This window comes from Oncorhynchus tshawytscha, linkage group LG06 (genome assembly GCF_018296145.1).
Source record: "Oncorhynchus tshawytscha isolate Ot180627B linkage group LG06, Otsh_v2.0, whole genome shotgun sequence".
NCBI classification, from domain to species: Eukaryota; Metazoa; Chordata; class Actinopteri; order Salmoniformes; family Salmonidae; genus Oncorhynchus; species Oncorhynchus tshawytscha.
The window spans coordinates 69,516,929-69,661,107 of NC_056434.1; the positions used below are offsets into that span (position 1 = coordinate 69,516,929).

A 144,179-nucleotide genomic window follows, 5' to 3' on the forward strand; every position below is an offset into this window, starting at 1 on the left:
ATTTAGTATCAACAGAAGTGTACGACAGGGATGCCCAATTTCGCCATTTTTATTCATTTTGGTTGTGGAACTTCTATCTCTAGATATTCTGAATAATGCAAATTTGTATGGCATAACCATTTTTAACAAAGAAATCAAAATTTCCCAACTGGCTGATGACACTACTCTTTTCTTAAGAGACAAAGACCAGGTCGCACATGCCCTTAATGCTATAACTGCATTTTCTTTTGCATCGGGATTAATGCTGAATGTTTGTAAATGTGAAATCTTATGTTTATTTGACTCCAATGATAAACAAATATAAATATTCCTGTAAAGGACTGTGTTAAATATTTAGGAATACATCTGTCAAAAAACCACTTAGTCAGACATTTGAATTTTTCTCCTAAAATTAAGATAACTAAAAATAGATTTAATAATCGGTACAAAGAGATCTTTCCATACTTGGGAGAGTACTTCTGTCCAAGGCAGAGAGACTGTCTCGTTTTGTGTACCCCTCATTATCATTATGTGTAAATCCAGGTACTTGTAAAGAGATCAATAAGACCTTTGACTTCATCTGGAAAAATAAGTCTCACAAACTAAAAAAATCTGTTCTTTCTAACAAAAGAGCCGAAGGCGGTCTAGAAGTGTTGGACTTTGTTGACATAAATAACACTTTCAAGATAAACTGGTTGAAAAAATGTTCGATACTGATTCAATATGGTATTTCATTCCAAATCATGTGTTTAATAAATTGGGAGGTCTTCAATTTTTACTGAAATGTAATTATATTCCTGAAAGATTACCTGGTAAATTGGCTAGGTTTCACCAACAAGCTTTAATGGCCTAGAAAATATGTTTCCTGCACAATTTTTCCCCTCATAAAGCTCTTTTGTGGAATAATTCAGACATAACTGTAAGGAATAAGTCATTGTTCTACCCCAGCTGGCATGAGGAATATTGACTTTGTTCTTGATATTTTCAACAACAAGGGTAATGTTCCCACATACGAACAATTTATAACATTGAAAGAGTTTCCAATACCTTTCAGAGAGTTTATTTCTGTGATTAAAGCCGTTCCCAGTGGTCTAACTACACTTATGAAAACTCATCTTAATTTTGGGAATGATCAAAAAGTTTATCCAGAAATCAGATTGGAAGGTGTGGGCTTACTTGAGAGATCTTGTTGCAATAAATATACAAGACAAATTCTTCATTCACAAAACCAACTTACACCGAGAGGAAAGTTTTTCTGGAACATGCTTATTGTAACGATATTCGTCTGAGGAAGAAGGAGTAGACCAAAGCGCAGCGTGTTCATATTTCCTTTAATTAACTGAACACTAAATACAAAAGAATAAATGAAAAGCAAAACAGTCCCATATGGTACTGAAATGGAAAACAACTACCCACAACTCATAGTGGGAAAACAGGCTGCCTAAGTATGGTTCTCAATCAGAGACAACGATTGACAGCTGCCTCTGATTGGGAAACATACCAGGCCAAACACCTAGAAATATAACACACAGAACCAAAACATAGAATGCCCACCCCAACTCACGCCCTGACCAAACTAAAATAGAGACATAAAAAAGGAACTAAGGTCAGGACGTGACACTTATTCCTGACATTGTCTGGAAAAATGCATGGTTAAGGCCTTACAAATACTGTATACCAAACAAAGTTAAGGAAGTGCATTTCAAAATTTTATACAAGATAGATCCATGTAATTCTATGATTTCCAAATTTGTGGCTATTGATGATGTCTGCGTTTTCTGTGAAAAAGAAGGTGAGAATCTGTCTCACTTGTTCTTTAAATGTAAATTTGTGTCAGAATTTTGGGAAAACCTTGCAAAGTACTTATTTACCATTATGAACACTGCCTATATTTTTGACATGACATATATAATATGTTACTATTGCAATGATAACAAAACCACTGAAATGATTGTTGATTTTTTTAAATTCTTGTTGCCAAATACTTTATACACAAACAAAAATTCCAAAATTGTATACCAGAATTACACATTTTTCTGATTGAATTAAAACATTAACCCTAGTGAATAACAACAAGAATAACATCTTCATTAATAATTATAATAAGATCTCTTCAGAGTCAATATAATTGCATTTAAATTGTTTATTTTTTGTACTATTTTATTGATATTTTTTGTATGTTTGAGTATTGTTAATACCTGTGTTTGGTTTGCTAGACATGTTTGATGTAGCAATGTAAGTTGATTTTTGTATTATGAATAAAAATATATTTTTTTAAAAGCTTCTGTTGCTAGAGCTGTTGCTAGAACTTGCAACAATCTGACCGGATTACGTAATGAACCAAAGCGTCCGTAGCTATACTGGTTGCATGGTTACCTCGTAGCGGTCCCGAAGGAAGGAGGACGCCAGCAGTTGTAGTTATATTTCACCTCAGAAGCGCTCGCTCAGACCACGCAAAATTTATACATCAGAATTTCTCTCCAAGGACGGTGTTTTTGACGGTGACAACCTGCTGACTACCTGCTGCCTCAGAGGAATGAAAAGACTGGAAAGAGAACACTATTTCCTTACCATATGTGTCTTTATATAAGTACATATTGTTAAATAGGAATAAATAATAATGTATTATTATTAATAATAATAATAATTTAAGCTGTTTTTAGATGTATTATTGCGTCATGGCTCACTGGAGAGACGCTATCGGAGTCGGTGCAGCCAGCTGGTTTCTCCACGCATCGCGCCGACAGAAACAAACATCTTTCTGGTAAGAAGAGGGGCGGGGGCGTATGCCTTATGGCTAACGAGACGTGGTGTGGTCACAAAAGCATACAGGAACTCAAGTCCTTCTGTTCACCTGATTTAGAATTCCTCACAATCAAATGTCGACCGCATTATCTACCAAGGGAATTCTCTTCGACTATAATCACAGCCGTATATATTCCCCCCCAAGCAGACACATCGATGGTTCTGAACAAACTTTATTTGACTCTTTGCAAACTGGAATCCATACATCCTGAGGCTGCATTCATTGTAGCTGGGGATTTTAACAAGGCTAATCTGAAAACAAGACTCCCTAAATTGTATCAGCATATCGATTGCGCAACCAGGGCTGGCAAAACCTTGGATCACTGCTATTCTAACTTCCGTGACGTATATAAGGCCCTGGCCCGCCCTCCTTTCGGAAAATCTGACCAAGACTCCATTTTGATGATCCCTGCCTACAGACAGAAACTAAAACAAGAAGCTCCCACGCTGAGGTCTGTTCAACGCTGGTCCGACCAATCTGATTCCACACTCCAAGACTGCTTCCATCACGTGGACTGGGATATGTTTTGTATTGCGTCAGACAACAACATTGACGAATACGCTGATTCGGTGTGCGAGTTCATTAGAACGTGCGTTGAAGATGTTGCTCCCATAGCAACGATTAAAACATTCCCAAACCAGAAACCGTGGATTGATGGCAGCATTCGCGTGAAACTGAAAGCGCGAACATCTGCTTTTAATCAGGGCAAGGTGACCGGAAATATGACCGAATACAAACAGTGTAGCTATTCCCTCCGCAAGGCAATCAAACAAGCTAAGCGTCAGTATAGAGACAAAGTAGAATTCAACGGCTCAGACACAAGAGGTATGTGGCAGGGTCTACAGTCAATCACGGATTACAAAAAGAAAATCAGCCCCGTCACGGACCAGGATGTCTTGCTCCCAGGCAGACTAAATAACTTTTTTGCCCGCTTTGAGGACAATACAGTGCCACTGACACGGCCTGCAACCAAAACATGCGGCCTCTCCTTCACTGCAGCCGAGGTGAGTAAAACATTTAAATGTGTTAACCCTCGCAAGGCTGCAGGCCCAGACGGCATCCCCAGCCGCGCCCTCAGAGCATGCGCAGACCAGCTGGCTGGTGTGTTTACGGACATATTCAATCAATCCCTATCCCAGTCTGCTGTTCCCACATGCTTCAAGAGGGCCACCATTGTTCCTGTTCCCAAGAAAGCTAAGGTAACTGAGCTAAACGTCTACCGCCCCGTTGCACTCACTTCCGTCATCATGAAGTGCTTTGAGAGACTAGTCAAGGACCATATCACCTCCACCCTACCTGACACCCTAGACCCACTCCAATTTGCTTACCGCCCAAATAGGTCCACAGACGATGCAATCTCAACCACACTGCACACTGCCCTAACCCACCTGGACAAGAGGAATACCTATGTGAGAATGCTGTTCATCGACTACAGCTCGGCATTTAACACCATAGTACCCTCCAAGCTCGTCATCAAGCTCGAGACCCTGGGTCTCGACCCCGCCCTGTGCAACTGGGTACTGGACTTCCTGACGGGCCACCCCCAGGTGGTGAGGGTAGGCAACAACATCTCCACCCCGCTGATCCTCAACACTGGAGCCCCACAAGGGTGCGTTCTGAGCCCTCTCCTGTACTCCCTGTTCACCCACGACTGCGTGGCCACGCACGCCTCCAACTCAATCATCAAGTTTGCGGATGACACAACAGTGGTAGGCTTGATTACCAACAACGACGAGACGGCCTACAGGGAGGAGGTGAGGGCCCTCGGAGTGTGGTGTCAGGAAAATAACCTCACACTCAACGTCAACAAAACTAAGGAGATGATTGTGGACTTCAGGAAACAGCAGAGGGAACACCCCCCTATCCACATCGATGGAACAGTAGTGGAGAGGGTAGCAAGTTTTAATTTCCTCGGCATACACATCACAGACAAACTGAATTGGTCCACCCACACAGACAGCATCGTGAAGAAGGCGCAGCACCGCCTCTTCAACCTCGGGAGGCTGAAGAAATTCGGCTTGTCACCAAAAGCACTCACAAACTTCTACAGATGCACAATCGAGAGCATCCTGGCGGGCTGTATCACCGCCTGGTATGGCAACTGCTCCGCCCACAACCGTAAGGCTCTCCAGAGGGTAGTGAGGTCTACACAACGCATCACCGGGGGCAAACTACCTGCCCTCCAGGACACCTACACCACCCAATGTTACAGGAAGGCCATAAAGATCATCAAGGACAACAACCACCCGAGCCACTGCCTGTTCACCCCGCTATCATCCAGAAGGCGAGGTCAGTACAGGTGCATCAAAGCTGGGACCGAGAGACTGAAAAACAGCTTCTATCTCAAGGCCATCAGACTGTTAAACAGCCACCACTAACATTGAGTGGCTGCTGCCAACACACTGACTCAACTCCAGCCACTTTAATAATGGGAATTGATGGGAAATGATGTAAAATATATCACTAGCCACTTTAAACAATACAACCTAATATAATGTTTACATACCCTACATTATTCATCTCATATGTATACGTATATACTGTACTCTATATCATCTACTGCATCTTTATGTAATAAATGTATCACTGGCCACTTTAACTATGCCACTTTGTTTACATACTCATCTCATATGTATATGACACCTTACTTTGTCTCACAGGCTTCACCGAAGTGTATGTTAAGCTTTGGTTAACATTTGAGAATGCAAGAAATGGTAGTTATGCGGAGCTCATAAAAATGTACCTCTTCAATTTACCTCTCCAAATGACTTTAGGACCGTCAACTGTCCGATCCACCCAGGAAGTATCCCATCCACCAGAGACAGTAAGTTCGGCTCAGTCTGATTCTCTGTGCTCTGAGTCGTAAGGGGACCAGCTTGAGGTAGAACCCCTGACTGAGACTGGCTGCCTGTCGAGGACAAGTGACAGGAAGAACTAGCAGCAGCACCTGATCAAGTATCTCTTCTGACTCGTTTCTCTCTCCTCATCCTTTAACTTTCTCTCCTCTCCCTCCAGATGAAATTATGCATCTGATTGCCCAACAATCTGCCCACTCATCCCATCCTCCACCTCAATGCATTATCTAAAGCTACTGTTATTGTCATGTTGTCATTATCTGCTAATAAAGTTTGCTAGCACTGCAAACACTCAGAACAAAGAGTCCCTGGGCTTCGCAGTCTCCCTCTTCAAGTCCCCCTTCCGAGACTACATATTGAAAACAAGTGACAGGCAGAGCCTCCCAACTACACAGCACACACTTCTTTATTCCACACACCATAATTCATTATTTCAGTCTGATTGCCATGAGTTTACAAAAAACTCTGTGAAAATAAATGAATGACACAACTGTACCAAAAACAATCAAAGTTTATGTATTAAAATCTGAAATATTGCCAGGTTGGTTTTCACAGCTGTTTCATAAGGTGATCATTATTGTAAATTGAAAGGTATCCTTTGATGGTAGTTATTTGTTCCTACAATAGATATATATTCAACCACAAGGGTGTACCAATGAGCTACTGTATGCACGATAGAAAAAAATGAATTATAATAGAGGACTACTGAAATTATGATTAAATGATTATTTCAGTGTAGACAAGAGAAGGGCAGGTTACATTATTTTTAAAGGACAGCCAGACAAGCGTGTATGCATCAAACTGATTTGCATATGAATGGAAATTAGCTGACTTCAATATCTGTAAGGTAAGTAACTAATGTGTCAAGCAAATTACACGTTTTCTTTGCCATTTCCGACACGTAACAATGTTTAAGACATGGATTTCATGTTGTAATGTTAACAAGGTACCCTAATAAAGTAGTTCGAATTAATGTTTTCATTTTATTAGCTAAACAAAACTGCATAAACAGCAACATTGTCATGGAAATCAGCCTGGTTTGCATAGCGATAATTAAAAGAATGTCATTTAGGCTGTAATGATCTCCAAATTTCCAATTATTAGGTCATCCCACAATTGATATGGCAACGAAAGCTAATAGTTAATCGAATCCCATTGTGATGTAGTGGGGGACACTATTTGGCTGGGGTACATTATTTAGCATCACAGGCCCCCTAGTGGCCGCGGGGTACGCGCTGCGTGTAGTCAGCATATAGGCAGAGACGGTGTCGACCGTGAATGCAGTCTACTGCTAACAGGCTGACCACGCCGCTCGAGAACTATTCAATTATTGTACCCTCACTGCTCATGCACGTCAATGAGCGTCTGCGTTGCCAAGGGCTAAAATAGAAGTCATTCCTATTTCTGACGCAGATCGTGCTGCAACTCCTGCCTCTCCCATCTCCTCATTGGTTTATAGAAGCAGGTACCCACTTGCCATCTCCTCATTGGTTATACCCACGTGGGTAATTGAAAGATGAACTGTGTTGCCGGTTGTAGAGGTAATACTATGAAAGTTTAGATGCCAATCACCATATACATTCAAAGATGAAAAAGGCTGAAAGGAGGAGAGATGACTAGAAACGATTCGGTTGACCATTTTATGTGTGGATTCAGTTTCGGAACTAACTAGCAAAGTTGCCATAAATGTTCAATGCTTTTCGACCTGTCCCCAAATTAATGTAATTGGTTCAGAGTTTGTTTTGATATTTTAACCTGCTCGATCGCGTTTGGTGTAGGGGGACAAAATACATTTATGCGCCGGTTTGGCTTCCATGTAACGCGGGTACATTGTCTTTAGAAAACATCTGCCCTAAAAAAAATGTTTTTTTTAAAATCGCTATGTGGCATCGATATGAGTCAGAAACCTTTATTCTAGTGTCAACGGAGTCTCGTCTAAAACGGAGATTGGAACCTGCGTGGGTCACGAGTAAATGAAGGATGGGTTTGGATTACAATTATGTCAACAATTCATGCCCCCTTTTGCCAAGCTCCATGTGTAAAACCACCCTTCCGCCCACTGCGCTTCCCTTCATTGAATGGAGCTCATTTGTTTCATCACCCCCAGCACGTTCAAAGGATCATGGCTATTTGAGACTGAAAAGCCCTATACGGATTTACCATGCCTCTGGGTCTGGTTCGACAATGCACGCTACCAGCAGGATGCACAGTTTACTATGGTTTGCCTGCCCTGCTAAAGGGGCTCCCGAAAGACACTGCATCTCAGTGTTAGAGGCGTCACTACGTACCCTGGTTTGATTCCAGGCTGTATCACAAGCGGCTGTGATTGGGAGTCCCATAGGGGTAGGCCGTCATTGTAAATAAGAATTTGTTCTTAACTGACTTGCCTAGTTAATTAAATAATGTTTTTTTTTTTAAATCATTAAGGACCTTACTGTGTCTAATAGGTGGTGAGAATTGGTCCCCAATCATGGTGAATATACTGGTAGCTAGACCATAGACTGCTGGTTATGCATCTGGTTATGTATATTTTGATAATCATTATCACTATCATTGCTAGCATAGCTGACATTAGCTACCTAATGATTGTGATGTTGCCAGATTGACTTTAAATGCAATATAACATTAGCCAGCTAACTAAGATTGAGGGGACCACTGTATTTTAGGTAACTAACATTAGCATTGCTAGCTATTTTTGACAAACTTTGCTAGTAACAGTAATCACTCTAAATTAAATTTGACGACATCATAATATGGCAACGTTTTTTCCTACTCATTTGCCTACATAAGCAATGTCATGATATTTCCAAGCCGCTATAAATGAATGTAATTTAAACTAAACAGTCACATTAGCCTCCGAGGTGCAACCCATGTCTAGGGCATAAATACATATTTAATGCAGCTATGGTGGTACTAGCTAACTCATGTCTGACTACAACAGTACCCCTGCACAGAGGCTGAAAAAACAGTACCCCCTCAGGAGGCTGAAGAAATTTGGCTTGGCCCCTAGACCATCAAATATTTACAGATGCACAATTGAGAGCATCTTGTACGGCAACTGCACCGCCCACAACCGCAGGGCTCTCCAAAGGGTGGTGCGGTCTGCCCAGTACACTACCTGACACCTACAGCACCCGGTATCACAGGAAGGCCAAAAAGACAATCAAGGATATCAACCCCCTGTGCCACAGCCTGTTCACCCCGCGACTATCCAGAAGGTGAGATCAGTACAGGTGCATCACAGCTGGGATAGAAAGACTGAAAAACAGCTTCTATCTCAATGGCCATCAGACGGTTAAATAGCCATCACTAGCCGGCTACCACCTGGTTACTCAACCCTGCCCATTAGAGGCTGCTGCCCAATATACATAGACATGGAATCACTGGTCACTTTAATAATGGAACACGGGTCACTTTAATAATGTTTACATGCTGCTTTATTAATTTCATACACTACCAGTTAAAAGTTTTAGAACACCTACTAATTCAAGGGTTTTTCTTTATTTTTACTATTTTCTACATTGTAGATGAATAGTGAAGATATCAAAACAATGAAATAACACATGGAATCATGTAGTAACCAAAAACATGTTTAAACAAATCAAAATATATTTTATATTTGAGATTGTTCAAGTAGCCACCCTTTGCCTTGATGACAGCTTTGCATTCTCTCAACCAGCTTCACCTGGAATGTTCTTCCAACTGTCTTGAAGGAGTTTCCACGTATGCTGAACACTTGTTGGCTGCTTTTCCTTCACTCTGCAGTCCGACTCATCCCAAACCATCTCAATTTGGTTGAGGTCAGGGGATTGTGGAGGCCAGGTCATCTGATGCAGCACTCCATCACTCTCCTTGGTAAAATAGCCCTTACACAGCCTGGAGGTGTGTCAGGTCATTGTCCTGTTGAAAAACAAATGATAGTCCCACTAAGCCCAAACCAGATGGGATGGCGTATCACTGCAGAATGCTGTGGTAGCCATGCTGGTTAAGTGTGCCTTAAATTCTAAATAAATCAGAGTGTCACCAGTAAAGCACCCCCACACCATCAAACCTCCTCCTCCATGCTTCACGGTGGGAACCACACATGGGCAGATCATCCGTTCACCTACTCTGCGTCTCACAAAGACACGGCAGCTGGAACTAAAAATCAGACCAAATGATACATTTCCACCGGTCTAAGGTCAATTGCTCATGTTTCTTGTCCCAAGCAAGTCTCTTCTACTTATTGATTTCCTTTAGTAGTGGTTTCTTTGCAGCAAATCGACCATGAAGGCCTGATTCACACAGTCTCCTCTGAACAGTTGATGTTGAGATGTGTCTGTTGCTTGACCTTTGTGAAGCATTTTTTGGGGTGCAATTTCTGAGTCTGGTAACTCTAATGAATTTATCCTCTGCAGCAGAGGTAACTCTGGGTCTTCAATTCCTGTGGCGGTACTCATGAGAGCCAGTTTCATCATAGCACTTGATGATTTTTGGGACTGCACTTAAAGAAACTTTCAAAGTTGTTGAAATTTTTCATGTCTTAAAGTAACGATGGACTTTATCTTTGCTTATTTGAGCTGTTCTTGACATAATATGAACCAGGTATTTTACCAAATAGGGCTATCTTCTGTGTACCACCCCTACCTTGTCACAACACAACTGATTGGCTCAAACGCATTAAGATGGGAAAAAAAATCCACAAATGAACTTAAGAAGGCACACCTGTTCATTGAAATGCTTTCCAGCTGACTACCTCATGAAGCTCGATGAGAGAATGACAAGATTGTTCAACCTTTCACCAAGGCAAACATTGTGTATTTGAAGAACTTTTAACTGTTAGTGTATGTATATACTGTATTCTATTCTACTGTATTTTAGTCAATGCAACTCTGACATAGCTCATCCTAATATTTATATATTTATTAATTCCATTCTTCTACCTTTAGATTTGTGTGTATTGTTAGATACTACTGCATTATTGGAGCTAGGAACACAAGCATTTATCTACAACTGCAATACATTCGGAAAGTATTCAGACCCTTTGACATTTTCCACATGTTGTTACTTTACAGCCTTATTCTTAAATGTATTACATTAATTGTTTTCCTCATCAATCTACACACAATACCCCATAATGACAGCAAAAACTGTTTAGATTTTTTTTTGAAAAGTTAATAAAAATATAAAACAGAAATATCTTCTTTAAATAAGTATTCAGACCATTTGCTATGAGATTCCTACAACTTGATTGGAGTCCACCTGTGGTAAATTATGTTGATTGGACATGATTTGGAAAGGCACACACCTGTCCCACACTTGACAATGCATGTCAGAGCAAAAACAAGCCATGAGATCGAAGGAATTGTCCGTAGAGCTCGGAGACAGGATTGTGTTGAGGCACCAAAAAATATCTGCAGCATTGAAGGTCCCCAAGAACACAGCGGCCTCCATCATTCTTAAATGGAAGAAGTTTGGAACCACCAAGACCCTTCCTAGAGCTGGCCGCCCAGCCAAACTGAGCAATCGGGGGAGAAGGGCCTTGGTCAGGGAGGTGACTAAGAACCCGATGGTCACTCTGACAGAGCTCCAGAGTTCCTCTGTGGAGATGGGAGAACCTTCCAGATGGTTCTCTGCAGGACCCAATCAGGCCTTCATGGTAGAGTGGCCAGATAGACCCACTCCTTAGTAAAAGACACATGACAGCCTGCTTGGAGTTTGCCAAAAGGCACCTAAAGACTCTCAGACCATGAGAAACAGTATTCTCTGGTCTGATGAAACCAAGATTGAACTCTTTGGCTTGAAGGACAAGCGTCATGTCTGAAGGATGTCTGAAGGATCATCATGTGGGGATGTTTTTCAGCGGCAGTGACTGGGAGACTAGTCAGGATTGAGGCAAAGATGAATGGAGCAAAGTACAGAGAGATCCTTAATGAAAACCTGCTCCAGAGCGTTCAGGACCTCAGACTTGGGTGAAGGTTCACATTCCAGCAGGAGAATGACCTTAAGCACACAGCCAAGACAACGCCGGAGTGTCTTTGGGACAAGTTTCTGAATGTCCTTGAGTGACCCAGCCAGAGCCTGGACCTGAACCCAATCGTGTCAGTGTGTTAGACAGCCCAATCCTAAGATTTGGGCAAATGGACCATAGAAATAGAAATGCCATTCTAGTTCTGGTTAGATAGCTGAAGTTGTACTCCGCACACAACTGATATGTTAGGTTAAGTGTTGGCATACTGTCTTTATAAGCACATTAATATGATAATTACAGCATAAAATGTTTTGTCTTTGTAACACGAACACATCCATACATCTTTTGTTGTTGATGTATGTACAGTCAATCTGGGCGATGTTTGTGTAATGTCCACATGTAGGGATATTAGTTCTGGGATTTGTCTTCCGGGAAAGATTTACCAGCGGACACAAGGAGAGACGAGACGAGCCAGTTATAGAATATTGTGTTGTAGGACAGCTGAGCTGACTGAAGACTGTGTGCATTCAACTCCCAGTAGTTGGTATCGTCTCCACAGTATTGGAGAGTGTCCCATTGTGGTGGTGGGGTTATGGTATAGGCAGACATAAGCTACGGACAATGAACACAACTACATTTTATCAATGGCAATTTGAACACACGTGACGAAATCCTGAGGCCCATTGTCATGCCATTCATCTGCCGCCATGACCTCATGTTTCAGCATGATAATGCTCGGATGGGGTCACAGTGTCTCCTGACCCCTCCTGTCTCAGCCTCCAGTATTTATGCTGCAGTAGTTTATGTGTCGGGGGGCCAGGGTCAGTTTGTTATATCTGGAGTACTTCTCCTGTCCTATTCGGTGTCCTGTGTGAATTTAAGTGTGCTCTCTCTAATTCTCTCTTTCTCTCTTTCTTTCTTTCTCTCGGAGGACCTGAGCCCTAGGACCATGCCTCAGGACTACTTGACATGATGACTCCTTGCTGTCCCCAGTCCACCTGGCCGTGCTGCTGCTCCAGTTTCAACTGTTCTGCCTTATTATTATTGGACCATGCTGGTCATTTATGAACATTTGAACATCTTGGCCATGTTCTGTCATAATCTCCACCCGGCACAGCCAGAAGAGGACTGGCCACCCCACATAGCCTGGTTCCTATCTAGGTTTCTTACTAGGTTTTGGCCTTTCTAGGGAGGTTTTCCTAGCCACCGTGCTTCTACACCTGCATTGCTTGCTGTTTGGGGTTTTAGGCTGGGTTTCTGTACAGCACTTTGAGATATCAGCTGATGTACGAAGGGCTATATAAATACATTTGATTTGATAATGCACAGCCCCATGTCACAAGTATCTGTACACAATTCCTTGAAGCTGAAAAAGTCCCAGTTCTTCCATGGCTTGCATACTCACCAGACCTGTCACCCATTGAGCATGTTTGCGATACTCTGAATCAATGTGTACGACTGTGTTCCAGTTCCCGCCAATATCCAGCAACTCCGGACAGCCATTGAAGAGGAGTGGGACAACATTCCACAGGCCACAATCAACAGCCTAATCAGGAGATGTGTCACGCTGCATGAGGCAAATGGTGGTCACACCAGATACTGACTGGTTTTCTGTTCCACGCCCCTACCTTTCTTGTTTAAGGTATCTGTGACCAACAGATGCATATCTGTATTCCCACTCATGTGAAATCCATAGATTAGGGCCTAATTAATTTATTTCAATTGACTGATTTCCTTATATGTACTGTAACTCAGTAAAATCTTTGAAATTGTTGCATGTGGAGTTTATATTTTTGTTCAGTGTAGAATGAGTGTCTTATAATACACATTCCAGACACTGGCTCTTGCTATCTTGACATAACTGATTTGGCATAGAAATATAATCTAGATTGTATAGCCAGGTTCAGCTATCACCAACCTATGCATGGTAGCTGCTGTCAGTTTATCTAAAACACAAGGTCAGCGCAGGCTTCAGGCTACACATATAACTGAATTATCTGACCTTCTTGAGATGGTGAGTCAGTCAGGAGGGGAGAAGTCCTCAACTTCAAAACTTCGCTCTCTCCTTAGCAAAGCTAGCATATTTTACTTCGCTCTTTTCAGTACTGCACTTGTTTGTTATGATTGAATGACAAAGTCACACCCAAGAATCACCCATTTCAAACCACACCCCCAAGACAACTCTCGTTTGCCTTCTGTAATGGCCACTAACATTTCTTAATGAGCATTGATGAAAAACGAGGCCAAATTAGGAAGTGCAATTGACTTTAAAATTTCAATCACGCTGAACTTCAGCATTATGGATTGAAAGCCCGGTTTTGACTACAAAAGCAGCACTCACCTAGCCACGCTAGCTTCTCCCTTATGTGGATGCTAACTAGCAAGCAAGCTAGGTAGTGCTAGGTATCATCAGCCATTTTCAGCTAATCCAGTAGGGGCTGGAAGCTATGGTGAGCTTCGACTGGTCACTCGAGTCGTAATATCGCAGAGGATTTTTATGAAGTTCAGATTTACCCAACTTTAGTCCTACCTTGTTCAGCTCCCTCGCCCATCCTCGCATCGCTCAACGGTTCCCCACCCACTCCACTTCTCTTCTCTTACTTTCCTTCCATTGAAAGTGAATGGCTTCCGATGTTTCACCAAGCGATGCCGATGTATAGTGTGAACACATTCTAGTCACATACTTAACACATCCAATCCTGCCATGCACACACACCAACACACTCGCTCACAAACGCACACGTGCACGCACACCCTTGGAATTTAATTGTTATCAACAGTGCAGGTTTTGGAGGCTGACATAGAAAATATAGCAGTTATAATCAATAAATCATCTCAATTTCATTAATATTTCCAACAACTCCTACATTTTTACAAAGAACCTTGTATCTCTAATGAGATGATGCAGAAACCCGTTTTTCCACTACTGTCAGTAATTGTTACCTTTGACAAAGCTACAATCCAGAAAAGCAACACCACCATCTACAGGACATAATTGTACACCACAGCAGGCAAATGAAATGATGGCTGCGTAGTACCATAACGCTTCTTACAGACTCCCTACTAATGTCTACTTAAAGAGTTGTCTTTTATAAATAATCTGTGAGATGGTAGGTATAACTCTCCTTTCCGTTCCTCTCCTGTCTCCCTCTGTTCTGTTTGTATGTAACACTGCAGTGATCTGGTGATGGCTGGCTCCTATTTCTCTGCTCCAGCACAAATAAAGCCAAACCAGGAAGTAAACAAGCAACGTCATCACAATTCTTGGCCCTTTGGGAAACACTGGGGCCCAATTAGGCTGTTCCTGAATCAGTCACATACCAAACCCACATAGCTTTGTCCCTTGTTGGCTAACCCAGATTACCCCTCCTGACAACACACAGCCATGCAGCCTACTGATTCAAATCAATGCCATACCAACAGTTTACCCACAGTATTGTGCTTAAAAATACTGCTCCTGCTCACCTGTAGAGGGCAATCACTAGATGGCCATGCTATAAAAGACAAACATTTCTGAATTATCAGAATCGATGAGCACATTAGTAATTTGTTATCACCCCCACTACAGATACAATAGGTCATTAATTAACTCAGTTTCAGAGGTAGGTCAAGTGGGTTGATGAGGGCGAGATTCAAACCAGGCTTGTTTACAAGCAGGGACAAGCAATTTCAAAACAGCTAGGGTTCCTGTCCATACAAGCTCATTAATATGCAGATGATGTGCAGTTTCAGTGAAAGGAAGATTACGTTTGTACATGGCAATGTGAATCTCAATTTAGTATTCAGCTCTTAGTACAAGACAGTCAATAAATACCATTGAAAAGGGTCAGTAAACATATTTGGCACAGTCTAAAAGGAATGTCCAAATATAAAACAAACAACACAACACATAAAATAAGAAAATTCACATTGGCTATTTTGAGGGTGGGGGTTAGATGGTCAAAACAGAAGTGGTCAATCTGGTATGGTGGGGTATCTAACCCTATTAAAGGGGCTGAGTCACTGGCTTACTGGTGCTCTTCCATGCCGTCCTTAGGAGGGGTGCATCACTTGAGTGGGTTGAGTCACTGACATGATCTTCCTGTCTGGGTTGGCGCCCCTCCTTGTGTTGTGCCGTGGCAGAGATCTATGTGGGCTATACTCGGCCTTGTCTCAGGATGGTAAATTGGTGGTTGAAGATAGTGGTGTGGGGGCTGTGCTTTGGCAAAGTGGGTGGGGTTATATCCTGCCTGTTTGGCCCTGTCCGGGGGTATCATCAGATGGGTCCATAGTGTCTCCTGACCCCTCCTGTCTCAGCCTCCAGTATTTATGCTGCAGTAGTTTATGTGTCGGGGGGCTAGGGTCAGTCGGTCATATCTGGAGTACTTCTCCTGTCTTATCCGGTGTCCTGTGTGAATTTAAGGGGCAGCAGGGTAGCCTAGTGGTTAGAGCATTGGACTAGTAACCGAAAGGTTGCAAGTTCAAAAATCCCTGAGCTGATAAGGTACAAAATCTGTCGTTCTGCCCCTGAACAGGCAGTTAACCCACTGTTCCTAGGCTGTCATTGAAAATAAGAATTTGATCTTAACTGACTTGCCTAGTAAAATGAAGGTAAGAAAGTATGCTCTCTCTAATTCTCTTTCTTTTTCTCTCTCTGGGGACCTGAGCCCTAGGACCATACCTCAGGACTACCTGGCATGATGATTCCTTGCTGTCCCCAGTCCACCTGGCCATGCTGCTGCTCCTGTTTCAACTGTTCTGCCCGCGGCTATGGAACCCTGACCTGTTCACCGGACATGCTACCTGTCCCAGACCTGCTGTTTTCAACTCTCTAGAGACAACAGGAGCAGTAGAGATACTCTTAATGATCGGCTATGAAAAGCCAACTGACATTTACTCCTGAGGTGCTGACTTGCTGCATCCTCGACAACTACTGTGATTATTATTATTTGACCCAGCTGGTCATTTATGAACATTTGAACATCTTGGCCATGTTCTGTTATAATCTCTACCTGGCACAGCCAGAAGAGGACTGGCCACCCCTCATAGCCTGGTTCCTCTCTAGGTTTCTTCCTAGGTTTTGGCCTTTCTAGGGAGTTTTGCCTAGCCACCGTGCTTCTACACCAGCATTGCTTGCTGTTTGGGGTTTTAGGCTGGGTTTCTGTACAGCACTTTGATATATCAGCTGATGTAAGAAGGGCTATATAAATACATTTGATTTGATTCAGGGTAAATGTAAATCATTTTGGTGAAAAATGAAAAACAGCACAACATTGTCATGTCTGACATGTATCCAACCACTTCCTTGTTCCTTGTCAACAAAAGATTCTTAAAGCAAAGCTGGGTATATTTATATTGATTTACATTAATATATAAGTAAAGTAATTTGCGGGTACAAAAGTACATCTATCTGTAAGTATCACTCCTCACTAGATGATATAATATGTAAGCTTCTCATGTGTCTTTACTGTGATTATCTCTTGCGGAAATTGAGAATATTCTGAGAATGTGGCTAGGTACTTTTGAGGTTACTTGCTGCACAACATTCCTACAACCAGTCGCTTCCTAATCACTCTGGCAGAAAATGAACCTGAGACTGTGGACTAACTTCACATTCTTATACAGCATGTTGTTATCGTTCTTATCTGAACTTTATTTACCCAGGAGCAGGCCATTGAGATTGCAAAATATATTTTACAAGGGACTAGGCATATAAGTGGCAGTAGAAAGACCAAATCATTTATAGAACAAATCATTCATAGTGTAAATAAAGATTGCTGATAAAATGCTAGGGATTGATGTTTTAAAAAACTGCATCTTGTGTTTGTGGATTACAATACTGAATCTATAATTTACTAAACCTGCTCTGTTTGATTTGCGACAGTTAGATGGTTGAAAGATTATAATTTTAACAGAACAGGTGCCCAAAAATATATTTAGCTAGTAAAGACTATAGAAAGCCACTCCCCCAAAGTGAAGAAACTCTAGTATGTTTTTCTATGGGACACAGTAATGGCTTCACATGTATACTAGAAGTCCCTCAACCCAATTTAGAAATTGCCATGGTTGGATGAGATAAAAGTAGCTACAGCATTCTGAGGTAGCAAATCATTTAGTTTAAGGCAATACACCAATGACATTTTGTAGTTGACATATCAACTTTCATAGCGTACTAATTGAACATTCCAAATGGCGCACACTATATGCATGGGCAAGTGTACCCATCATTGAACATTTGTTTGGAATTTTAAATCTCTGTGTTTATTAGTTTAATCTGCCTTCCTCAGGTGGCGTGGATCCAGACCTCATTGTGTCGGCCAATCAGAGTCCACGGGCCTTCATACCCTGCCGCGATGAACCGGTGGGAGTCAAATGCTTTCCCAGCCTGTGTCAGGGCATCACGTAGCTTCTTCAAATTTTCCTGGAAGTTGTACTCTGACAGAAAACCACTGAAAGTCCTGAGAAAGAGAGAAAGAGAGTTAAAAAACAGAGACATGGACTTAAACTTCTACAGCGGGATTTGGCCCCTAGTTAGTGAAACAGGATGGCAATGGTGGTTCTTCACCTGACATATATGGTGCAGGCCGGCATAGTCTCGTTCCTGATTGAGGCATCATTGGGAGTGGGGAGGACTGTATCTTCTGGAGCCACATAGAAAGAGAGAGATGCATGCTTCTCTCCACCATCCTCTACCTCAGTCGTAGAAATAAGTGCAGGCCAGGTATGAGTATTGACATGTTCACCTGAGAAGGAATGATTAAAAAAAACACACCATACATTTTACAACCAAAAATCAGATAAAAAGGATTGATTGAAAGATAATATTCATTCAAATTATTCATCCTTTAGAAAAGTTTAATTGAAAGATTTTAAGTTCATATTTTAAATATTGAAATTGTGCATTCCAACAGGTAGGCTTCCAGTTGTGTAGGCTACTGTAATTACACTGCACTTGTCCATGTTACTAGGCTACCGTGTAATAATAGGTCTTTTTCTCTTTAATGTTGAGTGTTAAGTGGATGGTCATGTTAAACAGATCTTCATAAGAGGGCCATAAACAGTACCTAGTAATGACATGTACAGTTAGAAAGCTCAGATGTCCTGCTTTTTGGGGTATTTATTATTTATCTATGATGTGTGCAATTTGTCCACTAGTATGCACTGCTATAGTAAATAAAATGAAAAATAGTACATCGTAGATTTTATTTTCAAATCTCATATGCTATGAACAACCTATTAATGAAAAATAGGGGAATATGGCTTAATCTACATATACTCAACTTTACAATTAACATGATATACGATTTGATCTGCCTTACACTGTAATCATTTTTTAGATTACTAGTGATACGGGAAATCATACTAATTTCCTGGTGGACTGCTCTCATTCATTGTTGTCTCTCTCCCACTGAATGTACCGGAGTTGGCTAGCGAATCAACTGATTTGTCACAATCCCAGTTTTCATATAATATAAAGTGTGTCCCTTTATGGTGAACAAAGTGATTTCTTCACATTGTGTTCAATTTGATTTATTTTAAATTCGGAACAAATCGACGTGTGTTTGTCATAGAACAAATGGGACACTTTCATATCGCTGCAGTAGACTATAAGCATTGCAGCGCTATGCTGCTTGTGTGTCTGAGATGCACCGTTCTGCCCGAGCCTCCAACGGCTGTGGACATATAACTTGATACATTTAACCGAATTTAGCAGGCGTAAAAGAAACGCCTGAAACTACTACCCCATACATAGTGGTCTTGCCGAGAAGAAAAAAAACTGTCGGGGGAGGTTCTCTTCTGCACTGTTCAACCGATCCCGTAAATGTGGAGGAGGAATTAAGATGGAGTGTTGCCTTGTTAATGTCCAAAAGTGAAAGTCGTGTCACAGGCTTTCTTTCCAATTCCCCTGAAAACCGGAACACTCGGTTTTTGTAGCCACTGCCGAAGGCTCCATATCCAAGATGGAGCCTCGAGGCTATTTGGCCTAAAATAAGTTGATTTATAATCGAATAACCTTGATATACCATGATAAAACAATTAAATAACGAATGTCCACTAAATAGGGGAATTAACATTTCATTGGTATGGAACATTTGTAGGCTACATTAGTATTGAATAGTCACCTTTATGCCAAAGGACTTTGATATAAATTACATTTCCTTGAAGCACATTTCAGTAATACACAATACTGCATGCTAGAACTTGCAATTAATCAATAAGGTCATTATTGCAGTTTAAACAGCATTGAGACATCCACCTGCTTTATTGTCCCACTGGGTGTAGTCCCACAGTTTCGTGAATCCAGCCTTCACGTCGTGGTCAGAGACACCCTGACTGTCGACGGTTATCCAGCGGCTCACTTGGTACGCACGTTCCTCAAAGTCCTGTTCAAGTAAAAACAACGCTAGGCTATTTAACAACTACACCTCAAGCTTCTTACATCAGTTATCATACGTGTCATAGGTCTCTATATTCACTTACCTCATATTTATTAACGACCGTGAACTCAGGACAATCATAGCTATGACAAAACGGCGGCGCATCCCAACCGTGCGCCCCGCGTAAAAACACCACGGCCAGAACCGAGAGAAGCGTTGTTACCTCGGGAAACTTCATCTTGTCGCTGCCTAAACTCGGATGACACTTTCAATTTTAACAACTCTCTACCATCTTTGTATTTTCAGGACACACCTACAATACCTTTCTGAGAAAACAGGTGTTGCCTGACTAATTTCTTCCTCGGGGGGCGGGGAAAGAGAGCCAAATAAACAAAACATTGCAATACGCCGGGGAGTCGTGCGCTGTGGCGGGGAGTTACCTGGTTATGGTCTCCGTCCATAACAAGACAACGCCCCAACCCCTCCGCTGGGAATGGAGTTGAATACCTGAAGAAGATCAAAGAGAGGAGCAGGTGCACTAGAGGCATACTCCCTATGAAATTGCACACGTATAGCCACGATAACCAAGGCTACTACTATATAGAAAAACATATTAAATACGACAATAACTCATGTAAAGTAAATGTCAATGCTACTTTTCATGTAAATTCCATTGCCTGATCAAAATAGATGTAGAAGTATCTGCCAGACCCAAGCCTTTCTGCTTACAGGGGGTAGGCTAACCTTATAGAACTGGTCCAACTGGTCCAGGGTCACTGCAGGATGCCAGATTCGAAATCTAATTCTGACAGACTCCTTTGCCTATTTTCTTAAGCAGGTCTAGCCAGTTTCAGCTGCACAATTTAATGCAAAGTTATGGCTTTGATGGGGGGACTTTGTCTAAACAGACAGGCAGTGAGTGAGACAAGTTATGAAGTCTTTGGTTTGCTAATCAGAGCAGAATTGATATCTGTTTCCTGGCCTAGGTGTCTGTGGATGTACATTAACTTTGTGTGGGCCATTATTGCTCCTGGCTTGTCCTTAATGGATGGAGCCTGGGGTTAATAACAAAGAAAACACCAGACATGTCTGATGGCATTCAGCAGATATTTGAGGCTCCATTCAGCCTTAACATAATTACTAGTTCAATTACCAGGACAGAGATGACCACATGACAAACTGTCTAATACTGTGTAGCATATGAAATGGAACATGTCAAAATCTAGTATGTACACTAAAAGAATAGTGCTGGTGTTGAAGAAAGGTTTACTGTAGCAATCCCTCTATATTGCAATATATTGGAGGTAGAGATTATATAATTATTTTATTGAAACTATTATTATATTTTGATAAAACTACCCATTGAGACATAATCCAAATGACTGTGCATGTGAAAGTGTATAACACTGCAATGCTTCATTTCTAATAAATGTATTACTCACCTCCTGACTTAGTACTTGCCATGGAGTGGAATGCAATAGCACAGACTGAAATATGTTCCGGGATTCTTCCGATGGCATTGAGGAGTTTACTACATCAGTCACTGGCTTCATCAATAAGTGCATCGATGACATCGTCCCCACAGTGACAGTACATACCCCAATCACAGAAACCATGGATTACAGGCAATATCCTCACAGAGCTAAAGAGTAGAGCTGCCGCTTTCAAGGATCGGGACTCTAATCTGGAAGCATATAAGAAATCCCACTATGCCATCCGAAGAACCATAAAACAGGCAAAGTGTCAACATAGGACTAAGATCATATCGTACTACACCGGCTCCGACACTCGTCGGATGTTGCAGGGCTTGCAAACTATTACAGACTACAAAGGGAAACAAAGCCGAGAGCTGCCCAGTGACACGAGCCAACCAGACGAGCTAAATTTACTTTTATGCTCGCTTCGAGGCAAGTAACACTGAAACATGCATGAGAGCATCAGCTGTTCCGGACGACTGTGTGATCATGCTCTCATTTTCATTTTCAACATTTTCAACCTCTCCCTGTCTGAGTCTGTAATACCAACATGTTCCAAGCAGACCACCATAGTCCCTTTTCTGAAGAACACTAAGGTAACCTGCCTAAATGACTATAGACCCATAGCACTCATGTCTCTAGCCATGAAGTGCTTTGAAAGGCTGGTCATGGCTCACATCAACACCATTATCCCAGAAACCCTAGACCCACTCCAATTTGCATACCGCCCTAACAGATCCACAGATGATGCAATCTCTATTGCACTCCACACTGCCCTTTCCCACATGGACAAAAGGAACACCTATATGAGAATTCTAATTCATTGACTACAGCTCAACGTTCAACACCATAGTGCCCTCAAAGCCCATCGTGAAGCTAAGGACCCTGGGACTAAACACCTCCCTCTACAACTGGATCCTGGACTTCCTGACAGGCTGCCCCCAAGTGGTAAGGGTAGGTAACAACCCATCCGCTACGCTGATCCTCAAAACGGGGGCCCCTCTGGGATACATGCTCAGTTCCCTCCTGTACTCCCTGTTCATTCATGACTGCCAGGTTCGACTCTAACACCATCATTAAGTTTTTCAATGACACAACAGATCACCGACAACAATAAGATCAGAGGAGGAGGTCAGAGACCTGGCCGTTTGGTGGCAGGACAACAAACTCTCCCTCAACGTGATCAAGACAAAGGAGATGATTGTGGACTACTGGAAAAGGAGGACCGAGCACGCCCCCCTTTCTCATCGGCAGGGCTGTAGTGGAGCAGGTTGAGAGCTTCAAGTTCCTTGGTGTCCACATCACCAACAAACTAACATGGTCCGAGCACACCAAGACAGATGTGAAAGGACATGACAAAACCTATTCCCCCTCGGGAGACTGAAAAGATTTGGCATGTGTCCTCAGATCCTCAAAAGGTTCTACAGCTGCACCATCAAGAACATCCTGACAGGTTGCATCACTGCCTGCTATAGCAACTACTCGGCCTCCGACCACAATGCACTACAGAGGGTTGTGCGTATGGCCCAGTACATCACTGGGGCCAAGCGTCCTGCCATCCAGGACCTCTATACCAGGTGTTGTCAGAGGAAGGCCCTAAGACTCCAGCCACCCTAGTCATGGACTTTTCTCTCTGCTACGCATGGCAAGTGGCACCGAAGCGCCAAGTCTAGGTCCAAGAGGCTTCTAAACAGCTTCTACCCCCAAGCCATAAGACTCCTGAACATCTAATCCCCCTCTCCCCTTTTTCCCCCCCTGCTGCTACTCTCTGTTATTATCTATGCATTGTCACTTTAAAACTCTACCTACATGTGCATATTACCTCAATTACCTCAACTAACCGGTGCCCCCGCACATTGACCGGTGCCCCTGCACATTGACTCTGTACCCTCTGTATATAGCCTCGCTATTGTTACTTAAAAATAAATTTTAAAAAAGGTAGTTTTTTAATTTGTAATTTTTTTAACTGCATTGTTGGTTTGAGATTGTAAGTAAGAATTGTAAGGTATTCGGCGCTGTTGTATTCGGGGCATGTGACAAATACAAATTGATTTCATTTAATAGCTGCGCAGAGACGACAACCAGGCTACTCTTGACCTACTGTATATAGCTTAACAATAGCTATTCATTCTATGGTCTCCTTTTTTATTCTTTCTATTGTTGTTAGGTCATTTGAATTGTAGGTTAAGTCTGTCACACCGATGACTAGGTAGGTGTTGGCAGTAGACCTGTACTAAACCTTTTGTTTACAGTAAATCTACCTGTTCCTTTTCTTTGCTTACATTTGGCACCTGCACTTTTGGACAGTGGTAAATAAAATCATCCACTCCTCAACACACCTTACTTCCTGCTTTGTTCCTGCCATGAAGACCACCTCTCTGTCCACAACACTATGTTGTAGCGTTCATTAGTGAGTTATTGGGCTCAAATAGTCATGATGATTGGTCAAAATCTGCCCAGTCACGGTATCAAAGCTAATTTTAGTGGTCATTAGAGCAACTAAATATCTTCTACTATGGCAGAGTAGTCATGGAAAATCTGAGACAAAGGGCAGAAAAAGCTGGAACATTAGTTGGCCTACATTGTGGGAGGCAACCTGTCTGTCTTGAGTAACGGTTTCCAACCTTTACCGTTCAGAGGCTCACCAATTCACTGTCAACAGCTCTCGAGGACCTCCATTCCCAAAGTCGCATCATTTATTTACATAAAATATCTTGGCAGTTACATTTTTTCAATGAACAATAAATGCAGATAGTTGACTGTCATTACAGTTTCAGTTTGAAGCGATTGTATTAGCTGTGTAGTTGGCTATCTCTTCTGAACAGTGAGATAGAAAATGTTTTATGCCAGGTAAAATCGCACATCATTAGCTCATTGTTGTGGATGTATTCCCCCCCAAATCACTAGGAAACAGCTTAAACAAATGCAAATGCAGCTACTTTGCTGTTATTCTGGGTACACTGTTTGACGTGACTGTGTTAGCCAAAGTTGTCTAGCTAGCAAGCAAGGGAGAAGAACATTGCCAGCCATCATGGCAACGTAACATTTAGAACAAACTACTGGGTCGTGTCCATAGATTTAGAACACAATGACTTAATGACTGGGTCTCTTCTCTAGCAACCGAGCCGGCTTGGGTGCTAACCCTAGATTTGTGTCGGGACTATATCTCGTGGAAGGATGAAATGGTATGAATAAATTCATCAAAATAACGTTTTTAATGAAAATATGTCAATTATTATTTGAATATGTTGGTAACCTTTGTATAAAAGTGATAATGCCGTCGAAGCCAGTGTTTGGAGGATATATTGGCAAGGTTTTAGGGCCCTCAACTTCGTCTCAGGCCTAATAACACCCGTGCCACTATATTCTCCAAATACCGGCTTTTCTGGCATTATTACTAAAGTAAGTCGTTATGAGTTAGTAAATCAGAAATATGAGATTCTAAGTCACAATTATCAGATTGTAAGTGTCACGTTGTCTTAAGATTGGAGACAAGCTCAGGAATGCAAAATAGTTTAAAAAATAAAAATTCTCCACCCAAACAAAGGGCGAGGTGTAAACCTCTAAATAATACATGGGACGAGACCCATAAAACAAGTGCACAATAACACGCAGCATGGAAGCCGATACAATAGCACAGATACTCACAGGACCAACGGACATGGTAACAATAACCGACAAGGACAATGGGGAACAGAGGGCACATACAGTTGAAGTCAGAAGTTTAAATAGATTTAGGTTGTAGTCATTAATACTCGTTTTTCAACCACCCCACAAATTTATTGTTAACAAAATATAGTTTTGGCAAGTCAGTTAGGACATCTTCTTTGTGCATCTGTCTGCAATTGTTTGCAGACAGATTATTTCACTTATAATTCACTGTATCACAATTCCAGTGTGTCAGAAGTTTACATACACTAAGTTGACTGTGCCTTTAAACAGCTTGGAAAATTCCAGAAAATGATGTTATGGCTTTAGAAGCTTCTGATAGGCTAATTGACTTCATTTGAGTCAATTGGAGGTGTACCTGTGGTTGTATTTCAAGGCCTACCTTCAATCTCAGTGCCTCTTTGCTTGACATCATGGGGAAATCAAAAGAAACCAGCCAAGACCTCAGAAAATAAATTGTAGACCTCCACAAGTCTGGTTCATCCTTGAGAGAAATTTCCAAAAGCCTGAAGGTACCAAGTTCATCTGTACAAACAAGCGACCATCGTCCTGAAGCCCCGGTTGAACCTCCGGAAATAGTTGGCTTTACCCCAGGAATCGCTGGACTGCTTTCACGGAGTTGAGGATGAGCCATGACCTGACTGCGCTGACGCGTTGCTCCTCCATCTCCACTCCATCCGTGGATATGCTGGAAAAACAAACACTTATCTTGATTTAACATATAGATCATGCTACAACAGTCTACCCAGGACAGACCTGACTAACGAGACATGCTGGGCGCGGTCAGCAGAATAGACCAAAGTCTCTATAAACCACTACGCCCCGTTCCAGCAAAGGCCTTGAAGACTGAAGGAGCATTAGACAGGCCAAAAGGCATTACGAGATATTCGTAATGGCCCGTTGTCGTGGAAAAGGACGTTTTCCATTTGTCGCCTGCACGAATGCGCACCAGATAGTAGGCGCTCCTCAAGTCCAGTTTTGTAAAGTACTGCGCCCCATGTATTTGTTCGATGATGGTTGGGATGAGGGGTAAAGGATAGCTGAATTTAACGGTGGCTTTATTCAGAGTTTGATCATCAATGCAGGGGTGCAGTCCCCCATCTTTCTTTTTAACAAAGAATAGTACCGGGAGGATCCGTGACAGAAAGTCGTTATTATAAGATAGTATGTCATAATTAGGAGATAGTAAGTCATAATTAGGAGATAGTAAGTCTTAATTAGGAGATAGTAAGTCATAATTAGGAGATAGTAAGTCTTAATTAGGAGATAGTAAGTCTTAATTAGGAGATAGTAAGTCATAATTAGGAGATAGTAAGTCATAATTAGGAGATAGTAAGTCATAATTAGGAGATAGTAAGTCATAATTAGGAGATAGTAAGTCATAATTAGGAGATAGTAAGTCATAATTAGGAGATAGTAAGTCATTATTAGGAGATAGTGAGACATTAAATATTCCTGCAGGTCGACTCCTTTTAAAGGGGGAATTTTTATGTCTCTGGACACAGAGACACACACACACACACACACACACACCTGTGATTCATCTGATACAGTTTGCATAAACATATCTCATAATAATGGCGGGAACGAGCTTTCATATACAAAACCACATTCCTGCCACCCCCAAAAATTGTCTGATTAAGAGTTATGAGATAGTAAGTTATTATTATGAGATAGTAATTCATAATGATGAGATATGTAAGTCATTATTATGAGATGCTAAGTCCTAATTATGAGATTGTAAGTCATTATTATGAGATATGTTAGTCATAATTATGAGATAGTAAGTCTGGATCCTGGACATTGAACAGTCCTGCAGTTTGACCCCTTTTAAAGGGCAATCTGGGATCCCAAACAATAACAAAGCACTCTCCCCGCCACTTCATTTGGTAAACAGCTGAGGAAGGGGGCAGGATAAATGTAACCACTCAAATAAACTCAGCAAAAAAAGAAATGTCCCTTTTCAGGACCCTGTCTTTCAAAGATAATTTGTAAAAATCCAAATAACTTCTCAGATCTTCATTGTAAAGGGTTTAAACACTGATTCCCATGCTTGTTCAATGAACCATAAACAATTAATGAACATACACCTGTGGACCGGTCGTTTAGACGCTAACAGCTTACAGATGGTAGGCAATTAAGGCCACAGTTATGAAAACTTAGGACACTAAACAAGCCTTTCTACTTACTCTGAAAAACACCAAAAGAAAGATGCCCAGGGTCCCTGCTCATCTCCGCGAACGTGCCTTAGGCATGCTGCAAGGAGGCATGAGGACTGCAGATGTGGCCAGGGCAATAAATTGCAATGTCTGGACTGTGAGACGCCTAAGACAGCGCTACAGGACAGACAGCTGAACGTCATCGCAGTGGCAGACCATGTGTAACAACACCTGCACAGGATCGGTACATCCGAACATCACACCTGTGGGACAGGTACAGGATGGCAACAACAACTGCCCAAGTTACATCAGGAACGCACAATCCCTCCATCAGTGCTCAGACTGTCCGCAAGAGGCTGAGAGAGGCTAGACTGAGGGCTTGTAGGCCTTTTGTAAGGTAGGTCCTCACCAGACATCACCGGCAACAACGTCACCTATGGGCACAAACCTGCAATCACTGGACCAGACAGGACTGTCAAAAAGTGTCACTGACGAGTTACGATTTTGTCTCACCAGGGGTGATGGTCAGATTTGCATTTATTATCAAAGGAATGCGCGTTACACCGAGGCCTGCACTCTGAAACGGGATCGATTTGGAGGTGGAGGGTCCGTCATGGTCTGGGGCCGGTGTGTCACAGCATCGTCGGACTGAGCTTGTTGTCATTGCAGGCAATCTCAACACTGTGCGTTACAGAGAAGACATCCTCCCCCCTCATGTGGTGCACTTCCTGCATTCTCATCGTGACATGACCCTCCAGTATGACAATGCCACCAGCCATACTGCTCGTTCTGTGCGTGATTTCCTGCAAGACAGGAATGTCAGTGTTCTGCCATGGCCAGCGAATAGCCCGGATCTCAATCCCATTGAGCACGTCTGGGACCTGTTGGATCGGAGGGTGAGGGCTATGGACATTCCCCCCAGAAATGTCCGGGAACTTGCAGGTGCCTTGGTGGAAGAGTGGGGTAACATCTCACAGCAAGTCTGTGGAACTTGTTCAGTTTATGTCTCAGTTGTTGAATATTGTTATGCTCATTCAAATATCATTCAAATATTTACAAGTTAAGTTTGTTGAAAATAAACGCAGTTGACAGTGAGAGGACATTTCTTTTTTTGCCAAGTGTACATAGACGCAAGAACTCTCACTGTCACACCCTGATCTGTTTCACCTGTCTTGTGCTTGTCTCCACCCCCCTCCCGTGTCCCCCATTATCCCCTGTGCATTTATACTTGTGTTTTCTGTTTGTTACCAGTTCGTCTTGTCCCGTTAAGTCCTACCAGCGTGTTCCTGTGCTCTATCTTTAGTTATTCTTAGTGTTCCCAGTTCTGACCTTTCTGTCTGTCCTGATCCTGCCTGCCGTCCTGTACCTGCCTGACTCTGATTTCGACTATGACCCTTTGCCTGCCTTGACTTACCTTTTGCCTGCCCCTTGTACTATCTAAAACTCTGTGACTCGCACTATCCACCTCCTGTGTCTGCATATGGGTCCTAGCCTGAGTCCTGAAACTCAGATATTGATGTGAGGACTGACCACCCATGAGATCAAAATGTTTTGAATCTCTCTCTCTCTCTCTCTCTCTCTCTCTCTCTCTCTCTCTCTCTCTCTCTCTCTCTCTCTCTCTCTCTCTCTCTCTCTCTCTCTCTCTCTCTCTCTCTCTCTCTCTCTCTCTCTCTCTCTCTCTCTCTCTCTCTCTCTCTCTCTCTCTCTCTCTCTCTCTCTCAATCTGTAAATGACTGTAGAATATGCATAAGGTTATCATTGAAAATTGAAGAGGGCCTGATGCTAAGGCAGGTAGCCTAGTGGTCAAGGTCACTGGTTCAAATCCCTGAACCGACTGGGTGAAAAGCACTTAACCCTAATTGCTAATGAAAGTCGCTTTGGATAAGAGTGCTAAATGAAAATTCAATGTGCACATTGGATTAATGTGATACAGATCACCTTTCCTTTTTTTTGGTGGCAGGAAGAGCTTCCATAGTAGACATTTTATGCCGACCAATATCTTCACAGGGTTTTCAATCTTAATAAAGTCCACACTAGGCCTAGTTATATGATTGAAAACCTGATTAATACAGTTTTGTGCAAAATCTATTGGTTTACAAGGATAAAATCCTGCAGCAGATGGCGCAAGAAGACAACGCGTCCTAGCCACTCAACCCCTGAGGGAGAAAGGGAGAGAGAGAGAGAGAGAGAGAGAGAGAGAGCACCGTTGCTTCTCGAGATGCATCTGCAGCCACTACTTCTCCCTTCTGGCCGAAGCGCAGGAGCAGGAGAGCCATAGGCAAAGGCTTTATGTGCAGCAGGCATGCCCAGAAACAGCCCACGAGCCGGCGATGGGCTCTCCAGAAGAGACCGCGTGCGGACTACTTTGAGAAAGGCGGGAATATAGGAGAGCGCTGCTTGTCTTGGATAGCTTTAAAATGGGCGTTAGATAAATCTGGACGTTAGATAAAGAGTGTACATTTGGGTAAGTGCAGGTGAGGAGTTACGTTTGGGTGGCTTTTGCACTGAATTAGTAGGTTACCGTCGTAGTGTTATCTTCTCATTAGAGTAGGCTAGCCTAAATTCAACGATGGAGAAGGGGACGCAGCCCCAGCTGATGGCCAAGAGCGCAGAGAGTCCAGCGGAGGAACTCTCCAAGATAAGCGACGAGGAGCTGGTGAAGTGGAGGAAAGAGGAGCTGGTGCGGCGGTTACGGAGGGCAGAAGCCGAGAAGATGGGCGTCATGCTTGACCACGGAAATTTGATCCGGGAGGTGAACCGGCGACTCCAGCAGCACCTGACAGAGATCCGGGGTTTGAAGGTGAGGCAGGTGTGATGTTGATAATGCTGGGCGCACAAGTTTGCGCACTGCTCTATGGGTGTCTGATGGATTCCTGATGAAAAAAGCCATGGTCTAATTATTATTATCAGTCATGCGTTAAAAAAGCTGTAATTTACCACTGCAAACTCCTTAAAAATAACAACGGTAGGTGGTTTTGAATGTAGCAAGGTAGTCTTCAAGTGGTTTACATAATTCAACCCAATGGACCACTTGTTGCTTGTATGCTTATCATAAGAGCTGGAACTGCTGAAGATATGGAGTAGCCCTTGCCTGCAGTCGAAATGACGTGTCCCCATGGGTGGAATGTTATTCATATTTTTTTTAATAATAAATACATATTGTTTAAAAATAATAATAATAATCCTGTGTTTCTATGTCAAATTGGTTTTGTTATATTTCAATCTTCTGTGATGGACAGTTGAAGTCTGAAGTTTACATACACCATAGCCAAATAAATTTTAACTCAGTTTTTCACAATTCCTGACATTTAATCCTAGTAAAGATTCCCTGTTTTAGGTCAGTTTGGCTCACCACTTTATTTTAAGAATATGAAATGTCAGAATAATAGTAGAGAGAATGATTTATTTCAGATTTGATTTCTTTCATCACATTACCAGTGGGTCTGAAGTTTACATACACTCAATTAGTATTTGGTAGCATTGCCTTTTAAATGGTTGAACTTGGGTCAAACGTTTTTGGTAGCCTTCCACAAGCTTCCCACAATAAGTTGAGTGAATTTTGGCCCATTCCTCCTGACAGAGCTGGTGTAATGGAGTTAGGTTTGTAGGCCTCCTTGCTCTCACATGCTTTTACAGTTCTGCCCACAAATTTTCTATGGGATTGAGGTCAGGGCTTTGTGATGGCCACTCCGATACCTTGTCTTTTTACATACACTCATTTAGTATTTGGTAGCATTGCCTTTTAAATTGTTTAACTTGGGTCAAACGTTATGGGTAGCCTTCTACAATCTTCCCACAATAAGTTGAGTGAATCTTGGCCAATTCCTACTAACAGAGCTGGTATATCGGAGTTAGGTTTGTAGGCCTCCTTGCTCTCACACGCTTTTTCAGTTCTGCCCACAAATTTTCTATGGGATTGAGGTCAGGGCTTTGTTATGGCCACTCCAATACCTTGGCTTTGTTGTCCTTAAGCTATTTTGCTACAACTTTGGAAGTATGCTTAGGGTCATTGTCCATTTGGAAGACCCATTTGCGACCAAGCTATAACTTCCAGACTGATGTCTTGAGAAGTTGCTTCAATATATCCACATCATCCTACCTCATGATGCCATCTATTTTGTGTTGTGCACCAGTCCCTCCTGCAGCAAAGCACCCCCACAACATGATGCTGCCACCCCTGTGCTTCACGGTTGGGATGGTGTTCTTAAGCTTGCAAGCCTCCCCCTTTTTCCTCCAAAAATTATGGCCAAACAGTTCCATTTTTGTTTCATCAGACCAGAGGACATTTTCCCCAAAAGTACGATCTTTGTCCCCATGTGTAGTTGCAAACCATAGTCTGGCTTTTCTTATGAAGGTTTTGGAGCAGTGGCTTCTTCCTTGCTGAGCGGCCTTTCAGGTTATGTCGATATAGGACTTGTTTTACAGTGGATATAGATACTTTTGTACCTGTTTCCTCCAGCATCTTCACATGGTCCTTTGTTGTTGTTCTGGGATTGATTTGCACTTTTTATACGAAAGTACGTTCAGCTCTAGGAGACAGAACGCGTCTCCTTCCTGAGCGGTATGACGGCTGCGTGGTCCCATGGTGTTTATACTTGCGTACTATTGTTTGTACAGATGAACGTGGTACCTTCAGGCATTTGGAAATTGCTCCCAAGGAACCAGACTTGTGGAGGTCTACAATTCATACAATTCAAGACTGAGGTCTTGGCTGATTTCTTTTGACTTCCCCATGATGTCAAGCAAAGAGGCACTGAGTTTGAAGGTAGGCCTTGAAGTACACCTCAAATTATGTCAATTAGCCTATCAGAAGCTTCTAAAGCCATGACATTATTTTCTGGAATTTTCCAAACTGTTTAAAGGCACAGTCAACTTAGTGTATGTACATTTCTGACCCACTGGAATTGTGATACAGTGAATTATAAGTGAAATAATCTATCTGTAAACAATTTTTTGAAAAATTACTTGTGTCATACACAAAGTAGATGTCATAACCGATTTGTCAAAACTATAGTTTGTTAACAGGTAGTTTGTGCAGTGGTTGAAAAACAAGTTTTAATGACTCCACCTAAGTGTATGTAAACTTCCGACTTCAACTGCATCACCTCCTCTGTGCTTGCTCCTGTGTGTGTGTGTGTGTGTGGGTGTGTGTGTATCCAGGACGTGAACCAGAAGTTGCAGGAGGATAACCAAGAGCTGCGGGACCTGTGCTGTTTCCTTGATGACGACCGTCAGAAGGGCAAGCGTGTGTCTCGGGAGTGGCAGCGCCTGGGACGCTACAGCGCTGGCCTCATGAGAAAAGAGGTGTCCCTTTACCTGCACAAACTGAAGGAGCTCGAGCAGCGCCAGGGAGAGGTGATCAGAGAGAACCTGGAGCTCAAGGAGCTGTGTATCCTAATGGACGAGGAGAGGGGAGAAGGGGGGGGAGCAGTGCGGGGTGCAGGGTGCAGAAGTTCCATCGACAGCCAGAGTAGTCTGTCTCAAACTGGGGGGGCTACAACGTGCCTGCTCCGAGACGTGGGGGATGGGAGCAGCAACTCCAGCGCGGGGAGCACGGACAACCCCGACCACCCCCATCAAAAGCCCCCTACCCAGGGTCCTGGGCTGGGCTCCAACCCTGGCTCTAACCATGACAAACCAGAGGGCCCAGGCTCAGAGTCTACAGGCCGTCGCCACAGCTCCACCCCAGACTACCACACCTTCCCACAGGCCTGCAGGCCCCGCGGGGGGTCCCTCACCAGCCCTGACCCCTGGGGCCTCCGGGGACCCTGCAGCCCAGAGAAACACGGCAAATCCCCTACTAGACTGGAGGCCAAGGCTCAGTCCAAACCCAGCAGTGCTGACATGCTGGCCCAGAAACAGCTCTTGGGGGCTGGGCAAGGGCTAGGGCCAAACCAGGGTCCGGGTCAGTCAAGTCCAGACCTCTCACAGAGACACAGGGGTAATCCGGTCGTGGTTGGGGCTGGATGTGGGAGCCCTGAGGCCAAACAGGCACTGCCGGGGACACCAGAGCACCTGAGGAAGGGTCGGGTGATAGTGGGGAGCCCTGAAGTGTTACGACACCAGAACCTCCACCACAGCCCCAGTTCAGAGCACGGGAAGGGGAGGTACAGCACCAGCCCCCCAGCAGGCAGGGAGGGGGTACAAAGGAGGACCACTGGAGACGAGTTGTCTCCTCACCACCGCAGCATCTACAACGGCATGAATGGTGCGTTTTTTGTTCAGAATAGTCATAATGTTTTATTTGATTATTTATCAGGGGAAATACTGTGTGTAGCTGAGGTGGTTCAGGGAACGATATCTGTGGGTTGAGTCTTTTCCAATAACACTGTCTGAGACATACAGTAAATACTTGTGCTAATACATAGGCTTTAGCTGAGTGGGCTAACACAGTCTTTAGGTGTGCAGACATTATGGGTTAGCACACCCAGTAGCCTTCCAGGACCACTGTATATGACTAGAACACACATATAAGCAGATCGAACACAATTGACACAATTGTGTAATGTGTTTAGCAGCCAATTGGGAGGTTGGGGCTATGGCAGGTTCAGTTACTGTGGTATCACCTATGTGGTTCAGCTGCAGTTATGGTGTTAGCCAAGCAGCAGTGATGTCACCGCTCTGTGGGATTCTCTCTCTGTGGGTCACATGGGGTTGTGGTGGTGGGGGTGGTATTTGTGCGTGTGTGTGGATGGATGGATGGATGGATGGATGGTGGAGGGCATATGATGTAACACTCCCCAGGGTGTCTGAAGTCAACACAGGTAACACAGCTGTGTGCTTTCAGGGCCGTGATTCAGGCAACACACACGCATACGCACACACATATGTGCCACTCAGCACAGCAGGGTCCTGTCTTCTTGGTTCATTATTATTATTAGCAGCATCTTTTAGTTATTTTTACCCACAGTTCCAAGGGCATGTGTTTGTGTGTGTGTGTGTATAAGAGTTCAGGGAGTCTACTGTCTTGGATAAACATGGAGAGGGAGTCTATCAGTAAGGGTCTCCACTTAGTTAAATATAAGGCTTTCGTTTGACAGTTAAATAACATTAAATCAAATAGATTTTCTTAATAACCTTGACAAACGGTTCCTCTTTTAATAGTAAAAGTCTCTTTCATACCTAAAAAGATTTCTGGGAATCCATTTCAGTGACTGCATTGACTGAGGAACAGCTGAGTATGTATTCATAGATGCTCTGTCCCTTAGTAAGTATGCATTTATTAGGGGGAAATTACGTGAGTATGTTTTTCCATTTAAGAATGTGTGTGCACATGTTTGTGTGTGTGTGTGTGTGTGTGTGTGAGAGACAGAGAGAGAGTGTGTGTGTGTCTATGTTTGTATGTGTGTGTATCTGCAGCCCTGAGATCTAAAGATTAGTGTAGAGTGCTGAGTGGATCCTCTGTGTAAGGCCATGGGAATGAGTCCTGGTTGTGAGCAGTTGGCCTGATGCGTCACTTATCAAATAAAATAAAATTGTATTTGTCACATGCGCCAAACACCTTACAGTGAAATGCTTACTTACAAGCCCTTAACCAGCATTGCAGTTTTAAGAAAAAGTAAATAATAAGAAATGAAAGTAACAAATACAGGGGTACTGGTACAGAGTCAATGTGCGGGGGCACCGGGGGGGGATGCAAATAGTCTCGGTAGCCATTTGCTTAGCTGTTCAGTAGTCTTATTGCTTGGGGGTAGAAGCTGTTGAGAAGCCTTTTGGTCCTAGACTTGGCGCTCCGGTATCGCTTGCCATGCGGTAGCAGAGAGAACAGTCTATCACTAGGGTGACTGGAGTCTATGACAATTTTTAGGGCCTTCCTCTGACACGCCTGGTATAGAGGTCCTGGATGGCAGGAAGCTTGGCCCCGGTGATGTACTGCACCGTACGCGCTACCCTCTAGTGCATTGCGGTCAGATGCCGAGCAGTTGCCATATCAGGCAGTGATGCAAAGAAATAAGGATGCTCTCGATGGTGCAGCTGTAGAACTTCTTGAGGATCTGACGACCCATGTCAAATCTTTTCAGTCTCCTGAGGGGGAATAGGCACCACACGGCCAGATCTCATCGTTGTCGGTGATCAGGCCTACAGATGTTGTGTCATCAGCAAACTTAATGATGGTGTTGGAGTCGTGCCTAGCTGTGCAGTCATGAGTGAACAGGGAGTACAGGAGGGGACTGAGCACGTACCCCTGAGGGGCCCCTGTGTTGAGGATCAACGTAGTGGATGTGTTGTACCTACCCTTACAACCTGGGGGCGTCCCGTCAGGAAGTCCAGGATCCAGTTGCAGAGGGAGGTGTTTAGTCCCAGGGTCCTTAGCTTAGTGATGAACTTTGAGTGTACTATGGTGTTGAACGCTGAGCTGTAGTCAATTAATATAATTCTCACATAGATGTCCATGTGGGAAAGGGCAGTGTGGAGTGCAATAGAGATTGCATCATCTGTTGGGGCGGTATGCTTATTGGAGTGGGTCTAGAGTTTCTGGGATAATGGTGTTGATGTGAGCCATGACCAGCCTTTCAAAGCACTTCATGGCTACAGACGTGAGTGCTACGGGTCGGTAGTCATTTAGGCAGGTTACCTTAGTGTTCTTGGGCACAGGGACTATGGTGGTCTGCTTGAAACATGTTGGTATTACAGACTCAGACAGGGAGAGGTTAAAAATATCAGTGAAGACACCTGCCATTTGGTCAGCGCATGCTCGGAGTACACGTCCTGGTAATCTGTCTGGCCCTGTTGACCTGTTTAAAGTTCTTACTCACATCGGCTGTGGAGAGCGTGATCAGTTGTCTGGAACAGCTGATGCTCTCATGCGTGTTTCAGTGTTACTTGCCTCGAAGCCAGCATATCACCACAACACTACACTCTCATTTACATACTAGTCTACTCAGTAGGAAAAACACTCTCGATACATAATGTGGACTGGGGTGATTCTGTTTTTGGGTGATGTAGTTGCTACCTTATTCAAAGATCTAAAGAAGTACTATTTAGGATCCAGTATTGATGAGAGGATTGATTATTGGAGGCATGTTGAAAGGGGATGACTTAGTAATTGAAAAGTGGGCCTGTGGTACTGTGCACAGTTTCTTATAAGACTTTAGAACACACATCACTGTCAGAACAAGGTGTATAGTACAGTATGATCAAATTATACACAGATTTTCAGATGTTATTGCAGGTGCAGAGAAACGTTTGTGTTTTTAGCTCCAACAGTACAGTAATACCTGGCAATAATGAAATAAACGATACACACCTAATGCACACCTAAAAAAATCATTAAGAAATGAAGAAATATCAGAATGCGCAATGTCAGAGACCGGAATATTAATATATATACATACAGTGCATTTGGAAAGTATTCAGATCTCTTGACTTTTTTCACATTTTATTACATTACAGCCTTATTCTAAAATTTACTCAATAGTTTTCCCCTCTCATTAATCGACACACAATACCCCATAATGACAAAGCAAAAACAGTTATTTAGAAAACGTTTTTTTAGAGAAAGTTTTGTTTTAGAAAAAACTGAAGTATTACATTTGCATAAGTATTCAGACTTTTTACTCAGTACTTTGTTGAAGCACCTTTGCCAGCGATTACAGCCTCGAGTCTTCTTGGCACACTTGTTTTGTGGGAGTTTCTCCCATTCTTCTCTGCAGATCCTCTCAAACTCTTCTCAAGCTCTGTCAGGTTGGATGGGGAGCTTCGCTGCACAGCTATTTTCAGGTCTCTCCAGAGATGTTCGATCGGGTTTAAGTCCGGACTCTGGCTGGGCGACGCAAGGACATTCAGAGACTTGTTACTTCCGGCGCCGACAGAGATGGCCGCCTCGCTTCGCGTTCCTAGGAAACTATGCAGTTTTTTGTTTTTTTACGTGTCATTTCTTACATTAGTACCCCAGGTCATCTTAGATTTCATTACATACAGCCGAGAAGAACTACTGAATATAAGATCAGCGTCAACACACCATCAGTACGACCAAGAATATGATTTTCACGAAGCGGATCCTGTGTTCTGCCTTTCAACCAGGACAACGGAATGGATCCCAGCCGGCGACCCAAAAAAACGACTCCGTAAAAGAGGGAAACGAGGCGGTCTTCTGGTCAGACTCCGGAGACGGGCACATCGTGCACCACTCCCTGGCATTCTTCTCGCCAATGTCCAGTCTCTTGACAACAAGGTTGATGAAATCCGAGCAAGGGTAGCATTCCAGAGGGACATCAGAGACTGTAACGTTCTTTGCTTCACGGAAACATGGCTCACTGGAGAGACGCTATCGGAGGCGGTGCAGCCAGCGGGTTTCTCCACGCATCGCGCCGACAGAAACAAACATCTTTCTGGTAAGAAGAGGGGCGGGGGCGTATGCCTTATGGCTAACGAGACGTGGTGTGATCACAGAAATATACAGGAAGTCAAATCCTTCTGTTCACCTGATTTAGAATTTCTCACAATCAAATGTCGACCGCATTATCTACCAAGAGAATTCTCTTAGATTATAATCACAGCCGTATATATTCCCCCCCAAGCAGACACATCGATGGCTCTGAACAAACTTTATTTGACTCTTTGCAAACTGGAATCTATACATCCTGAGGCTGCATTCATTGTAGCTGGGGATTTTAACAAGGCTAATCTGAAAACAAGACTCCCTAAATTGTATCAGCATATCGATTGCGCAACTAGGGCTGAAAAAACCTTGGATCATTGTTAATCTAACTTCCGCGACGCATATAAGGCCCTGCCCCGCCCTCCTTTCGGAAAAGCTGACCACGACTCCATTTTGCTGATCCCTGCCTACAGACAGAAACTAAAACAAGAAGCTCCCACGCTGAGGTCTGTCCAACGCTGGTCCAACCAAGCTGATTCCACACTCCAAGACTGCTTCCATCACGTGGACTGGGATATGTTTCGTATTGCGTCAGATAACAACATTGACAAATACGCTGATTCGGTGTGCGAGTTCATTAGAACGTGCGTTGAAGATGTCGTTCCCATAGCAACGATTAAAACATTCCCTAACCAGAAACCGTGGATTGATGGCAGCATTCGCATGAAACTGAAAGCGCGAACCACTGCTTTTAATCAGGGCAAGGTGACTGGTAACATGACCGAATACAAACAGTGCAGCTATTCCCTCCGCAAGGCTATCAAACAAGCTAAGCGTCAGTATAGAGACAAAGTAGAATCTCAATTCAAAGGCTCAGACGCAAGAGGTATGTGGCAGGGTCTACAGTCAATCACGGACTACAAGAAGAAAACCAGCCCAGTCACGGACCAGGATGTCTTGCTCCCAGGCAGACTAAATAACGTTTTTGCCCGCTTTGAGGACAATACAGTGCCACTGACACGGCCTGCAACGAAAACATGCGGACTCTCCTTCACTGCAGCCGAGGTGAGTAAAACATTTAAACGTGTTAACCCTCGCAAGGCTGCAGGCCCAGACGGCATCCCCAGCCGCGCCCTCAGAGCATGCGCAGACCAGCTGGCCAGTGTGTTCACGGACATATTCAATCAATCCCTATACCAGTCTGCTGTTCCCACATGCTTCAAGAGGGCCACCATTGTTCCTGTTCCCAAGAAAGCTAAGGTAACTGAGCTAAACGACTACCGCCCCGTAGCACTCACTTCCGTCATGATGAAGTGCTTTGAGTGACTAGTCAAGAACCATATCACCTCCACCCTACCTGACACCCTAGACTCACTCCAATTTGCTTACCGCCCAAATAGGTCCACAGACGATGCAATCTCAACCACACTGCACACTGCCCTAACCCATCTGGACAAGAGGAATACCTATGTGAGAATGCTGTTCATCGACTACAGCTCGGCATTCAACACCATAGTACCCTCCAAGCTCGTCATCAAGCTCGAGACCCTGGGTCTCGACCCCGCCCTGTGCAACTGGGTACTGGACTTCCTGACGGGCCGCCCCCAGGTGGTGAGTGTAAGGCAACAACATCTCCACCCCGCTGATCTGCAACACTGGGGCCCCACAAGGGTGCGTTCTGAGCCCTCTCCTGTACTCCCTGTTCACCCACGACTGCGTGGCCACGCACGCCTCCAACTCAATCATCAAGTTTGCGGACGACACAACAGTGGTAGGCTTGATTACCAACAACGACGAGACGGCCTACAGGGAGGAGGTGAGGGCCCTCGGAGTGTGGTGTCAGGAAAATAACCTCACACTCAACGTCAACAAAACTAAGGAGATGATTGTGGACTTCAGGAAACAGCAGAGAGAACACCCCCTATCCACATCGATGGAACAGTAGTGGAGAGGGTAGTAAGTTTTAAGTTCCTCGGCATACACATCACAGACAAACTGAATTGGTCCACTCACACAGACAGCATCGTGAAGAAGGCGCAGCAGCGCCTCTTCAACCTCAGGAGGCTGAAGAAATTCGGCTTGTCACCAAAAGCACTCACAAACTTCTACAGATGCACAATCGAGAGCATCCTGGCGGGCTGTATCACCGCCTGGTACGGCAACTGCTCCGCCCACAACCGTAAGGCTCTCCAGAGGGTAGTGAGGTCTGCACAACGCATCACCGGGGCAAACTATCTGCCCTCCAGGACACCTACACCACCCGATGTTACAGGAAGGCCATAAAGATCATCAAGGACAACAACCACCCGAGCCACTGCCTGTTCACCCCGCTATCATCCAGAAGGCGAGGTCAGTACAGGTGCATCAAAGCTGGGACCGAGAGACTGAAAAACAGCTTCTATCTCAAGGCCATCAGACTGTTAAACAGCCACCACTAACATTGAGTGGCTGCTGCCAACACACTGACTCAACTCCAGCCACTTTAATAATGGGAATTGATGGGAAATGATGTAAAATATATCACTAGCCACTTTAAACAATGCTACCTAATATAATGTTTACATACCCTACATTATTCATCTCATATGTATACGTATATACTGTACTCTATATCATCTACTGCATCCTTATGTAATACATGTATCACTAGCCACTTTAACTATGCCACTTTGTTTACATACTCATCTCATATGTATATACTGTACTCGATACCATCTACTGTATCTTGCCTAAGCTGCTCTGTACCATCACTCATTCATATATCTTTATGTACATATTTTTTATCCCCTTACACTGTGTATAAGACAGTAGTTTTTTGGGGGGGGAATTGTTAGTTAGATTACTTGTTGGATTATTACTGCATTGTCGGAACTAGAAGCACAAGCATTTCGCTACACTCGCATTAACATCTGCTAACCATGTGTATGTGACAAATAAAATTATATTTGATTTGATTTGAGACTTGTCCCAAAGCCACTCCTGCGTTGTCTTGGCTGTGTGCTTAGGGTCATTGTCCTGTCCCGAGCACTCTGGAGCAAGTTTTCATCAAGGATTTTTCTGTACTTTGCTCCATTCATCTTTCCCTTGATCCTCACGAGTCTCCCAGTCCCTGCCTCTGAAAAACATCCCCACAGCATGATGCTGCCACCATCATGCTTCACCGTAGGGATGGTTCCAGGTTTCCTCCAGACGTGACACTTAGCATTCAGGCCAAAGAGTTCAATCTTGGTTTCATCAGACCAGAGAATCTTGTTTCTCATGGTCTGAGAGTCTTTAGGTGCATTTTGGCAAACTTAAAGCGGGCTGTCATGTGCCTTTTACTCAGGAGTGGCTTCCATCTGGCCACTCTACCATAAAGGCCTGATTGGTGGAGTGCTGCTGAGATGGTTGTCCTTCTGGAAGGTTTCCCCATCTCCACAAAGGGACTCTGGAGCTCTGTCAGAGTAACCATCAGGTTCTTGGTCACCTCCCTGACCAAGGCCGTTCTCCTCAAATTGCTCAGTTTGGCCGGGTGGCCAGCTCTAGGCAGAGTCTTGGTGGTTCCAAACTTCTTCAATTTGAAAATGATGGAGGCCACTGTGTTCTTGGGGACCTTCAATGCTGCAGAAATGTTTTGGTACCCTTCCCCAGATTTTTGCCTCGACACAATCCTGTCTCGGAGCTCTACGGACAATTCCTCATGGCTTGGTCTGACATGCACTGTCAGCTGTGGGACCTTATATAGACAGATGTGTGCCCTCCAATCAATTGAATTTACCACAGGTGGATTCCAGTCAAGTTGTAGAAACATCTCAAGGATGATCAATGGAAACAGGAAGCACCTAAGCTTAATTTCGAGTCTCATAGCAAAGGGTCTGAATACTTATGTAAATAAGGCATTTCAGTTTTTTTCTTTTTAATACATTTGCAAAAATGTATACAAACCTGTTTTTCACTTAGTCATTATGGGGTATTATCTGTAGATTGATGAGGGAAAACATATTTAATCAATTGGCTGTAACGTAACAAATTGTGGAAAAAGTCAAGGGGTCTGAATTCTTTTGAAAAGAAAATTGTAAATGCAACATGTAAAGTGTTGGTTCCATGTTTCATGAGCTGAAATGTTTCATGAGCTGAAATGAAAGTTCCCAGAAATGTTCAATATGCACAGAAAATATATTTCTCTCACATTTTGGGCAGAAATTTGTTTACATCCTTGTTAGTGAGCATTTCTCCTTTGCCAAGATAATCCATCCACCTGACAGTTGTGGCATATCAAGAAGCTGATTAAACAGCATGATCATTACATTGGTGCACCTTGTGATGGGGACAATAAAAGGCCACTCTGAAATGGCAATTTTGTCACACAACACAGTGCCACAGATGTCTCAAGTTTTGAGGGAGCGTACAATTGGCATGCTGACTGCAGGAATGTCTACCAGGGCTGTTACCAGAGAATTTAATGTTAATTTCTCTACCAAAAGCTGCCTCCAACATCGTTTTAAAGAATTTGGCAGCACGTCCAACTGGCCACACAACCACAGACCACGTGTAACCACGCCAGCCCAGGACCTTCACAACCGGCTTTAAAGTCATGTTCTCTGAACGGTCAGAGAACGATAAGAAACAATGTTCTTCTGTGGGAATTTCGGAAGTTCAGCATAATGTTTTCTACAGGCTTATACATGGTTCTATTTCATGTAAAGTTCTCAGAACGTTCAGAGAACGTTAAGTAACAACGTTCTTCTATGGGAATTTCAATACTTCAGCAAATCGTTTTCTGCAGTTTTCCTTATGGTTATATTTAAAGTCATGTTCTCAGAACATTAAGAAGACATTCCATAAAAAAACAAGAAAACATTAACATTCAAAGAACGTTCTAAGAATGTTATTTAAAAACATACATTCTGTTCTCAGCGTCAACAAAACTTTCTCTATGTTGTGTGTTCAGGTGTGTTGGCCGTTCCACTAATTGGCAACACATGGTTCTTAAAGAGTGCTTGTTTTCTTTGAAATTGGGTCAGCTTTGTATGAGTAAAAAAAAAAACATGACATGCTACTTCCACTCTGGTGGTGCAGTGGACTTGGACTAATTCCATGGATAGAGAACAGAATATCATGGTTTTAAATCTCACTGTCGCTGTGCCACAATAAAAAAAAATGGCTTGTATGATTATTGCCTGAGCAAATTCATTTCCATGGGTCCTATCTATGCTTGGAGTTCAAAACAGTTAATCTAAACTAATCTAGCAGTGTTATTAAAAGTCTTACTGAAACATGTTCTCAGAACATTATTTAATTACCTTAAAATAACCTTGAATTTTAGTTCTCACAACATTAATAAAACCTCTCAGGGAACCATAGTAAAACGTTCTCAGAACCTCCCTGCAACTTAAAAATGTATGTTCCCAGAACAGGTCAAATTATCATGTCTGTTTTCAGAACATTTAAAAAACATTCCGTTTTAACGGTCAGAAAACGTATTGTTTCATTCCCAGAACCAATGGGTACCTAAAAATGTACGTTCCCACAATGTGCTAGCTGGGCAGACTGTATCTCATCCTCACTCTCTTCACTTCCTCCTCTCTCTCTCTCTTTTTCTGTTAATTCCTTTGCCTCATTCTTTCTCTCAGCCTCTCCCTCTCTCTGCTCCCTCCCTCCCTGCTGTTGAAGCTGAGTTTATTGGGAAATGAATGTCTCCGTCTAGTGCTCATTCACCCTTTTGACACCATGAGCTAACGAGTGGAGAACAGTCTACAGGAGCTGACACCGCCTAGCACTGCTCTCCCTCCCCCTTCTCCCTCTATCCTCCTGCCTCTCTCTCTCTGTTTATCCCTTTCTTTCATCCACCCTCTTGCTCCACTCACCCCATAGTCTCGCAGTCTCCAAATCACCCTACCTCTCTCTTCCTCCCAACGCCTTCTCTTTCTTCCCCTCTGCCTCCCACTCTTTCTGTCTCCATCCCTCTGTTAATGTTGCAGAACCAATTAGGCTAACACATACTGTGGTCTGGTCTGTTGGTCTGAGGATTATAGGCACATAGAGGCACCAGTTATCCAGTTAACCCCTCACTGTTGGTGCTGGTGTCTTGTGTACGCCTGTGCCCTCTCGGTTCTGTGCCAGTTCTATCTTTACCTGTATCTGCTTGTGCCTTACTGGTGTTTTGCCATTGTACGTGTTTGTGACAATCCTGTTGCCTATGTCTGTGTGCAGTGTGCACGCCTTGTGTTGTACTCTATCAAATTGAATTCAGTTTTTACTGGCATGACTGTAAATATTTTACCGGCAGTAAATAACATGGTTAATCACAGAATAATAGAGGGTAAGAAGAATGTATTAAAGTGTCACTCCACAATGATACAATAATTGACAGTACAAAATAGTTTAAAAAAACAAACACATTGTGGACCACTCAAATAGAGTTTTGAGACACAAAAAAAATATCATAGTCCTTTGGCGTCATCTATAATACATCACCTCATATATACATTATTGGTATTATTACAGTTATTATACATTAGGTCATGTATACAGTGTATGCATCAACAAAAAACGAAGACTGTAGATAAAATGACATTTATGCACTTATAAATAAATGCACAATCAGCAATTAAGGAATGCTTTATCAAAATGTTCAAAAAAATGGTAAATTGCTCCCTGTCTCTATGGTTTCCATGAGCTCTAGCCTAACCCTTTCTGTGTGTCTGTTCTCTCTCTGGTCTCCCTCTGTCCTGCCTGCTACTCCTCTGCTCTTCTCCTTTGCACCTGCATCTAAGTTCAGCAATGTCATGTGTCTTCCAAAGAACCAACCGTACATGTACATCAGTGGAGGCTGGTTTGAGGAGCTATAGGAGTACTGGCTGATTGTAATGGCTGGAATGGAATTCATTGAATGGAGTCGAACATGTGGTTTCCATTATGTTTGATGTGTTTGATACCGTTCCATCTATTCCATTCCAGCCATTTCAATTCTCCTAAAACTCCTCCCACCAGCCTCCTTTGATGTACATTCAGCATGGCAGTATGTGCTGTAGTCTAAGGCATGGGTAAATCCAGGGATGAAAGTTGATTTAATTTCTTACCAGTAAGGGACTCCCTATGTGTGCAAAAAAACATTTATTATAGCCTGGGTGTAATCATAGAATCACGTATAGAATCCCTATTCATGTAATACGATCTCTGTGGCCCTAGTAGGCCTAGTAAAGATTTTGTCACATACAGTTGAAGTCAGAAGTTTACATACACCTTAACCAAATACATTTATACTCAGTTTCACCATTCCTGACATTTAATCCTAGTAAAGATTCCGTGTCTTAGGTCAGTTAGGATCATCACTTGATTTTAAGAATGTGAAATGTCAGAATAATAGTAGAGATAATTATTTATTTCAGCTTTTATTTCTTTCATCACATTCCCAGCAGGTCAGAAGTTTACATACACTTAATTAGTATTTGGTAGCATTGCCTTTAAATTGTTTAACTTGGGTCAAACATTTCAGATAGCCTTCCACAGGCTTCCCACAATAAGTTGGGTGAATTTTGGCCCATTCCTCCTGACAGAGCTGGTGTAACTGAGTCATACCTGAGCGGTATGATGGCTGCGTGGTCCCATGGTGTTTATACTTGTGTACTATTGTTTGTACAGATGAACGTGGTACCTTCAGGCATTTGGAAATTGCTCCCAAGGATGAACCAGACTTGTAGAGGTCTACAATTTATTTTCTGAGGTCTTGGCTGATTTCTTTTGATTTTCTCATGATGTCAAGCAAAGAGGCACTGAGTTTGAAGGTAGGCATTGAAATACATCCACAGGTACACCTCCAGTTGACTCAAGTTATGTAAATTAGTCTATCAAAAGCTTCTTAAACCATAACATAATTTTCAGAAATTTTCCAAGCTGTTTAAAGTCATAGTCAGCTTAGTGTATGTAAACTTCTGACCCACTGGAATTGTGATACAGTGAATTATAAGTGAAATAATCTGTCTGTAAACAATTGTTGGAAAAATCACAAGCAGTTTGTGGAGTGGTTGAAAAACAAGTTTTAATGACTACAACCTAAGTGTATGTAAACGTCCGACTTCAACTTTAGCTACAGTATTAACATGTATTATCTTTTAATGTAGAATAAACACAACCAGTGATGTTTTCATCTGATTGTTCAAACAATCACTTAAAAAAAGCGCTCCTGTAAGCTACCCAATTCATGTTCATTCACAAAATAATTCCAGCATCCAAACAGTGCACTGTGCACCCACAATTTGATGAATGGAAACAATACTTTTTTTAGAAAACACCTAAGCTTGTATTATGATGACATTCTGTGATTTTCACAAGGCCTACACCTAGCCTGATGTCCGTATGTTGGTATCAGCCACTCATCTCCACCTTGGCAAAATGTAAGTGTTCTCGTCAAACCAACTCAATTTGGAGTGTATACTGTGGCTGACATGTGGTAATGTTAAATAATGTTATATATAGTTTTCTTGGCATTTTGTGTTAATTATCGTGATAGGCTCATGTTTTACCAGTACGGCGTACTCCCAATATTTATTTTGCCGGGACGCTATACCGGCTTACTTTCACCCCTGGATAAATCTTTATTATAACAGAAGAGTGGTCACCTTAACAAACTATGGTCATTAAGGCCTAGTGTGTTCAATAATTGAGAAAGCCAGTAGTCAGTAAACATTTCAGAAAGGTAAGAGTTTCTATCAACCAGTTTGTAATGCATTGTAGATGCTTTATGGACATCAGTTGGCCCTGTGCAGGTCAGACAATCACTTTGTTCCTTCAGAGAGGGTGGTGAGGTAACCAGCTCCATACTAACCTCGCTAGGACTGCTTCTAGGGGGCTTCAACCTTGATCCTAGTGAAAAAACGTATACCGGTGTTATGGATGTCTGAGTTTGTATTTACGTTTGTGTGTGTGTGTGTGTGTAACTGCACAGTGCATACCACCTGACAGGGTCCCCTTGAAACTGCCCTCTACCCTAGCACGCGCACGCGCCCCACACACACACACACACACACACACACACACACGGGCTGTGATCTGGACTACCTTGAATAAGCACCTTCCAAACACAATATCATAATAAGTGTCTCTTCTTTGTCCCCTTCGATTAGCATCATGGCTCTTGCTTGTCATCCACGATTAGTATAGCACCATAACGTTCCTATTTATTCACTATGTAGAGTCTGGGTATAGTTTTCTTGGTGCTTGATTTTGTTATGTTCCTTCCCTAGAGGTGTTAACCTTGGACTAAGGACACAGAAAAACACAACTGATCTCAAAGAAAACAATGCAATATTGGATTTATCTCGGGGACATGATGCACTGCATTTGATTTCTGTTTATTTCGACAACACACAACAATACATAGCAACACACAGGTGTAAAATGGACACAACTGTATTGTTATGTCAATGTAACAACAACATATCAATATATCGAAGTCAATGATCTGCTACAGCCCTAGAGTAGCACTATATACTAGAGGTCGGCCGATTAATCGGAATGGCCGATTAATTAGGGCCAATTTCAAGTTTTCATAACAATCGGAAATCGGTATTTTTGGACACAGAGTTGGCCGATTTAAAAAATATATATATTTTTTACACCTTTATTTAATCTTTATTTAACTAGGCAAGTTAGTTAAGAACACATTCTTATTTTCAATGATGGCCTAGGAAGGGTGGGTTAACTGCCTCGTTCAGGGGCAGAACAAAAGATTTTTACCTTGTCAGCTCAGTGGATTCAATCTTGCAACCTTAGAGTTAACTAGTCCAACGCTATAACCACCTGCCTCTCGTTGCACTCCACAAGGAGACTGCCTGTTACGCGAATGCAGTAAGCCAAGGTAGGTTGTTGTCGTTGTGTTCCTGGTTCGAGCCCAGGGAGGAGCGAGGAGCAATACTAAAGTGCCTATAAGAACATCCAATAGTCAAAGGTTAAAAAAATACAAATGGTATAGAGGGAAATAGTCCTATAATTCCTAAAATAACTACAACCTAAAACCTCTTACCTGGGAATATTGAAGACTCATGTTAAAAGGAACCACCAGCTTTCATATGTTCTCATGTTCTGAGCAAGGAACTTACACGTTAGCTTTCTTACATGGCACATATTGCACTTTTACTCTCTTCTCCAACACTTTGTTTATGCATTATTTAAACCAAATTGAACATGTTTAATTATTTATTTGAGGCTAAATTGATTATATTGATGTATTATATTAAGTTAAAATAAGTGTTCATTCAGTATTGTTGTAATTGTCATTATTACAAATACATTTTTTTTTAAATCGCCCAATTAATCGGTATCGGCTTTTTTGGTCCCCCAATAAACGGTATCGGCGTTGAAAAATCATAATCGGTCGACCTCTACTATATACAGTCGATTCAGAAAGTATTCAGACCCCTTGACTTTTTCCACATTTTGTTACGTTTTTTTCCCTCATCAATCTAAACACAATACCCCATAATAATAAAGCAAAAACAGTTTTTTAGAATTATTTGCTAATTTAAAAAATATATATATATGTATATTTTATATATTTTAAATATATATATACAGACCCTTTACTCAGTACTTTGGTGAAGCACCTTTGGCAGCAATTACAACATCAAGTCTTTTTGGGTATGACGCTACAAGCTTGGCACATCTGTGTTTGGGGAGTTTCTCCCATTCTTCTCTGCAGATCCTCTCCTGCTCTTGTCAGGTTGGATGGGGAACGTTGCTACACAGCTATTTTTAGGTCTCTCCAGAGATGTTCGATCGGGTTCAAGTCCGAGCTCTAGCTGGGCCACTCAAGGACATTCAGAGACTTGTCCCGAAGCCACTCCTGCATTGTCTTGGCTGTGTGCTTAGGGTCGTTGTCCTGTTGGAAGGTGAATCTTCGCCCCAGTCTGAGGTCCTGAGCGCTCTTGAGCAGGTTTTCATCAATGATCTCTCTGTACTTTGCTCCGTTCATCCATGCCTCTATCCTGACTAGTCTTCCAGCCCCTGCCTCTGCAAAACATCCCCACAGCATGATGCTGCCACCACCATGCTTCACCATAGGGATGGTTACAGGTTTCCTCCAGATGTGACGCTTAGCATTCAGGCCAAAGAGTTCAATCTTGGTTTCATCAGACCAGAGAATCTTGATTATCATGGTCTGAGAGTCTTTAGGTGTTTTTTGGCAAATTCCAAGTGGGCTGTCATGTGCCTTTTTACTGAAGAGTGGCTTCTGTCTGGCCACTCTACCGTAAAGGCCTGATTGGTGGAGTGCTGCAGAGATGGTTGTCCTTCTGGAAAGTCCTCCCATTCACAGAGGAACTCTAGAGCTCTGTCAGAGTGACCATCAGGTTCTTGTCACCTCCCTGACCAAGGCCCTTCTCCCCCAATTGCTCAGTTTGGCCAGGTGGCCAGCTCTAGGAAGAGTCTTGGTGGTTCCAAACTTCTTTCATTTAAGAATGATTGAGGCCACTGTGTTCTTGGGGACCGTCAATGCTGCAGACATTTTTTGTCTACGGCCAATTCCTTTGACCTCATGGCTTGGTTCTTGCTCTGACATGCACTCTCAACTGTGGGACCTTATATAGACAGGTGTGTGCCTTTCCAAATCATGCCCAATCCATTGAATGTACCACAAGTGGATTCTATTCCATTTTAGAAACATCTCAAGGATGATCAATGGAAACAGGATGCACAAGAGCTCAATTTCGAGTCTCATAACAAAGGGTCTGAATACTTATATAAATAAGGTATTTCATATATTTAAAAAAAAACATTTTTTTCTACAAACCTGTTTTTGTTTTGTCATTATGGGGTATTGTGTGTATATTTCTGAGAAAAAAATAACATTTAATCCATTTTAGAATAAGGCTGTAACGTAACAAAATGTGGAAAAGTCAAGGGGTCTGAATACTTCCCGAAGGCACTGTGTATGTTTGTCTTTTGAGAGCACTTAATATCTCTGGGCTTTGGTGGAGTGATCTCAGTGTGTCAGCCAGTCAATCAGTGAGGACTGGTGTCAGATGTTGTGTAAATAAGGCATCATTCTCCCTGTCATGTGCTCAGGGTGCCCAGGCATTAGCATTGGAGATGTGACACCCAACAGGCCCTGCGGAATTTTCAGGCTGCTTCATGCTACATAGGTTTTCCTTTCCGTATCCTGTAGTGAAAAATTGATACAGTTAGCCTACATATCGTGACATTTTTGACAAAATTATATCAATACTTTGACTACTAATTTTGCTGGGTAGTATTAGCTAGCGCTAGTCAGCAGTTCCTGCATCCAATCCTATAGATATCCATCTTCTTTTTACATTTTGAGCCATAATGTTTTCTCGACTTTTATTTCCGTGACTGACCGAAACTAATTTTCTCACTTGTCTCTCTGTAGTAGACATACAGTATGGTGAGCAATATGTTTGGAACATCAAATCGGAATAAAATTGCAGTATCAAATCATATAGAATCGTGAGAATCTCGAAAGCCCTGCTCTGGTCTGTCCTGTTCTGTTTGGTTTAGGATGTTTATATTGCAGTATGAACCTAATTTAATTTGGAGGGATTTTGAATTGCTCTCTGGGTTTCAATGAGTGTTGGAGGGAGGTGGGTGGGGGTGTAGAAGGTTGAACATCAGCTGTTTTGGCATCAAGCTGGAATTTAATTTATCCTCTCTTGAGATGGTGTTACTGATGAGGGAAAGAGGGAGCTGGCAGGGATCCTCTAAAGCCTTGTTCACACTGCAGGCCTTAATTCTCAAATCAGTTGTGTTTTTCTAATCCGTTATGGAATACTTACTGTCCAAACAGAAAGTTACAAGTGACCAAATTGGATTTGTGTGTGTTCCGGCCGCAGTCTTTTGCTGACATGTTTGCAGTGGTGTAGGCTGATTGGTGGTGGTGCCGGTGCTTCCATCACTCAGAAGTTATGTAGCAAGCTACGGTGACAACAATGCCTACAATGGACAGTTCCCGGTTGCTTTGAATGTTCAAAATCATAGTGTAAGAACACTTTCAAAACCCTAAACAACCTAGTTTGCTACCACATGCCCTTGTCAGACTGTCAACAGGGTAGCTAGCAAGCAACAAGATATGCCAAATAACAGTCCTAAAACCAGTTGAGGTAAAATAAATCAGATTTGACCATTCACACACAAGTCGCATGGCCAGGAATCAGATTTATATCTGACTTCAAACCACATATGAAAATGTGGCTTGAAGTATCCTATTCCATGTGCTTTAGGTCTGTTCAGACTGCAGGAAAAATAACAGACTCAAACCAATCAGAAATGCAAAACATTTGTATTTTAGTCACTTCAAACTGCTTGAGCGTTCGTCTGAAGTTTTCAATATTGCATTTTCTCTCTTCTTTACTCTCTTCTTTACTCATTCCCTCCCCCTCCATCAATCCCTCCTGCCCGCCCTCCCTCCCTCTTTCTTTCTTTCTCTCTGTCTCTCTCTTTCACGCTCCCTCTCTCTTGCTCCCTCTCTCTTTCACTGTCTCTCTCCCTCTCTTCCATCGCCCTCATTCTCAGAAACTAAAGGAATTTTCTGTATATACCCAGCTGTTGGCATAAGTGGAAGCCCAGTTCCCTGAATAATCAGTCTGGTACACTGAGCAGTACTTAGGGCCATGTTCTCTGTGTTTCCTCCTCCACTTTTTAACACCCTGACCAGTGTCTCCAAATACCTTGGGATTTCAATAAAGTTGGTCCAATGCAATGCATACAAGGCTATTAGCAGTTGTCCAATAAGGTTGAACATGTCTGATATTACGGAAAGGAGTTATCAGTGTGACAGGTCTATTATGGCTCATTTGTAAAGGCCAATTGTTGTTATTATCAGACTTGCATTCATATTCAATCAGGAATTGGAACTAGGGAGAGTGAAAAAGCATAGGCTGAATTGCCCCGCAATGCGTTGCCTAGGACAACCCAAAAACATTTTGTGGTGAAATTCTGAAGAAATTAACTTTCACACACCTGAGTCTATTCTGAACTGAGTCTCATGTTATTCACAGGTGGGTGTTTTATGCCTCAACTGTAAAACATTGTTGCCTAAAATTGGCATGACGTGCTATGAGTTTAAAGATCCAGGGCAGTCCAAAATGTGATTTTTCCTGTGCTTTATATACAGTTGAAGTCGGAAGTTTACATACACCGTAGCCAAATACATTTAAACTCAGTTTTTAATCATTCCTGACATTTAATCCTAGTAAACATTCCCTGTTTTAGGTCAGTTAGGATCACCACTTTATTTTAAGAATGTGAAATGTCAGAATAATAGGAGAGTGAATTATTTATTTCAGCTTTTATTTCTTTCATCACATTCCCAGTGGGTCAGAAGTTTACATTAGAGGTCGACTGATTGGCATGGCCGATTGATTAGGGACGATTTCAAGTTTTCATAACAATCGGTAATCGGCAATTTTGGACGCCGATTACATTGCATTCAATGAGGAAACTGCGTGGCAGGCTGACCACCTGTTACAGAAGTGCAGCAAGGAGCCAAGGTAAGTTGCTAGCTAGCATTAAACTTATCTTATAAAAAACAATCAATCTTCACCTAATCACTAGTTAACTACACATGGTTGATGATATTACTAGGTTAACTAGCTTGTCCTGCGTTGCATATAATCAATGTGGTGCCTGTTAATTTATCATCGAATCACAGCCTACAAAATCTTTTTGGCTAAGGTGTATGTAAACTCCTGACTTCAACTGTAGCTCGTCTGGTAGGCTTGTGTCACTGGGCAGCTCATGGCTGTGCTTCCCTTTGTATTCCGTTTTAGTTTGCAAGCCCTACCACATCCGACGAGCGTCGGTGTAGTACGATAGATGGGTAAAAATGAAAAGCAATTAATATCCCTTTGAGCATGGTGAAGTTGTTATTACACTTTTGATTCTATATCAATACACCCAGCCACTACAAAGATACATGTGTCCTTCCTAACTCAATTGCCGGAGAGGAAAGAAACCGCTCAGGGATTTCATCATGAGGCCAAGAGCTGAAAATAGTTGTTTTGCAATGATCAACAAACAACTTAACAGAGCTTGAATTATATTTTAAAAAGAATAATGCGCAAATATTGTACAATCCTGGTGGGCAAAGGTCTAAGACACTTACCCAGAAAGACTCCTAGGTGTAATCACTGCCAATGGTGATTCTAACATGTATTGAGATATTTCTGTATTTCAATTAGTCATTATGGGCTATTGTGTGTAGATGGGTGAGAGAAAAAAAATCTGTTTAATCAATTTTGATTTCAGACTGTAACACAACAAAATGTGTAATATGTCAAGAGGTAGGAATGCTTTCTGAAGGCACTGTATGCAGACACTTGTATGTGCTGCGCAGGTCGGCTCAATCAGAAATGACTAAAATGTCAAGCACGCTATATTGAATCCGTCCCCAAGTATGTGTTGTAGCTCTCAACAGACATTCTTCATCTTATAGATCCGTCAGTCTCAGAGATAGTGCATGACTATCTGTCAAATACTCATCTCATGCTATAGTAGTTGTCTGCTGCGCTCTAATTGCCCAGCACCAGCAGAGTCCATTATATTCTTGATTAATGTTAATGTGTGTGTGTGTGTGTGTGTGTGTGTGTGTGCGTACGTACGTGTGTTGGTGTCTGTCTGTGTGTGTGTGCATATGTGTGTGTGTGTGTTGCATGCATTAATCACAGCTTTAATTTATGCTGTCAGGCCTTAAATAGCACGATTTAGAGCCTTAATGATGATTATGTTTTGTAGATTATGTGGTTTTAGATAATGATACTATGGATGGAAAAGAGATGACTGATTTGATGTGTAGAAGTCAGTGTGTGTGTCGTTAAGACCAGAACACTGACATGCTTGGTGTCAGGTGTGGTGTGAGCAGCAACAGATGGTGCCCCATTCGCTTGAGTGAGAAAGTGTGTGTGTGTGACTGTGTCTGTCACAGAAAATATGATTATGAACGTGTGTGTGTGTGTGTACATGCTTTAAGGGGCATAAGTGAAAGCACTGCAGTTTGGCTGGGTCTCAGCTGGCCTTGCTTGCCTTATTGTTCATAGGCAGAAAGAAGTGGTTTGCTCGACTGAACAGAAGGCAACTTTTTTGTTTCTGATGAGAGGGCACACATCACTCTGTCTCTGCTCTTTCACTGTGGCCATCCTAGACTGTACAGACTTGGACTACATTACACAGAGGGAAAGGAAGTAGTAGAATCGTTTGGCAGCTAAATAGCATATGTACTGTGAATATTTAGCACATGCTTTAAGAAGTTAATAAAATACCAGAAGTAAGGCCAGCAGTCACATAGTGAATATTGGGCAAACCTGCCAGTGAAGATGCAGAGTAGGATGGAGGGACTTCCTGTAAAACCAGCAGAATGGGAGAATCCAATGTCTCATTTTCCAGACTCTCACGACCAATCATGTTGGCCTAGCCACGAAAATCTGTTCAAAATGTGAGAGAGAGAGAGTGACAGAGTGTATTTGTGTTGTGTGTATTGTGTGCGTGGGGGTGTGCATATGCGAGTGAGGGAGTGGATCATCATAAGAATATGGACATTAGCAATAGCCTCTTCACTATCACCAATACACATGACAATCATACTGCCATGGTCGATTCAGCCATCCAACTGTGGTCGCTCACTGTGAGTGAATGAGTGTGTGACGCACATTGAGGGTATGACGAAGGCTGAGCTGTTGTATTTGAAGGAGCTTTACTCTTTGTGGGCTATGCCAAGCTGAAGGTCATATTCTGTCTTTCATGAACTGGCTGTATGCCCCCCCCTTCCCAAGTCATCTTTTGAGAACTTGTTCACCCAGACAAAAGACAGCTGCAGAAGCCTGGCGAAGCAAAGAACACAAAGACAGAACCTTTCTCCAAGGGAGAAAATGGCGCAAACCTCATCCGTCCTTGAAATGTTTGAATCCCAATCCTGGTAGATGCAGAGTGTTTACTTTTTGCACTAGTACTGTATTCCAATCTGGTAATGAGTGTCCGTTACAGAAGTCTGAATTAGTCTCATGATAATAGCATTGGTTGGCAGTGTGTCACCTGACCGCATGATGTTCTAACGTGTCAGCAGAGAAGCTCCTGAGCACACCTTCACCAGACCTGATGACATCGCTTCTCCACTCTGTGAGTAAAGGGTTAAGCACACCAACCTCTCATCAGGGCAGTGTTTGTGTTTGTGTGAGTGAACAAGAGAGAGAGAGAGCGACATTGGATAAGAGAATAGACTAAACGGTGGCTGTTTATTCTCTAGGCTGTCATACAGTGTATGATGCTGGGTCTATTTTTAGCCCTGAGATTTGATCCCGGTTGTAGCTGTGAAGAAAGATTGCTGAGAAAGAGGATATGACGTCAGCATATGCTCCACATCCTCTTCTCACTGTCAGTCAGACTTCCTGTTGTCATGACAGATGTGCTAACTGGCCGGCATTCAATATCACTGATAAGCTGTGTAAACATTTTAGAATAGCAATGGTTCCGAACTGAGTAAAGGGTTGCACAATCCAACAGTATAGTGACAAGGAAGATGTTTTGTAATTGATGCATGGTTGTCAGCTCCGTCGCTGATTGCTAATCATTGTTCATCATTGTCCTGCAATATATGCTAAGACTGTTGAAGTACTTGCTGTGCTGGACATAAGGGATGGCGTTTGCTTTGTGGATATTGTTTTATGTTCTGAGTCTGGAATGGCATGCCAGGATGCTTGTAGGGTTGGCCCTGGATCATTATTCAGCGGTATGGAACGGAACAGGGGGACGTTTTGGAGATTTGTATTGAATTTTTGAATAGTCTAGTGTTAGAGTAGAACAATCAAAGCTTTTGAACACTTGTTGGATAATGGATACAGAGATAGACATGCCTTTTGTGCTGTTTGACGGAGTTGACAGTTAGGTGCATTCTATAAAGGAAAGGTTTTGATTAGGTTGTTCTTTCACGGATCCATCCGGAACTTTCATTACGCACACCTGCCCCCTATTCCCAGTGATTAGTAATTGTATAAGTGTGTCTTTGGTTTACCATTGTGCTGTCGATTATTGTTACAATGTCCTTTGGTTCGTGTGAGTTCCTGGTCTATGTGTGGTTTGACTTTCGTGCCATTGTGGATTGCGCAGATGATTACAGGTCTCGTCCAGTGTGTTAATCATTGTGCGCTTGTGATATTTATTCGAGGTACTCCTCGCTCTTTTGTTTGGGTTTTACCCTGTGTTTTGTATAGTGTTTGTTTGGTTTTCGTCCCTGTGCCTTTACACGTCACGCCGTAATTTGGGTAAGAAATTTTAAAAAACTATTACACATTCCTGCGCCTGCCTACCGAATAATTAATACCAACGTGACATGTTCCTTTGCATGGTGTGATGGCTCACACTTTGGTTTGTGGAAAGGTTTGTTTCGGATGTGGTTAATGTTGAGAAAAGTATGTGTAAAAATTAAAAAAAAAATCTATATATGTACACTACCGTTCAAAAGTTTGGCGTCACTTAGAAATGTCCTTGTTTTTAAAAGAAAATATCATTTTTGTCCATTAAAATAACATCAAATTGATCAGAAATACAGTGTAGACATTGTAAATGACTATTGAAGCTGGAAATGGCTGATTTTTTTTAATGGAATATCTACATGGGTGTACAGAGGCCCATTATCAGCAACCATCACTCCTGTGTCCCAATGGCACATTGTGTTAGGTAATCAAAGTTTATCATTTTAAAAAGATAATTGATCATTAGAAAACCCTTTTGCAATATGTTAGCACAGCTGTAAACTGTTGTTCTGATTACAGAAGCAATAAAACTGGCCTTCTTTAGACTAGTTGAGTATCTGGATCATCAGCATTTGTGGGATTGATTACAGGCTCAAAATGGCCAGAAACAAATAACTTTCTTCTGAAACTCATCAGTCTATTCTTGTTCTGAGAAATGAAGGCTATTCCATGCGAGAAATTGCCAAGAAACTGAAGATCTCATAGAACGCTGTGTACTACTCCCTTCACAGAACTGCGCAAACTGGTTCTAACCAGAATAGAAAGGAGTTGGAGGCCCCGGTGCACAACTGAGCAAGAGAACAAGTACATTAGAGTGTCTAGTTTGAGAAATAGGCGCCTCACAAGTCCTCAACTGGCAGCTTCATTAAATAGTACCCGCAAAAATACCAGTCTCAACGTCAATAGTGAAAACACGACTCCGGGATGCTGGCTTTCGAGGCAGAGTTGCAAAAAAAAAGCTGTATCTCAGACTGGCCAATAAAAATAAAAGATTAAGATGGGCAAAAGAACACAGTCACTGGACAGAGGAACTCTGCCTAGAAGGCCAGCATCCCGGAGTCGCCTCTTCACTGTTGACGTTGAGACGGGTGAGTACTATTTAATGAAGCTGCCAGTTGAGGACTTCTGAGGCGTCTGTTTCTCAAACTAGACAATCTGGGACAGAATCAATGGAATGATATCAAGCACATCAAACATGTGGTTTCCATGAGTTTGATACCATTCTATTCACTCCATCCCAGTCATTATTATGAGCCGTCCTCCTGTGACCTCTCTCTCAGTACCAGGGCAGGCAATCAGTAGCTAGACCAGGACTGAGTACTGTATAGTGTTCCTCAGTACCTTTCTCCACGTAGAGAGTGTTTCTACAGACAAGCGAAGAGACAGAACATTGGTCTGTTGTGGGTGGATGCCTTCGGTAGGACTAAGGATGAGAGCCTAATTTGCCTCCAGAGAAAACACACACACACAGCATAGGTGTGTGAGTGTGTTTGATCTTAGGGTTTTTAAATAGTAGTTTAAGTTCCTAATATCGCTAGGTTTCCCTGGTGTGCTCATCACTTCTATTTACTCCATCTCTGGGTCTTCCGGCTGCGAGTGCTAGGAGTTCCCACAAACAACTATAACAGGAAAGTGTGTGTGGGAGTCAAAAAGTGTGTGTGCTGCCACTGTTGGGTATTTTTCTCTCTTTTGGTTGCTAGCAGGCAAGAAGTAGGTTAATAAGGTGGTAAGCCCCGCACAGATATTTGGTAGGAAACTAATTAAGTGTTGACCTGGACTGCTGTTGGATTATGGGATGTTGGAGGATGTGTGAGAGTATGTGAGCATGTGTATGTGTGTGTGATAGTGATCAGAGGTCCTCTACAGGGGACAGCTCCTAAGCTAGGCCAACAGCTGCTTCCCTGGCTTCTAATTTGCATTTCCACTTTGAAGCCTTTTTCCTATTATGTCTGCTGAGGAATATTTTGCATATTATTAATGGCTTACATGTGCAGCTAACCTACCCACACTGTCATGAACATAGACACGCACACATGCGCATTTACAGTATGCGTGTACAGGCACGCAACGCACACACACAAACTCCCCTAACCATGTCAGCTACAGGCTTGTGACTGATCTTAGTGTACAGTGTGTTATGTATCCAAATATATGCAGTAATATCACTCTGTTCATTTTATAGTGTAAGCAACACTTAGGCGTCGTTCCTGGTGCTTTGAGCTTTTTGTTCCCCCACTAAAAGCCTAATGCAGAGGTTCAGATTCAGAGCAGACCTTCACTGACACTGTGTCTAATGGCTGTCATAGAGGGACTCAGGAACATAATGAAGACTGTTGAGTTGGTGTGTGTGTGTCTTCACCTTTTCATTTGTGTTTGTAGTGTGTGTGTGTGTGTTTACTCTTTGAAGTCTCCATAGAAGCCTGGCGCTGTTGTTCAAAGAGTTTGCCTCTTTCTATTCTCCCTTCTTTCCTCTTTCCTCCTCTCACAATGAGGCTATGCCTCAAAGGACCCTAACAAAATGGAGGGCCACTCCCCCCTACACACACACACACACACACACAGGTGCAGCAGAGCAGAGGAGACAGCTGTGGACTAGCCAGAGGTCTCTGTCCTTGTCTCTGGCTGGACCAATGGGAGGGCAGGAGGAAGCAGGTCAATAGTGGCAGAGAGGGCCAGGAGGATCAGGGTCTCTCTGCTTAGAGGACAGGATAGGGGCAGGATAGCCCTTCAAAACACCTGTCAGTGTTTTCTCTGTACTTAGAATATTAAATAACCACGCATGCACACAACACACACACATCATGTATGACAGATGATGAATGACTGTGGTCACTAGTCAGCTCTTTATTTTCTCTTTCTGAACAGCTGTTCTGCCACATGCTCACTGGAAGTCTGATCCACTGGTCCTGCATGAATAACCAAGATGGCTGAAGGGTCTAAATAGGATACATATGTACTGCCTAATATTTGACCATTGATGGCTAAGTATTGGGTTTTAAAATACCTTTCTCCACATAGAGAGTCAGTGTGGTGGTATGTGTGCTAATAATCACTGTCAAAGCAGTGTCTTGCCTTTTTCTTTGCCCTTGCCCAATGACATCCACGGAAGGCAACAGGGAAAAATTCATATGTGTCCGACCGTCTACAGTAGTTTCGGTCTTATGTAGCGAATTGTGTTTTTTTTTTTTTTTAATTACATTGGATAAAAGTAGACTCAAAGCTAGAAAATTGTATATCATACACTGCAGTTGAGGAACAATGGGAAAGTAATTCTGCTTTGAAAGTTGATCAACTTTTAACCCCACTTGGCCTTTGAATCTTTTGGTACACCTACTGGAGAGTTATTCTTTGTCTACACCCTTTCAGCATCGTTCACCCCCTCTAAAGCCTTAGCCACACCCGTCTCTTTAGGGATTCACGTGTGAGGCCATGTGGTAAACACACGCTATATCAAATAAAATCTTAGTTTTGTTGTCACATGGACAGGATACAGAAGGTGTAAACGGTACAGTGAAGTGGTTACTTAGTAGCAATATCAAAAACAGAAAGTGTCCATATAAAAAATATTGTATAAATATTTTATCATTATTATATGATGCTTACCTGGTACACTTGTCTAAATTGATGGGTCATGTGAAGGAAATGCTATAACCACTCCCCAGCCAGCTAAGTGGATGAGTCACTATTGTCTAGACATGTACACATGTTCATGAAATACAATAGATGGCCATAATTACCCCCAGACAAACCTCGCTAATTTGATGGGTCATGTAATAATCTGTCCGAAGTGGAGTCCTTTGTCTAGACATGTTGGCTTGCTAGCTAGGTAGCTAGCTAGTTAAACAATGAACCAGGATAATCTCATAGTACTACAGTACCAATACAAACATTGTCATAGCTGTAGTATGAATCTGCAGGTAGCTAAAGCTAACAAAATTGGTTCAACGTTAGCTAGCTAACATTAGGCTATAATTAGCAATGCAAATGGATTTCTGATTCAAATAATATTACTACACAGATCATACCCATAATGCTAGTTAGCGAGCCAGCAAGCTAACGTTTGCTAACTAACAGTAGGCTTTAACTTGCTATAAAACTGACTTTCTGACCAAATTAAAAACCTATATCTGAAAAGGTAGCTAGACTCTTACCTGTATACATGGATGAATGCTTCACGTAGTTAAACATTTAACTCAATTTTGTTTACCTACATCTCGTTTGGCCAGCTTTGTGTCAAGTCATGTTGAGAAAAGTAGCAAAACTTTTGTAGTTCTCGATGGCTAACGTTATAGCTTTCATGGAAAGGACTGTCAACACATACTGAACAGCTCACGTTATAGACAGAAGCATGTTACATGGCAGACCAATCCAAACTCATCTCCCGGCATATCTAACCCATCCATTTTCTCAGCCAATCATGGCTTGTGGGAAGGTTCCACCTTTTTCTGTGGCTAAACCAACTTGGCTCATAATTTAACAATTGTATTTGTATTTATGGATAGAATACAAGTTTGTTATTAAGGCACATGAAAGGTCACCTATTCCAGAAGGCATTTCTACCAAAAAACACATTTTGATAAAAAATGTTTGTTTATGTTCAAATTATGCTCCTGTGAAGTAGTGCAACGTATGCCTAGTTTCCTGAAACGAGTCATATATGTACAGTGCCTTCAGAAAGTATTCATACCCCTTGACTTATTCCACATTTTGTTGTGTTACAGACGGATTCAAAATGTATTAAAGTTTTTCTCACCTATCTACACACAATACCCCATAATGACAAAGTGAGTACATGTTTTTAGAAATGTTTGCAAATTGATTGAAAATGAAATTCAAAATTATTTAATTTAAGTATTCACACCCCTGAGTCAATACATATCAGAATCATCTTCGGCAGCGACTACAGCAGTGAATCTTCCTGTTTAAGTCTCTAAGAGCTATTTACACCTAGATTGTACAACATTTGCACATTATTCTTTAAAAAATTATTTAAACTTTGTCAAGTTGGTTGCTGATCATTGCTAGAAAGCGATTTTCAAGTCTTGCCATAGATTTTCAAGCCGATTTAAGTCGAACCTGTAACTAGGCCACTCAGGAACATTCAATGTCATCATGGAAAGCAACTACAGTGTATATTTGGCCTTGTGTTTTAGGTTATTGTCCTGCTGAAAGGGGAATTTGTCTCCCAGTGTCTGTTAGAAGCAGACTGAACCAGGTTTTCCTCTAGGATTTTGCCTGTGTTTGGCTTTTTTCCATTTCTTTTTATCCTCAAACTCCCTAGTCCTTGCCGATGACAATATGAAGAGTGGTACTCAGTGATGTGTTGGATTTGCTCAACATAACATTCAGGACAAAAGTTAATTTCCTTGACACATTTTTTGCAGTTTTACTTTTGTGCCTTTTTGCGAAGAGGACGCATGTTTTGGAATATTTTTATTCTGCACAGGCTTCAGTCTTCTCACTCTGTCATTTAGATTAGTATTGTGGAATAACTATGATGTTGTTGATCTATACTTAGTTTACTCCTATCACAGCAATTAAACTCTAACTGTTTTAAAGTGGAACTGACAGCATTTTTGCAACATGACATAAAATCTGTACACCTTTTTTGTAAATTTTCTGACAAAGATGTTCATTATCATGTTTACATAAATTCATAGTATGTTTGGGAATTACGTACAGTAAGGCGTTTGTGAAAACTCTAGATTAATATAGAGTGGGAAAGCGGCCTCTCGTTTGGACAATTAATAGACACTGCTGTAATTAAAACCAAATAAAACATCTGTCCTGTCTGGGACCAGAGTCTACGCAGATCAGTGCATCATAGCCAATCAGAGGTACAGTAGGCTTATATGCAAATACGTCATTTGCCACACAGGCCTGCCATCATTCACTTTCAACTGGACTGTGTGTTTACAGGCAGTAGTAACAGCGCAACATTAGATCATTAGCACGCATTCATCAAGCTACAAAATACACCTGAATGGATTTCTGCAAATATGTAAATACCACGGGAGTCCTTTTACATTTGCAAACTTCACAATCCTATTGATCAAACAACCATGAAAAGGGAGTCTCTCTCCCTCAGTTGCCTATGCACATCAACAACAACAAGATCAACAACTAATGCTAGCCAGAGCGAGATGAGCTAAAATCGAACGAGGGAACAGTAGATTAAGCCTCTCAAACTAGTTTGCCGTTAAAATTGCACTGATAAACAATGGGGAATAGTGGCCTGCTCGTCCTTCTGCACCTTGCCTGCAAATGCATGCTTGTCCCAACCCATGTTTTAACAACTGAATGGGAACTTGCCTGCCTGCCCGCACATTTGATCGATGCCAAATAAATTTGATTGACAACTAAGATATGCTAACTGTGGATAAAGTTCAGCATAGCTAGCTAGCAAAGTGATTCACATTTCTTGCTCGCTAACCAAATTAACCTGCAGCATCTCTAGCTGTAGCCAAAGAAAAACAATATGAGTGGAAAAAGTCGGTCACTCACCCACTCATCCAATGACATGTCATCCTCCCAGCAGCTAGCTAGCTAACGTTAGGCTCCGTGTTTTTAACTTGCTAAATAAATAGCTACATAAATAGATATGCTAGCCAAGGGGTGTCAAACTCAATTAGCACACGGGCCTTATTGAAAAAACACAAAGAATTCATGGACCAGCCATAGCCTATTTGTTTTTACAAAAAAACGTGCAACTGCGACCCAAACTGGCCATTGTTTTATTTGAAAAAATATGGCCCTTGATAATGTCCACTTATGTACATACAGTAGGATGCATTTTAACATATTAAAACAAAAGAGAGAAATCATATTTGTCCAGCCTTTGCTGCTATGCTACAGTAGCAGATATGCATAATATGCTGCGACTCAAATCAAAAATTATTTAATAACTCCAAATAAAAAAACTTAGCTATAGGTTGTTGTAACTTTGAAACTTAAAACATGTTTTTCATTTGCACTGGGAAAGGGGGATACCTAGTCAGTTGTACAACTGAATGCCTTCAACTGAAATGTGTCTTCCGCATTTAACCCAACCCCTCTGAATCAGAGAGGTGCGGGGGCTGCCTTAATCGATATCCACGTCTTCGGCACCCGGGGAACAGTGGTTTAACTGCTTTGCTCAGGGGCAGAATGACAGACATTTAGTTTCTTGGAAGTTGTGGGAATGTACATTTTTTTGGGGTTTCCATTGGTTCTGGGAACGAAGCCATACGTCAATTAATTTGACCTTTTCTGGGAACAAATATTTTTCAGTTGCTGGGAGGTTCTGAGAATCTTTTACTATGGTTCCCTGAATGTTTTCCTGAGAGGTTTTATTAATGTTCTGAGAACTGAAATTATAGGTTATTTTAAGGTATTTAAATAATGTTTTGAGAATTTCACCGCTAGTTTAGTTTTTAACTGTTTTGAACTCCAAGCATAGATTTATTGTGGCACAGCGTCAGTGAGATTCAAAACGAAGATCTTCTGTTTTCTATCCATCGAATTAGTCCACTGCATCACAAGAACGGAAGTAGCATGCCATGTTATTTTTACTCATACAAAGCTGTTCAGTTTAGTCTATTCAAATTGACCTAATGTCAAAGGAAACAAGCAGTCTTTAAGAACCAGGTGTGGCCAATTAGTGGGCGCGGCCATCTCACCTGAACACACAACATAGAGTTTTGTTGACGCTGAGAACGGAATGTGTTTTTAAATAACATTCTTTGAATGTTACTGTTTTCTTATATTTTTTATGGAATGTCTTCCTAATGTCCTGTGAACATGACTTTAAATAGAACCATGAGGAAACCTGTAGAAAATGTTATGCTCAAGTATTGGAATTCCCACAGAAGATTGTTGTCTCTTAACGTTCTCTGAATTCTCTGGTTGTATGCAAAATAACCATAGAACAACCTTGCTCTAAGAAACATGGTTCTCAGAACGTTATGTGCTAACTGGGGTGTGTGTGTTGTCCTCAGTGTATCAAACATAAATAATTAAGAGGGCATTATAAGCAAATCAAACCAGCAGATCCAGTCCTCTCAGATTAAGTGATGCTTTCTTATTACAACACACTTGAATTATGGGGTTGTTTTCCACCTAATGACTGTAATTAGTACAGTGACTCACTACTATGGCCACACGTACGAACACACACACTGCTCTGGATATACTGTGAAAATCAAGACAGACACACGACAATACTCTTAAATATGTTTATTTTATTCCATTCCATTCTGGTTTTATTGTCAGGATGTTGTGCTTGTCCCTTGTCATATAGATTATTGATCATATTTATTGATGTTTGCAGCTCTCATATCTGCTGGCTGCTGCACCAACACCTGTAGGAGTGTGAAGATTTGGGACAGGTGAGACATACAATACCAGTCAAAGTTTGGACACCTACTCATTTTCTTTTTTTGGACTATTTTCTACATTGTAGAATAATAGTGAAGACTTCAAAACTATGAAATAACACATATGGAATCATGTAGTAACCAAAAAAGTGTTAAACGAATCAAAATATTCTTCAAAGTAGCCACCCCTTTCCTTGATGACAGCTTTGCACACTCTTGGCATTCTCTCAACCAGCTTCACCTGGAATCCTTTTCCAACAGTCTTGAAGGACTTCACACATATGCTGAGTACTTGTTGGCTGCTTTTCCTTCACTCTCCGGTCCAACTCATCCCAAACCATTTCAATTGGGTTGAGGTCGGGTGATTGTGGAGGCCAGGTCATCTGATACATCTCCTTCTTGGTAAAATAGCCCTTACACAGCCTGGGAATGTGTTGGTCATTGTCCTGTTGAAAAACAAATTATAGTCCCACTATGCCCAAACCAGATGGAATGGCGTATCGCTGCAGAATGCTGTGGTAGCCATGCTGGTTAAGTGTGCATTGAATTCTAAATAAATCACTGTCAGTGTCACCAGCAAAGCACCCCCGCATCATCACATCATCACACCTCCTCCATGCTTCACGGTGGTAACCACACATGCGGAGATCATCCATTCACCTACTCTGCATCTCACAAAGACATGGCGGTTGGAACCAAAAATCTCAAATTTGTACTCATCAGACCAAATGTCTTTCTTGGCCCAAGCAAGTCTCTTCTTATATTGGTGTCCTTTAGTAGTGGTTTCTTTGCAGCAATTTGACCATGAAGGCTTGATTCACACCGTCTCCTCTGAACAGTTGATGTTGAGATATGTCTGTTACTTGAACTCTGTGAAGCATTTATTTGGGCTGCAATCTAAGGTGCAGTTAAGTCTAATGAACTTATCCTCTGCAGAAGAGGTAACTCTCGGGTCTTCCTTTCCTGTGGTGGTCCTCATGAGAGCCAGTTTCATCATAACGCTTGATGGTTTTTGCGACTGTACTTGAAGAAACTTTCAAAGTTAATCCAGATTGACTGACCTTCATGTCTTAAAGTAATGATGGTCTACCGTTTCTCTTTGCTTATTTGAGTTGTTCTTGCCATTATATGAACCAGGTCTTTTACAAAATAGGGCTATCTTCTGTATACCAACCCTACCTTGTCACAACCCAACTGATTGGCTCAAACACATTAAGGAAAGAAATTCCACAAGTTAACTTTTAACAAGACACACCTGTTAATTGAAATGCATTCCAGGAGACTAGCTGGTTGAGAGAATGCCAAGAGTGTGCAAAGCTGTCATCAAGGCAAATGGTGGCTACTTTGAAGAATCTAAAATATATTTTGATTTGTTTAACACTTTTTTGGTTACTACATCATTCCATGTGTGTTATTTCATATTTTTGATGCCTTTACAATGTAGAAAATAGTACAAAATTAAGAAACCCTAGAATGAGTGTGTACACTTTTGACTGGTACTGCACATATAAAGGCATGCACACACACAGAAACAAACACACATACAGTGCCTTCAAAGTATTCAGACCATTTTCCATATTTTGTTACGTTACAGCCTTAATCTAAAATGTATTGAATAGTTTTTCCCCCTCATCAATCTACACACATAATGACAAAGCAAAACAGGTTTTTAGAAATGTTTGCAAATAAAAACCAGAAATATCACATTTACATAGGTATTCAGATCTTGTACTCAGTACTTTGTTGAAGCCCCTTTGGCAGCAATTATAGCCTCAAGTCTTCTTGGGTATGACGCTACAAGCTAGGCACTGTATTTGGGGAGTTCCTCCCATTATTCTCTGCAGATCTTCTCAAGCTCTGTCAGGTTGGATGAGGAGCTTCACTGCACAGTTATTTTCAGGTCTCTTCAGAGATGTTCAATCGGGTTCATGTCTGAGCTCTGGCTGGGCCACTCAAGGACATTCAGAGACTTGTTCCAAAGCCACTCCTGCATTGTCTTGGCTGTGGGCTTAGGGTCATTGTCCTGTTGGAAGGTGAACCTTCGCCCCAGTCTGAGGTCCTGAGCAGGTTTTCATTGGATTTTTATTTTATTTTACCAGGCAATTCAGTTCAGAACAAATTCTTATTTACAATGACAGCCTAGGAACAGTGCGTTAACTGCCTTGTTCAGGGGCAGAACAACAGATTTTTAAATTGTCAGCACGGGGATTGTCAGCACGGGGATTCGATCCACCAACCTTTCAGTTACTGGCCCAATGCTCTAACCACTAGGCTACTTGCCACCCCAAAGGATCTCTCTTTACTTTGCTCCATTCATCTTTCCCTGGATCCTGACTAGTCTTCCAGTCCCTGCCGCTGAAAAACATCCCCACAGCATGATGCTGCCACCACCATGCTTCACCGTAGGGATGGTGCCAGGTTTCCTCCAGACGTGACGCTTAGCATTCAGGCCAAAGAGTTTCTTGGTTTCATCAGACCACAGAGTCTTTCTCATGGTCTGAAAATCCTCTAGGTACCTTTTGGCATGGCTTCCATCTGGTCACTCTACTATAACGGTCTGATTGGTGGAGTGCTCTTCCATTTAAGAATAATGGAGGCCACTGTTCTTGAGGACCTTCAATGCTGCAGAAATGTGTTGTTACCCTTCCCCAGATCTGTGCCTCGGCACAATCCTGTCTCAGAGCCCTACAGATGATTCCTTTGACCTCGTGGCTTGGCTTTTGCTCTGACATGCGCTATCAACTGTGGGACCTTATAGACAGGTGTGTGCCTTTCCATATCATCTCCAATCAATTGCATTTACCACAGGTGGATGCCAATCAAGTTGTAAACATCAAGGATGTTCTATGAAAACAGCTCAATTTTGAGTCTCATAGTAGATTCTGAATACTTATGTAAATACGGTATTTCTGTATTTCAAAAATTTTAACCTGTTTTCGCTTTGTCATTATGGGTTATTGTGTGTAGATTGATTAGGAAAATGTTTTAATTAATCAATTTTAGAATAAGACTGGAACGAAACAAAATGTGGAAAAAGTGAAGGGGTCTGAATACTTTCTGAATGCTCTGTATGTTGCCCTAAGAGTTGTGTAAAGTTGGTAGAATCTTAATGAAAATGATTTACAGCTGTAATGGCTGCCAAAGGTGCTTCCACCAAGTATTAGCTCAGGCGGGTGGAGACTTGTCCAATTATGATATTTCAGTTGTATTATTTTTTCTTAATTTGGAAAATGTTTTATAGCTTTCTTTAACTTTGAAAAGGTGGAGTAGGTTGTGTAGCTATGTCGGGAAAAAATCTAATATAATCCCTTTTTAGATTTAAGTTTAACGCAGCAAAATGTGAAGAAAGTTCAACGGGGTGTAGACTTTCTATAGGCACTGTAGCTAGTTGTTGAAATCTGTCGTTCTGCCCCTGAACAGGCAGTTAACCCACTGTTCCTAGGCCGCATTGAAAATAAGAATTTGTTCTTAACTGACTTGCCTGGTTAAATAAAGGTTAAAAAAAAGTTGTCCAATCAAGGTGACAAAGAGGCTCAATGTGGAGTGAGAGTTCACTAATGAAATGCAAGATGGAATAAAATTATGGAATTAGAAGTTCTCAATGAGAAGGAGTAAGCTACAACTAGCAACCAACAGGTAAGCTGTTTTATCTGAATGGGGTTGGGGAAAAAGCGCAGCATGTAGCCTGAATTAGCCTAGCTAGCTATAGCAGCAGTGCTCAGGTTAAGAAACGTAAGTAAAAAAATAACATATTTGCAATATCCGGATATCTGACAAATTTCTATTCGAATAGTGAAATTATTTAAAACCCCCATGCCTAACGCGCGTGCACACACACACACACACGGCAACTTGCACGAAACATGCATATACACAGTAATGGTAATACCCATTTTCCCCTCTTGTCTTTCAGCTTTGATGCCTCCTGACCCCGACAAGCCTCCATAATACATGCTGCAGTGACCAGAGCCCCTAAAGAGAGAGAGGGGGAGAGACAGAGAAACACTAGAGAGGTGCAGTAGAGAAAGAGAAAAAAAGAGAAAGACCAAAATAAAGATTGAAAGACAGTGTCTTGATGAGGGCGACTCCCACTTCAGCCATGCTCTTTCTTAATGTCAGAGAGGAAACACGGTAGTGTGATTGCCAAATTAATATTACTGTCAGTGAATTTTCTCTCTGTTGCCAACAAAATAGTCCTACCTCCTTTGTAAAAATGCCTATGAAACAGAAAGGAACAAGACTTGTAGGCCATAGGCCCTTTACAGACCAACACATGCTCTCCATAATGCATTACAGTACTGTGTTCCCCTTTCAGCTTTGTGTGAAGTTCCAACCAGTGTTACAGTACATAAACCTTGTGTCAAAGTTCAACTGAGAAGATTGCATTATATTGGCCCCTTATTATACATCTACAAATGTAAACACCAGCTAATATGACAATGGTTGTGGCGAGAACCTAACAAAATCCTAATCTCAATTCATGCGATTTGTGAGGGGTCACTTACACACACACACACACAGACACATTATTACTAACAGACTGTACTGTGTAACCTCTAATCCCTGTGACTTTTAGATTTTTGGTGACAGAACTAAGATAAGTCAAAAGTAGTGTATATCTGCTTAGTTTTCTATATATAACAATTATAGTATTATTTTTGACCTACTGGTCTTATAATATCTATAAATATCATATCAAGAGATGTATGTCTAATATAATAAAGTGTCTTTATGTAAAATGCCTAATCCAGAGAGACTTGTCTTTTGTTTGGCCCCACACACACACCATACACTGACGATAGGTGTGTTTGTGTTTAGGAGTGCATGGATTCATGTTAAGGTTGAAGAAAATGACTATTTCACCCCAGCAGAAGGAGCAGCAACAGGTATTCAGCAATTATGCGCTTAACTCGTCGATCCAGGCACAACACAGATAGAAGCTTATGATGATCAAGCTCACCATTCCGCTTGACCGAAGAGACCTCCGTGATATTCACAGGCTTATCTGATCAATATCTCTCTCTAGTCAGCTTGTGTGTGTTTTCGTAACAGTATATTATACAGTAAACATATAGATTTTCCTCTGGGTTGCTGCCATGGGAAATGGTCTAACATTATTTATTTACTCAAATGGCATCAGATCAAAGCAATTCTAATGAGAACCACCCTCGAACACACACTCGCATTTAGAAACACACATACATCTCTACACTTTCCCAACCAACATACACGCGCAAAGGAAGCATACACACTAAGGAAATCACACAAGGGAAAATGTTTTATTTTCATTGTACACAATTATCTTACAAACACACACCTGTGTGTGGGGTAGGCGAGTGGAGTGGTGTGCTGATTAACATTAACTCTGTCAGCGGGGCGGAACTGCAAACCTACTCCTGTGATTGTCTCAGTTCCCACTGCAATGCACCAGTAGTGGGTCCTACTAGGGTTGCCCTCACTACTGCCTACAAGCTGTGTCTCTGTCAGCCTACCTGACTACTTAATACACTGTCTGTCTATCTGCCTGTACTTTGACATGTAATGTCAATGTAGGCTGGGAGGGCTGAAGAGAATGGCATAGATTTCATAACTGCAGTATTGTTCAACTAAAATAACACGATTTGTAGGAACTGGGATTGTCTAATTAGCAACATGCCTTCGCTAGCACTTTGATACCTGGTGTGTGTGACTTTCTGTGTGTCTGTTTCTGCACGTGTGTGTGTGTGTGTGTCTGCATGCATGCATGGAGATCCCTGGGGATTTCTCATTATAGAAGAACTGCGTTGTTTTTTTCAAGTCCTAAACATCCTACATTTGATCCAGGATAACAGTCGCACACTAATGTCAGAGCCTAGGGATTTGGGAATCACATTGCAAAGTCCTGGATTTGCAATGGATTGTTCCCCTTCATTGTTATTCCCTGTTCCCTGTAGGGAACTGTCTGTGTATAAATCAGTAGTTCTCACTAGGGATTGAGTAAAGCAGCTTTTCCTTTGCCTCTATTTTCTCTCTCCGTCAGTTATGTGACTCACTACACCTGGAAGTCTACCTGGGGTGCATTCAACGTTTGCTACATTGCATGGCTGTTTGTACTGAAAACACATTTTCTCAAAACTGTCTTCAAAACTGTCTTCAACATGTTTTCTCCCGTTTGGTGGATGTAGCAATGTGCGGCCTGATCAATATGCTTGTGACCATTTGAAATCACCAAACACACCATATATAATCACCATCTGGGCCACCATTGTCACATTGACCACGTTTACATGCACACCAATATCCCATTATTATTCGGGATACTCAAGGATTCTGTTTTTGAGTTGATGCATATAAACATCATATCCTGTTTACAATCATCTGAAAAAGCTTATATCCCGGTTATAAGAAACCCGTATAAGATGCCTGGGATATGCTGATCTTAGACCCGATACGGTGCCTTGTAAACATCTTACCCTGTTTACTGTTTTTTGCGGTCTCCGCAAGTTCAATTTTACATATCATGGGTGTGGTGTGATGTTTTCATCTGATTGTCAAACAAATCACTTCAAAAAGTAGGCTACCTGCGCAGTTCCATCCACCATAGTAATTTCATAATAATTGATTTAGCTGATACTCCGTATTGGACCGTATAGCCTACTGGCCACACAATTTGATAGGCCATTTGTTAGTCAAATATAGGTATATTGAACAAAAATATAAATGCAACATGCAACAATTTCAAAGATTTTACTGAGTTACAGTTCAAATAAGGAAATCAGTCAATGGAAATAAATTCATTAGGCCCTAATCTATGAATTTCACATGACTGGGAATAAAGATATGCATCTGTTGGTCACAGATACTGTACCTTAAAAAAATGCGCGTGACAATGGGCCTCAGGATCTCTACGCATTAAAATTGCCATCGATAAAATGCAATTGTGTTCGTTGTCTGTAGCTTATGCTTGCCCATTACATAACCCCACCACCATGGGGCACTCTGTTCACAACGTTGACATCAGCAAACCGCTCACCATACACGTGGTCTGCAGTTGTGTGGCCAGTTGGACGTACTGCCAAATTCCCTAAAACGACATTGAAGGTATCTTATGGTAGAGGAATTAACATTAAATTATCTGGTAACAGCTCTGGTGAACATTACTATAGTCAGCATGTCAATTGCACACTCCCTCAAAACTTGAGACATCTGTGGCATTGTGTTGTGTGACAAAACTGCACATTTTAGAGTGGTTGTTTGTCCACGGCACAAGGTGCACTTGTGTAATGATCATGCTGTTTAATCAGCTTCTTGATATGCCACATGTCAGGTGGATGGATTATCTTGGCAAAGGAGAAATGCTCACTAACAGGGATGTAAAATATTAGTTTTTTTTGGGGGGGGGGTCTTTTAAATCAGCTCGTGATGAGACCAACACTTTACATGTTGCGTTGATATTTTTCTTCAGTACATGCAGCTTCTCTTCTGTCATAAGTTGTTGCCCTAGAAGACTAAATAAAGTAGTGCTCACCAGAATAATGTCTTACATTTACAGAGTGAATGCAGTTAACACTGGTAAAGTTTAGGGACCGGGGAGAAAACGCAATAACTCCAAAACAGTGGGAAGATTGGTCCTGTGCAAAATGTCCAAGTGTCATCAGCTTGACCGGTTTTAAGGAAATGAAAGGCGAGAAAACTATGAAACACGTTTTCTGATAAGACTTCAGTTTATCTTGGGTGCATAGCTGCAACCTGCTCTCAGAATATTTCAAATGATTCTGTATGTAAATCTGAGACGCTCCATTTAGTATCATATGTTACGTTTAGTATGGTATGTATTAATTTGTGGATGTACATCATCCATTTCATATGATGTTACGGAATTTGTGAAACGTACAATATGTTGCGAACTTGCTAAATGTATGATATATTACAAATACAGTACCAGTCAAAAGTTTTGGACCCAGCTACTAATTTCAGTGTTTTTATTTATTTTTTACTATTGTCTACATTGTAGAATAATTATCAAGGCATAAGGTGAGACCCAAATGCAGAGACAGGAGGAGATGGTTGAAGTCTTACAATGTTTATTAATCCAAAGGGGTAGGCAAGAGAATGGTCATGGACAGGCAAAAAGGTCAAAACCAGATCAGAGTCCAGGAGGTACAAAGTGGCAGACAGGCTCGTGGTCAAGGCAGGCAGAATGGTCAGGCAGGTTGGGTACAAAGTCCAGAAACAGGCAAGGGTCAAAACCGGGAGGACTAGAGAAAGGAGAATACAAAAAGCAGGAGAACGGGAAAACCGCTGGTTGACTTGGAAACATACAAGACGAACTGGCACAGACAGACAGGAAACACAGGGATAAATACACTGGGGAAAATAAGTGACACCTGGATGGGGTGGAGACAATAACATGGACAGGTGAAACGGATCAGAGCAAGACAATAACAGTGAAGATGTCAAAACTATGAAATAACACATATGGAATCATGTAGTAAGCAAAAAAAGTGTTCTTTCTACACAAGTACCCTCAATGGACTCATTCATTCATTTGTTTTATGAAACATTACAGATGGCTTCTACTGCAATTCATATGGTTAATTTTGCAGCTTTGGGGTTGGTTGGTTGAATAATCATGCTAATATTTTGTTTAGGGCTCTTCAAAAATCATAATACCATTTAAAAAAAATATATATATAATATTTTATATATATAGTACAGTCAAAAGTTTGGACAAACCTACTCATTCCAGGAGTTTTCTTTACTTGGACTATTTTCTACATTGTAGAATAATAGTGAAGACATCAACACTATGAAATAACACATATGGAATCATGTAGTAACCAAAAAAGGGTTAAACAAATTAAAATAGATTTTATATTTGAGATTGTTCAAAGTAGCCACCCTTTGCCTTGATGACAGCTTTGCACACTCTTGACATTATCTCAACCAGCTTCATGAGTTAATCACCTGGAAGGCATTTCAATTAACATGTGTGCCTTGTTGAAAGTTAATTTGTGGAATTTCTTTTCTTCTTAATGCGTTTGAGTCAATAAGTTGTGTTGTGACAAGGTAGGGTTGGTATACAGAAGATAGCCCTATTTGGTAAAAGACCTGGTTCATATGTCAAGAACAGCTCAAATAAGCAAAGATAAACGACAGTCCATCATTACTTTAAGACAAAGGTCAGTCAATTTCAAGAACTTTGAAAGTGCAGTCGCAATAACCATCAAGCGCTATGATGAAACTGGCTCTCATGAGGACCGTCATAGGAAAGGAAGACCCTGAGTTATCTCTGCTGCAGAGGATAAGTTCATTAGAGTTAACTGCACCTCAGATTGCAGCCAAAATAAATGCTTCACAGAGTTCAAGTAACAGACACATCTGAACATCAACTGTGAGTAGGAGAACGGATTATCTGCGCATGTGTGGTTTCTACCGTGAAGCATGGAGGAGGAGGTGTGATGGTGTGGGGTTGCTTTGCTGGTGACACTGTCTGTGATTTATTTAGGATTCAAAGCACACTTAACCAGCATGTCTACCAGAGCATTATGCAGTGATACGGCATCCCATCTGGTTTGGGCTTAGTGGGACTATCATTTGTTTTTCAACAGGACACTGACCCAACACACCTCCAGGCTGTGTAAGGGCTATTTGACCAATAAGGAGTGTGATGGAGTGCTGCATCAGATGACCTGGCCTCCACAATCACCCGACCTTAACCCAATTGAGATGGTTTGGGATGAGTTGGTCGCAGAGTGAAGGAAAACCAGCCAACAAATGCTCAGCATTGTGGGAACTCCTTCAAGACTATTGGAAAAGCGTTCCAGGTGAAGCTTCCTGAGAGAATGCCAAGAGTGCGCAAAGCTGTCATCAAGGCAAAGTGTGGTTACCTTTCAGAATCTCAAATATGTTTTTGATTCGTTTGGTTACTACATGATTCTACATTGTATTATTCTACAGTGTAGAAAATAGTACAAATAAAGAAAAACCCTTAAATTAGTTGGTGTGTCCAAACTATTAACTGGTACTGTATGTAAAATGTATCATATTTTATGAATTCTAATTTGTTGTGGCTAACGTTAGCTTGGTGACTAGGTGGCTAATGTTGTCTAGCTGGCTAAAGTTAGCTAGGCTAGGGGTTGGGGGTTAGGGTTAAGGTTAGTTGAAGTGTTAGCTGAAGGCTTAGGGTTAGGCGAAGGGTTAGCTAAAAGGGTTATGGTTAGGGGAAGGGTTAGCTAACATGCTAAGTAGTTGTGAAGTAGCTAAAAAGTAGTAAATAGTTGAAAAGTTGCTAAAGTTGCTAATGCTAAAGTTGTCCATCATATTATACCCCCACCCATCCACCCTGAATAACCAACCTCCTTTTGTTTTTGCCTGAAGTAACTGTCTGTCTTATGTAACCATACCAAACGTAACATATTAAATGGAGCGTCTCGGATTTACATACATAATAATAATATGAAATGCTCTGAGACCAGGTTGCTCTGTTATACCTTATGTTTTTGCCTTACATAACCTTCTGTCTTATGTAACCATAACAAATAATACTATATAATTTGAGTGTCCCGGATTTACATTTACTATGTTACGTCTAGTCTATGAGACCAGGCTGATATTTTATGTGGTTGAAAAACTGTCTGCTTGCATAACAGTGTGAAAGATAACACATTACACGCACATTTGCATTTTCTCAAGAGATGCTGAAAGAAATAAATCATATTTCTCCACTTCTGTACCCGAGACAAAATAAACATTTGTTCTATACCTTTACTGCAAGAAATGCATAATTCTGCAGTAGTTAATATTGTATTAAGCTACATGTGAGCAGCTATAGGCCTATGGTCAGTGTCCATATTTCATTTACTATTCCATTTAACCCATATATTAACGTTAATTAGGAATATTCTGTTTTTTCATGCATATGGGGATACTTGTTAGCGGGATATCAAAGGTGCATATAAACGTTTTATCCCAAATAAGACCTTCAACGGGTCTTATGAGCTACTATCCAGAATGCTGTGCGCATGTAAACGTGGTCAATGTCTTCAACTGGTTGTTCAGTACAGTACCGTTTCCACACACTGTTGAGTCATACTGACCTAGAAGTCTGAGGGGCTACTTACACAAATGTATTGCAAGACCCAAGGGCATACGCAGTATACATTGTATTGTGTTTGACCCCTTACAGTAGTTATCTAAATGCAATTTGATCAAAGGGATTCTGGGTTATATTTGATACGTTACCACCATCTAAATATTTGCTTGTAAACTTGAAAGCAGTTAAATACTTGATGAAATCCAGACTTGTGAAATAATCACAAACGCGCATACACCGACAAACACACTCCTCTTTCTGTTGTGTTGTTTTGTAGCATGTTGCCCATGTTGTATCCAACCGCGTCCCCACCCCCCACACACTTACATAACGCTGCCCAACCATGGGCGACATGACTTCATCACCATGGCAACAGACCTAAATGCTCAGACACTATTATGATTATCTGGGTTTCCACAGTTTTACACTCTGTGTCTCAATGACCGTGCCTGTCTGCTCAGCGACCAGTCATTTTCAAGATGCTATTGTAATGACCTGGCTAGATCATAAAGGAACAATTGTCCAGACAGAGGATTAAGTTTACGAATTTACGGTTTATTAACCCAACTTCACACAGGCTACTGTTTGGCCATAGCCCATGCCAAATGAATGAAGGATACCCAATAAAACAACTGTGACTTTCGCTTGTGAAGGTCAGATGTAAGAGAGAACCATGGCTATACCTGGACTTAACCTGTGGCAGCCACCCGCCTGGGCTCACGGAGGGATGTGTTGTGGAGGTAGCTGGGGGAATGTAACACACAGCCGTAGGTAGCAGAGGGGCTGGGGAAAAGTCACACAAAGATGTGGGGGGCATGAGTCTCTGCTGCTTTAACTGTTGGAGTAAAGGGTTTGTCGGGTTGAGTGAATGCGACATTGGGGGACTGCCAGCCCTCCCTGGAAGCTCAGTATGCCCCCATTTAGGTCTAACTGGCAGCCTGTGCTTCTAAGAAAGTCCAACCCCAGGATACAAGGGTCCTGCACAGCCGCCACCCACACAGGATGACTCACAGACCTACAGCACAGAAAGTGGTACCGATGCACCAAGTCCAGAACCAACAGGACCCTGAACAGCTTCTACTCCCTGCTAAATAGTTAGTTAAATAGTTAAGCAATAGCTACCCTGACTAGCTGCATTTACTATTTTTCCACTAACTCTTTTGACCCATCACATACGCTGCTGCTACTGTTTCTTATCTATTATGTTGCCTAGTCATTTCATCCCTACCTAAATGTTCATATCTACCTCAATTACCTCATACCCCAACACATCAACTCAGTACTGGTACCCCGTGTGTATAGCCAAGTTAGCGTTACTCATTGTTTATTTATTCCTTGTGTCATTATTATTTTTCTCTCTGTATTGTTGGGAAGGTCCCGTAGGTAAGCATTTCATTGTTAGTCTACGACACTTGTCGTTTACGAATCATGTGACACGTACACTTTAATTTGACAATTTGAGATAAAAAAATATTTATTGATGAACTACATTCAAATAGAGTTTGAATTCATCCAATGAGCACTTTGACTTTACTTCCTTCCTTAATTCCCTACCTAAAAAAGGACGTCAGAAGAATCTACATTTTATCTCAACCTTGAATAGAAGAGTTTCATTCCAAAATGCAACCGTACACAGTATATCCATTTTCAAAAATGGCATAAGAGACTGGTGTGTTTTGTCACTATCTAATCATGGTATGGGGTTGTTCAATGACAGACATGTATTTGTTAAAAATCACTTGATGGTTTAATTTCAGAGAGATACAGTTGAAGTCGGAAGTTTACATACACTTAGGTTGTAGTCATTAAAACTTCTTGGCGCACCCATCCCTTTAGAGGGATCATTTTCGTCAACATCCGCTGAATTGCAGAGCGCCAAATTCAAATTAAATGACTAAAAATATTTCATTTTCATGAAATCACAAGTGCAATATAGCAAAACACAGGTTAGCTTGTTGTTAATCCACCTGGGTTGTTATATTTCAAAGAAGCGTTACAGCAAAAGCAAACCAAGCGTTTATGTAAGGACATCTCTCTCAGCAGACAAATGTCTCGGATGTTTGCACTCACGAGACTCCCAGTTACACATGAATGTTCCTTTTGTTCGATAAAGATTATTTTTATATCCAAAAACCTCCATTTGGTTGGCGCGTTTTGTTCAGTAATCCACAGGCTCGAGTGGTCACGACGGGGCAGAGAAAATTCTAAATAGTATCCGTAAAGTTCATAGAAACATGTCAAACGTTTTTTATAAACAATCCTCAGGTTGTTTCTACAATAAATAATCGATAATATTTCAACCGGACCGTAGCTTTTGCAATAGGAGAGAGAGAGAAAATGTCTGCTCCAAATTGTTGGCGCATGCAAAACTCTAGGGACACCCAGCCATCCACTGATGCAATGTAATCATTCTCGCTCATTTTTTCTGAATAAAAGGCTGAAACTATGTCGAAAGACTGTTCACACCATGTGGAAGCCATAGGGAAAGGAATCTGGTTGATATCCCTTTAAATGTAGGGAAGGCATGCAATGGAACAGGGAGGTTTCAAAATAAGAGGCACTTCCTAGTTGGATTTTCCTCAGGTTTTCTCCTGCAAAATCAGTTCTGTTATACTCACAGACAATATTTTGACCGTTTTGGAAACTTTAGAGTGTTTTCTATCCTAATCTGACAATTCTATGCATATTCTAGCTTCTGGGCTTGAGAAATAGGCAGTTTCATTTGGGTACGTTTTCCCTCCAAATATCAAAATACTGCCCAATACACTCAACAGGTTAAAACTCGTTTATCAACCACTCCACAAATGTCTTGTTATCAAACTATAGTTTAGCAAGTCGGTTAGGACATCTACTTTGTGCATGACACAAGTAATATTTCCAACAATTGTTTACAGACAGATTATTTCACTTATAATTTATGGTATCACATTTCCAGTGGGTCAGAAGTTTACATACACTAAGTCGGCTGTGCCTTTAAACAACTTGGAAAATTCCAGAAAATTATGTAATGGCTTTAGAAGTTTCTGATAGGCTAATCTAATTGAGTCAATTGGAGGTGTACCTGTGGATGTATTTCAATGCCTACCTTCAAACTCAGTGGCTCTTTGCTTGACATCATGGGAAAATCAAAAGAAATCAGCCAAGACCTCAGAAAATAAATTGTAGACCGCCACAAGTCTGGTTCATCCTTGGAGGCAATTTCCAAAGGCCTGAAGGTACCACATTCATCTGTACAAACAATAGTACGCAAGTATAAACACCATGGGACCACGCAGCCGTCATACCGCTCAGGAAGGAGACGTGTTCTGTCTCCTAGAAGTCATGCGAAAAGTGCAAATCAATCCCAGAACAACAGCAAAGGACCTTGTAAAGTCAAGGTATTGGTGTGGCCATCACAAAGCCCTGACCTCAACCCTATTGAAAATTTGCAGGCAGAGCTGAAAAAGTGTGTGCGAGCAAGGCCTACGAACCTGACTCAGTTACACCAGCTATGTCAGGAGTAATGGGCATAAATTTCACCCAACTTATTATGGGAAGCTTGTGGAAGGCTACCCGAAACGTTTGACACAAGTTAAACAATGTTAAGGCAATGCTACCAAATACTAATTGAGTGCATGTAAACTTCTGACCCACTGGGAATGTGATGAAAGAAATCAAATCTGAAATAAACATTCTCTCTACTATTATTCTGACATTTCACATTCTTAAAATGAAGTGGTGATCCTAACTGACCTAAGACAGGGAATTTTTACTAGGATTAAATGTCAGGAATTGTGAAAAACTGATTTTGAATGTATTTGGCTAAGGTTTATGTAAACTTCCGTCTTCAACTGTAAATAATCAGCTAAAGGAAATATATCCGCCTCACTCTCAGAGTACCTCCTGGACTCTGATCTGGTTTTGACCTTATTGCCTGTCCACGACCATTCTCTTGTCTACCTCTTTGGATTAATAAACATTGTAAGACTCCAACCATCTGCCTCCTGTGTCTGCATTTGGGTCTCGCCTTATGCCTTTATAGACTTGGACCTGCTCCATCAAGCTGTCTCCCTGCAGGGAGCCACCATTGGGAGAGATCAGGAGTTACTACAGGTCCTTTTGGAAGGGCTCAGTTCCTTGAAGGGCTCAGTTCCACGACCATGGGTAAAGGCTATTATGGAGCAAATCAGGGAGTTAGCTCATCAACTGTCTGCCACCTCTGAAAAACCCCAATCGCCCTGTAATTTTTTTCCCTATCTGTAGCGAGTTTGTACAGCCTATCCGACTCCCCGTGAACCCTGCTTACCTCCTCCAGAGCGACGTTTGGGGAATCCTGGAACCTGCTGGGGTTTTCTTGGTCAGTGATCGCTTATTTTTGAGCTGCAGCCATCTTCGTTTTCTTCAGACCGATCAAAGATAGCGTATATAATTACGCTAATGTCGGGAAGGGTGCTCTCCTGGGCTACGGCAGTTTTGGAACAACAATCTGCCATTTGCAGTTATTTGGAGGAATTCATGGCAGAGGTGAGACGTTTTTTAAGTCTCTGGTATCCGGGGGAAAAGCAGCCAGCAAACTGCTTGACTTACGTCACAACTCCCGTAGTGTGGCAGACTACGCGGTGGACTTTCTCACGTTGCCTGCAGAGAGTACCTGGAATCCGGAGTCTCTTTTCCATACTTTTCTGCACGGATTATCTGAGGAGGTAAATGATAAACTAGCTGCTCGGGAACTGCCGATGGACCTTGACTCTCTTATCACCTTAACCATTAACATTGATGGACGCCTAAGGGAACGCAAGAGTGAGAGGAGGTCTAGTCTCAGGCACACGCGTGCACCCGATATGGTGCATTCACCTCCTATCGAATCCGTAAGTTTCCAAAGGCAGCTCTTCCGAGAGGAGTCAAAGCCACCCGAGCTCTCTTGTGAATCTATGACGGGTTAGTTGGATACTCCTGAGCTTATGCCGTTGGGAAGAGCTAGGCTATCAGTTTGGTAGTGCTCACGGAGGATGAATAATAACTGTTGTCTGTACTGTGGAGGGGCAGGACATTTTATAGCTACCTGCCCTATTAGGAAACCCTTGTCTCTAGTGGGTACCAGTACTATGGTGAGTCAGACTGGGAGTTCCCCTAATTCCCATCACCCGCACACCCCTTTTTGCTCTTGTGCTGTGGGGAGACCAATCTAAGTCTCTCTGAGTGCTCATTAACTCTGGGACTGATGAATGTCTTATGGATGTGTTAATGGGATTTATATGTTTAAATGAATGATTAGAATATTCCACTCTGAAACCATATGATTGAATGAAATTGATTAGAATCATTAGATTATTCTAATGCTTGGTGTGGTTTTAGTCAGTAGAATTATATATCTGGGAGTGTAGTTTTTAGTCAGAATTAGGGTATAACAATATATCTGTAACAATATGTCTAGTATCTTGAAAACAGACTGTCTGACCAAGATTCGGTGCCGACCTTGGCTGGGGTCACTGAGAACTTCCCAGGGTCTCCCTATCTTGAGGGAGGGCAGGGAGTGATTCTCACGGACTCCCCTAATCTCTGTCGGCTGGGTAGCTGGACAGTGGATGCGTAGGATACCTAATGTTTTGTGTGGAAGTATGTGTGTCGCTATAAAATTAATGTCTTTGTATTGTGGACTCCAGAACGTTCCCTTGAATAAACATTTGAATATTGTGAACTGGGCCTCTGTCTGTTTTCATTTCAACCCGTATCTGACAAATCCTGGTCGCATACTGAGTAGTTTAAATGAATTGGTTTATGAACATTGAGAACATAATTCTCCTAACAGGATGCCACGATAGCTTCGAAGCTTGGTATTCCCACTCAGCCTATCTCTGTGCACATGGATGCTAGGGCATTGGATGGCCGCTCTATAGGGGAAGTCACCCATAGTACAGTACTGTGCCCCTTCAATTACGTGTTTCTGGTAACCACATTTCCTCCTCATTGCATCTCCCCATGTTCCGGTTGTGTTGGGATTTTCCTGGCTACAAAAACACAATCCTGTGATTGACTGGACCACAAGCTCCATCCTGGGATGGAGTCCTTTTGCCATTCCCACTGCCTTCAAGCAGTACAGCCTTCCCCAAGTTGTCCTCCTCAGGATGTTAGCAAGACTGTGGATGTCTCTACTATTCCTACTGAATACCATGACCTCCTGGAAGTGTTCAGTGAGGCACGTGCTACTTCCCTTCCCCCGCACCGTCCTTATGATTGTGCCATTGACCTTCTCCCAGGCACTACACCACCACGGGTTCGATTGTATTCTCTGTCTGGACCAGAGACCAAAGCTACGGAGGAGTACATAGAGGAGTCTCTGGCAACTGGGGTCGTCCGTCCTCTGCATCTCCTGCCAGTGCAGGACTTTTCTTTGTGGAGAACGACAGGACCTGTGCATTGACTACCGGGGACTTAACAATATCACTGTAAAAAATTGGTATACCCTACCTCTCCTCGGCGTTTGAACCTCTCCAGGGGGCTATCATGTTTTCCAAGTTGAACCTTCGGAATGCCTACCACCTGGTTCGGATACACGAGGGGAATGAGTGGAAGACAGCCTTCAACACAGCCAGTGGACATTATGACATCAATTATGACATCAAGTTGACATCAACTTGTTTGCAGACTTGTTTACATGTTGCTGTGCATTTTGTTGCCAACCTTACTTTGCTACCTGACAACTTTACGTTTTTTACTTTTTAATTACCGTTTATATTTTCAGTTTTTCCCTCACTCAACTTTTTTTCATTGAACTTTTTCACTCCGGACGCTTTATCTGGACATGGTTTGTCAGGACTTCCAACAGCCGAAGCGAAGTAGTAACATTAACATGGAGCCTTCTAATTGCAGTCGCTGTACTCATAATATACAGGAGAACGATCGCCTTACGGCGAGGACAGCTGTGCTGCAAGCCCAGCTTCAGACACAATCGTTAGGCAGGGGTAATTTCAGGAAAGGATGAAACAGCGTCTGTGCCACCAGTAAATACAGATAGTAACGTTAGTACAAATCCCCTCGCACAGTCCCCGCAGCCGGAAAACCTTCTCATGGCTTCTGGAGGGAAATGCTGTAGGAATGCTCAACCGGTGTCGCTCATTCAGCCGACAGAAACTTTCAACCGGTTCTCCCCATTAGGCAGCGAGTCGGAGTCTGAGGCCGAGCCTTCTCTGGTCTCTACTCCCGTTACGGGGTCTGAGATGCCGAAGCTTCCCACCATTAGCTCTGACAAATTAAAAACCCTAGTCATTGGCGACTCCATTACCCGCAGTATTAGACTTAAAACAAATCATCCAGCGATCATACAATGTTTACCAGGGGGCAAGGCTACCGACGTTAAGGCTAATCTGAAGATGGTGCTGGCTAAAACTATATCTGGCGAGTATATAGAGTATAGAGATATTGTTATCCATGTCGGCACCAACGATGTTAGGATGAAACAGTCAGAGGTCACCAAGCGCAACATAGCTTCAGCCTGTAAATCATCTAGAAAGATGTGTCGGCATCGAGTAATTGTCTCTGGCCCCCTCCCAGTTAGGGGGAGTGATGAGCTCTAAAGCTAAGTCTCACAACTCAATCGCTGGTTGAAAACTGTTTTCTGCCCCTCCAAAAAGATAGAATTTGTAGATAATTGGCCCTCTTTCTGGGACTCACCCACAAACAGGACCAAGCCTGGCCTGTTGAGGAGTGACGGACTCCATCCTAGCTGGAGGGGTGCTCTCATCTTATCTACGAACATAGACAGGGCTCTATAACTCCCCTAGCTCCACAATGAAATAGGGTGCACGCCAGGCAGCAGGCTGTTAGCCAGCCTGCCAGCTTAGTGGAGTCTGCCACCAGCACAGTCGGTGTAGTCAGCTCAGCTATCCCCATTGAGACCGTGTCTGTGCCTCGACTTAGGTTGGGCAAAACTAAACATGGCGGTGTTCGCCTTAGCAATCTCACTAGAATAAAGACCTTCTCCATTCCTGCTGATGATACTGTTATTTACTGTTGTGCCTCATCTCTTACAAAAGCTTTACAGAACTTGCAAACTGCTTTTTATACTGTTCAACATACCTTGTGTCGATTGAAGCTTATCCTCAATACTGACAAAACTAAACTAATGGTGTTTTCTAAAACAAGAAATAGACCTCTGAACCTTTCACCTATTACTACCTGTCAGGGCAAGGAGATTGAGGTTGTAACCTCATAAATATCTTGTAATTTTAATTGATGATGGCCTCTCTTTTAAATTGCATGTTCAACAACTTACAAAAAAATTGAAGCTGAAATTGGTATTTTATTTTATGAATAAGGCTTGTTTTTCTTTTGAAGCCAGAAGGAGGCTAGTATCAGCTACATTTATGCCTTTACTAGACTATGGGGATATTTTATATATGAATGCTTCCGCTCAGTGTTTGAGATCAATTGATACCCTTTACCATGGCACTTAGAGATTTATTTTCAACTGCAAAACCCTTACGCACTTTGTATACCAGGGTTGGCTGGCCTTCTCTAGTCACTCGTAGGCTCAGGCACTGGTATACTTTTATTTACAAAGCCATTTTGGGTTTACTACCTTTTTATTTGGGCATTTTTATTGTTCAGAAATGTGGTGGGTACTCTCTTCGTTCGCTGGACTTTTTCCTGCTAACTGTTCCAAATGTCCGAACTGAATTTGGTAAAAGGGCTTTTATGTACTCTGCACCATTGTCTTGGAACGCCTTACAAAATACTTTTAAAATGGAATAACTTGTCCCGATTGGTATTTTTAAATCGCTGATGAATGATCTTGAGACTGATTCCCTGACCTGTCAATGTTTTTAATTTGCTGTTTTTGACTTTGTTATACTCTTGTGAATTCGATGGTTTTTACTAGATTACTTGTAGTTTTTCATGTTGTTTGTCTGTAATTTTTGTAATGACTTGGTGCTGCCTATCTTGGCCAGGACGCTCTTGAAAAAGAGATTTTAAATCTCAATGAGCCCTTCCTGGTTAGATAAAGGTTAAATAAAATAAAAAATAAAACAATTATTGAAGGAGATCATGATACCTCACATCTCAAAATAGGGCTACTTAATGTTAGATCCCTCACTTCCAAGGCAGTTATAGTCAATTAACTAATCACTGATCATAATCTTGATGTGATTGGCCTGACTGAAATATGGCTTAAGCCTGATGAATTTAATGCGTTTACGATAGTAAATTTCAATTTCAAAAAGAAAAACAACGTTTTCGTCTTTTGAGCTATGCGGCCTACTCAATTACTTTTTATAGCTACTGTTTACAGGCCTTCTAGGCCTTATACAGCGTTCCTCACTGAGTTCCCTGAATTCCTATCGGACCTTGTAGTCATAGCAGATAATATTCTAATTTTAATATTCACATGGAAATGTCCACAGACCCACTCCAAAAGGCTTTCGGAGCCATCATCCATCGACCCAGTGGGTTTTGTCCAACATGTCTCTGGACCTACTCACTGTCACAGTCATACTCTGGACATAGTTTTGTCCCATGGAATAAATGTTGTGGATCTTAATGTCTTTCCTCATAATCCTGGACTATCGGACCACCATTTTATTACGTTTGTAATCGCAACAAATAATCTGCTCAGACCTCAACCAAGGAGCATCAAAAGTCGTGCTATAAATTCTCAGACAACCCAAAGATTCCTTGATGCCCTTCCAGACTCCCTCTGCCTACCCAAGGACGTCAGAGGATAAAAATAAGTTAACCGCCTAACTGAGGAACTCAATTTAACCTTGCGCAATACCCTAGATGCAGTTGCACCCCTAAAAACTAAAAACATTTTTCATGAGAAACTAGCTCCCTGGTATACAGAAAATACCCGAGCTCTGAAGCAAGCTTCCAGAATATTGGAACGAAATGGCGCCACACCAAACTGGAAGTCTTCCGACTATCTTGGAAAGACAGTACCATGCAGTATCGAAGAGGCCTCACTGCTGCTCAATCATCCTATTTTTCCAACTTAATTGAGGAAAATAAGAACAATCCGAAATTTCCTTTTGATACTGTCGCAAAGCTAACTAAAAAGCAGCATTCCCCAAGAGAGGATGGCTTTCACTTCAGCAGTAATAAATTCATGAACTTCTTTGAGGAAAAGATCATGATCATTAGAAAGCAAATTATTGAGTCCTCTTTAAATCTGCGTATTCCTCCAAAGCTCAGGTGTCCTGAGTCTGCACAACTCTGCCAGGACCTAAGATCAAAATAGACACTCAAGTATTTTAGTACTATATCTCTTGACACAATTATGAAAATAGTCATGGCCTCTAAACCTTCAAGCTGCATACTGGACCATATTCCAAGTAAACTACTGAAAGAGCTGCTTCCTGTGCTTGGCCCTCCTATGTTGAACATAATAAACGGCTCTCTATCCACCGGATGTGTACCAAACTCACTAAAAGTGGCAGTAATTAAGCCTCTCTTGAAAAAGCCAAACCTTGACCCAGAAAATAAAAAAATAAAATAGAATCTTCCATTCCTCTCAAAAACGTTAGAAAAAGCTGTTGCGCATCAACTCACTGCCTTCCTAAAGACAAATAATGTATACGAAACGCTTCAGTCTGGTTTTAGACCCCGTCATAGCACTGAGACTGCACTTGTGAAGGTGGTAGATGACCTTTTAATGGCGTCAGACCGAGGCTCTGCATTTGTCCTCGTGCTCCTAGAACTTAGTGCTGCTTTTGATACCATCGATCACCACATTCTTTTTTATTTGTTATTTTATTTTTTGGAGAGATTGGAAACCCAAATTGGTCTACACGGACGAGTTCTGGCCTGGTTTAGATCTTATCTGTTGCAAAGATATCAGTTTGTCTCTGTGAATGGTTTTTCCTCTGACAAATCAACTGTACATTTCAGTGTTCCTCAAGGTTCTGTTTTAGGACCACTATTGTTTTCACTATATATTTTACCTCTTGGTGATGTCATTCGAAAACATAATGTTAACTTTCACTGCTATGCGGATGACACTCAGCTGTACATTTCAATGAAACATGGTGAAGCCCCAAAATTGCCCTCACTAGAAGCCTGTGTTTCAGACATAAGGAAGTGGATGGCTGCAAACTTTCTACTATTAAACTCGGACAAAACAGAGATGCTTGTTCTTGGTCCCAAGAAACAAAAAAATCTTCTGGTGAATCTGACAATTAATCTTGATGGTTGTACAGTCGTCTCAAATAAGATTGTGAAGGACCTCGGCGTTATTCTGGACCCTGATCTCTCTTTTGACTAACACATCAAGACTGTTTCAAGGACAGCCTTTTTTCCATCTACGTAACATTGCAAAAATCTGAAACTTTCTGTCCAAAAATGATGCAGAAAAATGTATCGATGCTTATGTTACTTCTAGGTTAGACTACTGCAATGCTCTACTTTCCGGCTACCCAAATAAAGCACTAAATAAACTTCAGTTAGTGCTAAATACGGCTGCTAGAATCCTGACTAGAACCAACAAATTTGGTTTAGCCTCCCTACACTGGCTTCCTGTTAAGGCAAGGGCTGATTTCAAGGTTTTACTGCTAACCTACAAAGCATTACATGGGCTTGCTCCTACCTATCTTTCCGATTTGGTCCTGCCGTACATACCTACACGTATGCTATGGTCACAAGACGCAGGCCTCCTAATTGTCCCTAGAATTTATAAGCAAACAGCTGGAGGCAGGGCTTTCTCCTATTGGAGCTCAATTTTTATGGAATGGTCTGCCTATCCATGTCTTCAGTTGGTCATATGATTGAGTGTAGTCTGGCCCAGGAGTGTGAAGGTGAATGGAGATGCTCTGGAGCAACGAACCGCCCTTGCTGTATCTGCCTGGCCAGTTCCCCTCCACTGGGATTCTCTGCCTCTAACTCTATTACAGGGGCTGTAAGTTGGTGGTTGAAGATATCCCTCTAGTGGTGTGGGGGCTGTGCTTTGGCAAAGTGGGTGGGGTTATATCCTGCCTGTTTGACCCTGTCCGGGGGTATCATCGGATGGGGCCACAGTGTCTCCTGACCCGTCCTGTCTCAGCCTCCAGTTTTTATGCTGCAGTAGTTTATGTGTCGGGGGGCTAGGGTCAGTCTGTTATATCTGGAGTAGTTCTCCTGTCTTTTCCGGTGTCCTGTGTGAATTTAAGTATGCTCACTCTAATTCTCTCTCTCTTTCTTTCTTTCTCTCTCTCGGAGGACCTGAGCCCTAGGACCATGCCTCAGGACTACCTGGCATGATGATCCCTTGCTGTCCCCAGTCCACCTGGCCGTGCTGCTGCTCCAGTTTCAACTGTTCTGCCTGCGGCTATGGAAGCCTGACCTGTTCACCGGACGTGTTACCTGTCCCAGACCTGCTGTTTTCAACTCTCTAGAGACAGCAGGAGTGGTAGAGATACTCTTAATGATCGGCTATGAAAAGTCAACTGACATTTAAGCCTGAGGTGCTGACTTGTTGCACCCTCGACAACTACTGTGATTATTATTATTTGACCATGCTGGTCATTTATGAACATTTGAACATCTTGGCCATGATCTGATATAATCTCCACCCGGCACAGCCTGAAGAGGACTGGCCACCCCTCATAGCCTGGTTCCTCTCTAGGTTCCTTACTAGGTTTTGTCCTTTCTAGGGAGTTATGTCTAGCCACCGGGCTTCTACACCTGCATTGCTTGCTGTTTGGGGTTTAAGGCTGGGTTTCTGTACAGCACTTTGAGATATCAGATGATGTAAGAAGGGCTAGATAAATACATTTGATTTGATTTGATGAGTACCTGGTCATGCCATTTAGACTCTCCAATGCCCCCGCCCCCACTGTCTTCCAGGCTTTGGTCAATGATGTGCTTCGGGACATGCTAAACCGGTTTGTGTTCGTCTACCTGGACGACATCCTGTTTTTTTCCCGATCTGCCCAAGAACATGTACTCTATGTCAGACAGGTCCTTCAGCACCTCCTGGAGAACCACTCGTTTGTGAAAGCCGAGAAGTGAGTTCCACAGCTCTTCTATCACCTTTCCGGGATATGTCATTGTTGAGGGAAATGTTCAGATGGATCCTGGAAAGGAAAGGGGTGGATTGGCCTCAACCAACATCCAGGCTGCAGTTGCAACGGTTTCTGGGGTTTGCAAACTTCTACCGCCATTTCATTCGGGATTACAGCACCCTGGTGGCCCCCCTCTCTGCACACAACTCCCCCAAGGTACTGTTCAAATGGTCTCCAGCTGGCGACACATCCTTTGTGGACCTGAAGCATTGGTTCACAACAGCACCCATTCTCATCCATCCTGACCCCTCGTGTCAATTTGTGGTGGAAGTGGATGCTTCGGATGTTGGAGTGGGGGCCATCCTGTCCCAGCGATCTGTCCAGGACCAAAAGCTTCATCCCTGTGCATTCCTGTCCCATCGTCTCAATCCTGCAGAGAGGAACTACAATGTTGGCGACCGAGAACTCCTGGCAGCGAAGATGGCGTTGGAGGAGTGGAGGCACTGGCTGAAAGGAGCAGAACAGCCATTCCTGGTCTGGACCGACCATAAAAACTTGGAATATCTCCATTGAGCCAAGCGCCTCAACTCAAGGCAGGCCCGGTGGGCCCTCCTGTTTACCAGACTCAACTTTACCATTTCCTACCTTCCTGCGTCTAAAAATGTGAAACCTTATGCTCTCTCCCACCTACACAGTTCCTCTGCCACACCCTCGACTTCCAAAATTCTCCCTACCTCATGCCTTTCTGCCACTGTGGATTGGGGTATTGAGAACCTGGTTCGCGAGGTGCAACGCTCCCAACCTGGACTTGAAGGGGGCCCGTCTAACCGGCTGTTTGTCCCTAACCCGTTCTGGTCCCGTATCCTGGAATGGGCTCATTCCTCCAGGCTGACCTGTCATCCAGGGTTCCGGCTATTCTCAAGACCAACACTAGGTATCGTCGACAATCGGACTGTCGCCGGACACCAGCTCCCCGCTACTGCATTGGGCAGAGGGTATGGCTTTCCACTTGGGATCTACCCCTTCGGGTAGAGTTCCGCAAGCTGTCTCCCTTTTCCCATCTCCAGAGTACTGAGTTCCACTGCTGTCCATCTTGTGTTACCCCGCATTCACCCTAGCTTACATGTGTCTAGGATTAAGCCTGTGTCTCACTGTCCTTTTGTCTTCTGTGTCCAGGCCCATCCCTTCCCCCCAGGTTATCGGTGGCCAGCCAGTGTATACGGTCAGACGCCTCCTGAAGGTTTGACCACGGGGTAGGGGTTTCCAGTACCTGGTTGACTGGGAGTGTTATGGCCCAGAGGAGAGGTGCTGGGTTCCTGCTAAAGACATCTCGGATCCGGCCCTCATCGCAGATTTCCACCGCCGACAACCCGGTCAGCAAGGTATGCGTCCAGGTAGGAGGTCCCTAGGGGGTGGGGGTACTGTTTCTGTTTCAACTGTTCCTGTTATTGTCTCCACCCCCTCCAGGTGTCACTTATTTTCCACAGTGTATTTATTCCTGTTTCCTGTCTCTCTGTGCCAGTTTGTCTTGTATGTTTCCAAGTCAACCAGTGTTTTTCCCGTTCTCCTGCTTTTTGTATTCTCCTTTCTCTAGTCCTCCCGGTTTTGACCCTTGCCTGTTTCTGGACTTTGTACCCACCTGCCTGACCATTCTGCCTGCCTTGACCACGAGCCTGTCTGCCACTTTGTACCTCCTGGACTTTGATCTGGTTTTGACCTTATTGCCTGTCCACGACCATTCTCTTGCCTACCCCTTTGGATTAATAAACATTGTAAGACTCTAACCATCTGCCTCCCGTGTCTGCATTTGGGTCTCGCCTTGATAAACCTACTGGCACATCCTTTTTAATCCTGGTCATATGAAGAGAAGTAATGAAGATAAATTATAGATAAAACGTATAGGTGCTCGTCGGCCTTTGGGCATAAATATTACACAACAAAAATTCAACACGGAGTAGTTTGGAAGGAATCAGTGGCTAACTGCAAAGCAATCATTACCCTGCTATTCAGTGGAGTGGCTGTGTGGTCACAAGTCTAATATTAAAAGGTCTCTTTTCCTAGTTTAATATGATAAACATTCAACATTGGCCATACTATCAATGAAGCATGATTTGTGCCGCACTCAAAACAACTGTTAACTTGGAACTGCAAAATTTGACTTTAGTGAGTTCAAGACAACTGGGAACTCAAGAAAAACGAGCTACGACTGGGAAAATACGTTTTGCACTTTCATCCAACTCGGAATTGTAAATCGGGAACTCTGGTCTTTTTCTAGAGCTACGACCTGAAGATCACTGACATCATCATGGTTCAACCTTCCCAGTTGTCTTGAATGCACCATAATGCCAGACTTCGATCCCATAGTTTGATGACAGAATTTGCCCACGACGGACTGCTGCACCACTTGTGAGCACAGCACAAGGTGAGTCCAAACATGTCTTGTATGCAGCTGCCTAAATGATGTAATATGCCAGGGAGATATGTATACTGTAGCTAAGAAATTAATACTACTGTAAGTGTATGTTGTGTAGTAAACTGTTAGTAGCCCATGTGCCTCACCCTAAATTTGGTTTATTTTCTCCTCTTAATTTCTCCTCTTAATCGCTGGCATGCATCCCACTTTCTTTTTTTTGTTGCCCCACCAAGATTTACAAGCTAAAATCGCCACTGGTTAACGCTAGTCTTCATTATAACAGGGATTAAACCGGGATTAAAAAATGTCTGTGAGATTGGACCATGCATGCAATTAAGATGACAGAAGCATTGACCTGACACCCAACCACTGCAACCACACATGCATGCGCACACACACACACACGCACACACACACACACACACACACACACACACACACACACACACACACACACACACACACACACACACACACACACACACACACACACACACACACACACACACACACACACACACACACACACACACACACACACACACACACACACACACACCACCAGGCTCTTCAATCACCAGCAATAATCTGTCCCCCTGCCATCTGTTGGCCCATCACACACATCTAGATTAAGCACATTTAGAACCACACTTAGCCACTCCGCTGGTGATACGTCTACATTTAGGAAATGTGGAAATTCCTCTTCGTCCCTGCCTAGGCAAGTTGTGTCAGAGTCTGACATCATTACTGAGAAATGTGATGTGATGTTTTTTTATTGGATGTCCTCAGTGACCAAGGCCTTATTCCTCCGAGTGCTCAGTTTGGCCAGGCGGCCAGCTCTAGGAAGAGTCTTGGTGGTTCCAAAGAAATGTTTTGCTACTCTTACCCAGATCTGTGCCTCAAAACAATATTGCCTCGGAGCTCTACGGACAATTCCAGTATACTCCCACACCATTCTGTTGTTGGGGTACAATTCCAACACAGAAAAGCTGCTTTTTAACATACTTAATACAATTTCTTTTAGGAAAACAATTTGGACAGTTACTTTAAGAAGTAAAATGGTCTTTCTTTATAGGAATAGGGAATACCTTTCGTTAAATAGAAAACAAATAACTCTTTTGTGTACATGCAGGGCTCCCTTTGGAAAATAGGCCTTGGTCTCAATGGGCTTTACCTGCTTAAATGTTAAATAAAATAAATAAATACAACTATCTGCTCAAGTCTATCTCCTCTCCTCTTTTCCTGACTCTGTGGGGGGTGATATATCAGATCGGAATCTCGTAAATGTCACATTAAATAAATAATTGAGAAAGAATCACAGAATCTTTGTACACAAGTACCCTCAATGAACTCTACTGCAATTCATGTGGTTAATTTTGCAGCGTTGGGGTTGGTTGGTTGAATAATCATGGTAATATTTCTTTTGGGGCTCTTCAAAATCAGATTTTAAAAAAACGTAAATATATAATATTTTAAAAATATATACAGTACCAGTCAAAAGTTTGGACACACCTAGTCATTCCAGGGTTTTTCTTTATATATATATATATTTTTTTTAACTATTTTCTACATTGTAGAATAATAGTGAAGACATCAACACTATGAAAGAACACATATGGAATCATGTAGTAACCAAAAATGTGTTAAACAAATCAAAATATACTTTATATTTGACATTGTTCAAGTAGCCACCCTTTGCCTTGATGACAGCTTTACACACTCAACCAGCTTCATGAGTTAGTCACCTGGAATACATTTCAATTAACAGATACCTTGTTGAAAGTTAATTTGTGGAATTTATTTTCTTCTTAATGCGTTTTAGCCAATCAGTTGTGTTGTGACAAGGTAGGGGGGGGGTATACAGAAGATAGCCCTATTTGGAAAAGACCAAGTCCATATAATGGCAAGAACAGCTCAAATAAGCAAAGAGAAATGACAGTCATCATTACTTTAAGACTTGAAGGTCAGTCAATGCGGAAAATTTCAAGAACTTTGAAAGTGCAATCGCAACAACCATCAAGCGCTATGATGAAACTGCCTCTCATGAGGACCACCACAGGAAAGGAAGACCCAGAGATACCTCTGCTGCAGAGGATAAGTTCATTAGAGTTACCAGCCTCAGAAATTGCAGCCCAAATAAATGCTTCACAGAGTTCAAGTAACAGACACATCTCAACATCAACTATTTAGTGGAGACTGTGTGAATCAGGCCTTCATAGTCTAATTTCTGCAAATAAACCACTACTAAAGGACACTAATAAGAAGAAGAGACTTGTTTGGGCCAAATGTTTGATTTTTGTTTCCAACCGCCGTGTCTTTATGAGAGTAGGTGAAAGGGTGATCTGCACATGTGTGGTTCCCACCGTGAAGCATGGAGGAGGAGATGTGATGGTGTGGGGCTGCTCTGCTGGTGACACTGACAGTGATTTATTTAGGATTCAAGGCACACTTAACCAGCATGGCTACCACAGCATTCTGCAGCGATATGCCATCACATCTGTTTTGGGCTTAGTGCGATAATCATTTGTTTTTCAACAGGACAATGACCCAACACACCTCCAGGCTGTGTAAGGGCTATTTTACAAAGGAGGAGAGTGATGGAGTGTTGCATCAGATGACCTGGCCTCCACAATCACCCGACCTCAACCCAATTGAGATGGTTTGGGATGAGTTGGACCGCAGAGTGAAGGAACTACAGCCAACAAGTGCTCGTCATATGTGGGAACTCCTTCACGACTGTTGGGAAAGCATTCCAGGTGAAGCTGGTTGAGAGGATGCCAAGAGTGTGCAAAGATGTCATCAAGGCAAAGGGTGGATACTTTTCAGAATCTCAAATATAAAATATTTTGATTTGTTTAACACTTTTTTGGTTGCTACATTTTTATTTATTTCACCTTTATTTAACCAGTTAGGCTAGTTGAGAACAAGTTCTCATTTACAACTGCGACCTGGCCAAAATAAAGCATAGCAGTGTGAACAGACAACACAGAGTTACACATGGAGTAAACAATTAATGATTCCATATGTGTGATTTCATAGTTTTGCTGTCTTCACTGTTATTCTACAATGTAGTAAATAGAAAAAAATAAGAACAACCGTTGAATGAGTAGGTTTGTCCAAACCTTTGACTGGCATTGTATATTTTAGAAGAAAATATTTTTCACAAAAGTCATACCCTAGGCCTTTAATAGTCCTGTAATAGCGGACTGATATAGCCATCTGCAGCGCGGGCAAAACACTTCTGTCCTCCCCCCCACCCACACGTGTGTTTGCTCAGCTCTGTTATATATTGGTCTGTGAGGTGTAGAGAGGTATTAAAAATGCACACTAAATTGCCATTTACAGAAGACAATGTATGTCAGATGAGCTATTTCTGAAATGAACATCATATAGCATATTTAGCACATAAACTAAGCATTTGTGATGACATAGAGCAAATCTTGTCTCTGTTAAGTTATGCAGATGAGATGTGACCCCTCATGCGTCGAACACCCACACTATTTACTAAACGGAAAACGGATGGTCCGACATTATACCCGCCTCTCCTGGAGTATTGGTAAGACAACGGCGGGGGGATTGGGAACGCTGTTCATTTGCATCGGACACAGGGCAGAAATTAGGTTCCCGTGGTGATGGATTGGCTGTCTCACAAAGATTTAAACAGACTGAGTGGAATTCCAGATCGGAATTCTCAGCGTCACAGGTTCCCAGCTTTTCTTGTTATCATCCACCTCCTAGCAAATCTATTTCATCCTGAGGTTGTCTGAATGAGAGTGTAATATAAGTTTACATTTTGGTTGTTCTCAACACAACTATTGCTCATCACAATAGATCATATTGTGTTGAGCAATAGTTGTCCATATAATGGCAAGAATGTGGGAACTCCTTCAAGACTGTTGGGAAAGCATTCCAGGTGAAGCTGGTTGAGAGAATGCCAAGAGTGTGCAAAGATGTCATCAAGGCAAAGGGTGGATACTTTTCAGAACCTCAAGTATAAAATATTTTGATTTGTTTAACACTTTTTTTGGTTACTACATGATTCCATATGTGTGATTTCATAGTTTTGCTGTCTTCACCTAGCAAATCTATTTCATCCTGAGGTTGTCTGATTTTCTCACACAACAGCTACTCCATAATGGCTCTACAGTCATGGCCAAAAGTTTTGAGAATGGCACAAATATTAATTTCCACAAAGTCTGCTGCCTCAGTGTCTTTAGATATTTTTGTCAGATGTTACTATGGAATACTGAAGTATAATTACAAGCATTTCATAAGTGTCAAAGGCTTTTATTGACAATTACATTAATATTTGCAGTGTTGACCCTCTTTTTCAAGACCTCTGCATTCCGCCCTGGCATGCTGTCAATTAACTTCTGGGCCACATCCTGACTGATGGCAGCCCATTCTAGCAAAATCAATGCTTGGAGTTTGTCAGAATTTGTTTTTTGTTTGTTTGTCCACCCGCCTCTTGAGGATTGACCTCCAAGTTCTCAATGGGATTCAGGTCTGGAGAGTTTCCTGGCCATGGACCCAAAATATCGATGTTTTGTTCCCCGAGCCACTTAGTTATCACTTTTGCCCTATGGCAAGGTGCTCCATCATGCTGTAAAATGCATTGTTCTTCACCAAACTCTTCCTGGATGGTGGCAGAAGTTGCTCTTGGAGGATGTGTTGGTACCATTTTTTATTCATGGCTGTGTTCTTAGGCAAAATTGTGAGTGAGCCCACTCCCTTGGCTGAGAAGCAACCCCACACATGAATGGTCTCAGGATGCTTTACTGTTGGCATGACACAGGACTGATGGTAGCGCTCACCTTGTCTTCTCCGGACAAGCTTTTTTTCCCCAGATGCCCCAAACAATCTGAAAGTGGATACATCAGAGAAAATGACTTTACCTCAGTCCTCAGCAGTCCAATCCCTGTACCTTTTGCAGAACATCAGTCTGTCCCTGATGTTTTTCCTGGAGAGAAGTGGCTTCTTTGCTGCACTTCTGGACACCAGGCAATCCTCCAAAAGTCTTCGCCTCACTGTGCGTTCAGATGCACTCACACCTGCCTGCTGCTATTCCTGAGCAAGCTCTGTACTGGTGGTGCCCCGATCCAGCAGCAGAATCAACTTTAGGAGACGGTCTTGGCGCTTGCTGGACTTTCTTGGGCGCCCTGAAGCCTTCTTCACAACAATTGAACCGCTCTCCTTGAAGTTCTTGATGATCTGATAAATGTTTGATTTAGGTGCAATCTTACTGGCAGAAATATCCTCGCCTGTGAAGCCCTTTTTGTGCAAAGCAATGATGATGGCACGTGTTTCCTTGCAGGTAACCACGGTTGAGAGAGGAAGAACAAAGATTCCAAGCACCACCCTCCTTTTGAAGCTTCAAGTCTATTATTCGAACTCAATCAGCATGACAGAGTGATCTCCTGCCTTGTCCTCGTCAACACTCACACCTGTGTTAACGAGAGAATCACTGACATGATGTCAGCTGGTCCTTTTGTGGCAGGGCTGAAATGCAGTGGAAATGTTTTTGGGGGATTCAGTTCATTTGTATGGCAAAGAGGGACTTTGCAATTAATTGCAATTCGTCTGATCACTCTTCATAACATTCTAGAGTATATGCAAATTGCCATCATACAAACTGAGGCAGCAGACTGTGAAAATGTATATTTGTGTCATTCTCAAAAGTTTTGGCCACGACTGTATTTTAATCCATGAACTTTATATGGCTGTCAATTAAGAAATGCTGAAACCACAAATTTAACCTGGTGCATATCTCATGTACGTTGAAGATTGGGTTTCTGCTGTTTGGAAGAATCGTTACCTGTATCTACCACATTAATGGGAACTAGACAGGACTAGAGTATGTAAAATATCCTATTAAAACCATACATTTAATTTGGGCCTATCTGTGCAGCCTCCTGACAGGTATACCTGGTACATGTATCAACCTCGTTCACTCAAGTAATTCATTCACAGCAGTCATTCCTTTTCTGTTGTGCTGTGAATAACCAACATGGCCATCCTCCAGGATGACTCAGCGATGCCAGTGTCAGCATGACAGAGGAAGAGCAGGTGGGATACACTGTCTGCCGAAATAGAGAGGCTGAAGGACACACACACACTTGTATCCACACACACACACATGCATACACAGTAAATCCTCACACAGGGTTTCAAATTTAACAATAGCTCTTGGGTGTGTCAAAAATTTATTGTGGAGCCAATGGATTTTCAAACCTTGTGGCTTCCCTGGTTAACCTATAGGGCTTACATGGTTTGTATGAGTTTACCCAGCCAATTAATTTGAACCCTGCACACAATGAGAATCACCACTTTTTCAACTTCAGGGTGGCCTGAAGGCATAAAAGAGAAATTGGAGTTGAAATTTGGTTGTTGTGTGGGTTATGGCTGCGTGTTTCCATCAATAGCGCAGTAATGAGAGGCTACATTCATTACTAACTCTAATCAATAACATGAGCCCAGTGTGAAAAGGGGTGTGTTGACCGCTGTAATTATAGGCCAATCCTGATAAATAATACACTCATGACCCCTTGGGTGAACACACACGCACGGGCACACACAGTGTAAGAATGGAGACAGAAACATAATGTATGGCTGAATGCACCAACCAACAAAAAATCATCACCCAGTATTAACTGACAATACTATTGTACAGTACACTAGTCGATCATAGGGTTCACAAAGGAGCTTCCTCTGCACACGCCAGTCTTGTCCCTAACTGTTGGTTCCAGGAAGCCGTGGAAACAAGTTCTCTTTGTTCCTGTAACGACACAGCTGCATTGTTTTCCGCAGACTGATATTCATGGGGCTGTAAGCAACACGGTAAAGGCATTGCTACTAGAAAAACAACCATTTATAGTACAGTATGTGTTTGGGATGGAATATGAATATTTATTTTTGCTTAAGTTACAGAAAGCCATATGACCTACTCCACAAATTGCCCCAAGACTTACATCATTATTTTCTATAATAGACGGTAAGCAGAAGAGGAGATGGTGTTGAGATAGAAAAGGAGGCATTTAAAGAGTTAAAAGTTTCTTAATTGGTTATATATAGGTGCATCAGCTTAGGGATAAGCACATTGCCTCCCAACCCTCTCTCTCTTTCTACTCACACACATGCATGCATGCACGCGTGCCCGCACACACACACACACACACACACACACACACACACACACACACACACACACACACACACACACACACACACACACACACACACACACACACACACACACACACACACACACACACACACACACACACACACACACACACAGAGAGAGAGAGAGAGATGCAGTGACACAAGGTCGTAAATCAAACACAGTGTAATCGGAGTGAGAGTAAGCAAGCTTAATGGCCTCTAAAAAACAAACACACAAAAACACAAGCACGCACTTGCACACACACACACACACACACACATTATACTGTAGATTATAGAAGCTGGTAATGAAAGACTGATTTGGAGAAATGCAGTAGAAGTTTTAGAGAATGTTTTACAGTATCACAGGTAAGCAATCCCCTTCCTCTTAGGCATTTGACAACACTAATGCTATAGCTACAAAACAGAAATATAACGTCTTTATTTGTAAAGCATTAGTTGTCACTACCCATTGAGTGGATACCATTAGCATGCACTACATTTTAATTATTTATTTCAAAGCCTTTATGTATTATGTCAGCACGAATCCTTCAGCAAATAATCTCTCAGTTGTACACATTCATTAAAGGTAGAGTAAGACTGGCGCTATGCTATGGAGAGTGACGAGGAGGGGGGTTGTTCGTCTAGACTTACAGCTCTATAACAGAGGACACCTCTGCTAGTAGGCGGTTCCTCCTAGTTGTGTAAACTGCATATACGATTACCATCAAGGGCAGTGCCACACAGAGCACTATGCGACTGATTGGCAACTCATTGATGTTGTTGGTACCTGAATGGGGCTTTGGAGGACTTTGACCATCAATAGGTTGTTGTGGAGCAGTGATGATTGTCCCGACAGGATCCATAGTCCCACCTGAGACCTTAGAAGTGAGGTAGACAAATGTCTTCCTCGTTCCCTCAGTCAGCTGACACCACCACTTCCTGTTCTTATCCTTTCTCCAAAGTTTCACAGTCAGAGTGATGTCACAGCCAGACACCCGTGTGACCTGGTATCTGGAGTCTCCCTGCAACTCGCCACCTGTCTCATTCACCCAGCTCACCCTAACGATATCTCTAACGAAGGAGTCACACGTTACAGGACCGCCATATGTTAGCAGAGAGCACCTCAAGGTTACATTTCTAGGATGCTTTAGATCTGTCTCTGGTGTGGACATGGAGATGGTGAGAACAGACAGGTAGACAGTAGTATCCTCTCCAAGATGTGCTCTGCCATCTGTAAGGTACTGTCGGCAGACATAGACTCCAGTATCCTCAGCGCCAATGTTACGAACACGTAGTGAGCAGTCAGACCCTACTCCCAGTCTCTCACTGCCCTCGTTTCCTTCATTTTGGATCTTCCCTTGAAAGACCTTTTCAGTAGCACTGTGAGACTCAGTTCTGCTGAAGAGCCACGCTGTAGAGGAGCAGTCAGGGTGGACCACATTGGTGCACGGCAGACTGACATCATCCCCCACACAGGGAATGGGAGCCTCCATTGACACCTGGGTAGACAAAGAGGTTTCTTACAAAAACATATATTTTGAGGACAATTTGCTAAAATAAGAATTACAACAACGTCAGTATTTTTTGTATTAATTGAAATTATGTTCCATGCACCCCGCTATCCATAACATGGGCTACAGTACCGGTCAAGAGAAGGGCAATGTTGATCAGGAGCTCCATCAGAAGTCTATTGTGTGTAACCACAGCTATTCTCTCTGTGTTCTGTGTGTGCAGTAATGTCTCTATATAAAACACCCTGATATCCTTTAGTCATAGGTTGATTGGGAAATTATGTGACTTCCTCTTTTGTTCTGACAAGCCCTCCCCTCACAACATTGCCTCTATGTATTCGTTACCTCAGTAACATTTGGAAATAATGTATTTTTGATAATATGAAACTACTCTAGATAGGGTGTGTGTTGAGGTCTTTGGTGTGTTAACCAACATGCAACCTCCCTCTTCTCTCTAAAATAAATACCCCCATCAATTCAACTCAGTAAACTTGCTCTCTGGGGATGCAGTGCTAGAAAGATCATGGTCTTGTCACGTTCTGACCTTTATTTCCTTTGTTTTGTCTTTATTTAGTATGGTCAGGGCGTGAGTTGGGGTGGGCAGTCCATGTTTGTTTTTCTATGTTTGGTTTCTGTTTCGGCCTAGTATGGTTCTCAATCAGAGGCAGGTGTTGTTAGTTGTCTCTGATAGAGAATCATACTTAGGTAGCCTGGGTTTCACTGTTGGTTTGTGGGTGTTTGTTTCCGTGTCAGTGTTTGTCGCCATACAGTACTGTTTCGGTTTCGTTTCGTCACGGTTCTTTTGTTATTTTTGTATTCAGTGTTCAGTGCTTTCTTTGATTAATGTTATGGACACTTACCACGCTGCATCTTGGTCCGATCCTTACTCCTCTTCAGACGAAGAGGATATCTGCTGTTACAGAAACACCCACCAACCAAGGACCAAGCAGTGTGGTAACAGGCAGCAGCAGCAGCAGCAGGAGAGGCAGTGATACCTGGAGAACTGGACTTGGGAGGAGATTCTGGACGGTAAAGGACCCTGGGAACAGCCAGGGGAATATCGCCACCCCAAAGCAGAGCTGGAGGCAGCGAAAGCAGAGAGGCGGCATTATGAGGAGCTAGGACGGCAAAGCGGCTGGAAGCCCGAGAGGCAGCCACAAAAATGTCTTGGGGGGGAGTGTGGCAAAGCCAGGTAGGAGACCTGCGCCAACTTACCGTGCTTACCGGAGAGAGAGAGGGACCGGGCAGGCACCGTGTTATGCGGTGGAGCGCACAGTTTCCCCAGTGCGTGTGCATAGCCCGGTGCGGTACATTCCAGCTCCTCGTATCGGCCGGGATAGAGTAGGCATTGAGCCAGGTGCCATGAAGCCATCTCTACGCATCTGGTCTCCAAGTGCGTCTCCTCGGGCCGGCGTACATGGCACCAGCCTTACGCATGGTGTCCCCGGTTCACCAGCACAGCCCAGTGCAGGCTATTCCACCTCGTCGCACTGGCCTGGCTACGGCGAGCATTCAACCAGGTAAGGTTGGGCAGGCTCGGTGCTCAAGAGCTCAAGTGCGCCTGCACGGTCCGGTCTACCCAGTGCCACCTCCACGCACCAGCCCTCTGGTGGCAGCCCCCCGCACCAGGCTGTCTCTCCATCTTCCGCCTACAGGTGCTCCTGCCTGTCCAGCGGTGCCAGAGCCTTCCTCCTCTCCAGCGCCGCCAGAGTCTCCCGTCTGTCCTGAGCCGCCAGAGTCTCCCGTCTATCCTGAGCCGCCAGAGTCTCCCGTCTGTCCTGAGCCGCCAGAGTCTCCCGTCTGTCCTGAGCCACCAGAGTCTCCCGTCTGTCCTGAGCCGCCAGAGTCTTCCGTCTGTCCTGAGCCGCCAGAGTCTCCCGTCTGTCCTGAGCCGCCAGAGTCTCCCATCTGTCCTGAGCCGCCAGAGTCTCCCGTCTGTCCTGAGCCGCCAGAGTCTCCCGCCAGTCAGGAGCCGCCAGAGCCGCCAACCAGCCAGGAGCCGCCAGAGCCACCAGCCAGCCAGGAGCCGCCAGAGCCGCCAGCCAGCCAGGAGCCGCCAGAGCCGCCAGCCAGTCAGGAGCCGCCAGAGCCGTCAGCCAGCCAGGAGCCACCAGAGCCGTCAGTTAGCCAGGCGATGCCAGAATCGCCCTTCACTCCGGAGCTGCCGGACCCATGGCTAGGGTCCCCGGACCCATGGCTAGGGTCCCCGGTCGGCGGCGAGGGTCGCCGCTCATAAGAGGCCACGGGGGCGGTTGAGGAGGCGGACAAAAATTGTGGTGAAGTGGGCTCCAATTTGCAATAAAATGCTAATTAATTACTTAAAAATCATACAATGTGATTTTCTGGATTTTTGATTAAAAAAAATAAGAATTACAGACCTCTACATGCTTTGTAAGGAGGAAAACCTGCAAAATCGGCAGTGTGTCAAATACTTGTTCTCCCCACTGTATGTTCCCATGCCAATAAAGCCCTTTGAACTGAGAGAGAGAGATAGAGATTCTGATTGTTTATTTCACTTGCTTTTGCATGTTTCCCATTGAATTGAGAGAGAAAGAGAGAGCGAGAGCGTGAGAGAAAATGAGAGAGAGATAAAGAGAGAGATAAAGAGAGAGATATAGAGAGAGAGAGAGAGAGAGAGAGAGAGAGAGAGAGAGACAGCTCTGCAGTTGTATTTTTCATCCTCATCCGAAGTTTAGGTGTTTGTGTCTTAATTGTCAGGGGCCTTTCCTTCCCCTGTCTGTGCTCTGACTACCATTGCTTTACTTAAAGGCTTCCTCTCTGTGTATTCCACTAATGACAGGGTTAGAGTTACAAATCAGGGCATCCCCATATGTGTGGTACAAATATTAAAGTGGGCATCCTCATAATAAGTGATGAAAATATCAACATTGATCCAGACCATTATTTTCAGGTCACTCGCAAGAGACAACAACACATCATTGGAATTCTATGGACTAATGCAGTTATGCCAGTTATGGCGTTTTCTTTGGAGGCTGTGCTGATAATTTGGTTGAGTAGGTATTTAGTTAGAGACCTGCTTTAAATCTGCTGTTCCAAAATCATTAAGGGCAGTGGAATGAACAACAGCCCAACTATGACACACACAAATCAACATGCTAATTGTCTTGTGTCTGTGACAACAATCTATTCTACACTATGATCATCTCAATTTGAGGTGTCAGATGATTTAAGACAGGTCTGTTGTCAAAAAGATGATGTCTTCACATTTCGGTTCACCACCTCTCTCTGTATCTGAGTGATTTGTAGTGCAGTTATGTGAATATTGCACAGGTCATTCAGCACAGAACTAAAATCGTGCGTCATTTTTTTCAGCTCCGTGATTAAGTTATGGATCTACATATTTTAGAACATGAGGGTTCCGGTTTGCGAAGTCTCGCAAAGGGAAACTCTCAGCCCTATCCTGATACATCCAAATATGTGTGTGTGTGACACGAATGACCCTGTTTGCCTGATGTATTTAGTTTGATGTCTTTCCCAGTAAAACACAGCAGCAGTATACTGCATACAACAACGTGGATGTCCCAACTTCTCTGGATCTTTCAGTAGAAGGACAAACATTTGGGTCTATGAGTTTATCCTACAATCCACCATGACAGATAGAGTATGCCATGGGCAGTTATGATTAAATAATCTTCCACTACCCCAATGTCTGCTTGACAGATATTTTGTCAGTGGTATCTCTATTTTATTCTCTTTGGTGTTTGCTTCATTTACGTCAGTGTGGTCTCTGCATATCAGGCCTCCATGTTGCATCTGTGTGCTGGCGCTGTGATTTGGTATGTACTGCACTGAGCTGTTAGAGAGAGTTGATTTAGCTGGCTCATTCCCTCACCTAGCCAGAGGGCAGGGGTTTCATGACAGATGTGATCTGCTGCAGACAGTCTGATACAGATACAAGGACATATACAGACACAGAGACACAAACACACGTACACAATCTCTTTCTCTGTCATGATTATAGTCACAGGTATGCGATTGTGGTTTCGGCTTTGCCTTCAATTCTTAGCTGTGATATAATCAAGAATTGGCTCAACCTTTTGCTTTATGATGGAAAAATACCTTATTCTAGAAATGAGTTCCAGGTAAAACTGCCAACATTGTTACCACAACTGTCTGTGTTTTCCTGAGGCAAAAAGTGTCAGAGGCCTTTCTTTTGCCTAAGTAAGTGGTTGGTGAACTGGAGTTCAGTAGTAATTGACTGAATCTTCTTGTTAATGTCTGCTGTGCGCTAATTAACGACTCTTGTTACAGTATTTGTGTTGGTTAAATTGCATGAATAAAACATCTATCTCAACAAGCTCAAGGTCTCACTCAGAATTTTACAACAGCAGTTTCCCTCTCTTCCATTTACAACTAAGAAAGGGAAGCGCTACACAGCTATTTCCGTTGTATTGCTATTGTGACACCCTCATCTTGTCAGAGGTTTATGTGAAAAAAACATGGCTCAGACAATTTCTTCTGTCTCTGGTGTTATAGTCAGTGTAAGAGGGAGGCAACAACAGAGCTATTGTCAGTGATCTTATAGGTCACCAATACATGCCCCTATGATTTAACTTTGAACATTTGCAGACAGTGCGACTTGACTTTGTCAGAGAGATACTGTGTGAATTCTAAACTGTGCATTAGACACGTGCAAATGAGCTTAATCTAACCGGATGTGATGTTATATCTGGAGGTCTCATGGCTGACGTTAGCGCTGCAGCTACTGTAACATAATTTCCCATTTGGCATTTTTAACTTGATGTCTGCAATCAGCCAGCTGTGCCTGGAGTGTGGCAGATTGCATTAGCATCCTGAGGCATGCCCCTGCAAATGTCTACTAGTCAAATGTATTCAGAGCATTGATGTACTAGTGTCACATCAATGTTAAGGTGGTTGGTTCACACTGTGAGATAAGGGTGAGATGGGGCGAGGGAGGAGGGCAGAATGAAGGATGGGGTGAGGAAGAAAGAAGGAGACACCAGTACATGTTGACAGCTCTTCGAGAAACATTACCATAATCACTTACCCTTTAGGGGAAACTTCCAGATATGATACATACTGATAATGTTTTTTTATTTACAGTTTTTTCCAACTGCTTACACACGTTTTCAAAATGGTCTCCTTTTTTCAGAACTCTACACACAATTCCCAAAACTGCACACACAAAATGCAAAATGCCTCACATCTCCTTCAAAATGTAACACTGCATTCAAAATGCCATAAACACATGTCAGAATTAAGCATTTGCATCAAATGGCAAACACTGCTTTCTAGGCCGTCATTGAAAATAAGAATTTGTTCTTAACTGACTTGCCTAGTTAAATAAAGGTAAAATAAAAAAATAAATAGTACATTTTTGGATATATCATGTAAACACTGTTATTCTAAATCTAAAGCTCTTAGGTCTTTCATAGGCTTATATCTACATTTCAATACAATGTTCTACAGAGAAAGTAATCGGCTTAGAGGGGTAACAAGTACACTGTAAACACCAATGCAATGTAGAAACAGAAAATATTTATTAGGCCAAACATTACTGTTGTGTACAGTAGCATACAACAAAACCATAAACATATGTAAACCAAAAGTATATTCTTTAGAATACAGTAAAGAACACAATTATGTGTGTGGGGTCCCGGGGGGGCAGTCCAGGAATTGGTGGGGGGCAGTCACCAGTGCTAAGCTATGCTTCATCTCTTCTCCAGCCTGGGTCTGACCACAATACTTTGTCCACATCACAAGATACGTTTTCTCTTGCCAAACATCGAGGGAAGTATCTCCTAGCATGGCGTATCCAACCTTGGACAGAGGCAACCTCTATGTCCCCACATGCGTCCTCCATTGCCTGGAGAAGCGGCATGCGGGCATAGGGTTGGTGATCATACACTTTCCAGCGCCAGGCTGAGAAGAATTCCTCTATGGGATTTAGAAAAGGTGAATATGGGGGTAGGTAGAAAACTACAAATTGTGGATGGGTGGCAAACCAGTTTTGGACCAGAACAGCCCGGTGAAAACTAACATTGTACCATAAAACCACAAATCTAGCAGGCTCCTCATCTGGATCAGGGACAAGCATTGTGTAAATTGCATCCAGAGAAGTGAGCATATGACCGGTGTTGTACGGACCCAGTGTGGCATTGTGATGGAGGACCCCGTTTTGAGTGATGGCAACACACATAGTTATATTACCCCCACGCTGTCCAGGGACTTTGGTAATTGCCCTCTGTCCTATTACATTTCTTCCGCGGCGCCTGGTTTTGAAGCCAACCTCATCCACATAAATAAATTCATGGCGAATTACATGGGCATCCAGCTCCAATACTCTCTGTAACAGACAAAAGGATATACAGATGAGTAAATATGGTATGTCTGAAGTACTGGAAGTAGTGTTGCATACATACCTCTACAAAGTCATGTCGCATATCCTTGACTCTGTCAGAGTTTCTCTCAAATGGCACCTTGTAAAGTTGTTTCATCGTCACTCGGTGCCGTTGCAGGATGCGTTGTATGGTCGACTGGCTTACAGCATTGATGTTGTTAAATATGGTGTCATTCTTCAAGATATGCTCTCTTATCTCTCGAATCCTAATTGCATTGTTGGCCAAAACCATATTTATAATTGCAGTCTCTTGTACATCTGTAAACAAGCGTCCTCCATGATGTCTTTGCCTTTCCACTCTGTACAGAATTCAAACACAGTATGTGTTCAGCATAGGAACTGTAAACAATGTACAATTTTTTTTAGAACAGCATGATAACCAACCTCATTCATTCAATGCAGTGCAGTAAATGGATGGCTTAGAGTTACAAATGTTTATGCAATACTATGCAGTCATATTTATTTTACAGTACATTACTGTAATGCTAAAATAGTCATTAGATAGTTGCATACCTGTTCTAATTTCTGAAGGTTCGAATTATGGACGCCACCGTAAATCGACTCAAGTTGGGCTGGACTCTCAGTTCAGCCTCTCTCATGGTCAAACCATGGTTGATCACATGATCAACAAGTGTTGCCCTAATCTCATCAGAGATGGCTCTCTTCTTTGCCCTCGTCCTCTTCTTCCTCTTCCTCTTCCTCCTACTCCTCTTGCTCTCTGTCCATTGTTGGCATCCATTGTTCAAAACAGGTAATCTGACCTTTGACCTATTTATAGGCCTATTCTACAGTAAAGCAGTGATTGGTTAGTGATCAGTTAAGCTATTACTGCTTGCACATGTTAGGAGTGTGTGTGCGACCTGGTGAATAAGTGTAGCATTTTGATTGGTTGTGTTTGGAAAAGGAAAGCAAGTCACTTCCTGTTAGATTTTTGTGTTTTAGGTAGAGAATTGTGTGTAGTGTTTTGAAAAAAGTGTTTTATGTGTGTAGTTTTGCACTTTGAGTGAGAGGTTTCAAAAATTGTGTGACATGGAAAGATTTAGTGTGTTAACAGTTGGAAAAAAAAAACGTAATATGTCAGGAATTATTTAAATTTGATATAAGTTGATTACTAATTCAATTAATTCAATTTTAACATTTATTCACAAAATACATTTCATAATTGAGAAGTAGAGTATTAATTTCTAGTACTGGGTAGATAAGGATCCAGAGTAATGGTTGTTTCTCTATGCAGCTAGCTACCTGTGAATCACCATCGCCAGTGAAGTTGAATACTTGTCATTACTTTTCAGATGCAGTCTTTGTATTAACTTCAATACCCTGACAGACATGACAGGAAGGATGATCTTGCCAAGCAATCAAATCAACGTTTGCTGTAAACATACTGATTAAAAGCCATTCTCTTTGAGAGAATCGTAAGATTTATATGATTTCAAACAATTTTGTCTGTGTTTACGCAATTTACTCCTTGCTGTATTGGGGCCGGTGTGCCCAGAAAGGATTCACACCCCTTGACTTTTCCACATTTTGTTGTGTGTTACAAGGTCAAATTAAAATGTATTTAATTGTATTTTTTTGTGAACAATCTACATAAAGTACTCTGTTTGACATTTGCAAAAAAACACACATTGATTACAGCTGTGAGTCTTTCTGGGTAAGTCACTAAGAGCTTTGCCCACCTGGATTGTACAATATTTGCACATTATCCCCTCCAAATTCAAGCTCTGTCAAGTTTGTTATTGATCATTGCTAGACATACATTTTCAAGTATTGCTATAGATTTGCAAAACAATTTAAGTCGAACTATAACTAGGCCACTCATGAACATTCAACGACATCTTGGTAAACAACTCTAGTGTATATTTGGCCTTGTGTTTTAGGTTATTGTCCTGCAGAAACCAGGCTGAACCAGGCTTTCTTCTAGGATTTTACTGTGCTCTCTCAATTAAGTTTATTTATATCCTAAAAAAAACTCACTAGTCCTTGCCGGTGAAAAGCATACCCATAACATGATGCAGCCACCACTATGCTTAAAAATATGAAGAGTGGAACTCAGTGATGTGTTGTGTTGGATTTGCCCCAATTATAATGCTTTGTTTTCAGGATATAAAGTTAATTTCCTTGCCACAATTGTTTTCAGTTTTACTTCAGTGACTTATTTCAAACAGGATGCATGTTTTGGAACATTTGATTACTGTACAGGCTTCTTTCTTTTCACTCTGTCATTTAGGTTGGTATTGTTCTCACCTATCACAGCCATTAAACTCTGTAACTGTTTTAAAGTCACCATTAGCCTTATGGTGAAATCCCTGAACGATTTTCTTCCTCTCCGGCAAATGAGTTAGGAAGGATGCATGTGTTTTTGTAGTGATTGGGTGTATTGATACAGCATCCAAAGTGTAATTAATAACTTCACCATGCTCAAAAGGATATTTAATCTCATCTTTTTTAATGTTACCCATGTGCCAATGGGTGCCCTTCTTGCAAAGCATTGGAAAAAACCCTGGTCTTTGTTGTTGAATCTGGTTTTGAAGTTCGACTGCTCGACTGAGGGACCTTACAGATAATAGTATGTGTGGGGACAGAGATGAGGTAGGCATTAAAAAATGGCACTTATTAGTTAGGCTTTTCATAACAAAGGGGTTGAATACTTATTGACTCAAGACATTTCAGCTTTTAATTTTTAATTGATTTGTAAAAATGTCTAAAAACATAATTCCACTTTCACATTATGGGGTATTGTGTGTAGGCCCGTGACACAAAATCGAAATTGATTTTTTTTTTTTTACATTTTAAATTCAGGCTGTAACACAACAACATGATGAAACATTCAATGGGTATGAATACTTTTTGAAGGCACTGTACATCTCTGTGTGGGTGTGTGACTGATCTCAGAGAAACAAACTTGCTGAAGCAAACCTACAACCATTGCTTTTCTCATCATGTTAGTATTAAGGCCAGAACATAGGAGTAGTTGGTTATGCTTGTTTTTAAGAAAGGAATACAGAACAGAGCTTTCAGAGCTCCTTAATTAAAGGATAATTAGAAATGAATTACCTGTGAATACATAGTTGAGATAGACATAGACATGACTTTGACTTGGGTGTCTATTTCTAACAACAATGTGCACAGTTGAAATCAATCCTTCATGTGCTATCATTTACATTCTGGTTGGCATACTGTAAGCAGTCTCTTATTTCAAAACATGGCGAAATGACACAATGACTACGAATAATGACGAGTGAGAAAGTTACAGACGCACAAATATCATACCTCCCCAATCATGTTAGCATCCACATTGATGTACAAGTGTTTAGAAACATATTCTATTCTTATTTACAATAAAAGTGACTCCAAACTGACACAATACATTACTTACCATTCATTTCTTTTGGCCACAAAATCATCTGAAACACAACCAAAACAAACAGCAAACGCATCCAACAAGTTTGTAGAGTCTCAGGCTTGATGTAATCATTGTGTGCTAAGAATATGGGACCAAACACTAAACTTTTGACCATTTCTATGGACTATAGTAGTAAAGGCCAAATGCAATATTTGATCAAATAATTGAAATCAAACTAAATGATCCATGGTATGACCATCTTAAAACAATTGCACATGTTAGCTTAATACAACATGTGCATTACTCATTTATAATGCAATGTAACTTCCTTATGGAATTCTGGACAATGTTAGGTGTCTAGAATTAGAGTGTGTTCTGGGCAGACAGTAAAAGAGGAAAGGTAGATCTGAGTCCTAACACACACACACACACACGTGCGCGCACACACACACACGCGCGCACACACACACACAGCAGCCCAGAAAAGGAGTGAGTCACGTTAGATAACCCACTAATCCATCACATCACCATAGCAGTACAGGCTCCAGTGATGCAGCATCTCTCTATCCTACTCAGGGTCAGAAAGCATAATAATTAAATAATAATGAGTAATGCATATATGTATTCATTTGATATGTCACAATTTTTTTTTTCAAGCAATAAGGCCCGAGGGGGTGTGGTATATGACCATTATACCACGGCTAAGGGCTGTTCTTATGCACAACGCAACACGGGGCAATAAGATGCCTTATTGCTATTATAAACTGGTTACCAACATAATTAGAGCAGTAAAAATAAATGTTTTGTCAAACCAATGGTATACGGTCTGATATACACTATCGGTCAAAGGTTTTAGAAAACCTGCTCACTCAACTCTTAATTTTTACTATTATCTACATTGTAGAATAATAGTGAAGACATCAAAACTATGAAATAACACATATGGAATCATGTAGTAAGCAAAAAAGTGTTAAAGAAATCAAAATATATTTTATATTTGAGATTCTTCAAATAGCCACCCTTTGCCTTGATGACAGCTTTGCACACTCTTGGCATTCTCTCAACCAGCTTCACCTAGCTTTTCCAACAGTCTTGAAGGAGTTGCCACACATGCTGAGCAGTTGTTGGCTGCTTTTCCTTCACTCTGCGGTCCAACTCATCCCAAACCATCTCATTTTGGTTGAGGTCAGGGGATTGTGGAGGCCAGGTCATCTGATGCAGCACTCAATCACTCTCCTTCTTGGTAAAATAACCCTTACACAGCCTGGAGGTTTGTTGGGTCATTGTCCTGTTGAAAATGATAGTGGGACTAAGCCCAAACCAGATGGGATGGCGTATCGCTGCAGAATGCTGTGGTAGCCATGCTGGTTAAGTGTCACAGACAGTGTCACCAGCAAAGCACCCCCACATCATCACACCTCCTCCATGATTTACGGTGGGAAATACACATGCGGAGATCATCCATTCACCCACACCACGTCTCACAAAGGCACGGCGGTTGGAACCAAACATCTCAAATTTGGACTCCAGACCAAAGGACAAATTTCCACTGGTCTAATGTTCATTGCTCGTGTTTCTTGGCCCAAGCAAGTCTCTTCTTCTTATTGGTGTCCATTAGTAGTAGTTTCTTTGCAGCAATTCAACCATGAAGGCCTGATTCACACAGTCTCTAAACCTTTGATGTTCAGATGTGTCTGTTACTTGAACTCTGAAGCATTTATTTGGGCAGCAATTTCTGAGGCTGGTAACTCAAACTTATCCTCTTCAGCAGAGGTTACTCTGGGTCTTACTTTCCTGTGGCGGTCCTTGTGAGAGCCAGTTTTATCATAGTGCTTGATAGGTTTTGCCACTGCACTTGAAGAAACTTTCAAAGTTCTTGAAATTCTCCGTATTGCCTGACCTTCATGTCTTAAAATAATGATGGACTGTCGTTTCTCTTGGCTAATTTGAGATCTTCTTGCCATAATATGGACTTGGTCTTTTACCAAATAGAGATATCTTCTGTATACCCGCCTATCTTGTCACAACACAACTGATTGGCTCAAACGCATTAAGAAGAAAAGACATTCCACAAATGAACTTTTAACAAGGCACACCTGTTAATTGAAATGCATTCTAGGTGTCTACCTCATGAAGCTGGTTGAGAGAATGCCAAGAGTGTGCAAATCTGTCATCAAGGCATAAAGGTGGCTACATGATTCCATATGTGTTATTTCATAGTTGTGATGTCTTCCCTATTTTTTACAATGTAGAAAATATAACAAATTAAGAAAAACCTTTGAATGAGTAGGTGTTCTAAAACTTTCACTGGTAGTGTACCACGGCTTTCAGCCAATCAGCGTTCAGGGCTCGAACCACCCAGTTTAAAATGAAGCAACAAGGCACGAGGGGATGAGGTATATGGTCAATATACCACGGCTAAGGGCTGTTCTTATGCACGACGCAACGCAGAGTGAGGAAGTTAAGGACACAGCCCTTAGCTGTGGCATATTGGCCATATACCACAAACCCTCAAGGTGCCTTATTGCTATTATAAACTGGTTACCAACGCAATTAGACTAGTAAAAAAATGTAGGTTTTGTCATACCCATGGTATATGGTCTAATATTACACGGCGGTCAGCCAATCAGCATCCAGGGCTCGAACCATCCAGTTTATAATCACTTATATACTACTGGGCTGCACGCGCACCATAAAAATATGAAATAGAACATTATCCAAGCTTGATTCAGGTGAATACATTTGGAACGCTGAGCCATTGACTGCCTGCCTGCACCAGATGGCAGTGTGCGAGTGGGTTTCTTTTGACAATGAAGCACTGGACTACAGGCATATCATTTTGAACCTAGAAGAAGACCTATAGACAAGAGTAGGCAAGAAGGAATCGTAATGTCTTGTTGGACAGAAAAGTATGGTAAGTTACTGAGTGAGTGTCTTTGATAAAATCAAATCATGTGCCTAATACAACAGGTATTACAGTGAAATGCTTATTTACAAGCCCTTAACACTTATTTTTCCGAAAACCTAATTGTTGGTTAAGAAAAGTATTTACTAAAATAAACTGAAGCAAAAAAATTCAAACGCATTTATGTAAATACACTTATTTACATAAGTATTCAGACCCTTTGCAATTGAGATCAGGTGAATCCTGTTTCCATTGAACATCCTTGAGATGTTTCTACAGCTTGAATGGAGCGCACCTGTGGTAAACACACCTGTCTATATAAGGTCCCACAGTTGACAGTGCATGTCAGAGCAAAAGCCAAGCCATGAGGTCGAAGAAATTGTCCTTAGAGCTCCGAGACAGGATTGTGTCGAGGTACAGATCTGGGGAAGGGTACCAACACATTTCTGCAGCATTGAAGGTCCCCAAGAAAACAGTGGCCTCCGTCATTATTAAATAGAAAAAGTTTGGAACCACCAAGACTCTTCCTTGAGCTGGCCGCCCGGCCAAACTGAGTAATCGGGAGAAGGGCCTTGGTCAGGGAGATGACCAAGAACCCAATGGTCACTCTGACAGAGCTCTAGAGTTCTTCTGTGGAGATGGGAGAATCTTCCAGAAGGACAATAATCTCTGCAGCACTCCACCAATCAGGCCTTTATGGTAGAGTGCCCAGATGGAAACCACTCCTCAGTAAAAGGCATATGACAGCCCGCTTGAAGTTTACCAAAAGACACCATAAAGACTCTCAGACCATAAGAAACAAGATTCCCTGGTCTGATGAAACCAAGATTGAACTCTTTAGCCTGAATGCCAAGTGTCACGTCTTGAGGAAACTTGCAACATCCCTACGGTGAAGCATGGGGGTGGCAGCATCCTGCTGTGGGGATGTTTTTCAGCAGCAGGGACTGGAAGACTAGCCAGGATCATGGCAAAGATGAACAGAGCAAAGTAAAGAGAGATCCTTGATGAAAACTTGCTCAAGAGCGCTCAGGACCTCAGACTGGGGTGAAGGTTCACCTTTCAACAGGATAACGACCCTAAGCACATAGCCAAGACAATGCAGGAGTGGATTTTGGGCAAGTCTCTGAATGTCCTTGAGTGGCCCAGCCAGAGCCTGGACTTGAACCCGATTGAACAGCTCTGGAGACCTGAAAATAGCTGTGTAGCAACGCTCCCCATCCAACCTGACAGAGCTTGAGTGGATCTGCAAAGAAGAATGTGAGAAACTCCCCAAATACAGGTGTGCCAATTTTAGAATAACATAACAAAATGTGGAAAAAGTCCAGGGGTATGAATACTTTCCGAACCCATACAATATTTAAAAAACGGGACAAAGTGAATATACTGGAAGTGCTTGCGTCTGTAGCAGTTTGTATGAATTTGAGTGGTTACATAAATAGATGTTGACAGAATGTCTGAGACAGAGAGACCCCAGTATTTATACAGGAAGCTTGAAGAAGATATGTGTCAGATATGATGACAATAAATGCATTTTGTACCTTTCATCACTTAAGCCATGTTCACTGCATATGTTGCTGAACTATTCAACCATTTTGTTAGTGTCATTTGTCATGGCTGTCCTGTGATCACAAGAGGTCAGACCAGCTTGGCAATGGCTGACAATAACCAGACCATCTCTTACCTGCTGAGAGGAGGAGGGAACTGTTGTGGGGTTTTTGACACCTCCACTCCCTGTTGTAAATTTAAGAAGAAGAAGGCTCTTTATCCCCCTTTAGTGCCAACCAAAGGAATGTCTTTGTTTCACAGACTTTCTCTGCTGAAACTCTAACACGCTGAAACTTGGATAATGGAACAATATTTCTAACATAACAATTTGGGGAATGGTCAGTGGGGGAGCTATAGAAAACAAATCTAATATTGCTTTTTGTGATATCATTAAAAACTGTATGGATGAAATACTGTAATTTGAAAAGTATTTACACTACAGGTATGAAGCCTTCATCCTTAATGTTGTGCATATATTAGGAAAAACTATTAAAGTGATTTTAGGAGGTATGAAAGAAAGATATCCTATAAACTGTGCATAAGTAAGTAGCCACACCCCAAGTGAGGTCGGAGAGCGTGTCAAACTGATGGAACAACCCCCTTTTGACGAGAGTGCATAAATAGCATTGCCAACTAAATTAACACCAGACCAGGAAACAGGAAGCAAGAGCTACATGTTTGAAATGTTTGGAACTTTGAACCTCAACACGAGGTGAAGAAATAAACTCACTTTCCTTTAGAACAGGAAAGACCAAAAGCAGCATCCCACATCTAAGTGGTTTAAATCCTAACTATCAACATGAGGAGGAAGAGGCAAGAAGCTCACCTCCGACAATCATTGGTACAGCTGTCCTAAGTCAGATATCGAGAAAAGCAAATGTAGACTATCCTACTACAGTCATCACCAATGGGAACAGTCGACATGGCTGGCTATCTACCAGAGTGAACAACAGTAGAAGGCGGGAAAGGGGAGACACTTTTCGGACAATCAGAGCCATACAGTTTGCCGCTGCAAGGCCAACAATATTCCTGAGGAGGGTTGGTTTAGACCGAACAAAGGCATTCGCACGTGATTTCTTATTCCAAATAGGTGGCGGTTCGTGTGTAAATTATATGATTAATGTTACTGTGAGAATAGTTCTGAAATGTCTCGACGATAAGTGTCTTTTTCTCCCTCTCTCTCTCTATATCGTTGGGTAAAATGCCATATTGTAAAAGTCCGCTAAGGACTTTTTTATCATGTATCAAGTGTGTATGTTATCCTGTTATTATTTAGTTAGCTAGTAAATAAATAATTAAACCAATTTGTGTAGTACTGAATCATGAGCAAGGCTGCATTTTGCAGATGCATGAGGTTATGACTGTTCAGAATGATGATATGATAAGAGGTAATGATTAATAAGATGATTGTTTATCGATATATAGATATATACCTTATAGAGTTTAAATCAGGAGATGGTAACTCTTTAAACCACCTCCTCCGTGGTGCCCCTAATCCTAATGAGTTAATTATTACATTATTCATTTAATTGGAACCACTCCAATTTGCATAGTGTCCCAACAGATCCACAGATGATGCAATCTCTATTGCATTCCATATTGCCCTTTCACACCTGGACAAAAGGAACACCTATGTAAGAATGCTATTCATTGACAACAGCTCAGTGTTTAACACCATAGTGACCTCAAAGCTCATCACTAAGCTAAGGACCCTGGGACGAAACACCTCCCTCTGCAACTGGATCCTGGACTTCCTGACTGTCCTCCCCCAGACCTCAGCCTCCCTAGTCATAGACTGTTCTCCCTGCTAGCTAGCGGTACCGGAGCACCAATTCTAGGTCCAAGAGGCTTCTAAACAGCTTCTACCCCCAAGCCATAAGACTACTGAACATCTTATCAAATGGCTACCCAGACTATTTACATTGTCCCCTCACCGCCCTCTTTTACGCTGCTGCTACTCTCTGTTATTATCTATGCATAAGTCACTTTAATAACTCTACCCACATGTATATATTACCTCAATTACCTCAACCTAGGTGTGCCCGCTCACATAGACTCTGTACCGGTACCCCCTGTATATAGCCTCACTATTGTTATTTTACAGCTGCTCTTTAATTATTTGTTACTTTATTCAAATTTTTTGTGGTTGTTTTCTTAAAACTGCATTGTTGGTTAAGGGCTTTTAAGTAAGCATTTCACTGTATGGTCTACACCTGTTGTATTCGGCGCATGTGACAAATAACATTTGATTTTGATAACAATTAAACATAGTTAGTGGATTAAATAAATAACTCATCAGATTAAAGTAAAGTCACAACACATTGGGCTCCCGAGTGGCGCAGCAGTCTAAGGCACAGTTTCTCAGTGCTAGAGGCATCACTACAGACCCTGGTTCAATCCCAGGCTGTATCACAACCGGCTGTGATCGGGAGTTCCATAGGGTGGCGAACAACTGGCCCAGCGTTGTCCAGGTTAGAGCAGGGTTTGGCTGGGGAAGGCCATCATTGGAAAATAAGAATTTGTTCTTAACTGACTTGCCTGGTCAAATAAAAAAATATACATTGATATATCAAAATTCACACTCAAATATTCAAGCATTGGTTGTAATACCTCTAGGGTCCTGTAGTGAAAGACTGCTGTGCAAGGTATCGGGCAACAGCTTTCTTCCCAGGCATGTTTTGACAAATTGTCAGCCCTGGTCTGTCTGCATGCTGCTTTTCTAGTGATGTAACTCTTTATCTGAAATAAAACACCAAAAACATAAATGATAATTAGCCAAGTCAGTCAGTAACTTGTTTAACTAAAGTAACACTAATGTAAATGTGCACAAGCCTATTCAGCCAAATGATACCAACACAACACAGCCTATTTGCAGTGAAATCAAGAGGGGCATTTTTCTTGCCAACTTTGTCCGCCACCTCTGTATCAATAAACAAGCAGGTGAACAAAGTAACGTAAACTCACTCACTTTTGTACATCGCCTTGGTCCGTACAATTGACCTTATTTTAGCGCCCCAAAAAAGTAATACTTCCAGATCAACTGTAATGTCAATACCATTGTAAAGCACACTTTCTCCCCTTTCCAACAAATGACATGACCTCAACGCTGCCCGTTTCTGCAAGATTGAAGAAGGCAATGAGCTCCGTCGGGCCTTTTTAAAAATGGCGGGTGGGGAATTGAAACTAATGCGTGATCGTGATAAGTCGTGAGATGTCGTGTGGGAAAACTACTTTTTTCACTCGATCTGTCCAACTTATCACCTTGTCGCATCAGGAGTCGCTGGTGCGCGATGAGACAAGGATATCCCTACCGGCCAAGCCCTCCCTAACCCAGATGACGCTAAGCCAATTGTGCGTCACCCCATGGACCTCCCGGTCGCAGCCGGCTGTGACAGAGGCTGGGCTCAAACCCAGAGTCTTGGTGGCACAGCTAGCACTGCGATGCAGTGCCCTAGACCACTGCGCCACCCGGGAGGCCCAAGTTTACATTAGTTTGACAAAAAAGTGTAGTCAGTATTATAGCAGGCAAATATAGCTAACATTACAGTTGTTGTTTTCTAGGAACCTAGCTACAGTCCACTTAGCTAGCTACAGAGGTGATCTCAGACTAATGGTGGGAGTTAGGTAACGTTAGCTAACTTTCCTCCAGCAGTTTCCATCTAGCTAGCTAGCTAATGACATTTTATAAACTTTATCAATCAGATGGATAACTTAGCAAAGACAGCTCTTCATTTTCCCCTCGCATGTAAAACCTGCCTAATACAGCTTGCCAGTTGCTGGTAAAGTAATGGTAGCTAACTCCGTTCCATACATACAGTATGTGGGCAACCGCAGCATTCAAACGGCTGCAATGAAAACTAATTGGACTGTAGCGACTGTGTTGGTATCAAAATCCAGGATATGAACTAAATTTCAATTCAGCGTTGATTGACTTGGCAATAGACCAATAGTATTGGAGAAAAATGTAAAAAACTGACCCAGCTGACACTGTACGATAAAGTGTGATGTGTCACGACGTAACGTACGGCACGCATTATTCAACTCATTCTGTGCCGTACAGCCTCTTTCCACCAGGTGTAGCGCTTGTCTCTCAGATTAAAAACAAGATATGATCAATGGTGAGAGTAATGTTGAGGGTAAAGTGAATTACTTTTGAGTTCATCAATAGTTAATTCAATCAATTGTATATTTTTTGAGCAATCACTGCGAGCCATCATGACTCTCAAAAACCATGATAGCCACAGTTTAATTGAGAAGATACATTTAGCGCAGTACAAGTAAAATACAAGTAAAACTAAATGCATGCTCTTCAACCGATCGCTGCCTGCACCTGTCCGCCTGTCCAACATCACTACTCTGGACGGCTCTGACTTAGAATATGTGGACAACAACAAATATCTAGGTGTCTGGTTAGACTGTAAACTCTCCTTCCAGACTCACATCAAGCATCTCCAATCCATAGTTAAATCTAGAATTGGCTTCATATTTCGCAACAAAGCATCCTTCACTCATGCTGCCAAACATACCCTTGTAAAACTGACCATCCTACCAATCCTCGACTTTGGCGAATTCATTTACAAAATAGCCTCCAATACCCTACTCAATAAATTGGATGCAGTCTATCACAGTGCCATCCGTTTTGTCACCAAAGCCCCATATATTTCCCACCACTGTGACCTGTACGCCATCGTTGGCTGGCCCTCGCTTCATACTCGTCGCCAAACTCACTGACTCCAGGTCATCTACAAGACCCTGCTAGGTAAAGTCCCCCCTTATCTCAGCTCGCTGGTCACCATAGCAGCACCCACCTGTAGCATGCGCTCCAGCAGGTATATCTCTCTGGTCACCCCCAAAACCAATTCTTCCTTTGGCCGCCTCTCCTTCCAGTTCTCTGCTGCCAATGACTGGAACGAACTACAAAAATCTCTGAAACTAGAAACACTTATCTCCCTCACTAGCTTTAAGCACCAGCTGTCAGAGCAGCTCACAGATTACTGCACCTGTACATAGCCCATCTATAATTTAGCCCAAACAACTACCTCTTTCCCTGCTGTATTAATTTATTTTGCTCCTTTGCACCTCATTATTTCTATCTCTACTTTGCACATTCTTCTAATGCAAATCAACCATTCTAGTGTTTTACTTGCAGTATTGTATTTACTTCGCCACCATGGCCTTTTTTTTGCCTTTACCTCCCTTATCTCACCTCACTTGCTCACATTGTATATAGACTTGTTTATACTGTATTATTGACTGTATGTTTGTTTTACTCCATGTGTAACTCTGTGTTGTTGTATGTGTCGAACTGCTTTGCTTTATCTTGGCCAGGTCGCAATTGTAAATGAGAATTGTTCTCAACTTGCCTACCTGGTTAAATAGAGGTGAAATAAATAAAAAATAAACAAATTATATAAACTCTTTACAGTGTTTTATTTACATCTTAGTTGGACATCTTAGTTGATTAGATGGACAATTTGGATGAAAAAAGTTGTTTCCCCCCTTTCACTATGATGCAGTAGCTTTCGCTTCATATTACAGTTGACCTGGAAGTATTACATTTTGGGGGAGCTAAAATAAGGTCAAAGGTACAAAACAGCGCAATGTACAAAAGTGTGTTAGTTACCGTTAGCATGAATAAGTCAAATGCCAGCATTGCCAAGTTCATGCCTTTTACCAACAAATATCATATACCCATATAAAATAGACAATTACGTTCAAGCAGATCGTTATAGTTTTATTCTAGGACTTCAGGCCGAGGAGTAATAACTACTTGTTGGTAGAAGCGACGTCTTCACCTGATGTTGTGCCCAGTCAGCTCCAGAGTCTTCACCTGATGTTGTGCCCAGTCAGCTCCAGAGTCTTCACCTGATGTTGTGCCCAGTCAGCTCCAGTCTTCCCCTGATGTTGTGCCCAGTCAGCTCCAGTCTTCACCTGATGTTGTGCCCAGTCAGCTCCAGAGTCTTCACCTGATGTTGTGCCCAGTCAGCTCCAGAGTCTTCAGTCCTGATGTTGTGCCCAGTCAGCTCCAGAGTCTTCACCTGATGTTGTGCCCAGTCAGCTCCAGAGTCTTCACCTGATGTTGTGCCCAGTCAGCTCCAGAGTCTTCACCTGATGTTGTGCCCAGTCTTCTGAGCCCAGTCCAGTCTTCACCTGATGTTGTGCCCAGTCAGCTCACCTGATGTTGTGCCCAGTCAGTCTTCACCTGATGTTGTGCCCAGTCAGCTCCAGAGTCTTCACCTGATGTTGTGCCCAGTCAGCTCCAGTCTTCACCATGTTGTGCCCAGTCAGCTCCAGTCTTCACCTGATGTTGTGCCCAGTCAGCTCCAGTCTTCACCTGATGTTGTGCCCAGTCAGCTCCAGAGTCTTCACCTGATGTTGTGCCCAGTCAGCTCCAGTCTTCACCTGATGTTGTGCCCAGTCAGCTCCAGAGTCTTCACCTGATGTTGTGCCCAGTCAGCTCCAGAGTCTTCACCTGATGTTGTGCCCAGTCAGCTCCAGAGTCTTCACCTGATGTTGTGCCCAGTCAGCTCCAGAGTCTTCACCTGATGTTGTGCCCAGTCAGCTCCAGAGTCTTCACCTGAACCAACGTCACAGGCAAAATCACAGGCTGCATCATGCATTTGAGGGGGCGTTGCTTACTGGCTCCCGTGCTTCACAATTTGTTTTCTTTAGCAGCCCTCCCCCAAAAGCAAAAGCTTTTCTTTTATTTGTATTGCCATCTACAAGGGGTGTATATTCTATTTATATTGCAAATTTAACTTGCAACATGGCCTTTAGCAACCTTTCTGATTTTGATTAACGTTATTGATTTGTCATGTTTTGAAGATCAGATGATGATTAATGATGCAGCTCTGGCCAGGTGACACAGGTGTTCAGGGAATAAATATTCCACCTCTCCCTCCCTCTGGTCAGGTTCTTGAAAGGGCTTTGTGTGCAGATGTTTGTCTAGGTTTCCATGGTAACCTGAAATTCCCCGAGGGAGATGCAGGTGGCTCACAGTCTCCATTGTTATGTGTTGTACTGTGTCATTCAACCAGGGAGGAGCACACCATAGGGTTTAGATTTGTTTACAGGTGTCGGCAGCTCTGAGAGCAGATTCTGCATGTAAAGCACCAAAAATATACTGCTGTGACCTAACCATCACTGTTTAGGGGGGGTGGGATAACCAAAACATTCTGCTTTATGCCAACGTTATGCTTTCAAATGAAACAAAATATCTTCCTATTGTTAAAGCTTGTAGAATTGATTTGTTCGTTACACTCTCTCTGTCCAATATATCTGCACTCAGTGGTATAAACCCCAGGAAAGTACAGGGTGTCAACACCAGCCTGAACAAACTAGCAATCACATCTGACAAGACCCCCTCTGACGACAAGTGTGACTGCATAGGATACATTCCTTTCTCTCTCTGACTCCCTACCTCTCTCTACCCCTCCCTACCTCTCTCCCTACCTCTCTCTCTACCTCTCTCTCTACCTCTCCCCAACAGGTTCTCTTTATCTTCCTACCTCCCTCATTCTGCCCATTCGCTCACTTTTTTTTCTTGTTCTCCCTTGCTCCTTCTTTATACTCTTTATTATGCCAGTCTATCTTCCTCTGGTATCTTCTTCTTTTTCTCCCTCTCTTACTCTCCCTTCCCTCTCTCTCTCTGAGGCTTTGCTGCACTGTGCTGCACTGTACTGCTGGGGGCAGAAGTATAGCCTCTCCTAACAGCTTGTGTATTCGCCTGAGGCAGAAAAACTCATGTCACTGCCTCTCCACAGATCATAAAGTGCAAACATTTTAGTGTAAGCAACAGCCTGTTGTATTTCTCTGAATAACTGTACAACACTTCACTTACTCCAGTAAGACCAAGAGACGCTAGAAGTCCTAAGAAATATAATTCTCAGAATATTCCCGGCATACATTAAACATGCTTGTATACATACAATCATTCTAGAATATGGTACAGTCACAAAGATATGAGGACACATGACATACCATCTCATGTCTGTCCTTAGACTTCTCCTGGAATGTCCCATCCTTTGAAGCAGTGGGGAGTAGCAGAGCTTGATTGGTGTAACATTGACGTCAGATATTTTGGTAAAGCTGCTGAAACAAAATGCCCATATTTACACTGAATGGTTCATCTTCCCTAAAAGAGAGTCCCAATATGACTGTTCATTCAATAACATAAATGAGGACTGTCGTGTCTTTGGCTATGCCCGATTAAGTGATATGACATGCTATTCTATAAAATAATTTCTCCGTAATTACTATTACCTGATTGAGCTAATCATGTAAATGTAATTAACTAGATTCGGGCACCACAAAATAATATTTATAGAGCTGTTATCTTCCGAATAAACTCTTAAAGACCTAGTAATATTTTACATCAATAGCAGTCAATATCAATCGTCACCTTAATTCAGTCTCATCTGAAAGTTGTAAATTCTTGGTTATCTGCACGAACCCTGGCTAACAAGTTGAATCAGCAATACAAAATTGGGTTTAATTATTTATTTACTAAATACCTAACTAATCACACACAATTAATCATAACTTGATTACAAATTACGTCATAAAGGGAAACGTCCCTAGCGGGCGGAACAGATATGACAGCTTGTTACACAAAAGAAAAGGGGCTGGGTTGAGTGAAGGAGCGGGAAGACTGAGGAACAAAGGGAAGAAGCTGGGCTATCGTAAATACAGTATCTTATGAATTCTAAATTACCACCCATTTGGAAAAGGAAAATTCAATAAATATTTACTCTGAGCTGCGCTTCAGTAGGTTGGTGGTAGATGGAAGGCCGTGTTGCCAAACCGAGTCCTTTGAAGAATGTCTCTGGTGGTCAATTGGATACGTTGTCGTAACGTCGTTGTGTGGTAGACGGAATACTCTGTCTGTTCCTTCCTAACCTGCTTTTGCAGCTGTGGTTGCTAACGGCTAGGAGGTATCACTTCTGTAGTGAATAAGAGTTCTAAGTTTCAATCCATTCGCAACCAAAGCTCACGCTAATGTTGGCTTCGTTCTGTAGTTATTATCTGAACCATTCTGACATAGGACCGTCGTCCTCACATCATCGGAAGAGGAAGTTATGTTGTCGTCAAGGCTTTATATAGGAAGGGAGAGGAGGGTGTGTTTGAAAAGTTTTATAGCCCTTGTCCCTTCTAAGGGGAGGGCTACTGATTGAGCAGCCCTATCTTATGAAAACCCAAATGTCACATTTTAGAAGCTAAAATCACATTTTAGAAGCTAAAATCACATTTCATCCCATCACAAATAATTTCATATACAAACATTTCAATTGAACAACAATTCCATGTGAACCTGATAACTCTTATGTGTAGACTTTCCACTGTAGAGTTTCTGTCATCTTATCATTGATGAGAATGTCTCAGATGACAACCGAACTGACATAATATTCATTAAGTACCACCACATATGTTCCATTGGTCGGATTACCAGAATATAGTTCATTTCCCCCCACATTCTGACGTTCCCAGAATCTCTATGTTAACCAAGGGTTTTGCAAATGTAACCTCAGTAGGGTAGAGAGACGAAAAAGGGGGGGAAGAGGTATTTATGACTGTCATAAACCAACCCCCCAGGCCAACGTCATGACAGGACTGTACCAGTTAATTACCAATTTAAAGAACTTGTGAGGCAGACCAGATAATCCGAGACGAGTCTAGTATAGTGATTGCTGTAGATGAGAAATATGACCGAACATTTTGTTACTCATCAATATGTATGTATGTATGTACAGTATGTATGTATGTATGTATGTATGTATGTATGTATGTATGTATGTATGTATGTATGTATGTATGTATGTATGTATGTATGTATGTATGTATGTATGTATGTATGCATGTATGTATGTATGTATGCATGTATGTATGTATGTATGCATGTATGTATGTATGTAGTTCTGTCCTTGAGCTGTTCTTGTCTAACGATGTTCTGTATTATGTCATTCTGTATTAAGTTTCATGTTTTGTGTGGACCCCAGGAAGAGTAGCTGCTGCTTTTGCAACAGCTAATGTGGGTCCTAATAAAATACCAAACACCAAAAAGGGTTTGTTCAGCTTACATGGTTTTCTGTGCCACTCCAAAGAAGATGGCCATCAACATGTAATGATTGTAATGATGAATATGGAGTAGTCACAGATTCGTACAGACCAAAGTCTGTCAGTATTATGTTCTTATCAAAACATTGGTACCCATCCAGGAATGGACATTAAGCCCTTCTACCTGTAGCACTACAGATGTAAGTTAAAGAGAGATAAGAACATTGGATAAGAACATTGGCGCCCAGCCCATCTCTCCAGTTTAGGGAGAGTGTTACAGGGAAGGCCACAGGCGATTAACGCCACCATCCCTCATTGCCGTGGCGACCCTTGAACTCTGACACCTTCAATCTGTCAGGTGAACACAGCTCAATCAGTACGCCGCCCCGTACCACACCGTCACCACCTGTCATCCACAGCAACAGCAGGCCATCAGTAACTGGCTTGTTAGAGAGGACCAGGTCAAGCTTAAACAATAGGCTGCTGCTGTCACATAGCCTCCCATACACAACGGTGTAGTCTCTTATTACCTCTCCTCTCTTTTTGTATTTTCTTATCTCTGCCTCATATCTCTGTGTCTCCTGTCTACTCTTTCTATTACTCCCTGCCTCCTTTTTTTACCATCTCAAGTTCTGTAAACACAAATCATAACATTTCCACTAAAACAGACCATATTTCCCTACCTGAAATTGAGAATCACACAGGGTGTTGAAATAAGTAAATACAGTTTCTTTCAATCTTATGTAGGTCTGTATTTTTAGCTGAGGTCCTGACCCCTCTAACCCCTCTCCCACTACAGACTGCCTTAAAACGCCCCTTGACTGTACTGAGTTCTGAAGTCACTTTAACCTTTGACACCTGACATGTGGGAGGTGATGGAAGTAAAGGATATTTCCCACCCTGTGTTAGTGAAGACAGGAGAAAACAAACACATGCCCAACATATCAACACCCTTCAGAGTTCACTGAAGCAGGTCATAGTCTCTCTCTTTCGGTTCCTTTTTCTGTCCCTTCTCTTTTTTTTTCTTTAATACTGTCTTTTTTTCTTTAATACTGTCTTTTTTCCTTTAATACTGTCTTTTTTTCCTTTAATACGGTCTTTTTTTCCTTTAATACTGTCTTTTTTTCTTTAATACTGTCTTTTTTTCCTTTAATACGGTCTTTTTTTCTTTAATACCGTCTTTTTTTCCTTCAATACTGTCTTTTTTTCCTTTAATACTGTCTTTTTTTCCTTTAATACTGTCTGTCTGTCTGTCTGTCTTGCTCTCTCTATTAGCTCTAGACAGGCTTATAAGCATTAGTCCCTAATTTGCTTTTTAGTGATGTAAATAATAATAGCAGTTGGACAGAGCATTGTGTGGTAGAATGGGAGACTGTAATATGGTCCTTGACCCCTGCCCTTATTGATTATCAGTAATCGTTGGGGTTAAAGGATGATGAGTTACACTTACATCATCGCTTATGGCATTAACTGCTCTTCCACATGCTTGCATACATGGGCATACAGTATGTGCTGAAAATTCATGTGCAATAAATAAGCTCCTGACATAACAGATGACCTTCGGGGTCAGGGGTCATCAGGGTTTCTTGTGGCTGATCGATTTGTCAGAAAGAAGGAAGAGTTTCATCATGTTTGAGCTATTTATAATGTGATCTCAAATCGGTTTAGTGTGCATAATTGACATACCACTTATATGCATATTGTCCCCAAGGAACAATTTGCAATTTGCGATTTGCGAATGAGCTCTCATTCTGCATGCGTCTGACACAAGCACACACACACCCACACATGCATATGTCACTACCTACATACACAGCGGAAAATTATATTTTCTCATGTGTTACAGTACAATAGAAAGCTTTTCCAGTAAATGTAATCTTGTTTTTTACCAGTAATTAAAAATGAATACACACAGAAGATAGCAAGGAACATTTCATACTTTTCCATCATGTTCTGGAATCTTACAAGAAGAGCTCCTCTTTCTAAACCGTAAATAACCTAATTGACAGTTGAAGTTTGTTGGTAAAATCATACCTCTTTCAACACAATATCTAATTATGACGACTTCCGGAGGACGTCCTCCAACCTATCAGAACACTTGCAGCATAAACTGACATGTTGTCCAGCCAGTCAAAGGTTCAGAGATTTAATCTAGTACTGAAAGCATAAACTACAGCTAGCTAGCACTGCAGTGCATAAAATATGGTAAGTAGTTGACTTAAAAGAAGGAAAGACAATAGTTGAACAGTTTTGAACAAATTAATTTCTTCAAAAATAAAAGAGAAGCAAGAGATTTCATCTTCCTTTTTCACTTTCAGTTTGACTTACTGTAGTAACCTGGTATATTTATGTTTACCAATAGATGGCAGTATTGACTCAAAACGGGGGTTTGCTTTCCGCTATCCGTAGCCATTTCCTAGGTCTGCCTATATAACCGTGATTTAAGAAAGCTTCAGGTAGCATTAGAGAATGTTATTCTAAGTTACAATTAAATACTAAACCATACTTACGTGTCATGAGTCATCAATCTAAGAAGCCTCTAAGGATACTACATATTTGGCGACGAGGATTTCTATGGAGGACTGTGTTGGATTTTTTTGCCACAAATTTAACGGAGTGTTTGGCGTGCGACGCTGGATGTGAGACTCAAGTGAGCGGTAGAAGATTCTGAAGGATTGATTCCCTGGATACGGGTAGGACAAATTATTGACCGTGTGACGGGAGAGAGAATCGGAAAAGATGGCTTTGGCAACAATATACTCGCTACCGTCATTTGATCCTAAAAATCAGGAATGGGAGGAGTACTGTGAAATAATGGAACATTTCTTTGCTGCTAATGAAAAAACTGATGCCGCAATAGGGAAATCCATACTCATAAGCGTTGTCGGTGCACAGAGCTACAGCTTAATGAGAAACCTGTTGAGCCCAAATAAACCAGGAGACAAGTAATTCATAGATCTAGTCGATCTATTAAAAAAATCACTTCAACCACAAACCCAGTGAGATAGTACAAAGATTCAAGTTTGATTCACGCATGAGAAAACCTACCGAATCAGTGGGGCAATATGTGGCTGAGTTGAGAAAACTAGCATTGGACTGCAACTATGGGAATACATTATCGCAAATGACACGCGATCGGCTGGTGTGTGGGATTAATGATGACAGGATACAAATACGCTTGTTATCAGAGCCTGATCTCACGTTTGAGAATCCACTCAAACTGGCCCACGCCATGGAGTGCGCAAATAGAAATGCACTGGATTTGCAGGCAAGGGGCGTTGAATTTCAAAGAACGGAAAGCCGTGGTGCAGCAGCCATTAGAGCCTGTTATCGTTGCAAAGGCAAACACACAGCGTTTGACTGTAAATTCAAACATGAAAAGTGTTATGGATGTGGGATAATAGGCCACATTGCGAGGGCGTGCCGTAATAAAACAAAAAGCCACGGGCTGCAGAAAAGAGAACAGACAGGAAATTGAATACCTCCAGATGCAGTGTTACGCCCCTGAAAAAGGGGAGAAATAATCACGAGAGTGATACGGTATTGTTTCCTCAATGAGAACTTTTAGTGCAATCATTTTACAAAAGTAACACATTTTTACTGAACAACAGATCTACAGGAAATAGATAGTCTTTAGGGTACAAGGCTTATTCAAGTCACAACAGTATACACTGTAATTCACTGAAACAGATACTAATTTTAATATAACTGTCAAGCACAAAGCTTTAACTCAGTAAACTATAACTCAATTTATCAACAGACAATAAAGTGTTTGAAAAACCATTATACAAATAACACTGCAAAATATCTTATTAACAACGCACATGTTCATTCACAATTGACAAAAAATGGCAGCTACTCTCAGTATGAAGCTATTCTTCGCTGCAACCGAGCAGGGCTCATATTACTCTTTGCAAACTTAACTCTAACTTCCTCAAGATGTTACTAAGACACACCTTAAACACTCTTGACATGTTAGTGAGTTATTACATGTAAATTACTCTTTTTTTATCATCAATAACATACCTGAAAAAGGGGAGAAATAATCACGAGAGTGATACGATATTGTTTCCTCAATGAGAACTTTTAGTGCAATGAGGAAAGACCGCGATTTCCCCGGGAACTTGGGTGGAGACCAGAGCAATCGATCTTAGGCTCATAGATTAAGAGCATTTAGTAGATCACAGATTAACATTTTTACCCTTCCATTAGGAACCACAAAATAAAGTAATCAATATAACGTTTACACAGTCCTCTCACAATTCGTACCCTTTGTACGCTTGACGTATTTGCACTTTTTAACACAATTATATGAATGTTATCAATCTCTATCAACTAATACTGAATGCATGATCTTTTTAACCTTAGATGTGTTTAGATCCTCACATACTATGAACTTACTAATACTTTTTAATGTATAACAGGCTATGAGTATTTCCTTTAAAACCTGTAACAGCAGCAGGTGCTTTCAAAGCATGTGTGTTTTCAAAGAAGAGCTGGGGACATGAAAAGAAATTGAAATTGATAGACCCTAAGCAGAGGATATAATTATACCGGTCAAGTTCTTTGAGTGGGCAGCACCAGTTGTTCCCATACTTAAACCAGATGGTTGAAACAGATGATGCGGTGACTATAAACTGACCGTACATAGTTTCCTCACTGGAGCAGTACCCCATACCCGAAGTGGAGGATTTGCTTTCAACGTTAACCGGAGGGCAACAGTTCACAAAACTGGACATGAGTCACGCATATAAGCAAGTGCTAACGGATAAAGCTTCACAGAAGTACCTGACCATAAACAACCACAGAGGGATGTTTACCTATAAATGGATACCTTTCGGGGTATCTTCTGCACCAGCTATCTTCCAAAGGACCATGGAGGCAGTTTTGCAGGGGATACCCAAGGTAGCGGTTTACTTCGACAACATTCTTGTCACGAAGGAGGAGTATCTCAGAAACTTGGGTGAAGTTTTGAGGAGGATGGAGGACGCCGGTGTCTGGCTGAAGAGGAGCAAGTGTACACTGTTAGCTGATGAAGTGCAGTACCTGGGTCACAAGGTGGATGCCAAGGAGTTATACACTGTCAAAGCTAAAGTGAGGGCTGTTGTGGAAGCTCCAGCTCCGACAAACGTTACACAGCTGAAGGCCTAGCTAAGCTTACTGAATTATTATAAATCGCTTTCTCCCGAACCTCTCTACCCTCTTATCTCCTCTGCATGAACTGTTAAGGAAGGACGTGGCCTGGAAATGGTCAGAAAGACCGGAAGAAGCTTTTGCAAAGTCAAAGGTGTCAGCTGAAGTGCTAGTGCACTACTCAGCAGGCAGAGAGCTTATCTTATCGTGTGGGGTGGGGGCGGTGCTATCACACCAGATGGGGAAAGGTTTCTCTGCACCAATCGGGTTCATGTCAAGAACCTTGTCACCAGCGGAGAAAAAGTAGTCTCAGCTGGACAAGGACTGGCTGCCATATTCGGAAAACAGAGATTCCACAAATACTTATACGGGAGAACATTCACTATTATTGACCGACCATAAGCCTCTGATCTTTCTGTTCCATGAAGAAAAGCCAGTACCACAAATGATCTCTCCAAGAGTTCAACGATGGGCTGTGTGGCTCAGGGCCTGCGAGTACAGAATAATTTACAAACCAGGTCGATACCATGGGAATGTTGATGCTCTGAGTAGGCTGCCCATTCCAGAAATGATCATTCAGGAAGTAGAAAATTACCAGGTTTTGATGATTGATGTGTTGGATGATGCACCCCTGAACACAGCAGAAATCAGGCAATGGACTTCAAAGGATGTGACGCTAGCACAAGTGCATGAACTTATCCTGAAAGGATGGCCTATAGTGACAGAGCCTCAGATCATGCCTTACTACACTCGCCGCTTGGCCTTGAGTGTTCGAGATGGATGTGTTCTGTGGGTTTCAAGAGTAGTTATCCCACCACAAGGGCGGGGTATGCTACTGAAGTTGTTGCATCAGTCGCATCCAGGTATGTCGAGAATGAAAGGCCTAGCGAAGTCATACATCTGGTGGCCAAAGATGGACCACGATGTGGAAAATTAGGTTAGCTGGTGTGCAGATTGTCAGAGCAACAGGAAGTCACCCCCCAACGCACCATTACATCCATGGGAATGGCTGGGAAAAACCATGGACACAACTACATGTGGACTACGCTGGACCCTTCCTAGGGAAAATGCTCCTTGTGCTGATGGATTCTTATTCAAAGTGGATGGATGTTTACCCCATGAACACGTCCACATCGTACGCTATGATTGAAAAGTTGAGACAAAGCTTCAGTGTTATGGGATTGCCTCAAATGTTGGTTAGCGAAAATGCTACCTGTTTTACAAGCACTGAATTCACAAATTTCATAAAACTAAATGGAATACAGCATGTAACGTCAGTCCCTTTTCACCCATCTTCAAACGGATTAGCAGAACGTGCGGTTCAGACCTTGAAGGCGGGGATGAGGAAGATGCAAAGGCCCACTATTGAAACAAAGGTGTCAATATTCGTGTTTAGCTACAGGATTACTCCTCAAGGTACAACTGGGTTGTCACCTGCAGAAATGTTGATGTCAAGGAGGTTAAGGTCAACCTTGGATCTTGGACCTTGGACCTGACCAGACCTGAAATGAAAATACAACAAAGGCAATGTAATCATTACAACCGAGTCAAACTCAGAAGTTTCTCACCTGGACATGATGTCTATACAAGAAAAAATGGATTCCAGCTACCATTGAGGATTGCTCAGGACCAGTATCTTATACTGTGATCATCAGAAGTGGACAAAGACTAAGGAGACACTTGGATCAGATCGGAGCTCAAATTCCAGTTCCATCCGGGGATCTGGATCGATGCTTAAATGAGCAAGACAGGACATTGGAATGTTCCCTAGAGTTGCAGTTGGACAAACCACCTGATACCAACAATGCTCAACTTCCTGAGACCACCAGTTCCGGGAAGACCTCATCCTGTGAAGTCTCCACAAAGGGACTTTGTTTCACCAGCTGGTGGCACCAGCCACACCACCTCTGAGACACTATTAGAGAGAGATGCCCGCCAGACGTTTTCACATCCTAAAGGAGATCATGTTTGAAAAAATGTAAATAAATATGAAAATAGCATAGCTCAGAAAGGAATTCAGTTGGGTTATTAGCTTTAAAAGGGGGGGGAATGTAGTAACCTGGTATATTTGTTAACCAATAGATGGCAGTATTGCCTCAAGGCGGGGGTTTGCTTTCTGCTATCCGTAACCATTTCCTATGTCTGCCAATATAACCGTGATTTAAGAAAGCTTCAGGTAGCTTAAGCCAGGTGCATTAGAGAATGTTATTCTAAGTTACAATTAAATACTAAACCCTAATTATGTGTCATGAGTCATCAATCTTAGAAGCCTCTAAGGATACTACACTTACTTAGCTAGCAAATGCAGCTAGCTAGTTTAGCTTACTCAAAGACCCTGCTCAAACAGAGGGATGCTATGTTAGCTAGCTGGCTATGAACATCCAACATAACACTGGAACTATTCCAAGTAAAGGTAAGCTTTTGGTTTTACAAATGCATTGCACCCGGGGCTTGCTGGTGTAACTGCTGGCTGACTATACACTGTAAAGTTACCTCATGGTTGTAGCGGGTTTACTAACACGTTAGTTCTATTAGCTATGTTGACTATGACGTTACTTTAGCTAATATGGTGACAACGATGTAGGGTGTGTGTAACAGTTATGATATGGTCTGGAAAGTTTTTTTTTTGTTGCTTGGTCACATACAGCTAATGTGTTGTGCATTGAAGTCCACAAATGAAAGGAAAAGTTGAGAGGAGGAGAGCGCATAGATGCGAAAAGGAATACAACGTGGCTGTTATGAATGTGAACTGTGTTTACGGGTGACCAGGGGTGTATGTATTCATTCTGCCGATTCTGTTGAAAAATGTATCTGAAATGGAATAAAACGAGGATAAACATACCTGAATTTGTCCAATAGAAACTCTCATTTGCAACTGTTGGACTAATGATTACACCCTAGCTGAGCTAGATGCAGGTAAGAGTGTGCAAGGCGGTATTAAATGTGTTGCTATCTCGACCTGGGTGCACCTACATTGTAATATTTCATTCATATGCTAGGTTGTAGCAACCTAATAAGTATCATGTAGTAGCCTAAACCTATCGATTGTAACGGTTCTCTTTAGCTGAAGGAGAGTCGGACCAAAATGCAGCGTGTATTATCGAATAGATATTTGAAAAACACCTTGAGGATTGATTATAAACAACGTTTGCCTGTCGATATTATGGAGCTAATTTGGAATATTTTTCGGAGTTGTCGTGACCGCAATTTCCGGTCGTTTTCTCAGCCAAAAGTGAAGAACTAATGGAGCTATTTTTGGCTACAAAAATGTTTTTCTGGAAAAAAGGAACATTTGCTATCTAACTGGGAGTCTCGTGAGTGAAAACATCCGAAGCTCATCAAAGGTAAACGATTTAATTTGATTGCCTGCTGCTAGCTAGGCATAATGCTATGCTAGGCTATCGATAAACTTACACAAATGCTTGTCTTGTTTTGGCTGTAAAGCATATTTTCAGAATCTGAGATGACTGGGTGATTAACAAAAGGCTAATCTGTGTTTGAATATACTTCACTTGTGATTTCATGAATATTAATATTTTCTAGTAAGATTTTTTTTGTCCGTTGCATTATGCTAATTGATGACAATTCTCCCGGATCTGGGATGGGTAGTAACAAGATTAACAAGGACAACACACAGGTCTTTCCATCATTGTGTGATTTGTTTTATGTAGAAATGAACTCAAGCTTAAGGACAATGTCAAATGTGATATAGCAAAACACCTGAGTGAGTTGGGTGCACAACTACGCAGGTACTCTCCCGAAACCGATTACACAAACAACTGAAATCGTTATCCATTTCATGCCCTGCCTCCAGTCCACTTACCAATATCTGAACAAGAGAGCCTCATCGAAATTGCAACAAGCGGTTCTGTGAAAATTTCATTTAAATCAGAAGCCACTGCCAGATTTCTGGATTAGGCTACACTCAGAGTATCCTGCTTTGGCAAATCGTGCTGGTAGGATACCCTTTGCACCCGTGTACCTATGTGAGAGTGGATTCTCAGCCCTCACTAGCAAGAAAACTAAATACAGGCACAGACTATGTGGAAAATTATTTAAGACGGAGACTCTCTCCAATACAACCCAACATTGCAGAGTTATGTGCATCCTTTCAAGCACACCCTTCTCATTAACCTCTCTTAGGTAGGGGGCAGTATTTTCACGTCTGGATGAAAAGCGTGCCCAAAGTAAACTACCTGTTACTCAGGCCCGGAAGCTAGGATATGCATATAATTGGTAGATTTGGATAGAAAACACTCTAGAGTTTCTAAAACTGTTAAAATTATGTCTGTGAACCCCGAGGACAAACCATCCCCTCCCAAAAATGTCAGCCTACCACTGTTTTCAATGGCTGTCACTTTTATTATAATGCGAAATCCTCCCAGATTGCAGTTCCTAGGGCTTCCACTAGATGTCAACAGTCTTTAGAAAGAGTGTCATGCTGGTTTTTGGAAACATGAGCCAGAAATTGTAGTTTTTCTAGGTGGCTCCCATTTTGGCTGTAGTGTTTCCAAGCGTGTGGAAGAGAGAGCGTTCTTTTGGTATTTTTCTCCGGTAAAGACAATAACGATTCTCCGTCTTAAATTTGATCCTTTATGTCATGACTTCCGCCGAAGTCGGTCCCTCTCCTTGTACGGGCGGCATTCGGCGGTCGACGTCACCGGCTTTCTAGCCACCGCCGATCCACTTTTCATTTTCCATTTGTTCTGTCTTTGTCTTATCACACCTGGCTTCACTCAATCAATTACTTGCTTATTATTTAACCCCCTGTTTCCCATGTTGTTTTGTAAGTGATTGTTTATTGTATTTTCGGTCCGTCATGGTGTGCTCATGATGTTACTTTGTACATTTTTCATTTTGAGTAAAAGTACATTGATTACTCATATTTTCTGTCCTGCGCCTGACTCTCTACACCAGCTACACACAGAACCCTAACAGTTTTTTTTAACGTATTAGGGTACCCAATGTTTAATTATAAACGTTGTTTGGAAAAGTTTTAGTAACGTTTGGGATTAATTTTGTATGCATTTTGATGGAGGGAAACTGGGTGGATTATTGACTGAAACGCGCCAGCTAAACTGAGTTTTTATGGATATAAAGGAGGACATTATTGAACAAAAGGACCATTTGTGATGTATCTGGGACCTTTCGGAGTACCAACAGAAGAAGATCAAAGGTAAGGCATTTATTATATCGCTATTTCTGACTTTCGTTGAAACTGCCTGGTTGAAATATGTTTTTCATGCTTTTGTATGCGGGGCGCTGTCCTCAGATAATTGCATGGTGTGCTTTCGCTGCCTTTTTGAAATCTGACACAGCAGCTGCATTAACAAGAAGTTAAGCTTTATTTTGATCTATTACACTTGTGATTTTATGAAAGTTAAATATTTATCATTCTGTAGTTTTATTTTCGCGTTCTGCAATTTGACCGGATGTTGGCCAGGTGGAACGCTACCGTCTAACCTGCCCATAAGAAGTTAACCTGTTGTGAGTTATTCACAATTTTAGATGAAAAAACAAGGTTTTATATGTAAGATGGTTAAATAAAGAGCAAAGTTATTGATTATTATTATTTGTGCCCTGGTCCTATAAGAGCTCTTTGTCACTTCCCACAAGCTGGGTTGTGATAAAAACTCACACTCATTCTTATAATAATAGATGTATCGTATAATGTGTGTGTGGCAGGCTTACAATGATGGCAAAAAACAACATTTGAGAGTGCACTGACCCTGGTGCTAGAGAGGGTACGCAGTTGGAGGTTGGGGTACGGGACTATAAAAAGTTTGGGAACCCTGCACTAGAACATCAAGTGGAGTGGAGTGGATACAGAATCCTCAGACTTAAAATGCAACTTGTGCAAGTTAACAAACACATAACCAGATATTATCATCTACAGCATCGCAGATGTCATCAGAGGATTGATTAGACAGGCACATAGAGACAGAGTAAGACGGGAGAGGGAGTTAGTGAAATACATTTTATTTTATTAGGATCCCCATTCGCTGATACCTGGGGGTACGACACATTATCAGAAAAGGCACTATCTGGCTCCAAGGACCAAAGTCCTCTTCATGACATTCGTGATATGTTCCACTCCACAATCACATGACGCATAGTACAGTACCAACACATCATTGCATCATGCCCATGCGTCTTAATGCAGACAATAATCATGACAGTGTGTCAGCTCTATCCCTGGTATGGTGAAATGGCTCATGGCTTTATGGACAATGTAACAATGGTTTTTTTGATGGTCTAAGGCAGTCATGGGGACAATCATGGCAAGAAAATGAGTATCAATAAAAAATATATGAATGTGAGGGCATCTTAAGACCAGACATGATATGTAGCTGATGTATTCTGTTGAATAGAAAATTGTTGACAATATCACTGACTTGTTCCTTCATGTATTTTTGTCTTTTGCAGGAACCAAAGGGTCGAGCCACACTAGCAACCCAGTCAGGAAGGAGACTCCTGGAGAATCTTGCTGTCTGTACATGGTTACCCATAGTGACAAAAGAGGAGATGCATCACATAGGCCGGAGGGGAGGAAGAGGCGATGCCAGATGCTGGTCTTATTCAGCCCCTGATGGTTCAACCTGTCACTCTCACACAGTCTCTAAGTGATGCCTTAGAGCCAACACAAAAACAATCCTTTCTCCTCTTATCGATTGACCTACCCAGTGGACAATGACTGCTACCTACCTCCAAATTCACAGAGCTAGCGCTTGTTATAGTGTTTTTTACACAATGTTTGATGTAGAAGGCAAACACTTTAAACAAGAATGCCTTCTGCACAATAGCTTGGGGAGAGGAAGCATGGTATTGACTGTTGTATACCGGATCTAGGCATGACTCCTCAATGTGCATATTCTGAGCACTACTTCAAAAGTATCTGACTCACTTGCAGGGATGTGAAAAACATGCCTATTTTATACTGTCTGCATTCATTTTTTTTATATATATATTTTTTATTTTACCAGGTAATTTGACTGAGAACACGTTCTCATCTACAGCAACGACCTGGGGAATAATTACAGAGGAGAGGAGGGGGGATGAATTAGACAATTGTAAAATGGGGATGATTAGGTGGCCATGATGGTATGAAGACCAGATTGGGAATTTAGCCAGGACACCGGGGTTAACACCCCTACTCTTACAAATGATACTACACTGGGTAATGCATTGTTATATATAAATATTTAACATACAGTACATACACATTTTCCGTTTAATCTTGGTGTATAGGGGACCCATTTTGACTTTTCAGCAAGCGACACTGCATCGTTATGTTAAATAATAGAAGCGCCGGCACGACAGACGGGCTCCTAATGGCTCTGAGCTCACAGCACACAGCTGAAAGGAATTCTGGGATAGATGGGGTGCGTGGATACCTGTGAAAAGGTTACTGACGTGGTAACCAAGGGATACTGCATATGCAGCACATCTGAAGGTTAATAAACTCTCTCTGTGTGTGTATATGTGTAACGTAGTGTGGACAAAGTGATATTCACTCAGGGAAGAGGGCATTGCTCTCGGATCAGGTGGAAGTGGTCTGATGGTTTAGCCGGCTTCAATTTAGCCAGATAGCACAGTAGCTAACTGGCTAAACCAGCATGGCATTGATCCACTTAAGGAGATGGTACTTTATGAACCTCTAGGTTCAACACAATGACTTGGTCCCCTGCTACCCACACAGTGCCAGGATACTTCACAGGCCCTGTTTGTCCTCCCAGGGATGCTAAACTGCAAATTGTCCAATAGAAACTCAGTGAATGCTCTCATGCAGTATTCTGAGACGTATAAACACTTTATTATCCTGGCTCTTCTTCTTCAGAAGACTTTTATGATGCTAATGTGTTCAGAGGGTTATGTTTTCATAGGCTGCGTGTGAGATATTGCGGTTATTAAGTTTGGCTTGGTAATTGAGGCAGTTATTAACCTTGCGGCAAACAAAAACAAAAAATGTTTAGATGCACGCCAGCAAAGCCACTACACAACACAACACTAAACAATCCATTAATTGCACTATAACGTCGACAAGCGGTGCCCACAAACTGTTAGGGCCTACATCAAGCTGTCCTAACAGCAGAGCTTTCCTTCAGCACCATGGAGGGAATCTTTACGACCGCTACACCTGGCTATCAGCAGAGCCTTGATGGCAGCGGAAAAAAAATAATTCAGCCTCATTTACTGCCTTCAAAAAAAAATATATATGGCTGATATGGCTGACTTGCTTAAACAAATTTGGTTTATAATGACAATTGCGATGTACAAACTATGGCGTAAGGGAACGATGAGAGTATAAGTAATAAGTAATTTCGATTAAGACATTAATGAGCGACCGACAACGGCCGTAGTCAATATAACTGTGTTCAGCACTTTTGAAATGTACAGCGACAGAATGCAGAACATGGATTGTTCTTACAGTATTTTCCCTGTACACCAAGTCAGAACCTTAGGATAAATAAAGGGGGCATATAAGCAGACAATGAAACATCTTACAATACTAGATTGTGACATTTCTCAAATACAGGTTATAGGCTACATGTACAGCATCACCGAGTCAGACCAAATTATAGGGTGAGGCACATGAGCTACTAACCGCTTACTACACAACAAACACTTAGTATTACTTTCTTAGCTACAGTATACATATCTCCCTGGCATATTACGTCATTTATGCAGCAGCATACAATACATTTTTGGTCTCACCTTGGCGATTCTCTGTCTTAAATTTGATCATTTATGTCACAACTTCCGCCGAAGTCGATCCCTCTCCTTGTACGGGCGGCATTCGGCGGTCGACGTCATCGGCTTTCTAGCCACCGCCGATCCACTTTTCATTTTCCATTTGTTCTGTCTTTGTCTTATCACACCTGGCTTCACTCAATCAATTACTTGCTTATTATTTGACCCCCTGTTCCCCATGTTGTTTTGTAAGTGATTGTTTATTGTTTTTTCAGTCCGTCATGGTGTGCTCATGATGTTACTTTGTACATTTGTCATTTTGAGTAAAAGTACGTTGATTACTAATATTTTCTGTCCTGCGCCTGACTCTCTACACCAGCTACACACAGGACCCTAACAGTTTATTTATGTATTAGGGTACCTAAGGTTTAATTATAAACGTTGTTTGGAAAAGTTTTAGTAATGTTTGGGATTCATTTTGTATGCATTTTGATGGAGGGAAACTGGGTGGATCATTGACTGAAGCGCGTGAGGCACATGTGCTACTAACCGCTTACTACACAACAAACACTTAGTATGACTTCCTTTGCTACAGTATAAATATCTCCCTGGCATATTACATCATTTATGCAGCAGCATACAATACATTTTTGGTCTCACCTTGGCTTGTGATGTGCTCACTTAAACATGAAGGTGGCGTGGCGGATTGTCATCAAACTTTGTCATCAAAGTCTGGCATTCTCTAGATTTATGGTGGGAACTCTGGGGGGGGGGAACACAAGCCACTCCATTGAATAGCAGGCTACTGGTTGCTTTGCACTTCTTGCAGTTAGCAATTGATTACTTACAAAGAATTAATTGTTGAATTTGCCATTTCCAACTTGTTGTGTAATCTTTATGTCCAATGGCCAATGAGCACAGATACATTTTATCTATAATTTCTCATCATATGACAAGGATTAAAACTGATTTGTCGGTAGATTGTCGACTTGATTCATGATGATGACTACTAGCTAAGACTTTGAAATTAAGTTGTTGAAATCAGTCCAATCAAAGCTACTGTACATACAGTGGGGCCAACAAGTATTTGATACACTGCTGATTTTGCAGGTTTTCCTACTTACAAAGCATGTAGAGGTCTGTCATTTTTTATCATAGGTACACTTCAACTGTGAGAGACGGAATCTAAAACAAAAATCCAGATTTGACGTAATTTTATCTGTGGCCAATGACCTTGAACCTTCTTGGAAGGGCACTTGTAATAACTCTATGGCAGGACCCAAAGGGCTAAAATGTTGGATGTCTACACTTACTAGGGACATAGACTTTGCGATGATGTAGTGTCCCCATGAGTGACAGAATACTGAGCCAATCACGGCGCTATTTTTTGCTGGCTCGCCCTACCACCACATAAAGCACTGAGCTACGCTGAAACACCTGCATTTTGGAGCTGCCTTACTCAAGAAAACAAAAAAGAGACTATATTAACTCAATGATATATATAAAATAACATGCAAAAACAGGCAAGCCCCCCAAAAAAAAAAAATATGGGCTCTGCCCTGAATGACGGGTCGCTCCTGAGAGAACGAAGGGAGAGGGAACAAGACAGAAAGTGGGAAAAGAAAGAGGGAAAGAGAGAGACTGGTAGGGAGACAAAGAGAAAGAAAGAGCGAGAGGAGGAGAAAAAGAGTTGCCTAATGCCTTTACCTCGCTGTCATCCATGTAAATTGAGATGAATTGCCTCTGCACAGAGGACCTGGCAAAGGTTCAGTAACATTTAAAGGAATTCAATTGACAAGGGAAATACAACACGGTCTCCAATGAGCAGGGTACAAAGTGTGACTGTTCCTTTACATTGCTCCTTGGACACCCTTCTTTGAATTTCAAAGGAGAATTAACCTTCACTCATTCCTTCACCTACTGCTCTTTTTTTTCTGTCTCCCTTTTTGCTCTGGTACTTTCAACTCTCTTTGAACCACTCTCTCTGACGCATTAGTAGTACACCTTCTCAGCACAGTGCTTAATCACCTTTAAATCAGAGGAAACATTGTGACCAGGGCTCTAACCTCCAGTCCCAGCTAACTCTCCCAGCCTGCCTTTCTGTGTGTCTTCCACCTCCCACAGACACACAATCACTCACCCATATCTGTCTCTCTCTCGTTCTCTGTGTCTCTTGCAGATGCACAAACACACGTGTGAGAAGAGCGAAAGGGAAATAAAAAGAGAGAGAGTAGAGGCTCTGTGGTGCTAGAGATTACTACATGTTTGATTTTCATGGATTACAACATGAGTTAAAGAACCGTGTATCACATTAGTTATCTTACTTGGGAATCCGAAAAAGACAAAGATTTTCAGTCAGACAAAAAACAAGGCTCAAAGCTATGTACTGTATGATGTTATCAATTAGTATTAAAACAGCATAAAACAACAACAAAAAACACTAACAGCAAATTGTCTCTTGTTCTGTCAGTCACTGACAGTAACTCAACTACCCATGTCAGCTAACAATTTTTAGATTGGTAAATGAGTCTAGCCAGCTAAATTTGTAGTAATCATACCGGCCGGTCACAAAGGGCACGTGGCCAGGGGCCCTGACCTTCATGGGGCGGCAGGGTAGCCTAGTGGTTAGAGAGTTGGACTAGGAACCGGAAGGTTGCAAGTTCAAACCCCCGAGCTGACAAAGTACTAATCTGTCATTCTGCCCCTGAACAGGCAGTTAACCCACTGTTCCTAGGCCGTCATTGAAAATAAGAATTTGTTCTTAACTGACTTGCCTGGTTAAATAAAGGTAAAAAACATTGATTTAGTCACTCTCATTCAGATAAAGTATAATTAACATGGCATAAGTGAAAATCTGTAGAATTGCAGGAAATTAGCTTTAATTCTGAAAAAAATGGCTCCTGAGTGGCACAGCGGTCAAATGCACTGCATATCAGTGCAAGAGGCGTCACTGCAGTCCCTGGTTCGTATCCAGGCTGTGATTGGGAGTTTATTTAGTGTCATTTTTTTATTTCACCTTTATTTTAACCAGGTAGGCCAGTTGAGAACAAGTTCTCATTTATAACTGCGACCTGGCCAAGATAAAGCAAAGCAGTGCGACAAAAACAACAACACAGTTACACATGAGATTAACAGACGTACAGGGGTTTGTGAAAGTATTCCCCCCCCTTGGCATTTTTCCTATTTTTTTGCCTTACAACCTGGAATTAAAATGGATTTTGGGGGGATTTGTATCATTTTATTTACACAACATGCCTACTACTTTGAAGATGCAAAATATTTTTTCTTGTGACAAACAAGAAATAAGACAAAACAGAACTTGAACGTGCATAACTATTCACTATGTAAGAATGCTGTTCATTGACTACAGCTCAGCATTCAACACCACAGTACCCTCCAAGCTCATCATTAAGCTTGAGGCCCTGGGTCTGAACCCCGCCCTTTGCAATTGGGTCCTGGACTTTCTGACGGGCCGCCCCCCAGGTGGTGAAGGTAGGAAACAACACCTCCACTTCGCTGATCCTCAACACTGGAGCCCCACAAGGGTGCATGCTCAGCCCCCTTCTGTACTCCCTGTTCACCCATGACTGTGTGGCCATGCACACCTCCAACTCAATCATCAAGTTTGCAGATGAGACAACATTAGTGGACTTGATTACCAACAACGATGAGACAGCCTACAGGTAGGAAGTGAGGGCACTCGGAATGTGATGTCTGGAAAACAACCTCTCATTCAACGTCAACAAAATAAAGGAAATGATCATGGACATCAGGAAACAGCATAGGAAACACCCCCCTATCCACATCGATGGGACAGTAGTGGAGAAGGTGGAAAGTTTTAAGTTCCTCGGCATACACATCATGGACACACTGAAATGGTCCACCCACACAGAGTTTGGTGAAGAAAATTCAACAGCGCCTCTTCAACCTCAGGAGACTGAAGAAATGTGGCTTGTCACCTAAAACCATCACAAACTTTTACAGATGCACAATTGAGAGCATCCGGTTGGGCTGTATCACTGCCTGGTACGGCAACTGGACCGCCCACAACCGCAAGGCTTTCCAGAGGGTAGTGAGGTCTGCACAACTCATCACCGGGGGCAAACTACCTGCCCTCCAGGACACCAACAGCATCCAATGTCACAGGAAGGCCAAAAGGATAATCAAGGACAACAACCACCCGAGCCACTGCCTGTTCACCCCGCTATCATCCATAAGGCGAGGTCAGTACAGGTGCATCAAAGCTGGGACTGAGAGACTGAAAAACAGCTTCTATCTCAAGGCCATCAGGCTGTTAAACTGTTAAACAGCCATCACTAACACAGAGAGGCTGCTGCCTACATACAGACTCAAAATCATTGGCCATTTTAATAAATGGATCACTAGTCACTTTAATAATGTTTACATTTCTTACATTACTCACTCATCTCATATGTGTATACTGTATTTTATATAACCTAATGCATCTTGCCTATGCCACTCGGTCATTACTCATCCATATATTTATGTGCACATATTATTCCATCCCTTTAGATTTGTGTGTATAAGTGGAATGGAATTGTTGTGGAATTGTTCGATTACTTGTTGGTTATTACTGCATTGTCGGAACTAGAAGCACAAGCATTTTGCTACACTCGCATTAACATCTGCTAACCATGTGCATGTGACCAATAAAATTTTATTTTATTTGATCTAATGCCACATACAGATAGGTCACGCACCTGTAGGAGCGAGAAATGCCCATATAAAATTAATTGATATAGCCTCCAGCACATAATGGTGCCTTGATATTCTGTTCACCTTGAGTCAATTACATTCTATTACCTTGGCCATGCTTGGCTAGTCCGCTGTCTACCTCTCTCTTCTCTTTAGTGGCACGTTCAGGCGAAGCAGTGTTTCACTGCCCAATTAAAGGTGATTGATAAGCCGGTGATTAACATACAAACTACAGAGTGGGTTATTGGAGCAGTGAGCACACCCTGGTTATGGTGCTGCCCCTAATCAGCTCTATAGAGCACAAGGAGAGGGGAGTCCACATCAGTCTTCATAATGGTATTGATTACATGGGGTATGGGAGTGGTGTGCGGGGCTGTCTATAGTCTTGGGAGGCGGAAGTGAGGAATGACTAAATGTGAAATATTTTGTATATCAAATATGCAGTGCATTCGTAAAGTATTTAGACCCCTTGACTTTTTCCACATTCATCAATCTACACACAATACCCCATAATGACAAAACAAAAACAGGTTTTTGAAATTTTAGCAAATGTATTAAAAAATATATATATAAATGTGATATATATATATATATATCACATTTATATAATTATTCAGACCCTTTACTCAGTACTTTGTTGAAGCACCTTTGGCAGTGATAATAGCCTTGATTCTTCTTGGGTATGACGCTACAAGCTTGGCACACCTGTATTTGGGGAGCTTCTCACATTCTTCTCTGCAGATCCTCTCAAGCTCTGTCAGGTTAGATGGGGAGCATCGCTGCTCAGCTATTTTCAGGTCTCTCCAGAGATGTTCGATTGGGTTCAAGTCTGGGCTCTGGTTGGGCCCCTCAAGGACATTCAGAGACTTGTCCCGAAGCCACTCCTGCGTTGTCTTGGCTGTGTGCTTAGGGTCATTGTCCTGTTGGAAGGTGAACCTTCGGCCCCAGTCTGAGGTCCTGAGCAGGTTTTCATCAAGGATCACTCTGTACTTTGATCCGTTCATCTTTCCCTCGATCCTAACTAGTCTGCCAGTCCCTGCCGCTGAAAAACATCTCCCCACCATGATGCTGCCACCACCATGCTTCACCGTAGGGATGGTGCCAGGTTTCCTCCAGACGTGACACTTGACATTCAGGCCAAAGAGTTCAATCTTAATTTCATCAGACCAGAGAATCTTGTTTCTCATGGTCAGAGTCATTAACCTCTTGAAGCTAGGGGGCACTATTTTTATGTTTGGAAAAATAACGTTCCCAAAGTAAATGGCCTATTTCTCAGGACCAGATGCTAGAATATGCATATAATTGACAGATTAGGATAGAAAACACTATAAAGTTGACCAAACTGTCAAAATATTGTCTGTGAGTATAATAGAACTGATATTGCAGGCAAAACCCTGAGGAAATTCAAACCAGGAAGTACTTTGAAAACTCCATGTTCCATAGCCTGCCTTTGCTCCATTTAAAGGGATATCAACCAGATTCCCTTTCCTATCGCTTCCTCAAGGTGTCAGTCTTTAGACATAGTTTCAGGCTTTTATTTTGAAAAATGAGAAAGACAACATCGTGTCATTGTATGGCCGGGTGCCAGCAGCGTTTTGCTTGGCGCAACAGCCATTGCCTTTCCCTCTCCTACTGATAAAGACAGGTGCGGTTGATATATTATCGATTATATATTTTAAAAATAACCTGAGGATTGATTATAAAAAACGTTTGACATGTTTCTGTGGACATTACGGATACTATTTGGAATTTGTCTGCGTTGTTGTGACCGCTCTTTTCTGTGGATTTCTGAACATAACGCGCCAAACAAACGGAGGTATTTTGGATATAAAAATAATCTTTATGGAACAAAAGGAACATTTATTGTGTAACTGGGAGTCTCTTGAGTGAAAACATCCGAATATCAAAGGTAAACGATTAATTTGATTGATTTTCGTGACCAAGCTACTTGATGCTAGGTGTACATAATGTTTTGTTGAGGGATTGATAAACTTACACAAACGCTTGGATTGCTTTCACTGTAAAGCAGATTTTCAAAATCTGACACGACAGGTGGATTAACAAAAGGCTAAGCTGTGTTTTTTTATATTGCACTTGTGAATATAAATAGTTTTAGTAATATTATTAGAATGTGG

At 42.1% G+C, this 144,179-nt stretch overlaps 3 protein-coding genes across 4 annotated transcripts; 1 reads left to right on the forward strand and 2 right to left on the reverse strand.

Moving 5' to 3' along the window:
- Positions 1-17,177: 17,177 nt before the first annotated feature.
- On the reverse strand, positions 17,178-20,275 carry soul2 (heme-binding protein soul2). Its single transcript, XM_024424857.2, has 4 exons — positions 20,051-20,275; positions 19,827-19,953; positions 18,135-18,312; positions 17,178-18,027 (listed from the first exon to the last, which is right to left on the reverse strand). Exons 1-4 carry the CDS (start codon positions 20,183-20,185, stop codon positions 17,853-17,855), a joined length of 615 nt encoding a protein of 204 aa, XP_024280625.1. The 5' UTR covers positions 20,186-20,275; the 3' UTR covers positions 17,178-17,852.
- A 9,157-nt stretch (positions 20,276-29,432) lies between these two features.
- ccdc85a (coiled-coil domain containing 85A) lies at positions 29,433-68,900 on the forward strand. Of its 2 annotated transcripts, XM_024424858.2 has the most exons (4): positions 29,433-30,050; positions 32,411-33,458; positions 64,116-64,173; positions 68,075-68,900. In XM_024424858.2, the coding sequence occupies exons 1-4, from the start codon at positions 29,820-29,822 to the stop codon at positions 68,088-68,090; spliced, it is 1,353 nt and encodes a 450-aa protein (XP_024280626.1). In that variant the 5' UTR covers positions 29,433-29,819; the 3' UTR covers positions 68,091-68,900. The 2 variants fall into 2 exon arrangements, with proteins under 2 accessions (XP_024280626.1, XP_024280627.1); XM_024424859.2 differs by lacking the exon at positions 64,116-64,173.
- Positions 68,901-97,901: 29,001 nt separating this feature from the next.
- Positions 97,902-99,606, reverse strand: LOC112253423. The gene is made up of 2 exons (XM_024425400.2): positions 99,406-99,606; positions 97,902-99,261 (listed from the first exon to the last, which is right to left on the reverse strand). The coding sequence occupies exon 2, from the start codon at positions 99,253-99,255 to the stop codon at positions 98,410-98,412; it is 846 nt and encodes a 281-aa protein (XP_024281168.1). The 5' UTR covers positions 99,256-99,261; positions 99,406-99,606; the 3' UTR covers positions 97,902-98,409.
- Between the last annotated feature and the right edge of the window lie 44,573 nt (positions 99,607-144,179).

Coding starts and splice junctions, on each gene's coding strand:
- soul2 (XM_024424857.2), bottom strand. CDS start 20,185: ATGAAGTTTCCCGAGGTAACAACGCTTCTCTCGGTTCTGGCCGTGGTG. Junction 19,954..20,050: donor CGGTCGTTAATAAATATGAG/GTAAGTGAATAT, acceptor TTACTTGAACAG/GACTTTGAGGAACGTGCGTA. Junction 18,028..18,134: donor GCCTGCACCATATATGTCAG/GTGAAGAACCAC, acceptor TCTCTTTCTCAG/GACTTTCAGTGGTTTTCTGT.
- ccdc85a (XM_024424858.2), top strand. CDS start 29,820: ATGGAGAAGGGGACGCAGCCCCAGCTGATGGCCAAGAGCGCAGAGAGT. Junction 30,051..32,410: donor CAGAGATCCGGGGTTTGAAG/GTGAGGCAGGTG, acceptor GTGTGTATCCAG/GACGTGAACCAGAAGTTGCA. Junction 33,459..64,115: donor CATCTACAACGGCATGAATG/GTGCGTTTTTTG, acceptor TGATGTTTGCAG/CTCTCATATCTGCTGGCTGC.
- LOC112253423 (XM_024425400.2), bottom strand. CDS start 99,255: ATGGAGGCTCCCATTCCCTGTGTGGGGGATGATGTCAGTCTGCCGTGC.